The sequence below is a fragment of the Bufo gargarizans genome, chromosome 2, assembly GCF_014858855.1.
Source record: "Bufo gargarizans isolate SCDJY-AF-19 chromosome 2, ASM1485885v1, whole genome shotgun sequence".
NCBI lineage: Eukaryota > Metazoa > Chordata > Amphibia > Anura > Bufonidae > Bufo > Bufo gargarizans.
In genome coordinates, this window is record NC_058081.1 from 680,366,000 (window position 1) to 680,510,178 (window position 144,179).

General features: G+C 46.2%; 3 protein-coding genes and 1 pseudogene across 5 annotated transcripts; 3 read left to right on the top strand and 1 right to left on the bottom strand.

Annotated features, from left to right (window-relative positions):
* The first annotated feature begins 470 nt into the window (after positions 1-470).
* DLAT (dihydrolipoamide S-acetyltransferase) lies at positions 471-43,537 on the top strand. The gene is made up of 14 exons (XM_044282302.1): positions 471-777; positions 6,286-6,387; positions 7,183-7,307; positions 7,764-7,914; positions 10,214-10,340; positions 10,807-10,982; positions 17,478-17,637; positions 19,560-19,627; positions 22,129-22,224; positions 22,372-22,479; positions 26,106-26,224; positions 26,303-26,465; positions 40,355-40,491; positions 43,101-43,537. Exons 1-14 carry the CDS (start codon positions 556-558, stop codon positions 43,228-43,230), a joined length of 1,884 nt encoding a protein of 627 aa, XP_044138237.1. The 5' UTR covers positions 471-555; the 3' UTR covers positions 43,231-43,537.
* Positions 43,538-45,557: 2,020 nt separating this feature from the next.
* On the bottom strand, positions 45,558-55,954 carry PIH1D2 (PIH1 domain containing 2). Its single transcript, XM_044278483.1, has 6 exons — positions 55,880-55,954; positions 52,539-52,729; positions 51,210-51,333; positions 49,713-49,946; positions 46,707-46,996; positions 45,558-45,939 (listed from the first exon to the last, which is right to left on the bottom strand). Exons 2-6 carry the CDS (start codon positions 52,719-52,721, stop codon positions 45,805-45,807), a joined length of 966 nt encoding a protein of 321 aa, XP_044134418.1. The 5' UTR covers positions 52,722-52,729; positions 55,880-55,954; the 3' UTR covers positions 45,558-45,804.
* A 72-nt stretch (positions 55,955-56,026) lies between these two features.
* On the top strand, positions 56,027-70,919 carry NKAPD1 (NKAP domain containing 1). Of its 3 annotated transcripts, none has more exons than XM_044282303.1 (7): positions 56,027-56,245; positions 57,119-57,197; positions 61,138-61,235; positions 62,658-62,711; positions 63,313-63,465; positions 67,668-67,721; positions 70,150-70,919. In XM_044282303.1, the coding sequence occupies exons 2-7, from the start codon at positions 57,129-57,131 to the stop codon at positions 70,634-70,636; spliced, it is 915 nt and encodes a 304-aa protein (XP_044138238.1). In that variant the 5' UTR covers positions 56,027-56,245; positions 57,119-57,128; the 3' UTR covers positions 70,637-70,919. The 3 variants fall into 3 exon arrangements, with proteins under 3 accessions (XP_044138238.1, XP_044138239.1, XP_044138241.1); XM_044282304.1 differs by having other exon boundaries at positions 63,316-63,465; XM_044282306.1 differs by lacking the exon at positions 57,119-57,197.
* A 54,274-nt stretch (positions 70,920-125,193) lies between these two features.
* LOC122926958 lies at positions 125,194-126,114 on the top strand (annotated as a pseudogene).
* Positions 126,115-144,179: the final 18,065 nt, after the last annotated feature.

Here is a 144,179-nt window from a genome sequence, read left to right on the forward strand (position 1 = left end):
GGTGCTAGTGACAAGCGCATTCCTCGTCTACACCTTGGACGTCAGATCACGTGACGTGAGCGTTGCCAGGGGCAGCTGTCACTCACTGTCACACCCCCGCCCCGCCCATCCAACGACCGTACGATTCTACGCAGCTATACCCATCTTACGTACATTACTCACGCGAACGTAAAGGCGCCATCTTACTCCACCTAAACCTCTACAAACTAGAGGGCTTGAGGTCGCCGGAAGTCTCCATTCGCCATCTTTGTCCTCCCACTTTTGACCATGATTTAGCAGAGTTTTTAGACGTTACGCTGACGTTTTACAGCCTGCTACATTACTATGAGAATTAGCTACGCGTCGGTTTTGAAAGCGTAAAGGTATCTTCCGCGAAACCGCTTGAATTTCGTTTTCACGTAGGTGTACCAAGATGGCGTCCCTATTGCGGAATGATAGAAGCGCGACCTCTAGGGGCAGGTTGAGGTTATAGCATTTGCCGTAAGTGTTCCCGGATCGCCGGGGAGGTCATTGAAGAAGGAGAGGACCGAGGCCCTGAGTGTTCCCTCCGCAGCCATGCTCCGCCTGTGCCTGAGGCTCCGCGGCCCTCTCCGCACCACCTTACCGGCCCGGGGGAATGGGAGCCATGCAGGGCGGCTCCGGCGGTGCCACACGGGGGCTGGCAGCCGCTTTAAAGCCCTGATAGGGGCTCCGGCAAGAGTGTCCGCCGCCCGTGTGCCCGGACTCCAGGGGTCGGAGCTCGGGCGGAGGTGGTACAGCCTGCCCCCCCATCAGAAGGTGAGGAGACGGGTAATGGGGGGCTGAGGAGAGATCCGGGGGGCAAGGATCACGTGACTGTTTCATAAAGTCCTCCTGGTAATGGAAATAGTCCCTGTTGTCACTGGTGATTTCCTGCGTCTTAGGGCTCATGCACATGACGGTATGTATTTTGCGGACCACAAAAAATACGGATGACGTCTGTGTGCATTCCGTATTCCACGGAACAGCTGGCCCCTGATCCTTGCCGGTAAAGCGGAGAATAATAGGACACGTTCAATTTTTTTACGGAACAGACATACGGAAATGGAATGCACACAGAGTAACTTCTGTTTTTTTTTTTTTGTGGACTCAATGAATGGCTCCGCATACGGTCTACCAAAAAACGGAACGGACACAGAAAGGAAATACTTTCATGTGCTTGAAACTGCAGCGGAATACATGGCCAAAATCCACTGTGTGGACTGCCCCTTGAAGGGAGTCTGTCACTAGAATTTTCAGTATTGAACTGTCTGACCTTGGCGATGTGCTGCACCTGACTCTGCTATTCTTGTCATTATCCGTGCCCGCGTTACTGCAGAATTATTACTTTTTAGAATATGCTAATTAGCCTCTAGGTGCAGGGGGGAGGGGCGTTGCTCCTAGAGGCTCAGTTCGCCCACCTCTTTCCACGCCCTTCTACTCTTGAATGACAGGGCCAGGCAGCGTTCGCATCCTCCTGCCGGCCCTGTACGCTGGGGAAATCTCGCGCAGGCGCGGTGAGGAAGCTGGTAGCCGGCGAACGTCCTTCCTTCACCGCGCCTGAACCGAATACTGAACGGCGCGAGATTTCACCCGCGCATAGGGCTGGCAGACAGATGTGAGCGCTGCCTGGCCCTGTCAATCAGGACTTGGAGGGAGGCGACAAAGGTGGGAGAACAGAGCCTCTAGGAGCAGGAGCAATGCCGCCCGCCCCTAGAGGCTAATTAGCATAGATTTCTGGCGTAACGGGGGCATAGAGAAAAGTAGGAATAGGCTAGTTAGGTTTAGCTGACATTAGCACATCGCTATTGTCAGCCAGCTTAATAGGGTTAAATCTGGTGTCAGAAACCCTTTAAAGGAGTTGTCCCATATTGGACATTGGGGGCATATCGCTACTGTGTGCCAACATTTTGCCAGCAAGCTGCACAGCCCTGGCTGGGTTATTACACGGGTATTCCCACTGTGAACATGTATGGCTGGGTGTTAAAGGGCTTCTGTCACCCCATTAAACCGTTTTTTTTTTTTACTAATAATCCCTACACTGCGATCTCATCATACATAAGCTAATTAATGATTTTGGTTCAGTAGAATTTCTTAAAAATCGATTTTTATAATATGTAAATTACCTTGCTACCAGCAAGTAGGGCGGCTACTTGCTGGTAGCAGCCGCATCCTCCGATGGTAATGACGCCCCCTCTGCTTGTTGATTGACAGGGCCAGGGAACGGGATAGTTCTCTGCTGGCCCTGCCTGTTTTGCACCTGAGCCGCGGCCGTACCTCTCTTCAATCTGCGCAGGCGCACTGAGAGGCGGCCACTCACTCGGCCGCTCCATCCTCAATGCGCCTGCGCCGGGTGTAGATGTGACGTCATCGGCGCAGGCGCATTGAGGATGGAGCGGCCGAGTGAGTGGCCGCCTCTCAGTGCGCCTGCGCAGATTGAAGAGAGGTACGGCCGCGGCTCAGGTGCAAGATATTGAATCAAAACAGGCAGGGCCAGCAGAGAACTATCCCGTTCCCTGGCCCTGTCAATCAACAAGCAGAGGGGGCGTCATTACCATCGGAGGATGCGGCTGCTACCAGCAAGTAGCCGCCCTACTTGCTGGTAGCAAGGTAATTTACATATTATAAAAATCGATTTTTAAGAAATTCTACTGAACCAAAATCATTAATTAGCTTATGTATGATGAGATCGCAGTGTAGGGATTATTAGTAAAAAAAAAAAACGGTTTAATGGGGTGACAGAAGCCCTTTAAATGTGGATTATGCAGGACTAGTACTGTGCCGCAGGGATGGGCACCACCATGGGGTTCGGATTGGGTTCTGGTGCTGGGTATAGGAGACCAGGGGGCCAGAGCGGCAGTGGTGTCACATGAAGGACACGGGAACTGTGTACACTACAAGAGACGGGGGCCCAGAGGTCACGTGTACCTGCGGAAAGCTATGGGATATGGAAGACCCGTGCACAAGGGGCATCATATTTCACTTTAGTGAATGTCTTTAGAGATGCGTCCAGTACGTATGAGAGTAAATCATGAGTGTGGAGTGTCAGCTCCTAAGGCAGAAGCTGCGGGGCATTACCTAATAAGCAGCAGAAGGCCAAATCCACACCAAAATCGGAACTTTTACTTTTCAGGTTTTAACGCACTGAAAATCCCCCAAAAAACAATTGACATTCCGTGGATTTCATTTCAAAATCTGCGCCGCAGCTCAATTTTTGTGCTAAAAATCTCATTAACTTTGCCAGTACTGTGGACGCTGTGAAAAATCTACCTTGTGTGGCCCTACCCTAGTAAGAACTTTTGCTATTGTTTTTCTTCAAGCCCATGTGAAGCACATAAAAAATAAAACATGGGGGCCATTTACAAAGGCTGGCTTTTTACGCAGGTCTTTGAACCCCCTCCCCTCCATAGGATTTGGCTAACCAGGTGTGGGGCCTGTCATAGATTAGGTGCACCTCCGGCACTCCGTACGTCTGGTGTAGTTTTCGACCAACCTTTTACTCCTGTTCTCAGATGTAAATTTTCCCCAGGCCGGCAACCGCAGGTGTCAGACGCGACCCCCAAAGAAACGCCTGTGTGCAACAAAAAACGGGTTTTGCAACAATTTTTACACCAAAAACTAGAGTAGAGATGTTAATAAGTGACCCTCCCAGGGAAACCGTCAGAGAGCAGTAATCTGCATGTGGTTACAGCAGCTCAGGAGCACCGCGTACAGACACCCTTCATAGATTTACGGTGTTCCAGTTGATTTACCGCTAAGCTGTGGCTATACGTGAACTTGCCGTTGTTTCAGGTTGTAAAACCGGATGCGGCCTGATGAAAAGCTGTGGCAGCAAGGCTTTATTTAGCTGTGACGGGGACTATGTTATAGGTGTAGTCCTTCAGGTTCTTCACACGTTTCATTCCACCTGGACTTGGGTCCGCCATGGATTTTTCTCACTGTGCAGATCTTGCGGAAATCGTAGTGTACATACTGTGGGTTTGTCATAGATTTTGCCATCAACAGGCGATTTTGTAAGATCTTCTCCACTTTACTGTCATAGGCCAGTTTTAGACAAGCGTATTCAGTCCGTGAAGCACGTCTCGGTTGACCGATATTTCCCGGACTGAATGCTGCTCCTGTGACATGAGCTCATGGCATTATAACGATTTTTAATGTTGTGTTTCTGCCTGGCCTCGGCTGTACGGAATTGTACTGACTGCATTATGTGAGTACAATTCAGTACAGCCCAGGAGAAGCTGGAGAATCCCCTTCACCACAGATTTCACCCTTTGCAACGTGCAAGAACCACAGCAAAGTCCATGACCAATTTGCAGGTAACGTGCGGCTTTTGCTAAGGTAGATCCGACTCGCACTTTTAGACTTCCCAGGACAGGCGTATATTTAGTGGCAGCAGTTTCTGTGCTCTGTAGACATCTCTCAGAGGAAGTCATCATATAATATTAGATGGCCTGGAACCGATAACAGAATATACAAGTCTTCAGACCCTTTCACTTTTTTTCACATTTTGTTATGTTGGGGCTTTGTGCTAAAATAAAAAATAAATCCGGTTACCCACCCCCATCATTCTGCCCTGACTGCCCCATAATAAGAAAATGAAAACAGAATTTTATAAATGTTTGTAAATTTATTAAAAAGGAAAACTAAAATTTAGCGTATTCAGAGCCTTTGCTGTGACACTTGAAATTTAGCTCTGGGGCCTCCTATTTCTCTTGATCATCTTTGAGATGTTTCTACAGCTTCACTGGAGTCCACCTGTGGTAAATTCAGTTGATTGGACATAATTTGGAAAGACACAGCCTCATCTATATAAGGTCTCATAGCTGACAATGCATCAGAGCCAAAAACAGAGTCATGAGGAGGAAAGAACTGCCTGTAGAGCTCAGAGATTGTGTGGAGGCAAAGATCTGGAGAAAGGGACAAAAACATTTCTGCTGCACTGAAAGTCCCCAAGAACACAGAGGACTCCATAATTCTTAAGTGGAAGAAGTTTGGAACAACCAGGACTCCTCCTAGAGCTGGCCAATCCACCACACTAGGTAATTGAGGGAAAAGGACCTTGGTAAGAGAGTTGACCAAGAACCCAATGGTCATTGTAGCAGAGCTCCAAAGATCCTGTGTAGATGGGAGAAACTTCCAGAAGGTCAACCATTATGGCACTCCACCAATCTGTTCTTTGTGGCAGAGTGGCCAGAAAGAGGACTCTGATCTGATGAAACCAAGATTGAGCTTTGTGGCCTTTCTAAGTGTCATGTCTGGAACAATCGTGGCAAACCTTGTGGCATCATACCCAAGAAGACTGGAGGCTGGAATTTCTTTCAAAGCTGCTGTACCTAAGTCCTGAGTAAAGGGTCTGAATACTTATGTCAGTGCTGGGTTTTAGTTTTTCTTTTTCAATAAATTAGCAAAAATGTGTAACCTTCTGTTTTCACTTGGTCATCATGGGGTATTGAGTGCAGACTAATGTACAAGGCCGCGACATAATAATTTGAAAAAGTAAAAGGATCTGAAAAATTTCTGACTGCACTGCATGTAAGTGTGGCCCCCAAGATCCAAAACACCAAACAAGTGCACCGGAGGCACATAGACCCCCCTTCCTCTGTGCTGTCATTGCTTTTGTAGTCTGTCCGCCGATATTCAGCATTTAGCAGCCATTTTTGAGCTGCCACATCTCGTTCTTTACCCATCAGTTCCTTGGCAAAATCTCAGGGAGAAGAGCTGGAATTTCATGGCTGTTTTTGACCACTTTCTGAGTGATGTCTTTTAATGTTTTCAGTGTTAGTTTCTGTTCACAGTTTGTTTTTGCACGTGTCAGAGGTTTATTTCAGGATCGCTCTCTTGCATATATCTCTGGGACGCCCATCGGCCCTCGCGCAGCCAGGGTACACCAAAAGAGTGTTCTTCGGCATACACTTGGGCCAATATGTGGCAGCATACTTTTTTTTTTTTTTTTATTTCCTGTATAGCATAGTGTAGTCTATTATGTGCCTGAAAGCACAGTGAAAAATGTATACTATTCTGTATGCTGTATGTGTGTTTTTTGTTGTTTTTTTACAGTAGGGGCCGGTGGCCGACGTACATAGCAGGATCCGTCTCATCCTTCTGTTATGTGTCAGGAGATCCTCCCAATGTATACCTCAGACACAGGCTCAAAACAAGATGTGAACAGCGCCTGACTGAGATGTTACTGTGTTTTTTTATGATGGCCCCCATTATGTGAAATGTTGGGGGAGACTTAGCTGTGCTGTGTCTACCATTTCATTGGACATATATTCCTCTCTCTTTTAGGTGCCTTTGCCTTCTCTCTCCCCCACTATGCAGTTGGGGACCATTGCCCGATGGGAAAAGAAAGAAGGAGAGAAAATTAATGAAGGCGATCTCATTGCTGAGGTAATGGCCAAAGTGTAAGTGTGCCGCTGGAGGACGCCGCAGGCGGCGCTGTATCCCAGGCTGCTGTATTTAAGTCATCTGTCAGCAGATTTGTACCTATGACACTGGCCGACCTGTTACATGTGCACTTGGCAGCTGAAGGCGTCTGTGTTGGTCTCATGTTCATATGTGTCCACATTGCTGAGAAAAATTATTTTTTTATATATGCAAATTAGCCTCTAGGAGCAACGGGGGAGTTGCCGTTACACCTAGAGGCTCTGCTCTCTCTGCAACTGCCGCGCCCTCTGCACATTGATTGACAGGGCCCGGCAGGCATCACTTTTAGACTGCCTGGTCCTGTCAGTCAAGAGTCTCTAAGTGTAATGCCAACGCCACCATTGCTCCTAGAGGCTCATTTGCATATATTAAAACATAATTTTTCTCTGCAATGCGGACACATATCAACATGGGACCAACACACAGATGTTTTCAGCTGCCAAGTGCACATGTGACAGGTCAGCCAGTGTCATAGGTACAAATCTGCTGACAGATGCCCTTTAAAGGGGTTGTCTGAGTTATTTTTTTTGTTTTTTGTATGTTTCTGACGAGGCAAATGTAACAGCTTTACCATGCACTTACTGCATCTGCAGTTGCTCCTTTCTCAGATGTCACTGAGGGTCACATGACCTGTGCTGTCAGCTTCTCTCCCTGCTCTGATGATGTTTCCTGCATAAGCCGCGTAGTGTGACTGGTGTGAACTAGGCCGCACGCTCTGTGACATGTCTGTAATATTACCCGTCTCTCATCTTTTCACAGGTAGAGACTGACAAGGCCACAGTCGGATTTGAGAGTCTGGAGGAATGTTATCTTGCAAAAATCCTTGTGGCCGAAGGGACGAGAGATATTCCTATCGGTTCCATAATCTGCATCACAGTAGACAAGTGAGTGGTGGGCAGTGCACCCATGTTCTGTACGTGGGCAGGGGCTGAACAGCCATTTTACCTAAAATCTGTTTTCAGTGGCTTTGGCTTTAGCTGTCCTAGTGATTTAAGGCCGGGGCGATGTACTGTATATAGTCTAGGAAAACTCTCTGCTGTCACAGATGGATAGCTACGCCTGCCTCCTCCAACCAGACATGCGTAGAGACATGTCGGTCCTGTTCAAAGGGTTGTAATAAAAAAAAATGGGTCAGAAGGGCTTAATAAAAAATAATGGGTCATATTCACTTCCCTGATCCCCAGTAATTGGTTGAAGGACGAGGAAGTAGAGAACGGCTATAATTTCTTTTAACCTTTTTCTTTTTGACGTCTCTGACTTCTTACTGACCAGAAAACCCCTTTGATCTATGTGGAAGAACAGTTATGATAATGGGTATCCTTTTATTTCTTGATCTGCAGACCAGAACTCATTGATGCCTTTAAGAACTACACCTTGGACTCTGCATCTCCTCCCGCTCCTGCAGCCCCAGCCACCCCACCACCGGCTCCTGCCCAACAAGCCCAAGCACCTGTTCAAGCCCCTGGAAGCTCCTATCCAACGCACATGAAGGTAATCCGGACTAAAATAAGACTATGGGGCACATTTATTACGACCGGTGTTTTAGGCGCCGGTCTTAATAAAGCCCCATAGCTGGCGGCAGATCCACCGAAGTTATGAAGAGGTGCCGGCCTCTCCTTAACTTCGGCGCTTCCAGCGCCAGTTCTAAATGTAAGACTGCTTCCTTGCTGTCTTAGATTTAGACCTTTTTCTATGTCTAAAACAGGAGTAGGAAATTGGTAAATGAGACGGCCCTTCCCCACCCACACCGCACTAACCGTTGCGCCACCATCTTCGCCTGAAATATGCCTACTTTAGGCGTATTTCAGTATAACAATTGACCCCCTATATTCACACCTGGGACATTGATGATATATCGCTAGGATAGGTGCTTGTGTTCCATCTCCAGAATGGGGCCCCTGAAGTGAAGGAGACTACACCGTACATGCACGGCCACCTCTCCTCAGCTATTTTTAGAACTCCCATAGCTGTGATAGGAGGGTGGCCTGTGCATACACAGCTACTCTCTTTTCACTTTAGGAGGCCCTCTCTGGAGATAGGTGTGGGTCCTACCTCTAGGACCCACTCCTATCAGACATTAGTAGCATATCCTAGCGATATACCATCAGAGTCCCAGATGGGAATACCCCTTTAATGGTGGATGTTTGCTTCTTAAGCAACAGTAGCAAGCCATGAATTGACCAGTCAGCTTGTGTAGGGCATGGGATAGGGAACTCCTACCTTCCAGGAAGGCGCTTTCTTGTATTGTCGGACCCTTATGTTCCCGATTTATTTTTCCAAAGGATCTCTAACATTTATGAAAACTGTCCCAGGTTCCTCATGGTTGCATCCATTCATTTCCATCTGCCATGCTTAAACAGACATATATATAAGTCAACCCATTAAAGGGGTTCTCTGGCACTAGAACATTTTGGCTGCTTACCTCAAAAACGGCAACAGACCTGTAAACTGGTTGGGTGTGGTAGTACAGCTCAGCCCCAGTCACTTCAGTGGAACTGAGCTGCAGTACCAGACACCACCCATGGAGAGGCGCCGAGCTGTTTATGGTATAAATCAGCCATGTTTTACAAATCCTGGACAATCCCTTCTGACATCTGTGCATTTGGGCACCTGAGGACAAAGCGCATTCTAAAGCCAGTGCCCGTATGGTTTGAAGGTCATAACGTAATATAATTAGGTGACTACATGGTCCATGGCCTTGGACTGTTTGATCCTCTGCACAGGAGATCCTGGAAACCTTTGCAAAGCTTAGAGGCCCATAGACAATGCAGTCATGCATTATATCCTGTGACGGCTGGAGGTGACATCAGATGGATGACCTTTACCCACATTATCCCCTATTAGGCCTTATTCACACAAACCTATTTACAATTGTCCATATTGCGGCTGCACGTTACAGTAGCGCATGTTCAGAGTTTCTTTGGAGGTGTGAATAGCACCAATTATTTCTATGGGACCACATGCTGTTTGTGTGCAGCACATTGTGCGGTTTTATGGAAGTAAATCAGTGTAATTAAGGCCTAAAGGTCCCTTTAGATGGCACAAAACGGGCAATTGTCGGGAAGAAGGCGTTCCCGGCAATTGTCTGCTCGTCAGTGAAGGAGACTGCTGTATTTACATAGTAACATAGTACATAAGTCCGTCCAGTTCGGCCTGTCATCCTGCAAGTTGATCCAGAGGAAGGCAAAAAAAAAAAAAACCCTGTGAGGTAGAAGCCAATTTTCCCCACTTTAGGGGAATAAAATATTCCTTCCCGACTCCAATCAGGCAATCGGAATAACTCCCTGGATCAACGACCCCTCTCTAGTAACTATAGCCTGTAATATTATTACACTCCAGAAATACATCCAGGCCCCTCCTGAATTCCTTTATTGTACTCGCCATCACCACCTCCTCAGGCAGAGAGTTCCATAGTCTCACTGCTCTCATGCAGTGATCTCCTCCACAGTATAGGGAGGAGTGATCACTAATGCCATCGCTCATCCCCATACAGACTCGTTGTTTGCCGGCAAATTCTGATTTAGGTGCCTACACAAATTATCAGGCGACCCCTTTACACCGCCAGATAATTGCTAACGAGCGTTCCTATGAGAGCTCGTTAGCGATTATCTGGCGGATTTTCGGCCCTTGTAAAGCGCCCTTTACTAGCATATGGCTGTGAGTAGACATCGCAATGGTAAATCCTTTCTGTCATTAGCTTCTTATGAACAACGTTTTTATAGCCCATTGATATTCATGTCCTTTGTGGATTTATAATTCAATATCTTAACCTCTTTCTCTTACTGAACAGATCATGTTACCTGCACTTTCACCGACCATGACGATGGGCACAGTACAGAAATGGGAAAAGAAGGTTGGAGACAAGCTCGGCGAGGGAGATCTCCTAGCAGAGATTGAAACAGACAAAGCCACCATAGGTATCTGCCATCTGAGCCGTGGTGGAATATACACATCACTCATAACCCAGTATTCTTCAGGGTGTACTCCTATCAATACGCTAGACACCAGTGATGGTCAGCGGTCGCCTCCTGTACTGCTGAGTAAGAGAGGGAGAGGTCAGCCACTGAATAATGCCCACAAACTCGGCCTGCCTGGCCGTCAACAGTTCTTGCTGGCAGGAGATATGTCAGCTTGGCGTGTTCTTGCTATGTGATGGCACAGGATTGTAGAAGTGATTGGTGTGGCTGCCCACATTACTATAGTGGTAGATTTTACCAGTACACAATCAACCGTGGGCTTGTGCAGGTTCCCTCTGTGTGTATTGCTAGCGGGTACATTTCCATCCCCTGTAATGGTTTCTATCGTATGCCTAGGTTTATCTAAGCTTCATTGTGATTGCAGGCCCAGTATGAAGGGTTAATGACATTTGTTCTTTTCACTAAGGTTTTGAAGTGCAGGAAGAAGGTTATTTGGCTAAAATCCTGATACCTGAGGGCACCCGGGACGTACCTCTGGGGACACCGCTTTGTATAATAGTGGAGAAGGAGTCAGATGTTGGAAGCTTTGCAGATTACAAAGAAACCAGTGAGGAAATGGACATCAAGCCGCAGCCTGCTCCGGTAAGGAGGAGAAAAGGGATGTTCTTTTCATGTTCACCCATCAGCAGTCGCAGACACTTGTATGTAAGGCTCTGTTCACATTTGTTTCCATCAGGCGTGGAGTCCTCAACTGCTTGAATCTCAAGTCACACACTTAAAAGGATTATCCAGATGATATTTTCTTCCTTTAAACCTTCTCAGAATGCTGTAACAGTCATACCTCACGTATCTCTGGTGCTCCCATTCCAAAGCTTCCAGGGCCCCTACTTTCTGGTGCCTCTCACCACACAGGGAATGCCATTTTGCCAGCTGTAGTGGATCACCACTGGCTGAGTGGACATTTCCTGTGTGTTGAGGGACCAGAAAGCAGAGACTCAGGTGATGCTGTGAATATGCCTTTTCTCGCTGGTATCATTGGGGGACACAGGACCGTGGGTATAGCTTGCTGCTGCCACTAGGAGGCGACACTAGGCTGAAAAGTGATAACTCCTCCCCTGCAGGCTATACCCCCTCCAGCCTGGAGAGAGCATATCAGTTTTTAGCTTAGTGTCGTAGGAGGCAGACCTCCCTGCTTAGCAGGGTGGCTCTTTTACAATTTTGTTTTTATTTTATTTTATTTTATTAGGTTAAGGGGCACAGATTCGCATGCGTCTCTGTCTCCCTGGGAGGCTGGCCGGTGTTGCCTGCTCCACCGCCCTGCCTCCCCCCAAGAAGACAAAGCGGACCAGGGCAGCCTCGCTCCCCTGCTTCCCGCCAGCAAGAGGGCCACCTACTCTCCAGCCCTTCTCTACCTGGACCCCTGATGCCTGGTGCCAGCGGTCGTGGGGTGGCCCTGCTGGTACAAGATTAAGGGTGAAGACCACAGATGAAGACAGGTGAGTTTTACTGTCCCTCCCTGTCCCCCTCACATGGCCACCTTCTGGAGGGGGTAACGAATCCTCCACCCGTCGCCCAGCTCTCCTCAGTAGAAAGGGTTAATCCCATTCCGCGGCGACGGCATCTTATTTTCACCCCTTCCCGATCTAAAACAGGCGCCTTCTGCGCCCTATTCCGGTCACCCCGCTCTCCGACCGACCGGGTGGCTTCCCGGCCGGCCAAGCGACGCATCTTCTCGGCGGCTCCTTTTCAGGAGCCCGCTAAGCCGTCCCAGGAGAGCAGGCAGAACGGTTCCCCTACTCGGCCGGACGCCGCAAAATCTAGGCCCCGGCTTTATTCGGGCCTACCTTTTCTATTTCTTTTCCCTCCGGCCACGCTATTTACTCCTCCGATGGGCTTCCGCGGTCAGTGGACACAGGCGACCGCATTCCGGACATCGCTCCAGGTACGCTCTGTGCTGACTAGCGGTGAGTTCGGTCGGCCGGCGTGATAATTTAGTCCCCGGCTTTGCGGCCTTCTAGGCCGGACCTTCCTCCCTCATTTCAGGCCCCTGTTTACTCTAGTTTTCTGTCTGCAGGCACAATGTGCCTTAATATTGCAGTATACAGCCCTCCCTGACCTCCTCTCCATATCAGGCTAGGTCCTCACCAAAAAAAAAAAAAAAAAAAATTATTATGCGCATACAAAATCCAATGGAGTGCATCTGAGGGATCCCAATCCGCCCTCCGAGGCCGTTTGGTTGATTATGCTCCAACTGCGCAAAATCCAGTGGAGTGCATCTGAGGGATCCCAATCCGCCCTCCGAGGCCGTTTGGTTGATTATGCTCCAACTGCGCAAAATCCAGTGGAGTACATCCGAAGGGTCCCCAATCCGTCCTCCGGGCCGTTTGGTTGATAATGCTCCAACTGCATAAACCCAGTGGAGTACATCTGGAGGATCCCAATCCGCCCTCTGAGGCAGTTTGGTTGATTACGCTCCAACTGCGCAAATCCAGTGGAGTACATCTGAAGGGATTCCCATTCCGCCCTCCGGGCCGTTTGGTTGATAGTGCTCCAACTGCATACATCCAGTGGGGTACATCTGGAGGATCCCAATCCGCCCTCTGAGGTCGTTTGGTTGATTATGCTCCAACTGCGCAAATCCAGTGGAGTACATCTGAGGGATTCCCATTCCGCCCTCTGGGCCGTTTGGTTGATAATGCTCCAACTACGTAAATCCAGTGGAGTACATCCGAAGGGTCCCCAATCCGCCCTCCGGGCCGTTTGGTTGATCATGCTCCAACTGCATAAATCCAGTGGGGTACATCTGGAGGATCCCAATCCGCCCTCTGAGGCCGGTGGGTTAATGGTGCTACAACTGCGCAAAAATCCAGTTGAGGACAACTGAAACTTCCCATCCACCCTCCGGGGGCGTCTGTTTGAGTTTCTCCTCCTGCGCAACTCAGCGGAGGACCTCTGGAAGTTCCCAATCCACCCTCCTGGGTCGTTTGGTTAATAGAGCACCGTCTGCGCAATCGGTGAGCAGACCTTTAGTTCCATTCCACCTCCGGGGTAGTTTGGTTCTTATATCAACACCGCCACAGCCTGCAACAGCCATGGGCTAGAGGCTGAGAGGTGGAACTGCGCACGTGTGGGCCGAAGCAGGACAGTTATTCGGACTCCGACATGAATCCGGATTATTTTTCCTAGATTACGTCCGTGCTAACCGGTTCTGGTGTAGCGTTAACCCCTTCCTTAGGCACCATTTACTCTTCTACTAGATACAGTGCTTAATTTGGGTATTACCTCCTTCCTGAGGTGGACTGACCTCACTAGCATTAGCCTCAATGCCAGCCATAGGTGCCCCTCGTTCTGTGAGTGGCGGAATTGAAGTTCCACTGAGCTCAGTATAGTCAGCATACATTAACCTTTTGTATAGGTGGCATTATGGCATTCTCACTGCTGTCGCAGTGTTTACGTACGCATTACCCCCTTACTGGGGTAGGATGATGGCACTTCCCACAGAGTACAGAACTCGTCATTTGCGCTTCCGTTGGTCTCCCATTTGCCATCACATACTTCCTAGGGCATTACGCTCTACAAACGATCCAGTTACGGGGGAATCACTATGCCTCTTTGCATGCTGTATTTCAGCTACGCCACGACTCTAGATGCCTTGGTTTCTTTCACAGGTGGTCTGTGGCAACAGTCGGTACCGCTGGTGCCTGATATTCTCCATCTAGTGGCATATGGATTCTGCCACTGGATACTATGGATACTCTCATATTGTATCCCTTTTTCTTCATGCACTTATTGGACACAAGATTGTGGCCTTTGTGCTCTAAGGGGGTCACCAGCCTTGTGTGTCCTAGAGACTCCCTATCCCTATGAGCCTCCACCGTTTCATGTCAATCACACTGCACAGAGTACTGTGGTCAAGATCCAGCAAGCCGAATATTCCACCGACTCCGGGTGCTTCGTCCACCACTCATCCTTGTCTGGGTGAGGGCGTTATGCTGGCAATCTGCAGTGGCTACTACAACGGCTTCTCCTTCGCAGGGTAGTCTTCATGCTAGGGCTAGATGCTCCTAATCGCTGTAGCGAGACGGCCCCCCTCAGGTAGGGGTTCTGCCCTGGTACTAATTCGGCAGTTGCTCCTATTCAGCGCCCTTGTCAGGTGGAGGGTTTAAGGTTAGCTCTACTGGCTGGGCCAGCTTGATACCAGCACTTCTACTGAATGTCCTCAGGCCTTCCCCTCATGTCCACTCTGGCGGAGCATGCGGTAGCCCCTTCCGCACAAGGGGTGTTTGAGTCACCACTACATGCTGAGGTTCCTTCTGCACAGTTCTTTCGTCAGGCAACGGATTCCTCTAACAAGAGTTTCAGTGACCTCTACGGTGTGGCCTACTCCTCGGCTGGAGTATGGCGTGAGCATTACTCTTGGGGCTTCCCTTGTAGGGCCTCCCTTCAGGCGGAGGATCGCATCACCACTGGACGCTGTGGAGCTCCAGTCTCACATGGGAATGGGCTTTAGTTCTGGCCTCTTTCTGGTTTACTACCAATGGGGGTCCGTGGCTCTGACAACTGTTGTCCTTCTGCCACATCCAATCCATATCCATATGTTTGAGAGAGGCTCTAGATGTGAGCCGAAACGCGTCACAGTGTTGTATGTGACCAATAGAGACATCATCTTTTGTTGAAGACTACAATGAGTGCCGGTCCTCTTCATTATTATTGTTGACTATTGTCCTTCTGTCGTCGGCTCGGAGATGGCGATGGTGTAGTTACCATGGCTGATCAGCACCTACCTTTTGAGTGCGTTCTACTGAGTAGATCAGTCCCTACGGCACTCGTCAACACTAGATTGCCGTTCTAAGCGGGACCTGGATTCTAGTAGTCATACCGTAACGCCATTGGTGCTACCTCTCTTCAGATGTCAGTGATATCGCCTCAAGCCAATGGTGGTTGTTCATTCACTGCTCATTCCGGGTGTTGACTGAGAGCCTTCCCAAGACGGGTAGAGCGGGTGTCTGTTACGACGTTCCCCGCTAGTAGGGGTTTCGTCCCCGGTACGGATCACACGTTTCCTTTCCGGTCTCCCCTCGTGGTGGATGACTGATCTCCTTATCCTCCTGTCTAGCTGACCAGTAGTCGTGGGTTGTACGGCTCTGGAAGCCCATCTCTATTTTTTCACGGACCCAGGGTTCCTCGGGTATGGTGGAGGCGTTGGACGTCGTAGTCGAACTTCACCCGACAAGAGTATTTCTCTCATCTTTGTTCCACTCATCTGCCCTTCCAGGCAGCGTTGCCGCTTTGTTGAAATATGGTCACTGACGGGGCTTCCCATCACTGGCGGTGCTCTCGTTGGCTTTACTTTGCCTTTCCCGTGGGGCATTGATACTTTGGCCTGCAGTGGGGCACGCCTGGCTCAGGCGTTTGTTTCTTAGTGATTCTCAGGCAGTTTCTCTCACTAGAAATCTCACCACCAGCCTCTATGGCTATAAGGGCGTTGGTCTACCAATATTCCGCTCCCTAGGGGGTGTTCTCTGGGCCAGAGGTGAATCCTACGGACTTGGCCTTTTTAGTTCTGCTTCCACAGCTGCGGCCAGGAGCCAGCTGTTTGGTGGCGTTATTTTTTATTTTTATTTCTTTCTCTGAATTGATTTGCCTTCTTGTACGTACTTTTTTTCTTTGAGTATGGCATAGGGCAGTGTTCCGTCCAGGATCCTCTTTTTTCGCAGAAGGTGGTCGCCTTTCCACGCCTTGCAGACATGGGTTTCTCTTCTTTCTCCCTCGTAGTACATGGACCGGGCTCTCCATCAGCCATGTGATTTGGCCTCTGAACTTGCTTGTCCTTGTCTAGCGCTTACAGCCCTACGGACTTCTACCAATTCTTATCTTGGGGTCCTTGTCAAGGCTGACGGCCTCCAAGGGCTGTTTTCCAGATAGATCTGTTCAACAGTTGCTCGGGCATGCGCCCTCGGGTAGGCAACGCCCAGCTGAGTCTTGGCCCACCCGACCAGCGGTCGGCGTTTCTCGGGTCCATCTCCTCCATGCAGTAGCTTCCAGTGTGGAAGGCGGTATCTTGGTCTTCCGGGCACACGTTCATCAAGTCTTACCGGGTGCCTTCCTAGGCGCCGGCGGGTACTGTTCCAAGCAGCAAATTCTTGTAGGCGGCAGTGAGTTACGCATCCTCGAGGGCGTTTCTTTCTCCATGGGCATGTGATTTGTTCCCTCCCCGTGGACTGCTTTAGGACGTCCCACGGTCCTGTGTCCCCCAATGATACCAGCGAGAAAACGAGATTTTTGTGAAACTCACCTGTAAAATCTCTTTCTCGCGTGGTTCATTGGGGGACACAGCTCCCACCCAGTAATTTCTGTTTGCTGTGATTGTTGGCGGTTGTGGAGCCAGTATGGCCCCAGTTCTGGTTTGCTCCGGCTGGCGTTGGTCATTTGTTGGTTGTTTACCGTATGGTTATTTTTTTCCTACTCCTATTGCTTGGGCACAAACTGATATGCTCTCTCCAGGCTGGAGGGGGTATAGCCTGCAGGGGAGGAGTTATCACTTTTCAGCCTAGTGTCGCCTCCTAGTGGCAGCAGCAAGCTATACCCACGGTCCTGTGTCCCCCAATGAACCACGCGAGAAAGAGATTTTACAGGTGAGTTTCACAAAAATCTCGTTTTTTAGCTATTCTGAGCCTTTTAAAGGTGTTACCCGACTCTGTGTAACTGGATAGGTCATCAGCATCTGATTAGTGGAGGTCTCCCAGGACCCCTCCTGTGAGTGTCACGGCTTTCTAGCTGTTTACCCTAGGCCAGTGATGTCACTACCATCGCTCACGTGGCCTAGGTGTTAAACAGCAAGAAGGCCGTGGCACTCACAGGAGCTCCAGTGTTTTCTCAATCAGCTGATCGGTGGGGGTCCCAGGGTTTTACACCACCACCGATCAAATGCTGACGACCTATTCAGAGGATAGGTCATCAGTTGCAAAGAGTTGATATTTTTTTTTGATAACTTGACCTAAAAGAAAACATGGGATTGTGTTATTACATATAAAATGGTGAGAAGCCCCTCCATCATATTAGCAGACCGCCTTACTAACACTGCATAGTTGTGTGTTTTTGGTCGTGCCCTCCCGTGTAACCATATTTCTGTTAAAGTCTTCAGGACTACCACCAGCTTCTTCTGTATCTCCCCCTCCTTCTGCACCCGCACCAGCTCATACCCCGGCTCCTACTGCAACCAAGGGAAGAGTGTTTGTGAGTCCTTTGGCTAAAAAGCTGGCAACTGAAAAAGGCATAGATATTAAGCAAGTTAAAGGTAAGTTACTGTATGTCTTCACTGTATAGATAACATACAGTACATGTTTTATGTCACCTACAATGCTTACCGAGGCCAGCAACTTTCTTAAATATGGGGGATACATATTGGGTATGGTGTGTGTGCTTGTACTACTGATCACTAGAATTTACGTCTGTCATAAACAGAGCCGCTGGTCAAGCGTGTGCACCGCTGCTCCGTTTATTCTCTGAGAGTGCAGGACTACAACTTCTTCTAACCAGAATACCCCTTTAACCCCTTCCCGACAGCCACCATACATGTACAGTTCATGTTGGGTCTTTAAAGATGTCGCACACCCAGGAGCTGAGCGGGCACCATAGGCACTGGGTGCTTACTGTTTTACAGAGCAGACAACTGATGGTCAAGTCTGTGATTGGCGATAATGCCTATCACTGACTTTTTAACTCCTTAGATGCCTTGGTCATGGCATCTAAGCGGTCCTTTCCAGGGAGCACTGTGAAACTCGAGCTGAGTCCTTTAGTTGCTATTACAGTCTCTGGCCCTTTGAAGGCTCCGAGGCCTGTTACAGTGAAGTTGCTATCAAGCCCTGCCTAAGACAGGGCTTGATAAGAGTGCATTGAATCTCCCATTGATTGCAGTGTTAAATCATTGCAGTTTATAGGAGAAGCGATCAGAAGATTGCATGTTAAAGGTCCCTAGGGGGACTTAAAGTAAAGTTTTTTTTAAAGTTTTAAAAAATATAAAAATAAAAAAAATTACATCTCTTTACCTCCCAAAAAATAATTGGATAAACAGTGATCCAAAAAGTCATACACACCTCAAATTAGTATCCATGAAAAATACATATCACCCCACAAAAAATCATCCCTCACGCAGCTCCAGAGACGTTAAAGGGGCTATCCCATCTTGGACAATAGGGGCATATCGCTAGGATATGCCCCCATTGTCTGATAGGTGCGGGTCCCATCTCTGGGACCCGCACCTACAAGGAGAACGGAGCGGAGAAAGTTAAGGAGGGCGCATTGCGCATGCACAGCCGCCCTCCATTCATTTCTATGAAGCCGCCGAAAATAGCCGAGCACTGGCTCGGCTATTTCCGTCGGCCCCACAGAAATTAATAGGAGCGGTGGCCGCGCATGAGCGGTGCGCCCCCATTCACTTCAATGGGAGAGGCGGGAAGCTGTGCCTGGTGGTGGATGGACCCCGGGGTCCTCCAGCCACAACTCTCCCCGGCTCCGTCCTCCTTGTAGGTGCGGGTCTCAATCAGACAATGGGGGCATATCCTAGCGATATGCCCCCATTGTCTAAGATGGGATAACCCCTTTAATATGAAAACGTTATGGGGGAATATGGCAGAATTATTATTATTATTTATTTATTTTTCCAGCTTCCCCCTACCGACTACATTGTATGCAATATTAATGGCTCCATCAGAAAGTACAACTTGTCCTGCAAAACATAAGCCCCCTATGTGAAGAGAAAACTTAAAAATGTATGGCTTTGGGAAGGCAGGGAGTGAAAAACTGAAAATTGCTATGTCAGAAAAAGGGAGATGTCATGAGCCCTGGTAAAAAATATTGCAGCATCAGGGGTGTAGGCAGATGTAAGATGAACGTATGCATTATATCTGTCTTTTAATATTTAGGCTGCATTCACCTGATCCTTCCGGGTCCGTGCCTCCAGTGCAAAAAATAGGACATGTCCTATCTTTCGCTGCATCTTGTGGATCCTGGACACATTGAAGTCAATGGTTCTGCACTGTGATGCGGAGTGCACATGGCCGGTGCCCGTGTTTTGCAGATCCGCAGTCTGCAGACTGCAACACGGGCACTGCCGTTCCGCAGTCATGTGAATGCGCCCTTCACTTCATGCTCTGATATCAGTTGTGCTGTATCCTACTGACCTAGAGTTTAGATATTGGTTTTCTGGTCTTATTTCAGGCACCGGGCCGGAAGGCAGAATTACAAAGAAAGACGTGGAGACATTTGTCCCTCCCAAGGCTGCTCCTGTAATTATTAAACCTCTTATGTTTTATAGTCCTATGCAGAATAATCGTTTAATAATAATACTGTAAACTTTGTGAGCATCTGCATGACAAGTGGGCTGCAGCGATCACAGGTCAGCTCAGCGAGGCACAGGTACTAATCCGGTCTAATATCCAAACTCTGTTAGCGAGATGTTATACACTAAGTCAGCTCAAGATTTTCTTACTGCAGCAAAAAAATGGCACACTATATTAATAAATCTGCCGCATTTTGCATGTCGAGACTTCTAGACCCAATACACAAGTGTCTAGTTAGGCACAAAAAGTGTCTTAAAGGGGTTGTAGCATCTCGCGCATTGGTGGCATCACTGGCACATGCCACCAGTATCAGATAGGTGTGGGTCGCACTATCTGTAGAAAAGGGCACCCAAAGTGAAGGAGCGCTCATCACGCATAAGCCACCAATGTGAGATAGGTGGGGGTCCTACCTCTGTGACCCGCACCTATTTCTAGATCGGGACCCCCAAAGTGAAAAAGGGCACCACACAAGCGCAACCAACGTCCATTCACTTCTATAAGGGTGCCAAAAAGAGCTGAGTGAGTATGTATTGCTTTTTCTGGAACTCCCATAGAAGTGAAGGGAGTGTTCACCACACAATCGGGGACACCTCTCTACTCACTTCTATGGGAGTTCCAGAAACAGACGAGCCAGTGCTCCACTCTTTTTGGCACTCCCATAGAAGTGAATGGAGGGTGGTTGCCCTTGCGTGGTGTGCCCTTGTTCACTTTGGGGGCCCCGATCTAGAAATAGGTGCGGTTCACAGAGGTAGGACACGCACCTATCTGACACTGGTGGCATATTCTAGCAATATGCCACCAATGTGTGGGAAGGGACAACCCCTTTAAACACCTATGAAATGTACTGCACACCATGTACACCAGAATTCTGACTCCTTTAGATTAGTAAATCTGCCTCCATGTTTATAGCTAAACCATCTTCACCCTCTACAGGTTATAGTATAACATAACCTATAGAAAAAGGCACTCTAGTTATAGGCACACTCGTTACATTATGGCCCCTATGGCTAGCATGTATTGGCTGATGCACATGGAGCACCATATACATTTATGTCTGTTATCTTACATTGGTTGCTATATTGCAGTTATATTATAAGCCTGACTACTAGTAATACCCTGGTCACTAGGGTTGTTTTGATACCAAAATTTTGATTCTGTTTCGATACCATAAAAAAGTATTGCAATACTTTGATACCACGCAAAAAAAAAGCTGCGTGCATTCCGCATTTTGTGGAACATCCAGCTCATAATTGAACAGTCCTATCCTATTTTTTAGGGGGACAAGGTGACAAAAAAAGGCAAATCGCGCGTTTTTTCTTTTACGGCGTTCACCGCATAGGAGATTTTTCAATATTTTAATAGTTTGGACTTTTCGGACGTGGCGATATGTAATATGTTTATTTATTGTTTATATATTTTATATGTAAAATTGGGAAAGGGGGTGATTTATACTTAATATTTTTTTATTTTATTTTTTAAAACTTTTTATTGAATAACTATTTCTCCCCTTAGGGGCAAGAACCTGGGATCTTTTAATCCATTGTCCTATTCACCCTGATGGAGCTCTATTAGGGTGAATAGGATGTTACACTCTCCCTACTGCCCTGTGCATAGTACACACAGCAGCAGGGATGTTACCATGGCAGCCAGGGCTTCAGTAGTGTCCTGGCTGCCATGGTAACCGATCGGAGCCCCGGGATTACACTGCTGGGGATCTGATCACAACTGCCACTGCCACCAATGAGGAGGAGACCCTGTGGCCACTGCCACCAATGATTTTAATACTGGGGGTGGGGGCACTGTGCCACCAATGATTTTAATACTGGGGGTGGGGGCACTGTGCCACCAATGTTTTTAATACGGAGGGGAGGGGGAGGGGGGCATTGCGCCACCAATGATGATAATTAACGTTTAATACAAATAAAGCCGGCGGCAGTTAATTGCCTCGGATCGCAGCGCCCTGTCAGAGGTCTGGTGCCGGCAATTGTTTCTGCCGCCGGCTGTATTTGTAATGTATTAAACGTTAGTTATCATTGGTGGCGCAGTGCGCCCTCCCCTCCTCTTCGTTCCCATTGGTGGCAGCTGCACAGGGGGGAGGGAGAGACTGCTTCCTTCTGCCCCGTGCTGCTGAGGGAACATGGCCGCTCTGAGAGCAGCGCGATCCATGTTCCTTGCAGTAGCAGAGCCTAGTATCGATAAAAGACAAATCCCGGTATCGTATCGATACCGGGCTAAAAGTATAGAAAGTTCAATACCCGAAACAACCCTACTGGTCACTATGTTAGTTGAATACCAACTGTATATTATAAGCCGCGGAGTGTACAGTATATATAATATGTAAAAAGTGCAATCGGACTTGATATGGAAAAGACTGAGTACATCGTATCCAGCGCTCGGCTCTGCTTCATCCTGGTATAACGTGTTCTGTGATTACTTTATGCCCTTAGACTCCTGCCGCCGCCGCCCCAGCAGCTCCATCTCCAGCCGTGGCAGCTGTTCCTACTGGAGTTTTCACGGATATCCCTGTTAGCAATATCAGGAAGGTGAGATTGGTGATCCCTGTCTGCTGCACGCCACGATAGTCACGTTAAACAGACCGCCAGAAGCCTGGTACAGGAGGGTCCTGATGTGGACCTAATGCATTGCTGCACCAACTGTGATACGTGACAGACCTCTGATCTTTCCTGCAGGTGATTGCTCAGCGGCTCATGCAGTCCAAACAAACCATACCTCATTACTACCTGTCCATCGATATCAACATGGGAGAAATCCTGAAGTTAAGGAAGGAGTTAAATGAAGTAAGACTGGATTCAATTGTATATTTCTTTGCTTTCTGCACTTTTTCACCCCCCCCCCCCCCAATTGTCTCCTCTGTTTGAACACGAACATCTGTATTCTCCTTTACATCGTGCCTGATGTGTGCCCGTTCTGATGTGCCACTCAATATACTTGACACATTACACTAAACTTCCCATAATTTGGAATGGATAGGACTTCCATATTATTGGAAATTCAAAAGTTTATGGAAACTTTAAAATGAGTTAATCAGGAGGTTTTCTCATGAAGAGAACTTTTTTTTTTTTTTTTGTAATAGGGGAAAGGTCTCTATTGAGATCTTTCCCCTGTAGTGGCTGAAATGCAGCATTACACGGCGACCATGGCAGGGGGGACCATATGCATCAATCGGGGCTTATGGACAGAGGTTGTCATTGTGACACTACATAAGTTGAGACACAATGGAAACAAAGTGATATTGGGTTGCTCAACCAGGAGTAATGATGGATAGGTGCACTGCTAAGACTCACCCAATCTAGTAGTAAATGGTTAATAAATAGTAGTAGGCAACACTTACAATTGGAGTACGTATTTATTTACTAAAATCGGGACAATACCTAAAATAATCACCAGCGATAATAAAAAGCCCCAGAAATGATAAAATAGCAATTATAATAGCAAAAAGTATAAAATAGTGATAAATCCAGGAGCATACACAAATAAATGAATTCATCTCATGAATATCGTAGTTGATTTAACAGCGACTGAATAAATTACTTTTCCAATTCACAGTGGAAGATAAAACCAGTTCAGTTCACTTCCATATTCTGATACAATTGTAGCAGCATAGATTAGGAAAATAGAAAGTATATGTCTCCAAATTCACCGTAATTTGTTGCGATATAGGCAGGGTGTCAGTAGTTGGTAGATATCAAAGCGCTGACATCGATAGTTATCTACCAACTACTGACACCCTGCCTATATCGCAACAAATGACGGTGAATTTGGAGACATATACTTTCTATTTTCCTAATCTATGCTGCTACAATTGTATCAGAATATGGAAGTGAACTGAACTGAACTGGTTTTATCTTCCACTGTGAATTGGAAAAGTAATTTGTTCAGTCGCTGTTAAATCAACTACGATATTCATGAGATGAATTCATTTATTTGTGTATGCTCCTGGATTTATCACTATTTTATACTTATTGCTATTATAATTGCTATTTTATCATTTCTGGGGCTTTTTATTATCGCTGGTGATTATTTTAGGTATTGTCCCGATTTTAGTAAATAAATACGTACTCCACTTGTAAGTGTTGCCTGCTACTATTTATTAATAAGTTGAGACACCTAACCTTTAAAGGGGTTTCCTCAATCCAGCACATAGAATTTATCATGTAGATTAAGTTAATACAAGGCACTTACTAATGTGTTGTGATTTGTCCACATTACCTCCTTTGCTGGCCTGATTCATTTTTCCATCGCACTACACACTGCTCGTATTCAGGGGTTACGGCCACCCTGCAATCCAGCAGTGGTGGTCCTGCTTGCATACTATAGGAAAAGGTGCTGCCCTCTCAGGTGCCTGGGACTGTGGGAGCACACATTGGACGTGTGCAAGCACGGCCACCGCTGATGAATTGCAGGGTGGTCGTAAACCCTGGACACGAGCAGTGTATACTTTGATGGAAAAATTAATCAAGCCAGCAAAGAAGCAATATGGACAATCACAGTACATTAGTAAGTGCCTTGTATTAACTTGCTCTACATGATGAATGCCATTTGCTGCAGTGAGAGGACCCCTTGAAGAGCAGCAGTAGAGACTTTCTGCACAAGCCACTGACCTGTTAGACTTTCTACATGCTTGTACACATAAGCCTCCAAATGTTAAACCTATGAAGAAACGAAGGGGCAGTAGCTCATCGTAAAGAGCTGTGCTCTTAGCCTTCATCACCTCTGCTGGGTTTTTTGAGTGTGTGAAGTACTGATCCATAGAAAATATATGTGATGTACTGCGCACACACACACACTTAGGCTGGGTTCACACGGGCGTCACATTTTGCCATAAGATGCGTCCCGGGTGCAATGCGTTTTGCACGCACGTGATAAAACACTGAATGTGGTACCCAGACCCGAACTTCTTCACTGAAGTTCAGGTTTGGGTTCGGTGTTGTGTAGATGTTATTATTTTCCCTTATAACATTGTTAGAGGGGAAAATAATAGCATTCTTAATACAGAATGCATAGTAGAAGGTCAATTGAGGGTTAAAAAATAAATTAACTCGCCTCCTCCAATTGATCGCGTAGCTGCCGGTCTCCTGTTCTTTCTTCAGGACCTGTGGTGACATCACTGAGCTCATCACATAGTCCAGTGTTTCCCAACCAGTGTGCCTCCAGCTGTTACAAAACTACAACTCCCAGCATGCCCGCACAGCCAAATGCTGTCCTGGCATGCTGGGAGTTGTAGTTTTGCAACAGCTGGAGGCACACTGGTTGGGAAACACTGACATAGTCCACCACAGGTCCTTTAGCCGGCAGCTCATGATTAAAGAAGAGCTCAGCAACTACGCGATCAAGAGGAGGAGGTGAGTTAATTATTTATTTTTTTAACCCTCAATTGACCTTCTACTAAGCATTCTGTATTAAGAATGCTATTATTTTCCCTTATAACCATGTTATAAGGGAAAATAATACAGTGAATAGACTTTCATCTTAGCAACCATGCGTGAAAATCGCACCGCATCCGCACTTGGTTGCGGATGCCTGCAATTTTCCCGCAGCCCCATTCACTTTTATGGGGCCTGCATTGCACGAAAAACGCACAATATAGAGCATGCTGTGATTTTCACGCAACGCACAAGTGATGCGTGAAAATCACCGCTCATCTGCACAGCCCCATAGAAGTGAATGGGTCAGGATTCAGTGCGGGTGCAATGCGTTCGCCTCACGCATTGCACCCGCGCGGAAATCTCGTCTGTGTGAACTTAGCCTTAAAAAGCTGAGCATAGCCAAGGAAAGCCTTCAGGGCAGAGAGCTCTGGGCAGCGCTGCTGACCCTTTGTTTTTTCATCAGGGGTTCAAGTCACCTTTTAAGAAATGAAAGGACGGTCACTCATTTACAAGCACAATAAAGAGTCACGACAGTAGGAGAGCCACAGGCTAGAGTGCGTTGGCTCATCGTAGCCTGTACATTTTAATACTGTACGGAGACGGATCTCTGTACAGTATTAGGGCTCATTCACACGACCGTATGAATGGGTCCACATCCATTCTGCGGGTGCGAACCCGTTCATTTCAATAGGGCCACAAAAGATGCAGACAGCACACGGTGTGCTGTTCTCATCCGTGGTTCTGCAGAAAAGATAGAGCTTGTCCTATTCTTGTCCACAATTGCGGACAATAATAGGCATTTTCTATTATGGTTGCAGCCATGTGCGGTAAGCAAATTGTGGAACGCACACGGCCGGTATCCGTGTTTTGCGTATCCGCAAAGCACTACGGCCGTCTGAGTTGACCCTTAGTCTGAAATTTTGAACGAAGCGGTTTGGGATGTAGCATCTGAAGCTCTCTACTCTCCTCACTATTGATAACCATAACACTGCAGTATAAATGATTGACCCGTGATTGGTTATCTTCTTGTTCTGCAGGTTACAAAGTCTGACAACCTTAAGCTCTCGGTCAATGATTTCATTATTAAGGCATCGGCTCTATCATGTCTGAAGGTGCCTGAGGCAAACTCCTCCTGGATGGACACTGTTATTAGACAGTAAGTCGGACAAGTCCAGGGAATAAGCGGCGTCCAAATTGATTTTTAAGTCTAATCTCCAATTGTCTATTTTTCTAGAAACCACGTGGTGGACGTCAGTGTGGCGGTTAGCACACAGGCCGGCCTTATTACACCTATAGTTTTCAATGCACACGTAAAGGGCCTTGCATCCATCAGCAAAGATGTGGGGTCCTTAGCTGTACGTGCACGAGAGGGCAAACTAAAGCCCCACGAGTTTCAGGTATGTTCCTTGACTTAGACAGAGGCAGTCTGTCACCATAGACATGAGACTAAACATCTATTGATAATTCACCAGTGTCTGATTGGCTGGGCTCTGACTGCTGGGGTCTCCAGCTGTGTCCCCTAAATCAGACTTGGGTGACATACCCCAGTGTTCTGCTACCCTTGTCTGAGATGACCTCTTTTAATCTTTTATTACAGTCCTTATCCACTGGGGATAAAAGTGGGTGCAGAACTGAGCCTCGGTGGTTTATATAAAAAAATAATCTCAAGGGGTTGTGCTTTAAACTAGGTTTTACTCGAAAGTGTATTTTTCGTTTCTTCTTGGATTAACCACTTCAGCCCCGCTAGGTGAAACCCCCTTCATGACCAGAGCACTTTTTACACTTCGGCACTACACTACTTTCACCGTTTATCGCTCGGTCATGCAACTTACCACCCAAATGAATTTTACCTCCTTTTCTTCTCACTAATGGAGCTTTCATTTGGTGGTATTTTATTGCTACTGACATTTTTACTTTTTTTGTTATTAATCAAAATGTAACGATTTTTTTGCAAAAAAATGACATTTTTCACTTTCAGCTGTAAAATTTTGCAAAAAAAACGACATCCATATATAAATTTTTCGCCAAATTTATTGTTCTACATGTCTTTGATAAAAAAAAAATGTTTGGGCAAAAAAAAATGGTTTGGGTAAAAGTTATAGCATTTACAAACTATGGTACAAAAATGTGAATTTCCGCTTTTTGAAGCAGCTCTGACTTTCTGAGCACCTGTCATGTTTCCTGAGGTTCTACAATGCCCAAACAGTAGAAAACCCCCACAAATGACCCCATTTCGGAAAGTAGACACCCTAAGGTATTCGCTGATGGGCATAGTGAGTTCATAGAACTTTTTATTTTTTGTCACAAGTTAGCGGAAAATGATGATGATTTTATATATTTTTTTTTTTCTTACAAAGTCTCATATTCCACTAACTTGCGACAAAAAATAAAAAATTCTAGGAACTCGCCATGCCCCTCACGGAATACCTTGGGGTGTCTTCTTTCCAAAATGGGGTCACTTGTGGGGTAGTTATACTGCCCTGGCAATTTAGGGGCCCAAATGTGTGAGAAGAACTTTGCAATCAAAATGTGTAAAAAATGACCGGTGAAATCCAAAAGGTGCACTTTGGAATATGTGCCCCTTTGCCCACCTTGGCAGCAAAAAAGTGTGACACATCTGGTATCGCCGTACTCAGGAGAAGTTGGGGAATGTGTTTTGGGGTGTCATTTTACATATACCCATGCTGGGTGAGAGAAATATCTTGGCAAAAGACAACTTTCTCGCCCATTTTCCTTGGGGGACACAGACCTTGGGTATAGCTCAGCTCCCTAGGAGGCGTGACACTAAGTAAAACTGTTAAGCCCCTCCTCCATCAGCTATACCCTCAGCCTGGAGATAGAGGCTACCAGTTTTAGCTTAGTGTCCAAGGAGGCAAGACACTCCCTGCTACTGCAGGGCTGTTTTCTCCTTGTTATTTTTACTTTTTCTTCTAATTTTGTTATTTTATTTTTTCTTAGGGATACCAGAGACGCATTAGACCTCTCTGCTCTCCCGGGGTTGAGCTGCGCCAGTGCCAACTTATCTGCACTGCTGCCTCCCCCACAGAAGCAATAGGAGGATCTGGGCAGCAATGGCTCCCCTACATCCCGCCAGCTAGGGGGTCGCCCGCACGCCAAGCCCCTCTTCCAGCTTCCTGCCACTGCGGTGCCAGTGGCTGAAGGGGCGACCCTGCTGGAAAGGACTGAGGGTGAAGACGTCGGACGGTGAGATGGCTATTCCAGCCCATACCCCGTCCCTATCTGCAGCATCTACCCCTCTGGGTAAGGGGGGCACCCGTGGTCGCTCATTCTGAGCGCTCATCTGCAGGACAATGCAGCACAGCAGCATCCTCAGCACCCCCACGCCGTTCCCCCCCACGCTGCTATCTTTCTCCCCCCCCCCTCCTCCCCCTCATTCGGGGCTGACTCCATTTTTCTCTTCTCTCTCTCCCCCTTCCCGCCGAGAACGGGGGGCGGGGCTTAGCGGTCCCGGCAGGGGGCGGGGCTTACGCGCGCGTCATTTTGGGGGCGGAGCTACGTTCTCCTTCACAGGAGACATTTCAAGCGCTGGAGGGGGCGGAGCTTGTTCCCCGTGCTTTCTGCTGAGGTTTCCCGCGCTTCCTCACTCCTGACAGGAAGCTGGGACACGGTGGGGGACTCTAACCTCCTGTGTACATCGCTCGGCTTCTGTGGGCGCTCTCTGCTGCTCTCTGCTGCTCACTGCTGTTCACTGCTTCTCTGCTGCTGCTGATCTGGGCCATCTCCTGACGTTCTTCTGAGGCACTGGTAGGACAGTTAACCCTCCTGGTCATAGCTGCTATAACCCTTTGTGGTCTCTATATTAGAGTACAACCACACTTCAGCATGTCAGATCCCACAGGTGCCCCCAAACCCTGGTACCATGCCTGTACCGCCTGTAAGGAACTTTTTCCGCGTGGGCAATCTGAGCCGCATTGCCTTGCATGTCAGGCCCCGGTGCAGGGCCCGCTTCCCGCTACGCCCCCCGGTGCCTCTGAACCCCCTGACTGGGCTAGGTCTCTGTCTCAGGCGGTGGAAAGCCTTACACACGTAGTGGGCCGTCTCGTGGATAGACCGCCTCTCCCGCAGGCTGCCACAATCCCTGTCGCACCCGCTGGGACTACCGTTTCTGCCGCCCCCACTGGTTCCCTGCCTCCCAGCGAATCTTCCAGGGCCCGGCATACTCAGAAACGTTCAAGGGTTGAGCGCACATCTTCTCCAGATGCTTCGCTCTCTCCGCCATGCGTGCGAGCTCAGTCAAGTCTATCCTCTCAAAGGGATACGCTTTCTGAGGGAGAACTGGCGGATTCGGACGTGGACATGGACTCAGAGCTTCCGTCCAAATTGGCGTCCGCGGTGGGGCATCTTGTCACTAGCATCCGTGATACCTTTCAGCTACACGATGACCCCCCCAGCTCTGAACAGGCCGGCGTGTCCTTTCTCCGCCCCAAACAGGCCTCCAAGGTTTTTCCCATACACGCTGATTTTTCTTCTGTGGTATCCAAGGCTTGGACTCGGCCTAACGTCCGCTTTATTACACCCAAAAACCTGGACATTTGTTATCCCTTTCCAGCGGATTCTGTGACCACGTGGACATCCCCGCCTAAGGTTGATCCTCCCGTGGCTCGCCTGTCCAAAAGCACTACTATTCCTGTACAGGACGGATCTTCCCTCCAGTCTGTTGAGGACCGTCGTACGGAATCCCTCTCCAAGGCCATATTTACTGCCTCTGGTTCGGCCCTTAGACCGGTCTTTGCCTCCGCCTGGGTTGGCAAAGCGGTCTCTGAATGGGGTTTGCAACTGGAACGGGAGTTAGGGTCGGACGTCCCTGTTCAGGACCTCCGTTCCTTAGCCCAACTAATTGTTCAGGCCGGAAAATTCGTCTGTGAGGCCTCCCTTGATGCGGGTGCCCTCATTGCCCGTTCCTCTGCCCTGGCAGTTTCTGTCAGGAGGGAACTCTGGCTGAAGGTTTGGGCGGCGGACGCCGCTTCCAAACGCTCTTTGGCCGGCCTACCATTCACGGGTTCCCGCCTGTTCGGAACCCGTCTGGACGAACTTATATCAGAGGCCACGGGTGGGAAGAGTACTCACCTCCCCCAGTCCAGGCCAATGGGCGCCCCCCGTGGTCGCGCTGGTTCGTCCCGTTTTTCGGTCCTTTCGCAAGCCCACCGGGTCTAGACCCGCGGCCAGTTCTTCTTCCTCTGGCCCAGCCCAGGATAGACGCAAGAAGCCGTTTTTTCGGACGCAAACTACCTGGCGCAAGTCCCAGCCTGCACGGGCTCCCACAGGCCAGCAGCCCTCTGCCTGAAGGTGCGCCCCCACCCACCCGGGTGGGGGGCCGCCTTCTCCTATTCAGGAACGTATGGCGGGCCCACATCTCAGACGCATGGGCGCTCGAGATTGTATCTTGCGGATACAAAATCGAATTTGCGTCCATTCCGCCAGACCGTTTCTTCCGATCCCGTCCTCCGCGAGATCCCGTACGAGTGGCCGCCTTCTTCGCGGCCATTCACTCTCTAATGGACAAGGGTGTCGTCGCCCCCGTGCCTCCGACGGAAAGGTTCAGGGGGTTCTACTCGAACCTCTTTGTGGTTCCCAAGAAGGAAGGCTCAGTGCGTCCGATCTTGGACCTAAAACGCCTGAACCGTTTTCTCCGACTGCAGAGATTCCGGATGGAGTCTCTCAGGTCCGCAGTGGCCTCCCTGGAAAGAGGGGATTTCATGGCCTCAATCGACATTCAGGATGCATACCTCCACGATCCGGTTGCTCCATGTCATCACCGCTTCCTGCACTTTGCGGTGGGGGACGATCACTTCCAATTCGTCGCCCTTCCCTTTGGTCTGGCGACGGCTCCTCGAGTGTTCACCAAGGTCCTGGCCCCTGTCTTGGCCCTTCTACGTTCAAGAAGTGTTTTTCTTCTCCCATACTTGGACGACATCCTGGTCAAGGCACCCTCCTTCTCTCAGACATCCCGCAGTGTGGAACTCACTCTGGAGACCCTGACGCGGTTCGGTTGGATTATCAACCACCCCAAATCTTCCCTTACCCCCTCCAGACGGCTGATCTTCCTGGGGATGCTCCTGGATACAGAGTTGGCGGAGGTCCGCCTTCCGTCGGACAAGCGTCTGGCCCTTCGCGGGTCGGTTCGCAGTCTCCTCCGTCATCACCGCCCTTCCCTCAGATCCAGCATGCGGTTGTTGGGAAAGATGGTTGCCTGTTTCGAAGCGGTGCCGTTCGCACAATTCCGATCCCGCACCTTTCAGAGGGCAATTCTGTCGGCCTGGGACAAATCACCGAGGAGTCTGGACAGGACCTTTCTTCTGCCTCCCCTGGCTCGGGCTTCCCTCGGCTGGTGGTTGCATATCCCTCTAAGGGGGAAGTCCTTCCTTCCACTGAACTGGCTGGTGATTACCACAGATGCCAGCTTACGGGGGTGGGGGGGGGTTTTCCCTCCCCGGTCCGTCCAGGGCGTTTGGTCTCTATCGGAGTCCAGACTTCCAATCAATATTCTGGAACTGAGGGCGATTCTTCTGTCCCTCAGACACTAGACCCATCTGCTGAGGGGCCACCCTGTTCGGATCCAATCGGACAATGCCACGGCTGTGGCATACATAACCCATCAGGGAGGCACTCGCAGCGCTGCAGCGATGCAAGAGGTGACCCTCATTCTCCTCTGGGCGGAGACGCACGTGCCGGCCTTATCTGCGATTTACATCCCGGGGGTGGACAACTGGGCGGCGGATTTCCTCAGCCGGTCCACCATCGACCCGGGAGAATGGTCCCTGCACCCAGAGGTGTTCGAAGCCCTTTGTCTTCGCTGGGGTCGCCCCGACGTGGACCTCATGGCCTCCAAATTCAACCACAAGGTCCCCCTATACCTGGCCAGGGCACGGGACCCGAAGGCATACGGCGCCGACGCGCTCGTCCTTCCGTGGCGCGAATTCTCCCTTCTGTACGTCTTTCCTCCTTTACCCCTCCTGCCACGGGTTCATCGGAGGATCGCGGCAGAGGGCGTCCCCGCGATTCTAATCGCCCCGGATTGGCCCCGCCGGTCTTGGTACGCCGACCTAATGTTGCTGTTGGCAGACGCACCGTGGCCACTGCCCTCCAGGGAAGACCTTCTCTCTCAGGGACCGATCTTCCACGAGCATTTAGGCTCGCTACGTTTGACGGCGTGGCTATTGAGACCGCCGTCTTAACGCGACGGGGTTTCTCCGCGGACGTAGTCCGCACCATGATCCGGGCTCGTAAGCCCGTATCCTCTAGGATCTACTATCGGGTTTGGAGGTCCTATCTGGGGTTCTGTGAGTCCCGGAGCATCCCACCTCTCCGGTTTTCTCTTCCCACAATCCTGTCCTTCCTCCAGTCGGGTCTGGACCTGGGGCTGTGCCTCAGTTCTCTGAAGGGTCAGATTTCGGCGCTGTCTAATCTTCTCCAGCGTCCCCTGGCCCCTCTAGGGCCAATTAAGACCTTTTTACAAGGGGTGGCTCACTCTGTTCCGCCGTACCGCCCTCCAGTTCCTTCCTGGGACCTGAATGTGGTGCTCTCGTCGCTCCAATCAGCCCCCTTCGAGCCTTTACGGGAGGTCTCCCTTCGCCTTCTGTCCTGCAAGGTCATCTTTCTTGTGGCCGTCACGTCTCTCCGACGGGTGTCGGAGTTAGCGGCTCTTTCTTGCTCCGAACCTTTCCTGATCTTCCACCAGGATAAGGTTGTGCTTCGGCCTGTCCCGACTTTCCTGCCAAAGGTGGTCTCCGCCTTTCACATCAATGAGGACATCGTCCTTCCGTCGCTCTGTCCCTCTCCTTCCCACCCCAGAGAACGGGAACTGCACCGTCTGGATGTGGTCAGGGCGTTGAGGATTTACTTGGAGGTCACCGGGTCCTTTCGGCGCACGGACTCCCTGTTTGTGGTTCCGGAGGGTTCGCGCAAAGGGTTGGCGGTCTCCAAGGTGGCTATTGCCCGTTTCATTAAACTGGCGGTGTCTGAGGCTTATCGAGCCAAGGGCAGACCTCCGCCTTTCGGCGTCACTGCTCATTCCACCAGAGCAGTCGGAGCTTCCTGGGCGCAGAGGCATCGGGCCTCGGCTGAACAGTTGTGCAAAGCAGCCACTTGGTCCTCTCTGCACACTTTCACAAAGTTCTATAGGGTGCATACGCATGCATCAGCGGATGCTGCTTTGGGCCGCCTGGTTTTGCAGGCAGCGGTTTCCTGCTGCTCTGGTGGTGTTCCGCCTTGGGTTTGTGGTCCCTCCCTTCTTGGACTGCTCTTGAACGTCCCAAGGTCTGTGTCCCCCAAGGAAAATGGGCGAGAAAAGGAGATTTTTGTATAACTTACCAGTTAAATCTCTTTCTCGCTCTTCCTTGGGGGACACAGCACCCACCCTTCTGTGTTTGGTTACAGGGTTATGGTCTGGCGCCCCGTTGGGTTGCTGGCTGGTTGTTTCCGTTATTGGTTGTTATCCTTTCACTACTTGGACACGCAACTGGTAGCCTCTATCTCCAGGCTGAGGGTATAGCTGATGGAGGAGGGGCTTAACAGTTTTACTTAGTGTCACGCCTCCTAGGGAGCTGAGCTATACCCAAGGTCTGTGTCCCCCAAGGAAGAGCGAGAAAGAGATTTAACTGGTAAGTTATACAAAAATCTCCTTTTTCCCATTTTTTTATACAAAGTTGGCATTTGACCAAGATATTTTTCTCACCCAGCATGGGTATATGTAAAATGACACCCCAAAACACATTGCCCAACTTCTCCTGAGTACGGCGATACCAGATGTGTCACACTTTTTTGCTGCCAAGGTGGGCAAAGGGGCACATATTCCAAAGTGCACCTTTCGGATTTTGCAGGGCATTTTTTACACATTTTGATTGCAAAGTTCTTCTCACACATTTGGGCCCCTAAATTGCCAGGGCAGTATAACTACGCCACAAGTGACCCCATTTTGGAAAGAAGACACCCCAAGGTATTCCGTGAGGGACATGGCGAGTTCCTAGAATTTTTTATTTTTTGTCGCAAGTTAGTGGAATATGAGACTTTGTAAGGAAAAAAGAAAAAAAAAAGAAAAATCATCATTTTCCGCTAACTTGTGACAAAAAATAAAAAATTCTAGGAACTCGCCGTGCCCCTCACGGAATACCTTGGGGTGTCTTCTTTCCAAAATGGGGTCACTTGTGGCGTAGTTATACTGCCCTGGCAATTTAGGGGCCCAAATGTGTAAGAAGTACCTTGCAATCAAAATGTGTAAAAAATGGCCTGCGAAATCCGAAAGGTGCCCCTTTGCGCATCTAGGCTGCAAAAAAGTGTCACACATCTGGTATCGCCGTACTCAGGAGAAGTTGGGTAATGTGTTTTGGGGGGTCATTTTACATATACCCATGCTGGGTGAGAGAAATATCTTGGCAAAAGACAACTTTCCATAGCATCATCACGACGGCATACAAGGAGATTGACCCCTGACCTCTGTAGGGGCAGGAACAGAGAAAGGTTAAATACCCTCCTCCCACCACCAATACCAGTGTTTCCTGTCCCTACAGAGGACAGGGCAGAGAAAGGTCTCCCTGTATGCAGGGAGATGAAGCTTGGAATTCAGCGTGGATACCTTAAGAAATCGCCGGCATCCTGCATGGCGTCCCCCTGCCCTCCCGCGGTCCAGTACTAACGCTGGGCAGGGGTGTGGGGCTCTACCTCGTCCCGATTTTCGGGGCCTGTTCCCTGGCGCAATCTCCCTTCCGGCATCATCGCGGCAGCTGGGTGCGCGCCGGCGCATTGGGCGCATATGTTTGACGTCACGGCCGGCGACCCGGAAGTGACGTCAGTGGCGGCAGAGTGGAGCTTAATTTAAAAACCGAGGCCTGCTCCGGACAAACGCTCCCAGGATCGGTCCCCCACTGTGCGGAACCCTTACCTTTCGGAAGAGGCGACCATGTCGGTACCGGAGCGGTCCCCCAGAGCTGAGCCGCCGCCAGCACTTCTAACTGTGAGTCCCCTTCGGGGGTATTTATGAATGGGTCAGGGAGTCTGTTGATCCCCCTCTCCCACGATGATATTAGGGGGGGGGGAGGAGGAGCGGGCTCTTGCTACATGCTCAGTGCAGCTACGGCAGGGCGCAGGCTCATCATATAAAGGTGCTATCGGACAACACTACAGCCATTGCCTACCTCTCCCATCAGGGGGGAACCCGGTCCGTAACCCTTCAGGCGCTGGCAACAAAGATCTTTGCCTGGGCAGAACAGAAGGTGGCCTCTGTATCGGCAGTTCACCTGAGGGGGATACTAAATCAAGAAGCAGATTTTCTCAGCCGCCACAGGATCGATCACACAGAGTGGTCTCTAAGTCCAGAAGTCTTCAGTTTAGTGGTAAGGAAATGGGGGTTGCCCGACGTAGATCTGTTCGCCACCAGGGCCAACTCAAAAGTGGAAACATTCTGTTCCCTAAACCCCAGGGACAGGCCTCATACATTAGACGCCTTCGCCATCCGTTGGCATTGGAAGCTATGCTATGCCTTCCCTCCACTTCCTCTAATCCCGAAGGTGGTGCAGAAAGTTCTCCAGGACAAGGCCACGGTGATTGTGATCGCTCCCCTGTGGCCAAAGAGAAGTTGGTTCTCATCTCTCCAGAGACTTTCTCTACAGGATCCATGGCCCCTTCCGGTACGGGAGGACCTACTCCAGCAGGGCCCAGTTCTGCACCCAAACCCGCAGTTTCTGAAATTAGCAGCTTGGATCCTGAGTCCCAAACCCTGAAACTTCAGGGACTATCAAACGAAGTTATTGCTACCCTGAAAGCTTCCAGGAAGAAGGTAACGTCAGCAATCTACCTTAAGATCTGGAGACGTTTTTGTTCTTGGAGTGGGGATGAATCGCCACATTTACATAAACCTAACATCCAAAGAATACTGGACTTCCTACAGCGAGGTCTAGATCTGGGACTTAGGCCCTCTACCTTGAAGGTCCAGATCTCAGCCCTGGCTTGTTTTTTTGACCAAGATATAGCCGGTCATCGTTGGATCAAAAGATTCATCAAGGCAGCGACGAGGCTCCGCCCAACGATCACCGCTCGCGTCCCTTCCTGGGATCTGAACATCGTTCTTACAGGCCTTACCTTACCGCCCTTTGAACCCATGTCTGACTGTCCTATAAAATTATGGTCCTTGAAAACTGCCTTCTTGATTGCGATAACTTCGGCCCGCAGAGTAGGAGAATTGCAAGCCCTATCGATCAGGGAACCCTACCTCCGTATTCTAGATGATAGATTAATTCTCCGTCTGGATCCTGGTTTTCTCCCCAAAGTGGTATCAAATTTTCATCGGAGCCAGGAAGTTACCCTACCTTCCTTCTGTCAACACCCTGCTAATGACAAAGAAGCCACATTTCACTCTCTGGATGTTAGACGGGCAGTCTTAAACTATATCACTGTGACGGAAAAGTTTAGGAAGTCGGACAGCCTACTAGTTCTCTTCGGAGGAAGACTTAAGGGCCAGAAAGCCTCCCGGTCATCTATAGCCAGATGGCTCAAAGAAACTATTAGTTTTTGTTATCAATTACAAAATCTTACATGTCCAGTCCACATTAGGGCCCATTCCACCCGGGCCATGTCCTCCTCTCAGGCTGAGAGAGCTGGGGCTTCCCTGGAGGAAATCTGTCGTGCTGCCACTTGGTCCAGCATTCATACCTTTATAAAGCACTATCGCCTGGATCTTTCCAGATCATCTGATCTGTCCTTTGGGCGGAAAGTCCTCCAGGCTGTAGCCCCCCCTTGACTGATATATTTTTTATATCTCCTTGTATGCCGTCGTGATGATGCTATGGAAAGACCGGAATTAGACTTACCGGTAATTCTGTTTCCATGAGATCATCACGACGGCACGTTATTCCCTCCCTTGATTCAAATTATTTGACCTACCCAGGTCTCTAGAAGGTATGGAGTAATACCTTTTTTCTTGTTTTTACTGTTCTCCACCACCGGGTTGCTCTGTGTGATTTTGGAAACACTGGTGTTGGTGGTGGGAGGAGGGTATTTAACCTTTCTCTGTTCCTGCCCCTACAGAGGTCAGGGGTCAATCTCCTTGTATGCCGTCGTGATGATCTCATGGAAACAGAATTACCGGTAAGTCTAATTCCGGTCTTTTCCCATTTTTTGTATACAAAGTTGGCATTTGACCAAGATATTTTTCTCACCCAGCATGGGTATATGTAAAATGACACCCCAAAACACATTCCCCAACTTCTCCTGAGTACGGCGATACCACATGTGTGACACTTTTTTGCAGCCTAGATGCGCAAAGGGGCCCAAATTCCTTTTAGGAGGGCATTTTTAGACATTTGGATCCCAGACTTCTTCTCACACTTTCGGGCCCCTAAAAAGCCAGGGCAGTATAAATACCCCACATGTGACCCCACTTTGGAAAGAAGACACCCCAAGGTATTCAATGAGAGGCATGGCGAGTTCCTAGAATTTTTTTTTTTTTGCATAGGTTAGCGGATATTGATTTTTTTTTTTTTTTTTTTTCTCACAAAGTCTCACTTTCCGCTAACTTAGGACAAAAATTTCAATCTTTCATGGACTCAATATGCCCCTCACTGAATACCTTGGGGTGTCTTCTTTCCGAAATGGGGTCACATGTGGGGTATTTATACTGCCCTGGCTTTTTAGGGGCCCTAAAGCGTGAGAAGAAGTCTGGAATATAAATGTCTAAAAATGTTTACGCATTTGGATTCCGTGAGGGGTATGGTGCGTCCATGTGAGATTTTATTTTTTGACACAAGTTAGTAGAATATGAGACTTTGTAAGAAAAAACAAAAACAAACAAAAAATTTCCGCTAACTTGTGCCAAAAAAAATGTCTGAATGGAGCCTTACCAGGGGGGGGGGGGGGGGGGGGGGGGTGATCAATGACAGGGGGGTGATCACCCATATAGACTCCCTGATCACCCCCCTGTCACTGATCACCCCCCCCTGTAAGGCTCCATTCAGACATCCGCATGATTTTTTACGGATACATGGATCGGATCCACAGAACGCATGCGGACGTCTGAATGGAGCCTTACAGGGGGGTTATCAATGACAGGGGGTGATCAGGGTAATCAGGGTGATCACCCCCCTGTCACTGATCACCCCCCCTGTAAGGCTCCATTCAGACATCCGCATGATTTTTTACGGATCCATGGATACATGGATCGGATCCACAAAACGCATGCGGACGTCTGAATGGAGCCTTACAGGGGGGTTATCAATGACAGGGGGGTGATCAGGGAGTGTATATGGGTGATCACCCGCCTGTCATTGATCACCCCCTGTAAGGCTCCATTCAGACGTCCGCGTGTGTTTTGCGGATCCGATCCATGTATCCATGGATCCGTAAAAATCATGCGGACATCTGAATGGAGCCTTACAGGGGAGTGATCAATGACAGGGGGGTGATCAATGACAGGGGGTGATCAGGGAGTGTATATGGGTGATCACCCGCCTGTCATTGATCACCCCCCTGTAAGGCTCCATTCAGACGTCCGTATGCTTTTTGCGGATCCGATCCATGTATCCGTGGATCCGTAAAAATCATACGGACGTCTGAACGGAGCCTGACAGGGGGGTGATCAATGACAGGGCGGTGATCAATGACAGGGGGGTGATCAGGGAGTTTATATGGGGTGATCATGGGTGATCAGGGGTTTATAAGGGGTTAATAAGTGACGGGGGGGGGGTGTAGTGTAGTGTGGTGTTTGGTGCTACTGTACTGACCTACCTGAGTCCTCTGGTGGTCGATCCTAACAAAAGGGACCACCAGAGGACCAGGTAGGAGGTATATTAGACGCTGTTATGAAAACAGCGTCTAATATACCTGTTAGGGGTTAAAAAATTCGGATCGCCGCTGGCAGGCTGGAGATCCACTCGCTTACCTTCCGTTCCTGTGAGCGCGCGCGTTCACAGGAAATCTCGGCTCTCGCGGGAGGACGCGTATATGCGTCCACCCAGAAGAGCAGGACCGCCGGCAGGACGCAATCCTGCGTACGGCGGTCCTGAGGTGGTTAAAGGGATTCTGTCACCTCGTTTTAGGTTATAGAGATGCGGACATGCACGGCTAGATCGCCGCTAGCATATCCGCAATATACCGGTCCTATAGGGCTGTGTCCTTTTATTTTGTTTAAAAAATTATTTTAGAGATATGTAAATGAGCCTTGTAAAGGTGCCCAAGGGGCTGTACTAACCTTCCTGGTGCCCAGCACCGCCTGCGTCCTCCAAATCTCCTCCTTTCGTCACGGTTAGATTGCCGTAATCTCGCGATGCGCAAGCGCAGTTCCTTCCCTGAGGCTGATGCCAGCACAGGGAAGGAACACTATACCGGCACTGTGCATGCACGAGCTCGCGGCAATCTAACTGTGATGAACGGAGGAGATTCGGAGGACGCAGGCGGTGCTGGGCTCCTTCACAGGGCGGGGGGGCGGGGGGGGCTTGGCTGGGCACCAGGAAGGTTAGTACAGCCCCTTGGGCTCCTTACCAGTCTCATTTGCATATCTATAAAATAATTTTTTAGGCACAATAAAAGCACACAGCCCTATAGGACACATATATTGCGGACATGCTAGCGGCGATCTAGCCGTGCATGTCCGCATCTCTATAGGCTAAAACGAGGTGACAGAATCCCTTTAACTTCTTTTCTTTTTTCAGATTTATCTCTTTCGGTTTTCTCCTATCCCCCTTGCTTGAATCCTATTTCCTGGTCTTTCGTGTGTCCGCTGTCCCATCATGCCTTAGGGCAGCGAGATGTGTCCTGAGACCAACCACACCCCTTGTTCTTACCAATGACACTTGTGCGTCCTACATTTATAATGCAGGACGTAACCAACAGCAACTGGATAGCAGAATAGATTTGCCACAGGGTTCAATAGTCACCTAATAACTTTAGAATAGCAGTTTTGATAAATAATGGTGTTATTTGAGGAAAGTAATAAATGTATCTCCCCCCCCCCCCCCCCCCCCACACATCACTGTTTTATGTTAGTGGCACAACCCCTTTAAAGGTCTATTGCTGCTGGCATAGTTAAAAGGAGTTGTCCATGTTAAAATATAAATTGAATAGCATAAAGGGGTTAAAAACAATAAAACATGTTACCCTTGCCAGTCCAAACCTCCTCCGCTCCAGCAGCACCTCCTGTCGGGGCTTTGTTTATCTGGGTTTAACAGTGAAGTGCGGTATACAGGCGCAGCATTGCTGCAGAGGCAGGGAGGACTGACCAGCAGCAAAGAAGTAAAATCAACCAGATGTATAAAATTGTCGTTATTGTGCGCATTTCTAGGGTGGAACTTTTACAGTTTCCAACTTGGGCATGTATGGAATCAAGAATTTCTCCGCCATAATAAACCCACCTCAGGCGTGCATCCTTGCCGTGGGAGGATCGGAGAACAGACTAATACCAGCGGACAACGAAAGAGGGTAAGGAAGTAATGTCGCTGACTGGTAGGGATTCTGTTCCGGCAAGACGTTGCCTTGTTTTGCCAAAATAATCTCACCAATCTTGAAACGCCTTGATGTGCTTCAATAGATGCCAATTGGACACATATTTCAGTGGCTATTGGAGAGTTTCTCGAAGCTCTTGCAGCGCCTTAATATGCTTCAATGGATGCAATACAGACATACAACGGGTGGCTCATAACCTCTTGTGTAGATAGGACAACAGGAACTATTAACCCTAGAAGACCCTAATTAAAGGGAGGGAACTCGGAATGCCCTGCCGATCTATACAGAGCACTCGCCCCGTAAGGGGTGACCCCGTCTGGATACCTAACCGTATACCCGGGCAATATCCCTAGTAAACCCTTTAAAATAGTTCCCAACGTGCCATGTTTCATTAGGTAAGTCATCAGGGGAAATAGACAAAATAGGGTATCCTTCAAAAAATAGATTACAAATTTAATATAAATGGTATGAAGCTGGCAAAGTTAGTAAGTCAAAAGGTATGCATAAATAAAATGAGGGGAAGGAAAAAAATAACCCACAAACCTCCCATGTAGTAATTACATACATGCCCGCCAGTGGGTATAAGCTGTATGTCTATACACCGGATCTGGTGTAGCAATTTAAATGGCTGTGTCCTGCGCGCCTGATCCCGGGGACCGCCTATCTGATCGTGTATACAGAACACATGACCTACGCGCTGCGTCACAGAGGATGCAGCGTCCCATGGAACACAGCTCTGGTCACGTGGGGCGGAACCTCAACAATGGGGAAGGTGGGCCTGATGCCTAGCAACCAGGATGCCCGGATTAACCCAGTGGCGCCCCGATTGTTGCGAGTGGGCATAAATAAAAAATGCCTGCTGATATTCCACAAAAAAAGAGAGAAAAGAAAAAAAAGGGCTTGTTAGACAGAATACAGACCACACTTAATTACTGATAGGGCAAATCATATAGGACAACTCAGCAAAATTACAAACAAACAAAAAGACTAAAAAAGTAGGGAGAGAATTTTTTAAACAAGCAGGGGAATTAATTATAAATCTAGAAATAAAATGGGTGAGACTGGACAGATTGAGGAGAATACCGCTCCTCTCAGTCTCGTTTAGGGGGCTGTATAGTATGCGAATTGAATATTTAGTGTTTGTATGTCTATCTGGTGCAATGCATCTATTTTATCCAATTACAAGTAAAAGTTACGTTTCATCTCCCTTTGCCCCCATGGGGGTTTATGTTTTATGCCCCTGTGAAATCTGGTGCAGACCTAGACAGCCTGTGTAAGTTTATGTTGTCTATACATTAGTAAATCTGCCCCAGTGTGTTTTGGTGGGGGGATTTTTTATTTTATTTATTTTTTGTTATGCGTTGGTTAAATAAATGTTAGATAAGCGCTTGTTCTTCCTCCTGATTCCCGCATATACTGTACATGGACGTATGAATCAGATGGGGCATGTTGGAGTCTGATATCAGTGGGTTTGCCTGACTTGCATCTAATGTGTATGGGCAGAGAACAATGTAAATCCCTGCAGTAATCTCCGCCAGAAGGAATGCTTTGCCTTGAAAACATCAATGATGGTGAAATATGCCTAGTGTAATAGAAGCCGCACATTTCAGGTGGAACCGGCGCATATGATCTCGTTACCAGCTTTAGGGTTATGTTCAGATGTGCTGTTCAAAACCCAATACACAAATTTTTTGCATGGAATTGAAGTATTTTGCTGTTTTTTAGCCCTTTTAAGGACACAGCGATTTTCTGTTTTTCACACCCTGCCTTTCTGGAGCCATAACTTTACTTTTCTGTTCGCATAACTGTATGAGGGCTTGTTATTTTGCCGGAGATAATGGGACCATGTAATATTGCATACAATTCCAAATGGGGTGGAAGTGGGGAAAAACACAATTGTGCCATAGTTTTATGGGTTTTGTTTTTACGGCGTTCCCTGACCTTCATTCTCCGGGTCGGTACGATTACAGCATTCCATTTATATAGTTTTGTTGTGTTTTAATACAAAAAAAAAATATAATAATTTGGAAAAGAATATATTTTTTTCTCTTTTCATCGCCATTTTCTGACCCATGTACCCTTTTTATAGTTACATCTACGGAGCTGTTTGAGGGCTCATTTTTTGTGGGGCGATCTGTAGTTTTTATGCTTATTATTTTCGGGTGTGACTTTTAAGTCACTTTCTATAAAAAAAAAAATTGGGGGGAGGTGAAGCTACAAAAAGAATGTAAAATTGGCCTTCTTGAATTTTATTTTTTTCCCATTACAGGATAAATACATTTATATTTTAATAGTTGGGGATGCAGCGAGGCATATGAGCTTAATTTTTTTTTAACTGTTTATGTAATATATATATTTTTACCTATACGTGCAATCAGATTGCCTTTCCCACACACTAATGTAATTATTTAGTGCATGGAAAATTCATTCTATTCCAATGCAGCGCTGCCACTTGGAGGCCTCCGTTAGAATATATCTGTGATCGGCCTGGTCGACTTGTACAGGCTCAGGCCTATCATGACTAAGGAACTCCAGTTTCTGTTTCAAGCTACTTGTCCATTCCTTAATTCTTGTTTCTATTGCAGGTTTGATGTCGCCAATATAATGTCTGTTACGTTGAGCTGCGATCACCGCGTGGTGGACGGAGCTGTCGGTGCTCAGTGGTTGGCTGAATTCAAAAAGTTCCTGGAGAAGCCGACCACCATGCTGCTATAGAGTGGATGTTCTCCTCTACAACTATTTATATCGGCCTCTCTGAACACTTACAGAAAACCTACATAACATTTTTTATTTAAACGAACAAAACGAAGCGGTGTAGTTCTTACCCCCGTGCTGTACAGATCACCAGTGCTCCACTCCAGTCATGGGTCTCTTGAGGACTGTGTGGTGTCCATGTCATCAATGTTCAGTGTCTTCCTACAAAGGTCAATGATTCCTACAAGGTTTCGGCTCTCCTGAATATATATACGCGAGATCTGCATATTTTGCCAATTAATAAATGTCTCTTTAGACAATACAGAGACCTTTGTTTCTTTGTTCTGTTTTTCAGGTAGTGTATTTTAGAAAATCAAGCAGTTTTCTGTAGTTACTAGATTATCATTTTTAGGAGCCACTCTTACAATTGTCCTGCGGTAACCTGGAGTCTGGATCTCAGGAACACTTGGGTATAGAACGTATGCAATGCCTTATCTAACAGTTCATCACCCCCCCCCCCCCCCTCCCCACCGGTCACCAATTGAACATTTATGGGACCAGCTGGGACGCCCTGCAACATCTGTGGGCAAACGTGCTGCCAGATACCATATGGGACCTGTATACCTCCGTGTCCAACTGTACCCCATCTTGTATCCAGGCTAGAGGCACAACAGGGTCCTAGAGCCTCCCTTCAATAGCACAGTTTTCCCCCCAAAAATGAGGCCTCGCTCACATCTCCGTTAGGAGATCCAGCAGACTGTTCCGGCAGAGAGCAGCCTGCCCGATCCTCTACTTCACCGCCAGATCCCCATTGACTGCAATGAGGTAGAGACGAAAAACGTTGCTTGCAACGTACTAATATTGCGTCATTACATTCACACAGAGAAGGTTTCATTCCTTTCCAACAACTTATTGGTGCGGTATTTTGTGTTAATGATTGTGCATATTGCATATACACTCATTGACCATAACGCACCAAGAAGTTGTTGGAATTCCACAAGCAAATCACCCACAATTTGGTGCACATTAGCCTTGTCGACTTCCCTGTACACCTTTAGGCTTCGTTCACATCAGCGCTCAGCCTTTCCGTTCTCCTGCACCGTTATAGGAGCAGGAGAACGGAAAGGACGGATTGGGCACATAACTGATCCAAATGGAGCCTACGGACCCCATAGACTATAATGGGGTTCGTTAGGTTTACGCTCAGAAGATGATTTTGGAGCGGAGACAAAAGTCCTGCATGCAGTACTTTTGTCTCTGCTCCAAAATCATCTTCTGAGTGTAAACCTAACGGACCCCATTATAGTCTATGGGGTCCGTAGGCTCCGCTCGCCTCAGTTATGTGCCCAATCCGTCCTTTCCGTTCTCCTGCTCCTATAACGGAGCAGGAGAACGGAAAGGCTGAACGCTGATGTGAACTTAGCCTTAGATGGCGGACAACAGAACGATTGTTGTCTCACCTAACCTCCTATATACCCACTTTGCAAAATTGGTGGGCTCAGCCAAGGTTTATTGGTCAGGCTTCAAAACGTCTCATTTTTGTCCGTTGTAAATTCAGCAGTTTTATTATAGCATTGAGCAAATACTCACACTCTATACATGGCAATGCATGGAAAATCTTTTTCACACATGCCTCCTTTTACCAATGTAAAAAAATATAGATCTATATCCACAAATGCTGCCAAGCATTGTACACAGCTCAAAGTTCTCTGTGAAGATGATATTCTCCAATTTATACATCTGGACTTTTGGCAGCAGTCCCCGTACGCCCATCTATTGTGCCGTCTTGGCTTTGTCCACCTTTGTTTTCTTGCCGATTTATCCACTGATTCTAGTGTGACGACCAAGATTTGTAAATGGCGGCACAGGTGATGAAGTCTCTGCAGTATTGCTTCAGCCCATACATTGCTGGTTTACCCTGCGTGTAGGTGACCGTCTGATTCCCTTAGGCCTGTTTAAGACAGGTAATGACTCTCCGTGTGTGAGGGTGAGTCCCCGTTATGGACCCTGCTCGTCTCACAGGAGCGCATGGCATTATAATGATTTATAATGCTGTGTGTGTCTCTGTGACCTTACTGCTACAGGATTAGGCTACATGCACATGAACGTTTGTTTCTGTGTCTGTTCTGTTTAGTTTTTTTTTGCGGATAGGATGCGGACCCATTCATTTCAATGGGTCCGCAAAAAATGCAGACAGCACACCGTGTGCTGTCCGCATCAGTATGTACGTTCCGTAGCCCCGCAAAAATATCATGTCCTATTCTTGTCCGATTTAGGCATTGTTACAATGGATCCGCAAAAAAAGCAAAACTGATGTCATCCGTTTTTTTTTTTTTTGCGGACCACAAAACACATACGGTTGTGTGCATGTAGCCTTATACTAACATAATGCTGTCATGCAGAGACACACAGCATTATAAATCAGTATAATGTTGTGCGCTCCTGCAAAACAAGCAGTGTCTATAACAGAGAATCGCGCTCACACAAGGAGCGTCATTTCCGCACAGGACACACAGGCCTTAGAGGTTGACATTTTAGTACTTTTCCATAACTTCATGAATCCGTGGCTATACTGCAGATTGTCCACAGGTGGCGCTATAGTACATACATGGTCACAGTCAGCGCGCCATTTGCTTTGCTGTACTTGGCGGTGACGGTTTCTTCGTTGACCAGCTCAGGCAGATATAGATGTAATCTGTATTTTCCAGGGACTTCAAGCAGTAAATCATCCTAAGAAGGAAATAAATGTCTTATTCAGTTGGGTGAGGAATCGTTTCCTCTACAACAAAAATGGTAACGCCCCAAAAAATAATCCCAAAATAGAAAATGACACACACAATGGCGCTGCTGGGGGCGTAGAGTATGAGCTGAGGAGAGGTGTTCCTGGGCACCTTCGAACCAAAATAACGCCCCCTCTGGGCACCTTACTGGCTCATTTGCATAAGGAATAAAGTGGATTTTTTTCCAGATAGAAACCAAGCAGAAAGGAAAGAAAAGCCTATCTGCAAAGGAGGTAGTAAGTGCTGAAGTGCTGCAAGACATTAGTTTTATTTTAATGGTGAGGATTCTGGTGACAGATTTCCTTTTGAAAAGAAGTTTCATGTCATGGCCACTAGGGGTCTCCATCTAATTTGCAGTCCACTGCCTGTTATCAGGAGAGATCAGGCCCTGGTAGCAGACACATAAGATGCTCACGGGGTGTGGGGGGTGTCAGAGCTAACGGAGCTTCTGCAACTTTTCCCCACTCACACCGCTTTTCCAAGGGGGCAACTTGTACTATATTCTGCGTTTTTCACACAGCCCAGGCCCCCGCGTGAAAAAAACTGAAATACTGAACGCAATCGCAGACAAAACTAACTGAACTTGCTTGTGAAATAGTGCGAGTCCCTACACAGTTTGTCCAATCAGAGACCGTGTCACTTTACGTCAGCTATGCTAGCCACTAGACGGTGTGTCCTATAAGAGAGGGCCCCGCGTATACAGCGCTGTCTTCTTACCTTGGACACATTTAGTTCGCAGCTGGATACGGAGCGCACCCCTTGTAACTGAGCCGTCAGTACGAGTTTCTGTGGGTTCCCAGAGTCGTCCTTTATTACAGACAGTTCACACTGTGGCGGAGGAGGCAGGTTTTCCTCGCTCAGCTCTGCGCTGGAGATGACTTCTATCAGACCTGCTCTCGGTTTGCTCTTGCTCTCCGTCATTATCTCTATGGGGTTTTTCGGTTCCTCCTTTTCCTCTCCTGTCACCGTTATGTTTCTTAGCTGTTCCAGTAATGATCTGTCAGAGACTGAGTGCAAAACCGACATGACGCATGAGCTAAAGACTGAATGCACTTCAGGCAGTAGGAGCCATCATTTTACCTCCCCTCCGCCATTAGGGACCATCATTTTACCTCCCTTCCGCCAATAGGAGCCATCATTTTACCTCCCCTCCGCCAATAGGAGCCATCATTTTACCTCCCCTCCGCCAGTAGTAGCCCTGCGAGGTCCCATGTGGCCGCATGGAGCACAAGTATCCTCCAGCGCCATGATCTTCCCTTCTATAGGAAAGTGCTGGGCAGAGGTGCATCATCCTAGTATCCGGATTCTGGTCAGCACTGCAGATGTAGAATACATTCTGGGTATCTGCGGTCCATGTCCGATCACTGCCTCCGACCACTTAGGCATGGAAGCGCTTTAGTCATTTTCGAAATAATACCTCGGATTAAAGGGTTTGTCCCATTACACTTAAGCTAGAGGCAAGTATAAGCACTGCAGATATCTCTAGCAGTCCCATAGCGTTTCATGGAGCGGAGGCGCACTTGCGTGACTTCTGCTCCATTCGAACGGGAAAACATGGGGCGGCCCAGCAGTCAGACCTCTGCCCATCAGACACTTAACAAGGTTGTCCAACCTTTTACAAATGATGGCCTGTACTCAGTATAAACCAGGGATCAGCAACCTTTGGCACTCCAGCAGTTGTGAAACTACACTTCTTTCACTTCTGCAGAAGTTCATAGAACGTCTACAGAAGTGAAAGGAGCATGCTGGGAGTTGTAGTTTCACTTTTGTAGAAGTTCATAGAACAGCTAAGCAAGTGTACATGATGGGGGGGGGATGTAGTATCACGGCACCTGGACCCCCTGGTATAGACCATCACCATCTGATTGGGTCTGACACTCCACTTCCCCGCCAACCAGCTGTTCTGCAGTAGCTCCAGAACTACACAGCTCCATCAGTTGTGCAGGATGGCGCTAGATACTGCTTCCATTGACTTTAATGGGAACAATGCTGCAGCAACCAGCTACATTCACTGCCAGAGCTACTGCAGAACAGCTGATCAGCGGGAATACAGGGTGTTGGACCCCCGCCGATCAGATAGCGATGTCCTATGCTAAGAACAGACCATCACTTGTAAAGGGTTGAATATTCCACATAAATAAAATAAAAACTACACCTTTCATCTCCGTCCAGTATACACTATACTATGGCTTATTAAAGGGAATCTGCTTTGAGGGCAGCAATAACTAGTGACCGAGACCCTCACAGTGCAGGGTCACCTACTGTACCTTTTTTGTGCTGTAGTATTGTTACATCACTATTGAGCGGCTCCAGAGCTGCACTTGGGGGTCTCGTATTCATGAGCTTTCTGCTCCCCCATGCTCCTTCACTCAGTATAAGGCGGCGGCTGTGGGAGGGCAGGGGGATAAGTACAGTACAAAAAATGTAAGTGACCCATATATCTGAATCCGGATCTGTAACTATTCAATGCTGCCCTCAGATATGGCGGCCTGAACCTGCTGACACATTCCCTTTAATTAAGGGGTATTACTGTTGTCTGTAAATAGAGGTTACTCTTTGTGTATTCAGAAGAAAGACACATTTTCCACACCCTACGGTATCATTCATTGCTGTTTTTTGGATATCTGCTTGTTGTCATTGAACCAATCTTTGTCCCGTGTATGCGAGGGACATTAGATACGTGTAATAAATCCATCACATGACGAGATATTCTTTTATCCTCAGAGGCTCCATTCATACAACTGTCTGCATGTCCGTTCCGCGATCCCGCAAAAAAGGTGTTCTATTTTTGTCCATTTTGTAGACAAGAATAGGCATCGTTACAATGGTTCCCCCTCCAAAATAAAATATAAAAATGGATGCAACATGGACATCAGACAGACATCATCTGTAGTTTTTGGGGATCCGTGTTTTGCAGACCAAAAAATATGTAAAAGCACCCTGAAAGTAAACAATGAAGGCTCTTACTGAATGACAGCAAGCAGAGGTCTTTAAAACAATGAGAAATTGATATAGAAAGTGTATAGAAAAATTGGATAACTTCTCATCAGATAATCAATAAACTTTATTTGCTGTAGCTGTAATGCCCCTTATTAAAGGGGTTGCCCGGTTTCTTATAGGGGTATTCTGGTTGTGACAAGTAATACCCTACCCCTCGGGGCCCGCTGTACCCAGAAATGAACAGAGCGGCAGGTTGGGTATGTGTCCAGCTGCTCCGTTCTCTATGAGAATTTCGCAAATAGCCATCTCCAGAACACCGGTAGAGATAAATGGAGCCTGGGGCCGAGGCCAAAGGGGTGTGGGGTCCTCGTTCTCATGATTAGTGGGGGTACCAGTGGTAAGACCCCAACTGATCTAATAGTTATCCCCTATCCTTAGGACTACCCTCACAACTCGAATACCTCTTTTAACCCTCGGGATCCACCTGCGATAAAGAACTAGTGAGTACTTACCCACCGCTCCAGTTCTTCCAGCTGGGTCTATTTACCTGGGTGTAGCAGTGACGTACCATCGACAACACATGACCGCTGCAGCCAGTCACCTGATGAGGCCAAGGATTGGCAGTGTCACCTGTTGTCGACATGACTACACTGCTGCAGCCGGTTAAATAGAGCCCGACTGTGAGAACTGGAGGGGCGAATGAGTACTTACCACTCCTTTATTGCAGGAAGATCTCCAGGGTTGTCTAGTTTCCTCCTTTAAATGTACGACAAGTTCACTTACCATCATCTGTTTTCCCCTTTGTCTTTTTTGGCTTCTTTCCAAGTCCCTCTAAGCTGCTCCTCATTTGCTGTACGGTGCCCTTCAGACTGAATGGTGTAATATGGTAAGAATGGCAGAGGGCGACTTTGTGCTGTTGCTCTATGTACTTCATTGCGAGGCGGATGAGCTGGTCCCGTTCCACGGGGTCTTTGTCAGCTTTCGTCAGGACCTCTGGGCTGTAGGCAATGCTAATGACTGGCAGAAGAGAAAACAGCATCACATGTAGCCAGGAGTCAGGGAAATCCGCAGGCACCAAGCAACTGGTGACATGCACATATTCTGGAGCAGACAGAGCGGACCCCGGATAGTGTTTTCTATGTACACGTTTATAGGATAAGAGACCGCGCAGTTTTCTGATCTATTGTACATGTATTCAGAATTCGAGCAATGTAGGGATGCTTAATACACTGCACTACAAGGGCCACCATGTACGGATTTACATGAACCAGTGCCTAGCTTAGGGGGCACCATAGGAAACAAGAGAGGACACATGAAGCATAGCCTTACTATAGTGGAGATTAAGAGGGTTAAATCATAAAAGATATATTCTGGAGAACCCCTTTAATGATTGGAGTTCCCCTTAGGCCTCATCCATTTTGCGGTTCGCAAATCGCAGATCTGCAAAATAGAGATGCAGTCACAATTTTTGTGAACCCATTGACTTCAAAGGGTGCGTGGTCTACATTGTGTGGACAAGTATAGGACACAGTCAATCTTTTTGCAGAATGGACATAAGGATGCGGAAAGCACACGGATCATCTGCAAAAAAGATTGAATATTGTGGACATAGTCTGACCATAGACCATTGAAAACAATGAAATGTGGACGGCACATAGACTGCATCCGTATTTTGCCTGTCTGCGATTTGCGGACCACAAAAAGGATATGGTCGTGTGCATGGGGCCTTATACAACAATAAGAAATGCGTATTGATGTGACTGACCCTTCACTAGGACTGTGTGTTGGGTTTTCAGTAACAGAAATCTCTGACTAGTGGTAAAGAGCACAAGTGAGGATCTAGAGCAGGCATGCTCAACCTGCGGCCCTCCAGCTGTTGTAAAACTACTACTCCCACAATGCCCTGCTGTAGGCGGATGGCTGTTCGGGCATGCTGGGAGTTGTAGTTGTGCAACAGCTGGAGGGCCGCAGGTTGAGCATTCCTGATCTAGAGGTTTATACTCCCCTTGGGCTGGAGTTTCCAGGTACCGCCGGCTCTGCTTCTTCTACCTGCAGCTGTTCTGTTGACCTGGAGGTGCCAGGCCTGAACCCCTAGCAACCTGGTCCACCCTGGCATCAGATGATAGCCTAGGTGGCACAGGTCATCAATGTCTGAAAAGCTCTTGTACATACACTGCCATTAGACAGCAGGAAGTTTAGGATGGAGTTCCTCTTTACATCTGTTTCCAGTATATTTTTATGCCGATGCTGAACTAGAAAGTTTTAATCTGGCAGACGCACCTGCTCCTTCAGACAGGTCCTTTAACTTCCCAGCTATGAGAGGCACGGGATGGCCATCAGATTCAGGAGGTGGGACCCTTTTCCATCCACAAATGTTAATAAATAATAACCGTTCCTCTGGATCCTGCAAATATAAATTAATGGGAAACTTCAGTATACAGATAATTTCTAAAGGAAATTATTGCAGTGCACTCATTTTGAGCAAAATTTTTTTTTTTAGATTGGTCTTAATTAAAAATGTTGAGCCCCTTTCTCTGTACAGCCTTGAGATTCTCTAGTCCAAGGCTCTTTATTCCATCAGGCGGCTCATCTGACGGCTCCTTATCTCTGACCTCCTAAACACTTACTATAGCTCAATCCTTATCTTACAATATGTGGCTTAAATAAATGTTTAGGACCTTTTAGTATTTTAGACATAAGATTTAGGCTAGTTTCACACTAGCGGCAGGCTGTTTCGGTGGGTGAACAGCCTGTCAGATCCGTCCTGACGCTAGTTCACGTGTTCTCCCGGACTGCCGCTCCGTCCCCATTGACTATACTTTTAGTCCGGCTGCCTCTCGGCGTGCGCTGCCATGCTGCTGCCGGAACCCCGCCCCCATTATAGTCAATGGGGAAGGAGTGGCAGTCCGGGGGAACACGTGAACTAGCAGCAGGACGGATCCGACAGTCCCCTGCCGCTAGTGTGAAAGTACCCTTATCAGATGACCACAAAGTGAAAGTATAGCTCCCACAGCTAGACAGTTAACCCTTTGGACAGAACAGTTAAATATTTTTAATAAAGACTAATTGAAAAGATGATTTTTAGCCCAAAATGAGTCAAATGCAATTACAAAAAAGACCCCCGAAGGTGTACATAGCCTTTAACATATTAACATACTGTATCAATGTGAATCCCAATGCATCTTCCTGATCTTAGGCCTCGCTCACACAGCAGATGTGAACTCTGGAAATCTGGCGCCGTTTCTGCTCCAAAAAGCGGTCAACGGCTGCGCTGCCATTGATGTGGTAAGTATGATCATGTCTACACATGGCATGGTCGCCGACAGCTTATTGGTGCAGAATCCGTGGCAAATATCCGGAGTCTAAAGGTGACGTGCGAAACAATATTTAGGAGAGACATAACCCCCCCAATGATATAGAGACGCAAGTGTTGTGGACATAGATCTGTCTGTATGCGCCAACATGTCAGCCCCAGCGCTACGGGGCCAGATTTTAACACTTGAATGATATAGCAAAAGCTTTATTTACTTTGACGTTAACCTAAAAAAAAAAAAAAATCTCTTCTCTATTAAACATTTAGCAAAAAAAGCTGAATAAAAAGGATTTTACCAGTATTTTAGTCTGCAGGCAGAGGTGGGGCTCAGCAGGCACCATGCACCCCTTCCCCTCCTCCAGATGTCGCTGTATGAACTTCTGGTAGCTCTGAGGACTGGTCTCCGCCATGTCGTCCAGCATGCTCCAGAACTGGTTGACCTGAGACAGCAGCTGGTCTGGGGTCATTTTCATATCCATCTTGATTTCTGGGGGAAAATAAAACAAAAAAACATACAGTCTGAAGCCTGTAGCAGAAAACGGCCTCTTTCACACGTGCGTCGCCGCGTGAGGGCCGGACAAGATGCGGGTGTGCGTTGCGGGGAAAATACACGATTTTTCTGCACGAGTGCAAAGCGTTTTAATGCGTTTTGCACGCGCGTGAGAAAAATCGGCATGTTTGGTACCCAGACCCGAACCCGGACTTCTTCACATATTTTTTTTGTCCCACTAGGGGGCTTGAAGCAGCGATTCTTTGACCACCAATGCTGGGATTGGAGTTTGCTCCGATTCCGGCAGCAGCAGTGTTTTATAGATGTGCTCACACCATAATCTGATGGGTACACTGGGCAGTACCCGATATGCCATCCATCAAACTCCATGGGCCATACTGACTTTCAGTATGCTTTTGCGTTCACACAGAGGATGTTCCTAGTACGCTCCATCAGATGCCATCGTACGGGACTATTCTTCCAGGAGCAGCGTCTACGGTTCTGGGTACGTGCAGATGCTTTGGAAATTTCCCACTGTGGATTTAGCAACTTGCCGCCCGTGTTTACGTGTTACATGCGGATTGTGCTGTGGATTCCACCCCCTATACGCTGAAAGAGTGAAATCCACATGTAAGACGTGGATTTTTCTGTGTAATCCCTGCTGATCTGTGTGGGAATGTCCTGACGTGTCTGGATCTATGTCTAAAGGCAAGACAGCCAAGAAGCAGTCCTACATTTAGACCGGCGCCGGATGTGCCGAAGTTATGGAGAGGCCGGCGCCTTATCATAACCTCAGCAGATCCACCGCCAGACATAGGGGATATTAAGAATGGCGTCTAAAACGCAGATTAACCCCCTAAATCTATATCTATGCAGTCTGAATACAGCCTAAGGAACCTGAAGAATGAATATAGAGAAACAGCACTCATTTATCAAACCTAGAAAGGAAAGGTTGCAGAAGATGTTCATCAATCCATCTACTTGCACACCTGCGCCCGCTCCGTTTTTTTTTTTTGCAGCCCGTATGCTGAACCATTCACTTCACTGGGGCCACAAAAAAAACTAAAATGACTCTGTGTGCAGTCCATGTCCGTTCTGCCAAAAAGAAAGAACATGCCCTATTATCGTCCGCATTACGGACAAGGATAGGACTGTTCTATTAGGGGCAGGCTGTTCCGTAAAATGCCTAATGCATACGGCCGGAATCCATGTTTTATGGATCTGCAGTTAGTAACCCACAAAACACAGTCGTGTGCATGAGGCCTTACATAGATTAGGGAGGGGATCGCTATCTAGAAGGAGGAACAGTGAAGGGTTAATTTACTCGCCCCAATACTCAGGTGGAACCATTCGCTCCCAGCTCTCTCCCGCTCGTTTGGATGCCATCATCTAGCCTCGCCCTGTAATCTGGCACCTGCGCTGTAGTCTACACTATGGGCGCATGTGCAGTGTATCTGCCTGTGCTTCCCCTGCAGCGCATGCGTCGATGCTGTCATCCTCCACATGAATGAAGGCCCTGTCAATCAAGGGGACAGGAGAAGCGGCTCTAAGTGGACGGCCTGATGCTCCGAGGGGCTCAGGCTAACCCCATAGTAAGAAAAATGTATAAATGATGCATCGATTCACCCAGCAGGATCAACCCTACTAGGCATTATGTCTGTTTTAATAGGGTTAATCATGCATACAGATGTTCTTTAAATCGGATCCAGTGGGGGTCATTTATCATAGGCCATTGTTTTACCACCGCTATGGGACTACCAGAAATAACGGAGCCAGAGAACGTGGCCACACATACAGGGCTGCCCCGTTCTGGAGACAGGAGCTGGTCTCAGAAGTGGGACGGGCCCCTATTTGACATTGATGGCATGTCCTAGTGATGTGCCATCAGTGTCCCACATGGTCCAACCCCTTCAATCCTCGTGACACCTCAAGTGTCCAAGAGGCGGGCCCTTCAGGTTCAGTGCCTTGGGCTTTCTAGCTCCTCCTCTTTGAGTGACAGCTTTAGAGGGTCTCCTGACCTGTCACTCAGAGAAGAGGGGCCGTCCAGCGTTCAGTGCCCGGGGGGGGGGGCTTCACATGAAAGGACCACCTCTTGCTCACTTGCAGTAGTGATGCGACGGGGAATAAAACGTTATTTAGCCATCACACTGGGTATTACCTGCCTGTCACCTGCATAGTGCAGTCAGCAGTTTTGAGGGATCAGAACTGCTGACAGACTACCTTTATAAATGTTACAAGATTTTTTCAATAAAAATAAATAAAATTGAACTAACACAGATCCACAACATACAAGTGTGAACGAGCCCTCGCAGCGGGCAGGGGTCCCCTGTGGGGGGATAGTTATCAAAAGCAGAGGAGTTACCATAGCAACCGGTGACATGGCGGCTGCTCTGACTAATGAAAGCAGCAATCGTACTCGGTTGCCATACGCCACGTCTCATTCTGCTTTGATAAATACGCGAACGTGGGGTCTGGTCAGGGGGCGCCCGGCATCACCAAGACAACAGATAAGAAAACGTTGGTGGTAATGGCGGGTCTTAATTCATTTCTTGGCTATCAATTCGGGCAATCTTTGGCGGGCGCACAGACGCCTCCCCTAGTCCTGTAGGGCTCTGGCTTCTTTTCTTGCCAGCTTTCCTCTCTTGCCTCCGGAGATAGCGAAGAAGTATGTGCTCCTGGTCTGTGACTATGGCCTGCCGCGAGGGGGTCTCTGAGGTGGGCAGGTGGACCCGCAGCCGCTTCTCTTTACAGGCAGATTCTGACTGGAATTCGGTAAAGTTTCTCTCATTGTGGGATGGAAGGTCTTTTAAAAAACACGCCATTGTGCTGCTGTCGGCTCCCCCTGGGCTGCTGTCGGCTCCCCCTGGGCTGCTGTCGGCTCCCCCTGGGCTGCTGTCGGCTACCGCTGGGATGCTTGATCTGCCTAATGCGTCAGGAGGCCATCACGTGACCGGGAACTAAACGACCAGGCACCGGCTGGCCCTGTGGTCAGTTGGCACAGAGGGAGCAGAGAGCAGCGGCAATGGACATTGATGACCCGTCAACCCCCACCCGTCGTGTGTCACGATAATGAATGACAAGTGCATGTGACAGAGCAGCCGACAGGGACATATCGCACAGAAGAGCCGTCTGTAGCATCGTACTTACACGCTCCGTGCGCGAGTCGCCGAAGAAACACAGCGGTTTCTATGGAAACCAACCAGAACACAGTGCTTCACTCAAATATGTCCCCCTCACAACATAGCACTCACGACGCGTTCCGTCCCCAGACCCGTGTACTAGCCGCTGCGAGGTATTTCCGGGAGGGACGGGAAGCGCAGGCGCCAAGGTGGGAAGGCTGTACGGCCTTATCGTAGATGTGCTGTGTGCGGTTCTACGGCATAGGACGGCGCTACAACCCCGAGGACTAGCGGAGAATGACACCGAGGACGGGAAGCTCCGAGCGGAAGTGACAGTGTACCCGTAATAATGGCCCGCTGACTCCTCACTACTTACCAGGACTTGTCAGTCCAAGTATGTGGCGGGGGCACGGTCATGTTGGGGTCTTGTGGTGTGTGTGGGGTCATGTGGGGGTCTGATGTGTGTGTGTGTGTGTGTGTGTGTGTGTGTGTGTGTGGGGGGGGGGGGGTCTTGTGGTGTGTGGGAGGTCGTGTTGGGGTCTTGTGGTGTGTGGGAGGTCGTGTTGAGGTCTTGTGTGTGGGAGGTCGTGTTGAGGTCTTGTGTGTGGGAGGTCGTGTTGAGGTCTTGTGTGTGGGAGGTCGTGTTGGGGTCTTGTGGTGTGTGGGAGGTCGTGTTGGGGTCTTGTGGTGTGTGGGGGGGTCCTGTTGGTGTCTGGCGGTGTGTTGCAGGTCATGTTGGGGTCTGGCGGTGTGTGGCAGGTCATGTTGGGGTCTGGTGGTGTGTGGCGGGTCATGTTGGGGTGTGGCGGGTCATGTTGGGGTCTGGCGGGGTGTGGCGGGTCATGTTGGGGTCTGGCGGTGTGTGGCGGGTCTTGTTGGGGTCTGGCGGCTCATGTTGGGGTCTGGCGGCTCATGTTGGGGTCTGGTGGTGTGTGGCGGGTGTACGGTCATATTTGTGTCTGGTGTGTGGCGGGGGAATATTTGTAGATGCAGCATGTGGCAGGAGCACACTTCTGACGTAGATACAGAAGAACATATGTATAGTATGTAGCGGGGCAGACTCGTCATGCAGACCCAGGGTCTAGAGGTGTATCGGCACGTGGCACACGTGGGTTCCTCATGATCAGGTCTTAGGTGTCAGTAAGGACGGGATGAATATTAATGCTCTGACCTATAGTACCAGCTTTACAGAGGGGGCGGCAGAGAGGGATGATACAGATTAATGGTAAATTATTGATTACGGTTCTAATGGCAATGTACCCTTTAGAGGTTTTAAGATGTCCCGTGTTCCCCTCGGAAAAGTTCTGCTAAGAAATGTTATTCGACACACGGACGCACACAACAAGGTTAGTCCTGACCGCGGAGGTCACGTAGCATTGGTCTGTTTTTGCACAGCCGTGTAATGTAGAAATGTGTATGGCTTATGATTCTGTGTCTGCCGGAGGACTCCTGTGGACAGTAATGGGTACATCTATAGGGACATGGCTTTATTACAGGTCCATAAGAAGGTGATCGTCGGCTGCCATCCGCCTGTGTGCGCCTACATCTACCTGTGTGGATTTCTACCAAATCTTTAAAGGCTAGCCATATGATGGTCTGTCCTCAGGTGGGGTCTGCCGCCCAGCCCCCGTTCAGCACCAGAAGCTGGAGGCAGAAGGCTCTATGGCCGGCGCTGACTGCCTCCAGATCTGTGCTCTCTAGTTCAGGGGTGCACAACATTGTCAGACTGATTACACCTACATGATTCCTATCTAATGGGAGAATACATGAAAAATGCATGTGAGCAGCCACAAGACATAGACATACATGTCTGTCACCAGATGGTTGGGGGCCGCACAGAATGATATCAAGGGCCGCAGGTTGTGCACCCCTGCTCTAGTTCGGCAGCTGATCATGTCGGACCTCCACCGATCTGATACTGATAACCCGTCCTGGGGGTAGGTCATCAATATCCAAGTCCTGGAAAACCTCTTCTTCATTTATTTATTTATTCATTTTTATTTATTTATTTATTCATTTTTTGGGGGATTGCAGTTGTGGCTTAAACCTTAAATTCAATCAGTAGTGCAACAATAAATCACAGCCGTAAAGGGGTTGTTCAGCAAAAAATATACTACAATTTTCAAACCAGCACCTGGATCCGAACACTTTTGTAGTTGCATGTAATTAAAAATTTTGCATAGCCACTGAGTTATTCACTGAAATCTATCTCTATAGCGCCACCTGCTGTTTGCTCTTCCTCTAGAGTACATGCCCAGTTTCCTCCTTCAACTGCAGCAGAGAGAACGCGCCTACTGAGTCAGGATTATCAAAGTTATTGGCATCTAACCTTGCCGATAATGCGTCCAGCGTGCTATCACAGAACATGAGCGCGCCATGTTCCCTCAGCAGCACAGGGAAGAAGGAGTCCCTCTCTCCCTTCCCCCTGTGCCACACTGCCAATGAGGAGAGACGGGAGGAGGAGGGGCGGGCGCACTGTGCCACCAATGATAATTGACGTCTAATACAAATACAGGAGGCGGTGCCCAGCCTATATGACAGGGAGCTGCAATCCGCAGCAGTTAACCCCTCAGGTGCCACACCTGAGGGGTTAACTGCTGACACTGATCACAGCTCCCTGTCAGAGGCTGGGTGCCGACTATGTGATTCTGCGACGACACACCCGCCTCCTGTATTAAGTGTTAATTATCAATGGTGGCGCAATGTGCCCCACCCCCACCCCCCAGTATTAAAATCATTGGTGGCAGTGGCCATAGGGTCTCCTCCCCTCCTCTTCATTGGTGGCAGTGGCAGCTTCTGATCGGACTCTACTGAAGCCCCGGCTGCCATGATAATCTCCCTGCTGCTGTGTGTACTATGCACAGGGCAGCAGGGAGAGTGTGAGGTCATATTTACCCTAAGGCTGAGTTCACACGAGCGAGTTTTCCATGCGGGTGCGATGCATGAGGTGAACGCATTGCACCCGCACTGAATCCTGACCCATTCATTTCTATGGGGCTGTGCACATGAGCAGTGATTTTCACGCATCACTTGTGCATTGCGTGAAAATCGCAGCATGCTCTATATTGTGCGTGTTTCACGCAGCCCTGGCCCCATAGAAGTGAATGGGGCTGCGTGAAAAATGCATTGCATCCGCAAGCAAGTGCGGGTGCGATGCGTTTTTCACTGATGGATGCTAGGAGATGTTGTTTGTAAACCTTCAGTTTTTTATCACGCGTGTGAAAAACGCATCAAAACGCATTGCACCCGCGTGGAAAAAACTGAACAACTGAACGCAATCGCAGACAAAACTGACTGAACTTGCTTGCAAAATGGTGCGCGTTTCACTGAACGCATCCTGAGCCAATCCGTCACGCTCGTGTGAACCCAGCCTAAGGGTACTTTCCCACTAGCGTTTTTCTTTTCCATCACTGAGTTCCGTCCTAGGGGCTCAATACCGGAAAAGAACTGATCAGGCATATCCCCATGCATTCTGAATGGAGAGTAATCCGCTCAGGATGTCTTCAGTTCAGTCTTTTTGCCTTTTCAGGACGGAGATAATACCGCAGCATGCTGTGGTTTTATCTCTGGCCAAAAAGACTGAACACTTGCCTGAATGCCGGATTTTCCATAGGAATGTATTAGTGCATTCAAAATACCGGAATGCCGGATCCGTCCTTCCTGCGCAGACCGAAAAAAATAAATGCCGGATCCGTTTTGCCGGATGACACCGGAAAGACGGATCCGGTATTTCAATGCATTTTTCTGACCCTGATCAGTCTTACAAATGCCATCAGTTGGCATACGTTTTGCTGGATTCGCGAAACAGTTCCGGCGACGGAACTGTTTGCCGGATCACTCTGCCGCAAGTGTGAAAGTAGCCTAATAGAGCTCTATTAAGGTGAGTAGGACAAGGGATTAAAAGATCCCAGGTTCTAGCCCCTAAGGGGGAAATACTTATTAAATTAAAAGTAAAAAAAAAAAAAGTTACAAAAACGCCAAAATATTAAGTATAAGGCTACTTTCACACTAGCGTTCGGGGCTCCGCTTGTGAGTTCCGTTTGAAGGCTCTCACAAGCGGCCCCGAACGCATCCGTACTGCCCCAATGTATTCTGAGTGGATGCGGATCCGCTCAGAATGCATCAGTCTGGCACAGTTTGTCCTCCGCTCCGCTCAGCAGGCGGACTTGCAGCGTTTGGGTGTCCGCCTGGCCGTGCGGAGGCAAACGGCTCCGTCCAGACTTACAATGTAAGTCAATGGGGACGGATCCGTTTGAAGTTGACACAATATGGTGCAATTTCAAACGGATCTGTCCCCCATTGACTTTCAATGTAAAGTCTGGACGGATCCGTCTGACTAACTTTCACACTTAGAATTTTTTCTAAACTATAATGCAGACGGATCCGTTCTGAACGGATCCCATTGTCTGCATTTTAGGAGCGGATCCGTCTGTGCAGACACCAGACGGATCCGCTCTGAACGCAAGTGTGAAAGTAGCCTTGATCACCCCCCTTTCCCAATTTTACATATAAAATATATAAACAATAAATAAATAAACATATCACATATTGCCACGTCCGAAAAGTTCAAACTATTAAAATATAGAAATCTCCTATGTGGTGAATGCCGTAAAAGAAATTTTTTATTTTTTTTTCAAAAATGAAAAATGCACAGAATATCGGTATCTGCTCTAAAAAAATCAATATCGGTCGATCCCTATTTCATAATCCCTGACACCTTGATTAAACGGGTTCTCCGGTCTTTTAATATTGATGACCTATCCTCAGGATAGGTCATCAATATCAGATCGGCGGGGGTCCGACACCTGGCACCCCCGCTGATCAGCTGTATAAAGGGAAGGTGCGCGCAGTGTGCAGTGCCGTCTCTCTTCCTGCTCGCTGCTGCTTTGCCATAGACATAGGGGCAGCAGCAGAAAGAGAGACAGGAGAGGGCATGTGCACACTGCGCGCACCTTCCCTTTATACAGCTGATCTGCGCCGATCTGAGGATAGATCATTAATATTAAAAGCCTGGAGATCCCCCCCCCCTTTAATAATTTGTGAAAGACCAGACTCCCCAGTAACACCCTGAGGACGTATCGGGTGATCTCAATCACATGTCTTCCCTTTAGGAGTCTTCAGGTTGTTACATCTGTGGCAGTAATGTGCCCGGTCTGTGCCCTCCCCGGTTTGCCCCTTTTACCTTACACACCCATTAACATAGGAGCACTGAGACCACAGCTAAGTACAAGATCTTATAATGTAAAAAGAAACGTGTAAATTCTCCTTTATGTTTCCTGTGGACAGATCCAAGAGGAAACCGAAATGTGGAAGATTCGGGAAATAGAGAAGCAAACAGACACCGGTGGGACAAAGCGGAGGCGCGCTTCACCGGATCATAACCGGTCAGTTATAGATACTGATGGCCACATATCAGAACTAAGCCTGGTTCAGTCATAGGGGTTACATCAGTACTGCACAAAGAAACTTTGTCTCTGACATCCATGACCAGGTACTTCATGGAGTTGTCGGGACGTACTTCTGCCTGAGGGGAGTCATCTCCTCGCTCTCACCCATCTCGTTCTCAAAGACCTCCCCACTGCCGCTCCCACACCGCCCCTTGGTGTCCTGACATCAGTGGCGTCCAAGCAGAATCTTGTGCCGGAGCAGAAGACCATGCACTGCCGCGATGAGGCCAGTGAGCGGAGGTGTATACACCTCGGCTTCGAGCGCTCACTGCGCATGCCTGTATTGCAGCAGTGCATGGAAGTCTTCTGCCCGGGGCTGAGATTTTGCTCGGCTAGTTTTTGAAGACTGTATGCAGCTTTGCAACAATGTATTTTTCCAATGCAAAAATAAAATTATCTGTTGTGTCTACAGCTTTTATGCAGACCTACGTGTCACCATGGTTACAGATCCAAACAAACCCTGTATAGTTAGGTCCTGCGGTCATATTCCCATTTATCTGCCCACGCATCTTGATAACATGCATTTAGGAAGTTGGAAGGAATTAGGACCAGGGTTCGTAGTCTGTAACTATTTATTAGCAAAATTATGATTCTTCGGAAAAATCTTAAATGGCTTCAAAAGGTACCTTTTTTTTTTTTTTTTTTTTTTTTTTTTTTTTGTGGGGTGAGATGATTTGTGTTGGCCATGGAGTTCCATGAAATGGCTACTAGTGCACCTGCAAGACATCTGATGCCCTCTAAACCCCCCCCCCCCCCCCTCTTGTGAGACTGTTGTACTGATCATTAGTTTTGTGGGCATCAGGGCCCGCGCATTTATCAGAGGCTGCCATAGATTTTAGTCTTTCACCCAACCTGCTTGAGCCTCAGCATAACTTTGGCGCATTCTCTGGCTGCACAGAAGGGATCAAGACCAGCCATGAAAACGCGGGACATTTGAAATATCCCCCAATGTATTTTATCCATCTGAGTTAGGGCCCTATTAGACCGCGCGGTTTTCAGGTCAATTATCGGGAACAGACGTTCATAGGAACACTCGTTCCCATTACTTGGCCCGTTTGTCAACTGATGGGAATCTTTCATCAGGATGAAAATGCCCAATTAAATCGGCAGCGCGTCTCCTGCTGTAATCAGGGATTGTTTCTCCCACATTCACTTTGCATCGGCCTGTGTGCTAGCGAGCGTCGATGGATGTGTCATTATCTATTGGCGCATGCGCTGCCCGAACTTCAGGCAGTGTAATAGGGCCCCTCAGTTATTTTTAAGCTTCTCCTTTCTTTTCAGCTTTAGTGTTACCACGCTCCAATTGTATGTATTATCCCTGTCTGTATGGGAATGTAACCGCGTGTCTCTCCTGTACAGATGGGATCACAATGGTTATAAGGAGCTGTATCCGGAGGAGTTTACTGATAACAGGTAGGTTGTTACCCTCATTATGGAAGGACCCTTCACTTAGGGTACATTAACTGTATGTGTTTTGCAGTCCGTAAATTGCGGATCCACAAAACACAGGTACCCTACGGTAGAAATGCCTAATCTTGTCCACAATTGCGGACAAGAATAGGACTTGCTCTATCTTTTTTGCGGGGCCGCGGAACGGAACTACGGATGCGGACTGCACACGGTGTGCTGTCCACATCTTTTCTGGCCCGATTGAAATGAATGGGTCAGGAGATCAGAGATGAGGCTTCACATAAGCCATCAGCTCAAACAGACTGGTTTTTAACCTCATACATTACAAAAACTGTTGAACATTTTTAATCAAGACCAGTTGGATAAATGTTCTTCAGTCCAAAATGAGTAAAATTGTCTTGATGTTGCTCTCCTTCTTACACCAACCCTTCCCTGGAGTAAGATTGAGACCATTCTGATGCAGGACTTGATAAATGACCCCAGTAGTGTCACGCCCTGTCCACTGCTTATGGACATTCTCGATCTGTACTGCACCCCTTTTAATGTCTCTATCGTGAATAATAATAAACTGAATGAATTCCTAAATTGATTTGTTTACGGTTAGTAGCCGGATGAGATCTGATGGTTTTGAGGCTGAAGGAAGCCAAGAGGGTGTGAAGAAGAGCGCAGCGGAAGAGGTGACTCTGAGACCGAATGCTGTGAGTGTTCGGGCCTTGAACAAGAAGTACTACCAGTGCGAGTCTACCATTCCTGACAGGTGAGTGTCTTTCCTTTGTTGCCCTGCAGGTGGCAGTATAGGAATGTATAAAATATAACTATAGCTTTTAAAGGGGTTGTGACAAACCCATATTTTCACCCAGGCAGCACCTCTAATGCTAGATCGCGCAGGGCACGGGCTCTTTTGTTTACAACAACACACTGCCGGACGGAAGCTTCCACCTGGCAGTGTGTTCGGTGACGTCACCTGCTCTGATGGGCGTGCTTTAGCGCTGCCCTAACCTTTTTACTGGCTAGGGCAGCGTTAAAGCCCACCCATCAGTGCCGATAAAATCACCGGGCTTCCTGGCAGCCCCATGGAGAGCCCGCTTTGTCACCGGAACTCCTGAAAATACTAAATCGCGCAGGGCAAAGAATAGCATGAACTGCTCCGAAGTTAGTCAGGGGGGCTGCCTGGGTGAAAATAGAGGTATGTCCGGGTTCAGAGCTGAAGTGACACTTAAACTAAGTCCACTAACTCCTAGATGCATCTCCCAGCGCTGTTCACAATCTGCAACGTCAAGCCGTGCAGGCCGGTTGTAACGTCTATTATGTCATGCCTAAAATCGCTGCAGCTCTAAATAAATGACTTATGGTATCATGCCGTTGTATTAGCAATCAGACTGCCATGTCTGACACCGCGGGGGAGATTTATCAAAACTGGTGCAAAGGAACAACTGGCTTACTTGTCTATAGTAACCAATCGGATTGATCCTTTTATTTTCCAATGGAGCTCTGAAAAATGAAAGGTCGAATTTGATTGGTTGCAACCAAGCCAGTATTCCTTTACAGCCGGCCTGCGCTGTCAGATGCTGCATCACTAGTTGCAGCTTTTGCTGGGAGATGCGTCTAGAGTTAGTGACGCTCCACATAGCGCTGAGTAAGTGTCCATATTTGAATATCGGGCACAGCTGTATCTGGTATTACAGTGTCGTTCCAGTGAAGGAGCTGTAATAGCAGGCACATTTACTACAGGCTCCTCACCAGGCTGACAGTCTGATTTCCGCCGCGGGTGTGCAGTTCGTTGTGTTCCGAAGTCTCATTTACTTTTACTTTTAAAGTCTCTGATAACCCCTTAAAGGGGTTTTCCAGTCTTTTAATATTGATGACCTATCCTCAGGATAGGTCATCAATATCAGATCGGTGGGGGTGTGACACGCGTGCCTTCTCTTCGTACAGCTGATGGGCAGGGGTGCCAGGTGTTGGACCGCGCCAATCTGATATTGATGAGTTACCTGAGGATCATTCATCCATATTAAAAGCCTGGAAAACCCCTTTAAAGTGGCAATATATTTTTATTAAACTTTTGATCTGTTATAGGGACATATCAAAAGTTTACATTGGTGGGGTTCTGAGCTCTGAGACCCCCACTACTCTCTCTCCTCACTGCACGATACGAGAGAAAGACGGTTCCATAGACTTTCTACTGAGTCCGTCTCGCTTCCTGTCCTATAATGAGGAGATAGAGCACGGTAAGCAAGCATTTCTCTCCCCTCATCCTAGAGATCGGTGGGGGGCTCAGAGCTCAGACCCCCACCGGTCTAAACCTTTGATATTTCCCTATAACAGATCAAAAGTTTAATGAAAGTACAGTGCGAGTTTAAAGCCCCATTCACACGACTGTACTTTCAGTCCGCATCCAATCAGCATTTTTTGTCTATCCCACACGGACCCAACAGCACACAGTGTGCCGTCCGCAACTGTATGTCTGTTCACAGTCCCACAAAAAACTTGGCTGACATTGTTACAATGGGTCCACAAAAAAATGGATGCAACAATGACGTCATCTGTATTTTTTGCAGACCGCAAAATACATACGGTCTTGTGAATGCACGCTAAATGTTGTAGAAAAATTAAATCTAAGCTTTAGAGTTGTTGCGATACCAAATTTTTGATTCGGTTTCGATACCATGAAAAAGTATTGCGATACTCGATACCATTCGATACCACGCGAAAAAAAATAAACCAAAAAAGCCACGTGCATTCCGCATGTTTAAAAATGGCGAATCGCGCAGTTTTTTATTAATTTTTTTTCTGTTCCGGCGTTCACCACCTAGATTTTTTTTTTATATTTTAATAGTTTGGACTTTTCTGACGTGGCGATATGTAATATGTTTATTATTTATATATTTTATATATGTGAAATTGGGAAAAGGGGGTCATTTATACTTCATATTTTGGTGGGGGGTTTTTTTACTTTTTATTTTTACACTTTTTATTTAATAACTATTTCCCCCCTTTAGGCTACTTTCACACTAGCGTTCGGGGGTCCGCTCGTGAGTTCCGTTTGAAGGGGCTCACAAGCGGCCCCGAACGCATCCGTCCAGCCCTAATGCATTCTGAGTGGATGCGGATCCGCTCAGAATGCATCAGTCTGGCAGCGTTCAGCCTCCGCTCCGCTGGCGGACACCTGAACGCTGCTTGCAGCGTTCGGGTGTCCACCTGGCCGTGCGGAGGCAAGCGGATCCGTCCAGACTTACAATGTTTACAATGGAAGTCAATGGGGACGGATCCGTTTGAAGATGACACAATATGGCTCAATCTTCAAACGGATCTGTCCCCCATTGACTTTCAATGTAAAAGTCTGGACGGATCCGTTCAGGCTACTTTCACAGTTAGAATTTTTTTTTACAATATAATGCAGACGGATCCGTTCTGAACGGATCCACCGTCTGCATTATATGAGCGGATCCGTCTCAGACGGATCCGTTCTGTACGCAAGTGTGAAAGTAGCCTTAGGGGCTAGAACCTGGGATCTTTCATCCCTTGTCCTATTCAGCTCAGGGTGAATAGGACTTCACACTGTCCCTGCTGCTCTGTGCCTTGTGCACACAGCATCAGGGATGTTACCATGGCAACCAGGGCTTCTGTAGCGTCCTGGCTGCCATGGTAACCGATCGGAGCCCCAGGCTTACACAGCTGGGGCTCCGATCAGAAGCTGCCACTGCACCACCAATGAGGGGGAGGGGAGAGGTCCCTGTGGCCACTGCCACCAATGATTTTAATACTGGGGGGTTGAGAGGGGCCGGCGCACTGTGCCACCAATGATTTTAATGGGATGGGGGGTTGAGGGGCACACTGAACCACCAATGATAAATTACCCCTTTATACAGGAGGCGGGTACTGGCAGATCAGCAGTTAACCCCTTAGGTGCCGTACCTGAGGGGTTAACTGCCTCTGATTGCAGCTCCCTGTCAGGGGCAGGGTGCCGGCAATGCGATTCTGCTGCCGGCACCCGCCTCCTGTATTGTGTTAGACTGACTTTCAGGCCACACAGAGCGGCGCCCAGCGATGTCTCAGCACTCACCATTAGTCCTGGGCGCCGCTCCGTTCGCCTGCAGTGCTCCATTACTGTCTCCTGCTCCACATGCTGCTGATTACTATCGGAGCGATGGGAGGAGACATCAGCTTCACTAGTGGGCGTTCCTTCTTCCTGGCTGTAGCACTGTCCAATCGCAGCGCAGGGAGAAGGAACGCCCACTAGTGAAGCTGATGTCTCCTCCCATCGCTCCGATAGTAATCAGCAGCATGTGGAGCAGGAGAGGAGACAGTAATGGGGCACTGCGGGCGAACGGAGCGGCGCCCAGGACTAATGGTGAGTGCTGGGGCATCGCTGGGCGCCGCTCTGTGGGAAATGGGAATAGTCCTATTTGGTAGTGCAGAGCGCCCGCCCCTCTCCTCGTTCATTGGTGGCAGCGGCAGCAGCACAGGGGGGAGGGAGGACAGCTTCCTTCTCCCCGTGCTGCTGAGAGAACATGAGCGCGCCGATAGCAGCGCGCTCATGTTCAGAGATACTAGGCTGCGCAGAAGCGCAGCCCAGTATCGAAAAAACGGAAATCCCGGTATCGTATCGATACCGGGACAAAAGTATCGATTGGGTATCGAAATTTCGATACCCGCAACAACCCTACTAAGCTTGCGGTGGGCAACAATGACAGATTCTGTCCCCAGTTTTCCATAGCATCATCACGACGGCACGTTATTCTCCTTGTATGCCGTCGTGATGATCTCATGGAAACAGAATTACCAGTAAGACTAATTCCGGTTTTTCGTAGCTTAGGCCCATTGTGTGTGATCTAGGTGTATTTGTTGTGCTGTGAGCGTTTTATATAAAGAGAAGAATTATACTCTTACAATACTTGGCCAAAATCTCAGAGATTCATTGGTAACATGTTCAGTAAGTAACCTTTTTATGTTTTCCAGGTGGGGACATAGCGGCTATAAGGAGCTGTACCCTGATGAATTTGACACAGACAGGTATGTGTGCTAAAATAATACACTGATGGAAGTCATTTTAAGGGCTCATGCACACAACCGAAGCCTGTTTTGCGGTCTGCAAATTGCGGATCTGCAAAACATGAACACCGGCATGTGCATCCCGCATTTTGCGAAACATAACGTCCGGCCCATAATAGAACTGCCCCATCCCTGTCTGTAAGGATAGGGCATGTTCTATATTTTTGTGAGTGCCACTGAACAGACATACTAATGCGGACAGCACATGGAGTGAATGGATCTGCATCCAACCTGCAAAAAATGCGGATCGGGTACGAAAAAAAATAAGTTTGTACATGTGCCCAAAAGCAGAAGAAGAGTAGAGGAGGTGACGCTGTATGACGCCTCTACTGTCAGCCGACAGAGAGCAAGGATGGCACTGAAGATGTGTGTCCTGCCCCTTCCTGCACAGCCGCCTTCACTGAATGTGTTGTATAAGTAAATCGTCCTCCTTCTGAAACCTTGTGGTCCAAGAAGGAGCACAGTAGTGACACGGTAGTAGCCTGCAAATAAAAAAACTTCTCCTTGTTTACGTGACAGCTCATCAGGCTACCACGGGGTTAAAAGAAGGCAGATAAGAAATCTCTTCCAGCATGAAACTGTAAATACACTAGTCTGTTACTGGTGCACACATACCCAGAAGCCGACAATTGTCGGGAAGGAAGCGCTCATTAGTGAAGACCTCTGCATTTACATGCAGCGATCTCCTCCACAGTGTGGAGACATCTAATGCCATCGCTCGTCCCCATACAGATTTCTTGTTTGCCAGCAGCGGAGTTCTGCTTAGATTAATTTAGGCGACCGCATGAACCATGCGATCACCTGATGAAGGAGCGTTTCACTCGTTCATCAGAAAATCGTTCGCAGGTTATCGCTAACTTGTTAGAAAAAGGCAGATAAGAGATTTTCACCATAATTTTCACAAATTGAGATAATTTCAGTGTTTTATGACAGTGGCATTTTTAAAAACCATTATCGAATATTTCAAAACTGTGTTGATTTGCTCCAAAGGCGTATTTTTTTTCGCCATCATCATGGTACCTTGGAGTATTAAAATCTCAGAAAACCTCTTTAACTAGGTCTGATAACTCACCAAGTGTAGTGTTAACTCTGCTATAGTTCCCCCAAAAATATCTGATATTTAACATTATACAAATATAGAGGATTATTATAACATTTCTAAAACCATTACTGTATGTTTGTACTGTGAAAATGGAAGCTACTTGTCCAATTTACCTACTGGCTGGGCCCACCGCAAGACCCAAAATGGCCGCATTATAGATGTTGGCAGCCTATTTTTATATTGCTGGTTCTGCCAAGACAGATGTTGTACAGCACCACAACCAAAACTCCTTTAAAGTGACTTTTTAAATGCTGATCCTTATGGTATTTGGATGTTTTAAGTTTTTGGCTTTTTTTTTTTTTTTTTTTTTATAAATGAAAAATTATGCATGCGTTTGTATATTATGCACACCAAAGACTACTATACTATCTATAGCTAAAATTAATACCTATATTTTTTACAGTACAAAATGGAGAACAGTGTGCACATATGTATATTCTATATACACAATGCCTGCTATACTGTTGCTAATACCTATGTATATATAACATTTTTTTTTTTTACTTTTTTTTAATTTTATTTCTCTTTTTAATAATTTTTTTTATTCTGAAAGAAAAATGATCCTGCCACTTTGATTGGTCTCCGGGGTATTTTCTATGACTGCAAATGTCTAGCACAGTCACTAGGAGCTAGCAGATCTTAAAGGATTTGTCATATCCCTGTTTTCACGCAGGTAGACCCTCTGATATGAACATCGGAGCATTTCAAGTGCAGGGAAAATTCTTTTTCTGGAGATCTTGTGATGTACTGGACTCTCCATTTGTAAGCTAGGTGGAGGCTTCCTCCTAGCATTGTTCCCAGTGACATCACCGCCACTAATGGGTGGGCTTTAGAATGGCTAGGGCACAGCCAAAGCCTGCCCATTAGTGCCGATAATGTCACTGGGAACACTGCTAGGAGGAAGCCTCCACCTAGCGGTGTAAAAAATATAAAGAAACAACCCTTGCCCTGTGCGATGCTGGGGAGAGCATCGGAGCATGAAATGTCAGAGGGGCTGCCTGAGTGAAAACGGGGTATTAACCTGATGCTTTTATACGTCAGGTTACATTTAACAGCCTACAACAACGAGGTATAAAGTTTTAAGGCAAGTGGTTAATGATTGGATGACTATTTAACAGCAGCTCTCAGTGGGAGTTTTGAGCAGTTGCCCCCCCTCTGTTATGTCCATATTAATCCTTGTGAGATACCCCTTTAACTATTTTAATACTACATCCATATTCTTCATGTTCAGCGTATTGTGCTGTTGGTGTATTATTGGAAGGTGATGACCTCTGTTTCTTTTGACAGTGATACAGAGGAAAAGGGAAGTAAAAGAGCCGCCAACGGAGAAGAGAAATCTAGACGCAAAGAGCAGAAGGTGCAGGAATCGCATAAACGCAAACGTTCCAAAAAAACTCATAAGAAAAAGCAGAAGAAGCGTTCGCATAAAAAGCTGAAGAAGAGGAAAAAAGAACAGGACAGCACAGAATCCTCCAGTGAAAGCGATAGTTCAGACCACACAGAAAAGAAACCAAAGAAGTCCAAGCGGAAGAAGAAGACTCGGAAAAAGGCCTCAAAAAAGCAGCCATCCTCATCCGGACAAGACAGCGACACCTCCAGCAATGAGATGAGCAGCACAGAAGAGCAGGAGGAAAGATGGACTGAAAAATCCAGCAGGAAACATCACCGAAGATCAAAGTCTAAAAAAGACCCCGAAACAGAAGCCAGGAAAGGCCGGAGGACCAACTGGAAAGTGGCCAAAGAAGAGAGCTCGGAGAGTTCTGATGAGGACTAGTCACTCCACCTCAGACTGGTTTACCATGTGGAAAACAATATCAAATAGGGATTGCTTGTTCTTAAACCATTTCATAATGTGCAATATGACTTTTTTTCTTTTCTCTAAAAAGATAAAAATAATGATGACGTCATTTTTTTGTAGTCATAGCTACCGAGCATTGGTGGTTCGTATCTTCGGGTCAGGAGATGTACAAAGGATTCGAGGGCGGCATGCGTTTCCTTCCTACAGCAATTTTTTTGTAGAATTTTGTGCTGTAAAATAAATGTCAAGTACAAGCTTGGCCGTGACAGGTTTTTCAGATTACAAATGTAAGACTGGATGAAATGTATCGAAGGAGGATAATAAAGAGCTGGAGGAGCCGCTTCATAATAGGCCGGTAGTCATCTAGGGCAGTGCTCCTGTAACTCATCCGTAAGATGCCCTGCAGGTCCTGGTGAGGTGTGGCATGTCTCCCGAGAGCCCCACATTTAGGAAGGCATTCCTGCTGCCCCTGGACATGAGGCTTTTGGGCTCTTACAGGAGGTCTATCCCAGATTATGTAATCTGGGAAGACTTCTCTGCAGTTCGCTAGGAAATTTCAAGCGTGCGAGTGTGCACTTGCAGCTTTCTTCTTCATGCCTCCTGGAGGACCTCGTGCTGTGTCTGGGGGGTAGCAAGGGTTCATTTCGGGCTATTCTAATGCCAATGACTGAATGAATATTTTTGCTTTTCTAAACTACATTCCATATTTTATCATTTTAATGTCTGTATAGTAAGGGTACCTCCACATTGGGACTATTTTGTTGCTGAAAATCTGCCCCAGATTTTTGCCGCCTAACATAAATTGACATGCTTTAGACTTGGAGGACCTTTCATTAGGCTAGCCCTAGTCTAATTATTATCCTACCTTTTAGGGCGGCCCCCACTGATGCCATGGCCCTGTATATTTTGGCGCCTTATATTATAATGAGGCGACTCGGTTGTACTAGGCGGAGACTTGCATTTTTCCTGGGAGTGGTTATCTTCTCGCTGGCTGTGAGCGCATCCAATCAGAGCGCTCCGCTCTTAGCCAGGGAGAATGAGCTCAAGTTCTCGCGAGAATCGCCTAGTATAACCTCATTATAATATAAGGCGCCAAAATATACGGGGCCAACAGCGGACGAACGGGGGGTTCTTTAGAAAAAAAAAAAGTACCATTGCATCAGTGGGGGCCTATAAGGTAGGATAATAATTAGACTGGAGCTAGCCTGATGAAAGGTCCTCTTTAAAGGAAATGTGTCACCAAAAATTGTAGCTGGCAGTTAAAACAAGATCGCGGCACATCTTTTTAAATCTTTTTCTAATCTAATTTTATTTCCTGTTTACATATTTTTTTTATTTTTTTTTATTTTTTTAAATTGTATTTCCTGAACATGATTTTGGGGGCAGCCATCTTGCCTGAGCTGTTCTTAACAGCATTTAGAAAGCAAGCAGTAAAAAAAAAATAGCTTTACGGCAGCCCCATGTCCCTTAAACACAATGGTCTGGAGGGGACCTCATTGTCTTCTATGGGAGAGTTTCCTAGGCCGCTCTGTGACCTGTGCAAAGGTCATGGTACTAGGAAAGAATAGATAAGATCTGACAATCGCCTATTGTGAATGGTGGATCCTGTCTTATCTGTCAGTCTAATGCTGCCTGTAATTATTGCACCTCTGTGTATAGATGAGCAGATAACTGCAGTAAAGTGCTCTGTACAGACCAAGAAGTGGCGCTCGTTATCGGGCTTACTGTCCAGTGCGAAAACTGCAGGATTTTATGTTTTTGTTTAAATATAGATGGTGACTACGCTTGAGTGAATCGTAGATCCGAAGTTGATTTGTTCAAAATTCCTATTTTAAAATGTTTTTACATGCCGAAGTTACGTACTGAAGTCTCATGCAGCTTCGAGCGACACAATGTTTTCCTCCACGGAGCCAGTACGTTTTTATAATTCGCCCAAGCCTAATCAATAACATTGTCCAGAAATTCTTAAAAAAAATATATTAAACATAAAGTGATTTAAACAGCAGGTTACCGTGTTTTCTGATGACACATTCCCTTTAAAACATGCCCCACATGTCAAGTTATGCGCAGGTTTGCTGTGGACATTTACCACAGTGTTTGGCCGTACCCTAATAACCCAAAGGGGGATGGGGAGCAGGAAAGTAGGAAAACCAGCCATGTTCATTGACTCTGTCAGCGGCGTAGAGTGGACGCTGGGCATGAACAAGACGGGTGCCGTTTCTGAATAAAAAGTAGTTTTTTTAGTCCTATGCTGTAACCTTAGTTTTGGCTCTGTGTACATATACTGGGCAGAAAGAGCTGTGGTTTATATTACTGTTAAAATCATTGTGGTAAAGCAAGGTTGTTTTATTAAAATTTTGCACTTCTATATTGTCTTTTATACATTTCAAAAAACCTGATGGAGAAGTAGTGGCCAAAATGACTTTCTTTTCTTATTCCCAGCAGATGTAGAAGCATGTTAGAGGACCTTTCATGGTTTGGTTTTTAGTTTAAATAAACGCCTTTCTTTGCGGGGTACCCCCCCGCTGATGCTGCCACCCTGCCTGTTTTTTTTAAATACTGCTCCTGCGCCCCGCTGTGCCCCCCTGCAGTTTTCTCGCTCAGTATGTTAATACCGAGCATCAGTACAGGGAGGAGGAGACGCCAGGGTTTCTCCCTGGCTGTGCCGCAATCCAATCACAGCGGAGAGCGTCACAGCCAGAAGGTGAGCTGTTTTTTCGCTCTCCGCTGTGATTGGACCGCGGCACAGCCAGGGAGAAGGAGACGCCCATTGAGAAACCCTTTTTATTGTTAACTAGAATCCTATGGATGTCAAGGCAAACTTTGGACCTGCTCCCCACCCTGCCACTAGCTTGTTGCTAGCATGGATTGGCCTCAGAGGGTCTATAAAGATATCTTGTGTGTCCCCCACCTGCAACAATAACTAATCCAAATACAGCTATAACACCATTTTCTTTAGGCTCCATATAGTAATTGGGGATGAGCGAACCTTATGTTTTGAAGTTTGGTATTCTGGTTGATAGATCCGGACAGGACTCCTGCATAACCGCAACGGGCCGGATCTGTATGCTGCCCATAGACTTCTATTATGTTTAAGCATTTTTTTTATTAAACATTTTTATGTATAACATCATTATACAACATAAGATTCCAAAGCAAATGTTCAGACATAGAAGCATAGGTATCTATCACAGTATGCAGATAGTAAGTATACATAACTGTCTATGTCTATACACATGTGAGGTAGAACACCTGCTTTTTATCATGAGTTATTGAAGTAACGAGTGAAATAAGGCTACATGCACATGACAGTGAAGTAACGGCCGTCACACGGCCATTTTTAGCACCCGTGAAAGTCTATGGGGCTATTCACATGGCCGTTCTTTTAACAGCCAGTGAATTGAGTCCGTTCAAAAATAGGACAGACCCCATTGAAATCAATGGGACCGTTTTTAACGGCCGATTGACAGGAGTGCACCCGTCTAACGGCTGTTAAAAATAGGTACACAGGCCAAAAAAACTCACCTCATCCCCTTGCTCGCGGTGCGGCAGTCTCTTCTCTCTTCATTGAGCAGGACTAGCGATCTGCGTGGTAACGCGCAATGACGTCATCGCGCACCTTCGGCAGGTCCTGTTCTGTGAAGCGAGGAGAGACTGCTGCAGTGCGAGCAAGTGGATAAGGTGAGGGTTTGTTGTTGTTTTTTTTGTTTTGTTTTTTTGCTGCGGGACACTATGGGGGCATTATATAAACCATGGGGGACATTATAAAGCTGGGGGCCCTAAAAAAAAAAAAAAAACACACTATAGGGGACATTTAAGATGGGGCCTTACATTGGGGGCATTATTAAAACTAGGGGCGGTTAAAAAAAATGATATACACTGTGGGGGACATTTATTTAGCTGGGGGCCTACATGTGACCATCCTGTGGGTTTTCTCAGTAGGGTGGGTCTACAAATAACTGCCACTCAAATTCATCCATTTTTCATGTCTGTTTTTTATGGACATACGGCCAGAAAATGAATGCACACATTGATGCAAAATGGCCATGAAAAACTGAGTGTCCGTTTTTAACAGACTTTTTTTTTCACTGTCCTGTGCATGAGGCCTAAGAGAGATAAAGGGAGAGAGAAAGATTTGGAAGAAGGAGGGAGAGGAAGAAGAGGAAAGAGAGAGGGAACAAGGGTTTGTCCGAAATGAATCACTGTTCAAGTCGCGAGTAGGGAGTGAAGACTCGGGGATTCCTGAAAATCGATCCATTTTGACCAAATCCTGATTTATTTGGAGCTCTCATTCGTGGCCTCCGCAGAGATCTCCATTCTAGCAATATACAGCATTTCCTGATGCCATTTCCTCATATTGGGTACATGTGTCGTGCGCCAGTGTCTAGGTATTACTGATCTGGCCGCTGAGATACAAAATCTCAGTAGGCTTTTTTTCTGGGAAGTAATGGAGCCTGGCAGGATGGAGAGGAGCGCCACCTGGGGAGTGTTATCAATAGTTTTCTGTGTGATACTTTGAATACCTTATCCCAGAACGGTTTGATCAATCCACATCCCCACCATATGTGAAGCATAGTACCTTTCTCCATGCCGCACCGCCAACAGGATTCTGAAACTGCAGGAAAAATCCTGTGTAGTCTAACTGGGTATCTATACCATCGTGACATACCATAATCTTATACATTTTTCCCTGTGCAGAGCAGGCCCTTGAGAGCTTATGAGAAAATATAAAAGCTTTTTCCTGATCTGCGCGTACTATTTCGGTTCCCAATTCCTGCTCCCATCCCAAGATATAGCTTGGCGTGCCTTTATGGGAATCTGCGATTAAGTTCTGATAAAGCAGACAGGACAGTAAGAACAATTTTTCGGTTTCAGATAAGGAGGTCCCAAAAGAGCACTGCTCCCCCCCGGAAGAGATATAAGACTTCAGCTGCTCATATTCCAATCAAGAGATCCGAGCGTTAAGATATTTTATGGTTAGTTCAGATAAGGAAAGTAGAGGGGTCCCTGAAAGAAGATGGTGAAAGCAGGGGTCATCCAATGCTTGTATCCTGAGAAAAGAATCTCTGCCGATGCCAGCGGGGAAAGCCGGGTTATGGAAGATCGGAGTGAGTGGGCTGAGTCTTCTAGCGCATATACCTTTCTGAGTCCAAGAGTCCCATATTTTAAGGGTCTGTCGCATCAGTGTGTTCTGTTTATTTAAATGTGGCCGAACCTTAGGGTCAATCCATGGGGCATGTTTAAGAGGGAGAGAATAGAAACTGTTCCAACCGTACCCACTGTTTTGAGGCACTATGATATTGCCAATCTCACAGCCTAAGGAGGGAAGTAGCCGTGTGATATAACTTAAAGTCCGGTAAGCCCAGCCCCTCCGGAAGATTTAGGTTGAATTAAGGTAGAGAGGCCTATCCGTGGATTCAGGAGACCCCATACAAACCTGACGTTGCAGTTTTTAAAGTTTTGAAAAAAGGAGGCGGATGGTGTCAAAGGGACAGCTTGAAAAATATATAAGAACTTTGGTAGGATGTCCATCTTTAGGACAGTTATTCGGCCAAACCAAGATGAACCTTTTTTTGTTAAAGGCAGCAAGATCCTTCACTGTCCGTTCAAGTAAGGGGAGGTAGTTTAATGTAAACAAGTGATCCGGGTCCTCTGGAATCTTCACCCCTAAATATTTAATCAAAGAAGGTTGATGCCTAAACGGGAATAAGGTAAGAAGAGTGGCAAACTCCCCAAGGGGGATAGATATATTGAGAATTTTAGATTTTGTATAGTTGACCTTGAAGTTACTTAGATGGCTGAAACGTTCATTTTAGAGTATAATTTAATATCAATATTAATCAGAGAGATAGGCCTATAGTTTGAGGACAGGGAGTGATCCTTGCCGGGTTTGGGTAAAAACTGAGACTGAGAAACAAATTGGGAATCTGAGCCAATACTATTGAAGACTTTTGTCAAAAAGGGGGATATATTATCCCTGAAGCGTGTATAGAAAGCTGGTTTAAAGCCATCAGGGCCCGGGCTTTTCCCAGAGGGGGATTCCTTGATTCCGTGTTATTTACTTCTATGTCAGAAAAGTCCAGTATCTCCCTATCCTGATCCGGTATTGTGGGTAGAGCTGTTTCTGAGATATATTCTATGCGAGCGTTAATGGAAGAAGGGGTCATATCAGAGAACTGTCCCTTTATGTTATATAATTTTGGAATAGTAAGAACGGAAGACCTCCAATATCTCTATAGGGTTATGGGTGGTGTTGCCATTAGTTCTTCTAATATGGGAAATAAAAGTCTGAGTTGTCCTGGGGTGTAAAAGGCGCGCCAATGGTCTACCGCATTTATTAAAGTATTCATAAAAAAGTGCCTCCTTTGGTCTATGTATCTTTTATACTTTTGGTCTATCAAAGCTTTAAAGGGTAAATGTCACATTTTGACCCTAATTTCAATTTTCATATATGTAGTTACTAATAACATGATATTCCAGAATCAGTTACTATTAGACTGACTTACCCCATATTTAATAAGATTCAGCCCTTAGCAACCAGTCTGCATAAAACTGCAATTTCACTATTCAGTTAAGATGGCCGCCACTGCCCTCGTCCTGAGGCTAATCCCGCCTGCCCTCACTAGCCAGTAACAATAGCCCCCCAAAAGTGTCAGTAACCAGAGCCCTCCCCCTAAAGGGTTAATCTCCTGCAGCACAAAGGGGTCCTCTTACCACATGTTGCTTTCATTTATACACTGAGCAGACGGCAGATCTCCCTTCCCTGGACTGCGCTGCTCCAACTCTGCATTCTCCATCTCTGCTGAGTGAGGGAGCGTCTGCCAAGCGCAGGGACAGGGAGAAGTGCACACAGCCCAGGCACTGTTATCAGCTGCTGGGGAGGACCTGGCTCTAATCATTTACTTACAGTCCCTGGCTGTCAGTAATCTGACCTTGCATTCAGCGTGCTTCTGCGTCCTCCGTCCTTCAACAAACAGACGGACCATGCCTAGCAACCCTATTTTAAGCACAGGTAAAAGTAGGCAGTACAGGGAACAAAACTGTGGAATTAAGTGGTAATTGAATACACAGTGAAAAGTTGAAATGGGGCCACCAAGGAGGTATTAATCACCACAATCCAATACTCCAAAAAAAAAAAAAATATGACAGTTATACTTTAATGGAATCTGACATTTAGTAATTCAACATGTGGGGGATAGTGTTTGTTTATGTTGTATTTCCAGATTGTGGGCCTGGTTAAGGAGGGTAGATAATTTATGGGCCTTTTTCTTTTTTCAGTCTGGTACCATGTTTGATGAAGGTTCCTCTAATAACACATTTTAACGCCTCCCACTTCATTGGTAAGGGAGTATTATCAGAGGCATGTATCTGTAAGAAGTCCCCTATTGTTTTTCGGATGTCAGCCACACATACCGTGTCTTTAAGGAGGTTATCATTTAACCTCCAATTCCAAGGCCTATGCACAGTAATAGGTAGCGCCATTGAAAGAAAGATCAGTGCATGATCGGAGAATAATATTTCCCCATTGGAGGCCTGGGGTTTCCATGCTAGGATCTGGTGACTGACAAGAAAAAGGTCTATACGCCTGTAAGACTTGTGGGGAGGGGAATACAATGTGTAGTCTTTACCTTGTGGGTGAAGGATCCGCCAGACGTCTACAAACTGTAAGGAGTGGAGGTGAGAAAGTAAGGATCTTAATTGCTGGCGCAGAGCAGTGCCCTGACCTGTGGTGGGATCCATGATTGGATCTAGTGTGAAATTAAACTCTCCGCCGACTATCACCTGTCCTTCTGCAAAATCAGATAATTGATCCAAGAAAGATCTGCAAGTAGAAAGCTGGATAAATATATAGTCCCTCTCCATCCATTTCAACATCCACCACATTCCCCTGTAATGATTTATGTAAGGCCACAGAGACTCCTCTAGACCTTGAGTCTGGGCTTGGGTTGTGGTACCATTGTGTAAAATACCTATCTCGGACTGACGGCACACGTCCCTTTTTAAAATGTATCTCTCGTAAATGTAAAATTTGCACCTTCTGTTTATGCACATGGTAGAGAATCTGTGAACGCTTTTGGGGTGTACTAAATCCCCGGACATTCAGGGACCCACATATTAGGACCGTCATCTCTTTCAGATTCCATGTGGAGGGCAAGAAAAGCAAAAAAAAAGGGGAGGAGGGAAGGAAGGAAAAGTAAAGGGGAGAAAAGAGAAGAAAGAGAAAAAGTGAGGAGAGAAGAAAGAGAAAGAAAGAAGAAGCGAATAGGAGGCCGCTTAAACAAAGAGAATAAGTGATAAAGATATTAAGTCATGTCCAGTGTGGACACGGAAAGACCTTGTTAAGGTAAAGCAATAAGGGAAGTGTGTCCTACGTCAATTAGACGTGAATCCATGTGCGGGGACGGACTTTCAACAGAGGAGCTACACCCCCCCCCCCCCCCCCCAGACAAACAGAGAGACCCAAAATAATATTATACGAGATGATGGTAAGTTAGAAACATCCCAAATGTACAACTTTAAACTATGATTAAGGGGAAAGTCCCCATACTTGTGGTGGCTTCACCAAGGCAGAAATACCTCGAAGATAAACATCACACATATCACATAGAATGCCACGTTCGTGTGAATCCGCCGTCCAGGCTCTTACCCTCCCCCAGTGGGGGAACCCCTAGGCCCGAGGCCGGACCCACACGAGATGGCTAGAGAAGCCAATCATAAGTTATGAGTGTAACGGACCGTTTCAGCAGACAAGGGGTTAAAATCCGTTTAGGCGATATGCCCCTTTCCGAGAGACAGGCACAGCTACTGCAGAACACCAACCTCCCGAACTGGATACAAAATAGCACTCCAAACTGGAACCTCGCAAATAGCTGTCAGCAGACGTACAGGAAAAGCGTATCCGTCAGCTTACACTCCTGGCAATCAGTCTCTAACAGCATACATGGAATCACCCCAATAACGAGACAAGGCTCCGTCTTGAGGGTCAGCAGCAGTCTGACTGTACTTCAGATACAGACTCTTTTATTCATAAAAAACAAACATAGTACTGCCAACAGGGTTTTGAAATCCAACCAATCAGTAATTCACAACACACACAATGTAAATACAGCAACCAATCGTTCCCGCCCCCTAGAGGACCAGAAGGGAGACTGCGACACAGAACAGATACAACATATCCCCACAATGCATCATGGTTTCCTCCTCTCTGCCTGGGAGACAACCAAGGGCAATCCAATTATCTCTCAGGACAAAGGGAGGTCACCAATACACATGTGGAGACAACAGGACAGACATCACCATTTAAACACACAATGGCACACCCCCACAGCAAACACAGACATTTAACATATCCCCAGATAGCTCAAGTCTGAGTGCATATCATTAGGTGAATGGCACTCAGAATACACGAATACAATAATATTAGCTATCTGGGTGCCCTCACATAACATACAATTTAACCGAATGCATAATAACATAAAATACAATTCTACAGACAGATTTAAGCTGTGCGGCCGGTCTGTCTTCTCCTTTAAAGTTACTATGGGCCATAATCCTGAGGCAAGAGGCCTTCAAACAGCCCCCTCCAAAACACCGTGGAGAGGTTGGTTTCGCCACACATCTCCCCCCCCCAGGGAAGACTAACCAGATACCTGACCTCACGCCGGTCGGTACCTGAGTTAGTCTGGCAGCCCACCCACAACCCAATACTGGAGCTGTTGAATTTAGTAGGCTGTCTCTGTCCAGTGAATCCACCAAGGTTATATTGGTAGCTGGTACTCCCGGTCTCTGAGTTGCTCCCTGGCTTGGAGTGGAGGTTGCTTTGTGGGCAGGGATCAGCGGGACTCTGCCCTGGTACCAGCGCTGCCATGGAAGAAGAAGCCTGGTTGGAGTCTGGTTGTTGGAGGGGGAAATCGACTGTCTCCCCTTTGGCTAAACAGCCCGGTTGCTGGGGGGCAGGAACAACTGTCCCTACCCCCTGTGCTGTAAGTGCAGAGACCACGGTCCCATCTGCACTGTTGTGGGGCTTACTGTCTCCCCCTGGTGCGTTAAGCTGCCGCTGGGGAGAGGGGGTAACGAGCTCCTCTCCCATACATACTTCCAGCCGCTGGGGAGGGCGACCGACCGCCTCCGCTCCCAATACAGTGTCCTGCTGCTGGGGAAAGAAGACTGGGCTCTCTATTCCCTGTAGGACACTCTGCCGCTGGTGGACAGGACCGACTGTCTCTGCCCCCTGTAACTCCGCCTGCCGCTGGGGAATGGAGACTAGGCTCCCAATTCCCAAAAAATCATGCTGCTGCTTGGGGGCAGGAACAACTACCTCTGCCCCCTGTAACTCAGCCTGCCGCTGGGGAGGGAGGCTGCTGCTCTCCCCTCCCTGCACTTCACACTGCCGCTGGGGAATGGAGACTAGGCTCCCAATTCCCAAAAAATCATGCTGCTGCTGCTGGGGGGCAGGAACAACTACCTCTGCCCCCTGTAACTCAGCCTGCTACTGGGGAGTGGAGACTGGGCTCCCACTGTCCCGCAACCGTAACTTCCGATGGAGGTCCACCCAACGTGGCAGCTGACCGTCACCTTCTGCCCGGTATAGTAGGGTCTTAGACACTAGACTCCTCACGAACTTCACGAATTTCTCAGCTGGATTGGGTCCGAAGAAGTTCAGCCGCAACCACATCATACGGTCAAATTCCTCCACAGAGTATCTGTACTCCACTGCTGGTTCCATCCTGGTGCTTTTAGGGTCACTGTACTGAGACATGCGTTGCCCTTAAATTGTAAAATCCAAAGAAATGGTGTCTCCTGTAGCTGTCCTTCTGGCTGTAGGAACGATCCCACTGCTGCCACCAATGTAACGGACCGTTTCAGCAGACAAGGGGTTAAAATCCGTTTAGGCGATATGCCCCTTTCCGAGAGACAGGCACAGCTACTGCAGAACACCAACCTCCTGAACTGGATACAAAATAGCACTCCAAACTGGAACCTCGCAAATAGCTGTCAGCAGACGAACAGGAAAAGCGTATCCGTCAGCTTACACTCCTGGCAATCAGTCTCTAACAGCATACATGGAATCCCCCCAATAACGAGACAAGGCTCCGTCTTGAGGGTCAGCAGCAGTCTGACTGTACTTCAGATACAGACTCTTTTATTCATAAAAAACAAACATAGTACTGCCCACAGGGTTTTGAAATCCAACCAATCAGTAATTCACAACACACACAATGTAAATACAGCAACCAATCGTTCCCGCCCCCTAGAGGACTAGAAGGGAGACTGCGACACAGAACAGATACAACATATCCCCACAATGCATCATGGTTTCCTCCTCTCTGCCTGGGAGACAACCAAGGGCAATCCAATTATCTCTCAGGACAAAGGGAGGTCACCAATACACATGTGGAGACAACAGGACAGACATCACCATTTAAACACACAATGGCACACCCCCACAGCAAACACAGACATTTAACATATCCCCAGATAGCTCAAGTCTGAGTGCATATCATTAGGTGAATGGCACTCAGACTACACAAATACAATAATATTAGCTATCTGGGTGCCCTCACATAACATACAATTTAACCGAATGCATAATAACATAAAATACAATTCTACAGACAGATTTAAGCTGTGCAGCCGGTCTGTCTTCTCCTTTAAAGTTACTATGGGCCATAATCCTGAGGCAAGAGGCCTTCAAACAGCCCCCTCCAAAACACCGTGGCGAGGTTGGTTTCACCACAATGAGCATATGGTAATAATAAACAAATCTAAACAGGTGCCCGTTTTGGGTATTACGCTCAATTGTCTACGGTATAATGGGTCCATTTCTGTGATAACCCGATCCTGGTTCCTCAGTATAACAGGTCAGTGACCGTAAAGGACCTGATCTGGATATAGAAAGCTGGATTCTCACGTGTCCTCACTCTGTGTAGGTCTCGTCTGTCATGTCTGGGCCTCTGGCAATACGACTGCCTTTACGGCGAGGTGGTCTGGATTCCCTCCGTGGCAGTGGAGCTGCTTCCATCGTGGTGCTACTTGGGAGAGCGGGCCACTCCGAGATCTTCACTAGTGCAATATCCAGTGCCACAGAGAAAGATGGTAAGTCTCTGGGATGGCGGAGTGTCACTGTCTGATCATTTAAGCCAGGCATCCTCAAACTGCGGCCATCCAGCTGTTGTAAAACTACAACTCCCACAATGCCCTGCTGTAGGCTGTTCGGGCATGCTGGGAGTTGTAGTTTTGCAACAGCTGGGAGGGCCGCAGTTTGAGGATGCCTGATTTAAGCGAACCTGCAAGCGAAAGGGGAATCCCCAAGTACAGTCGTGGCCAAAAGTTTTGAGAATGACACAAATATTAGTTTTCACAAAGTTTGCTGCTAAACTGCTTTTAGATCTTTGTTTCAGTTGTTTCTGTGATGTAGTGAAATATAATTACACGCACTTTATATGTTTCAAAGGCTTTTATCGACAATTACATGACATTTATGCAAAGAGTCAGTATTTGCAGTGTTGGCCCTTCTTTTTCAGGACCTCTGCAATTCGACTGGGCATGCTCTCGGTCAACTTCTGGGCCAATTCCTGACTGATAGCAACCCATTCTTTCATAATCACTTCTTGGAGTTTGTCAGAATTAGTGGATTTTTGTTTGTCCACCCGCCTCTTGAGGATTGACCACAAGTTCTCAATGGGATTAAGATCTTGGGAGTTTCCAGGGCATGGACCCAAAATGTCAACGTTTTGGTCCCCGAGCCACTTAGTTATCACTTTTGCCTTATGGCACGGTGCTCAATCGTGCTGGAAAATGCATTGTTCTTCACCAAACGGTTGTTGGATTGTTGGAAGAAGTTGCTGTTGGAGGGTGTTTTGGTACCATTCTTTATTCATGGCTTTGTTTTTGGGCAAAATTGTGAGTGAGCCCACTCCCTTGGATGAGAAGCAACCCCACACATGGTCTCAGGATGCTTTACTGTTGGTATGACACAGGACTGATGGTAGCGCTCACCTTTTCTTCTCCTGATAAGCCTTTTTCCTGATGCCCCAAACAATCGGAAAGAGGCTTCATCGGAGAATATGACTTTGCCCCAGTCCTCAGTAGTCCATTCACCATATTTTCTGCAGAAGATCAATCTGTCCCTGATGTTTTTTTTGGAGAGAAGGGGCTTCTTTGCTGCCCTTCTTGACACCAGGCCATCTTCCAAAAGTCTTCGCCTCACTGTGCGTGCAGATGCGCTCACACCTGCCTGCTGCCATTCCTGAGCAAGCTCTGCACTGGTGGCACTCCGATCCCGCAGCTGAATCCTCTTTAGGAGATGATCCTGGTGCTTGCTGGACTTTCTTGGACGCCCTGAAGCCTTCTTAACAAGAATTGAACCTCTTTCCTTGAAGTTCTTGATGATCCTATAAATTGTTGATTGAGGGGCAATCTTAGTAGCCACAATATCCTTGCCTGTGAAGCCATTTTTATGCAAGCAATGATGGCTGCACGCGTTTCTTTGCAGGTCACCATGGTTAACAATGGAAGAACAATGATTTCAAGCATCACCCTCCTTTTTAACAGGTCAAGTCTGCCATTTTAACCCAATCAGCCTGACATAATGATCTCCAGCCTTGTGCTCGTCAACATTCTCACCTGAGTTAACAAGACGATTACTGAAATGATCTCAGCAGGTCCTTTAATGACAGCAATGAAATGCAGTGGAAAGTTTTTTTTGGGATTAAGTTAATTTTCATGGCAAAGAAGGACTATGCAATTCATCTGATCACTCTTCATAACATTCTGGAGTATATGCAAATTGCTATTATAAAAACTTAAGCTGCAACTTTTCCAATATTTATGTAATTCTCAAAACTTTTGGCCACGACCGTATATTCAATCTTGTGTTGTTGCAAAACTGACAGCAGGGGGCGCAAAGCCTTTCTTTTCAGCAATGTAAAGCGTGAAAGATCTGATAAGATTTGTATATGAGAGCCTTGGTATTGCACCTGGCCAGCCTCCCTGGCTTTTTTCATGATGGCCGCCTTCTGTTGGAAGTGGTGTTCCCGACATATGACATCTCTCACCCTGCCCGGGTCAACAGGTTTAGGCCCCAATGCACGATGGGCTCTTTCTAGCTCCAATGGCGTATCTTGGGGGACTCCTAAGAGATCATTGAATATAAGGCAGCAATGTATTGTCCAAGTCCTTAGAAGCCACAAATTCAGAAAGGCCCCTTACTCTTATATTATTTCGCTTTACTCTATTTTCCGCATCATCCAACATGTCTGCGAGGTAGTGCAGCTAAAAAGTGTGTGACTGTATAATGGATTTTTGTTGCTGCTTAGCAGACACTGCCACCATAGATTGCTGTATATCCGTCACCCTCTGCCCCAGAGAGAGCATTTCATTTTTGTTGACCTCTGCTTTGTATACTTTTTCCAGTATGGAGAGATATGTCTCCATATCATCTTTAGTGGGGATGAAGGAGATCCTTGTATGGAGGTACCTCAGTTCTGTGTGGGTAGATGCCCCAGCCTCATGCTGTGGGGCCATGAGGGTCATCTCTGAGGATTTGCCAGTGGGGGAGGCAGGGGAAGCAAAGGGTGTTGAAGGATTAGAGAGAGAGTGCTTATATAACGGGGAACTTTCCCACTCACCCTCTCTCCACACGCCTGAGGTTTTGAAGGCAATGGTGGTTTCCCACGCCTCCAGTGTTGGGCCGCGTGGGAGTGGAGCATGAGTCCCTTGCGTTGGATTTCACCCTGTTACCTCCATTGCCGTGGCTTTATTGCATGGTGCCCCCGATTCTCCGTCTAGGTCAGCGGGACCCTGAATATCTGCCTCCAAGGGAGAGGAGGATCCAGGTGTCTCTGTTGGTTCGTCCGCAAGAGCCTCCCAGGAAGATGGTGCAGGAGGTGAGCACTGCAATCCGGGGGTAAGGAACCTTTCAATGCCTTGCGACGGAGGATTCTCTGGCTGACTTAAGGGCTGTTTCACACGAGCAGATGCCGTGCGTGACATCCGCTCTGTGAATGACAGCCAAGACCTGATGCGGACAGCAGAAGCACGGAGCATTAACATGATTGACAATGCTCTGTGCCTCTCTGTGATCTCTTTACTACGAAATCACAGCGAGATAAAGTTGTCACTGTGATTTTGTAGTAAAGAGGTCACAGAGAGGCACGGAGCATTATCAGTCATGTTAATGCTCCGTGCCTCTGCAGTCTGCATCGGGTCTTGGCTGTCAGTCACGGAGCGGATGCCACGCACGGCATCCGCTCATGTGAAACAGCCCTAAGAGATGCAGGCATGCTTTTCTTCTTTCTGACTTTTCATTTCATACGATTTAGTGATGATAGTGAGGTAGATTAGGGTCTCTCACGTAGTCTAGAGGCAGGAGCTGAAATGATGTGCGTTTTTTACTCCTCCATAGCCAGGCCACGCCCCCGTAGACTTCTATTATGACGGATGCCTCTAAAGGCATTGCCTTATGTATTTCGTCATAGAATTCCGTTCTGCTCCGTGTTAATGGAATTTATACTAAACCCGAACTTAAAAAAATAAATGAAGTTCGCTCATCCCTAAGGGCTCATTCACACGCCCGTTGTTCGATCGTTCCATGCATTGGAGGCCGCAATTTGCGGCCCCCAATGCACAGGCACCATTCGCGTGGCTGCCTCGATGCTATCAACTTGAATGGGTCCGTGATCTGTCCGCGCCGCAAAAAATAGAACCTTCTATTTTTTTTGCGGTGTGGAGGCACAGACAGAAACCCCACGGAAGCACTCAATACTGCTTCCGTGGTGTTCCGTGCCTCAGTTTGGGATGCACACGGCCGATGCCAGCATATTACAGACCAGATAATTGCGGGCTGCAATACGGGCACGGCCTAATAGTAATTATTATTCTTTTGTGCCCCAGACAGTAATTGTGCCACTTATAGACCACACATAGTAATAGCGCTCCTATTTTATCATTGCACCCCCTTCTTGGGTGTCCACAGTCTTCTCCCAGTGACCTTCCCTGGCCCATCACTTGGCAGCCAGCTTGCTTTAAATAAAATAACAGCTGGTTCCTTGCCTTGCTCCTTGCCTCCATCGCATGCTTGATGTGTGGTTTGGGCCTCCCCCCACACTCCTGAGCCTGGCCGTGATCACACACCCTGCAACCACGACCGTTATGCCCTTGCTTCTGGTTGTTCATGCCTAATAGTAGTGCGGTGTCAGGTTTGCAGAATGGTAGCACACAGAGGTTGAAAATCATAAGGCACGTGGCTGTCATAGAGAGGTTCAATGCTCATAAATACTTCTTTACACCAGTAGCCTATAATTTGCTATTTAGCACTCCTCTGGCATCAACCAGCACAAACTGATCAGCAAGATTTGCATTGGCTGCAACATAATCAGCTGTGGTGGTGACTCTCTTTCTCCTACAGCCACGGGAAGAAATCAGTGTACAAAGAATCACAAATTGTCGGCTGAAAATAAAATTATTATAGGTGTGTTCCTTAAAGAGTCACGGCATATTCACACAATTGCATTTCATTTAATAGAGAATGGTGTAGTTAGCAAATTTCTAAATCACATCATTTAAAAAATCTGCTGGCATCCACCTGAAAAAACAGCTGTACCGTCATGGCCACTAGGGGTCTCCCACCTAATTTTCAGTCCACTGCATGTTGTCAGCCAAGATCTGTTCCTAGTAACAGAGGCACAGAAGAAGACAGAGGAACTGGGGTTGAGTCAGAGCTAGCTGAGATCCTGAGCCTGATAAGAGAAGTGCTTCTTCACAGCTTTTGAAGATTATAGGAGCCTCCTGTTTGACTGTAAGTCTGATTATCTGTAAGCTCTGGAGCTGAAAACAAACATAGCGGGATGTAAGGTAAAGGGTTTCACAGAAGTACAGTGCTGGCAGATTTCACAGAAGGGATACGCCCCCTGCTTCTGAGTGAAATGCATCTAGCTCTGCAGCTGAAACAGGGAATAATATGGCTGACAATACATTAGAGAAGCCCCAAAAGACCTATTCCTTCACAGTTATGATTGTACAAAGAACACAACCACTAGGCAAACTTTTTCCCCCCCTCAAACCTCTGGTATTCTTTAAGATCTTTGTCTATATTGAACATCTCCAAGAAGAACTGAGGGACATACAGCCAGTGTTCATGAACTATTGATGTGTAGAGGAATTCCGCATGACATGTAAGGAGTAGGGATGAGCAAATTTCATATTTTGAAATTCGTTTTTGGTTCGAGTTGTGGTATATTGTGAATTGCGTTATGGATTCCGTTACCACGGACCATAACACAATTCCATGACGGAATGCATAACGGAATACCTTTAGAGGCATTCTGTTATTCATTCTGTCATAAAAGAAGTCTAAGGCCTGAATAACGGATCTGTCTGGTTTACGTTCTGCATTCCGTCATGGACGTTATGGTCCGTGGTAACTGAATCCATAACGCAATTCACATTATACCACGACCTGAACATGAATTTAAAAATATGAAATTTGCTCATCCCTAGTTAGGAGGAACACATTGTCATTCATCTGTAGTCCATGTAATCTCCTCAAAACATCCATGGTGTCCTTTACAAAAAATGACAACTTCTACACATCTCTGTAGATAGTAACTGTCATGAAATTGGCTCATGGTGGACGAAAGCTAGGCACTGAGCACTAGGAGTTGTCACCAGTGAAGTCCTTTATTCCCATTAGATGGACAGGAACATGCTGGAAGATCCCAATTCTGTACAAGGTGACGACACAGTCCACCGTTACTATATACCTTTTCACATAAATCCCTAAGGCCTGAAGAAATGGGGTGACTGGGGATTTTTGGGGTAAGTAGAACTGGAAAGGTTGTCTTCAATGGTTCATACATTTTCTGGCTGATTATTGATTCCTCTAACCCTCCAACTTGTTTAAAAAAATTCACTTAAAGCATGGAAGGTAATTTTTGACAACACATTTTCTTGGCAGAAGGCTTCCTGTTTATGAAGCTCTACAGACCAGAGAAGAACATTCTCACATCTGACCGCAAGTTTTATTGGTACCTCCTTTAGTTCTTTTATTATCTTTCTCTGAGAATGAGTCAGATGACGTATGAGAAAAGCAAAGATACAAGAAGGTATATTGATATTCTCAATGATGATGCATTCACACTGCCATTTTTTTTAATATATATTTTGTGCTGTTTTGAAGGCCAGACTGATCCTATTGAAATCAATGGGCCAATTTTTGACAGCCGTTAAAAACCACCAGGAGCAAAACAGTAACAATGCAGTTACATGACAAGAATCAGCAAAACTAATCATATGCTAAATAGTTGCAAGTCTAATTTATGTATGAGATAGCCAAGATGATTGTCTATAAAATAATGGTAGTCTCACATTTGAAGCTGTAGTAGATAGTCAGATATGGAGCCTGAAAATCTAAAGTTCAAAACATTGTTAACCTTTTGCTCATCAGTGTAGCTCATGACCAAGGACTGTATGTCTCTTAGTTCTTCTTGGAGATATCTAATTTGCATGAAAGTCTGAGAAATTTATTTTGACACTTTTACAACTTTCACGTATCTCATAATTTTTTATTTTCAAAGATGGTTATTCTCCTACAGCTCCAGGGAACAGCCATGGAGACGACCTGTGAGTTTTAATACTCTGATTTATTCATGGGGCTGTGGGAAAATAATATTGTCAACAATAAAAAGTGATTTGAGACTATAGTTTCACGTTCTTGATATTCTGTTTATTCGGCAGGGTACACAGATCAATCATATTTCTTGAAAAGTTGTAAATTATTTTGATGTTAAAGTGACTTAAAAATAGAATTGGAAGAGCTCAGAATTTCTGGATATAATTGTAGAAAAAGACACAGATGGATTTTTATTGACAGATGTGTTTAAAATATCCACATCTGCTAACACATGACTACATGAAACCTCTTCTCAATTTTTTCAGGTGAAAAAAACATGTGGGTTCATCAAGTGGGTTCGTTTTGAAGGATGAACTGAATCTGCTCCAGTGATGAAACATTTGAGAAACAGGAAGATGATCTTTCCAGGAACTGAAATGACCCGTGCAAACACTGACCTGAGAGGAAAAGCATAACGTCCTGTTGCTAGATAGCAGTATAAAGATCTGATGAATATTCCAGGAGCATGTTAATGTAATAATCGCTTGTGTCGCTGCTGGTCTAGGGTAGGATAGGGGTTAGTGTAGGCCTTCCTGGTGATCTATTATGATGAAAGTGTTTGGCTAAATGTTATCGCTACTGACTCCCCCCCTTGGCCCAGGGAGCATGTATTTTCAAAGAGGAGAATGAGAGAAGCCACTGGGGAGGGACCCACTAAGGGAAAAGGATGGAGGTCTGGTGGGAGTTTGTGTGAGAATATTGGGCTAAGGCCCATGGTTTGGTTAGTCTGACTCAATAATCTGCTAGAGGTAAATCACAGTGTGGTGGACAGATTACTGGCAGATTTTTTGGCTCCAAGGACCCCCTCCATTGTGTTGTTTTGTATTTAGGAACTATTAATATGTAGTGTTATAGTGATGTTTTAATGTGATATTTTGGGAGGCCTCATTTTGGTTTGAGGCCTATATTTATGTTCTTTGCTTAATAAACGGCTGCTGTGGACAATTCAATCCAATTGTCTGTCATGTCTTTATTTAATTGGTAGAGTAGAAGTGAACAATACCCCAGTCAGGAACTGTGGCTGTAATAGGGCATATGGGCTGGGATTGTTGTCCTGAGTCAACCCTTTTAATACATTTTTTATGATGTTTGGTGCTTCCTTAGAGATGACTACATGGCTTGGTAATTTGAAAGATAAACCTTTGCAGATATATCTGTGCCAAATCTTCTCAGGATGCCAGTTCAGCCCACACAGTGTCACAGAACGTATAAATACTGAACAGCCATGTTGCTGCCCTTCTCCTGCATGTCTCAGAGGAACACTTTCCTGAAATTGTTTGGTTTCTACCGAATTGTAAGTTTTTTTCTTACTTACTTAGTTGTGTAAATGCCTCTATAATGTCTTTTTTAGCTACTTCAATTTTAGTCATTTGATGTTTGTGTATTAGATTCACCTGAGCATAAATTGCTAAGCCGCTGAGGGGGCTGCCACACATTCAGGGTTTCTCATGCAGTTTTTGAAGCCAAAATCTGAAGTGGATTCAAAAAAAGAGGAGAAGTAGTATCTGTCCATAATAATGTTTCTCCTGTTATGATCCTCTTCTGATTTGGGCTTCAAAAACTTCATCAAAAAGCCTGAATGGGTGGCAGCACCCTGAGGGTGATTCAACCTCAGTCTGAGGGTCAGAACAGGCAGCTTAGGGTCAGAATGGAGAACAGGCAGAGGTCAGGTGAGGCAGCAAAAGGTTGAATCTGGGGTAATGCACCCGAGAGTGAAACAAGACAAGTAGCACATCTTTGCAGGAAACTAGAGAAATAGAACTTACTGCTCAGTTATCCTTCCATAGGGCAAGGGGTGGGAGGACTAAGGTGTGTGCACTGGCCCTTTAATAGATGGATACAGCTCATCCGATGGGCTGCAGGAGGAGAGGCAGCAAGAAATGAGTAAGGCAGCACTATTCCAGCAGCTGTACCAGCCAGAAGGAAGCACGGGCATGTGGACAGGTACGAGTCGCCAGAGAACAGACTGCAGGGACCTGATGGGTGCTCTGGCGGCTGTACCCACTGGATGAGTTAAGATGGCAGTGGGCTTGGACCGCCAGCATAACATTGCCTGCCATTGCCTCATGTAAAGGATTCTGTTTATGGCGTAAACTAAAACGAACAATCCTGTTTTCAGTTAGTAGATAGGTTTATTTTGGGATTTTCCAGGATTTTAGGATAAGCCATTAATATCTGATCAGCAGTAGTCATAAACCCTGCACCCAGAAGGATGTCCTGTGTAAACAGCGATCTGCTGCCCACAATCAATCTGTATGGAGATGAGCGACAGCAGTAGCCGTTGCTCGTCCCCATACAGGAGAGGTGATTGCTGCGTGTAAAGGCAGCTTTCATCTCTGACGAGCAGGTAATTATTGGGAATGAACGGGTTGTTCCAGATTATTGCTTGCAAAGTCACCCCATTGTGAAGGGATCTTAAGCTGGGAATTATAGTTCGTGTGGCAATTAATTTTTCTGTGTAAAAGGTCAGTAAATGAGCACTGACTGATTTGCTCTATAGCGGACATTATCAGTGGATATCTGCTTGTTTAAAAGGACTACATATTCACAGCTCATAAATAACAGAAAACAGGGAAAGAACATCAAGAACAAACAAGGGCAAGGTGCATCATAAAACACTTCACGGAAGGAAAATAAGGGTGGAATGGCAGCAATCAGAACACACTGGATGAATAGGGAGGGACGCCCTGCACTTGGTTTTATCGCTTATGCCCTTCCCATCTCATCTGAGGCTACCATAAATGCTTGCTCACATGACAGTCTGAACAAGAACACAATTTTTCCTCCTAATTCCCACTCAGTCAATATGTTTTTTCAGATAAAACATGTATGCCACTTTCTCAGGATGTCCTCCGTGTCCTAGTCTTGTGCCGGCTGGAGAAGCGGAGGACATTTGGTATGAAGAGTCCTTACCAACATTTCAAGAAGTCTATCTGCAGAGCTCTCAACATCCAAGAGATCACAAGATCTATACTATGTTTCATGGCACCACTTATGCAGCAGCCGAGGAAATCATCAAGCGTGGATTTAAACGATCCAAAGATGGCATGTTAGGGAAAGGGGTCTATGTGACCAGAGACATACATAAGGCTATGATGTACCAGCTACACGAGTCCAGACAGGTCATTTTAAAATTGAGGGTTAATGTTGGCATTGTTAAAAAAATTGAATGTCAGAACCACCCATTACAGAAGACGTGGCATAAACATGGCTATGACATGGCTTGGGTTCTACCGCACTTGTATCCTATGGTTCCTAATGGCCGGGAGGAAGATTGTGTCTACAGTCCTAGAAGAATTAAAGTGGTAGACATTGAATATGGAGATGATGATGATGATGTACGAAAACTGAAATATTTACTCCACCATCACTGAATGCAGCTTCACTGTACAGATTATATTGTTCAACACTTTTGTACATTATTACAGTTAAAAAAGTGTCTTATTGCTACCAAGTGAAACAAAATAATATTTTCGCAGTTGTTTTTTTAAATTTTTTTTATTACTAGCAGAAATAAATGTCTTATTATCAGATATGATATAACAAATTATCCAAAGGAATGAACATTCAGTCTTGATAATGTAACGCCCCAGAATGGCATTACCACCTTTGCGCCCCTCTACTGTCTCCTATGGTTAACCACGTGTCATCCTATGTATTAATTTCTGGGTCCTGCAAAATGTGTATTCATGTTCTCTATTTTGCAACTGTTATGTTTACATGTAATATGCCGGGTTCACCAGCAGATGGCAGCATAAATGGCAGAGCTATCTTACATAGAATGGAGCTTTCTATTCCATTCTGAATGTTCTCTGGCTACTTGTACCTGTCCACATGCCCCTGCTTCCTTCTGGTGGGTACAGCTGCTGGAATAGTGCTGCCTTGCTCATCTCTTGCTGCCTCTCCTCCTGCAGCCCATCGGGTGAGCTGTATCCATCTATTAAAAGGCCAGTGCACACACCTTAGTCCTCCCACCCAATGGGTATTTAAGGCCCTTGCCCTATGGGAGGATGACTGAGCAGTAAGTTCTATTTCTCTAGTTTCCTGCAAAGATGTGCTACTTGTCTTGTTTCACTCTCAGGTGCATTACCCCAGATTCAACCTTTTGCTGCCTCACCTGACCTCTGCCTGTTCTCCATACTGACCCTAAGCTGCCTGTTCTGACTCTCAGACTTCGTTTGGATTGTACAAGTTCTCTGTTTGCCCCTCTGTGGTGTGGTGGGCGTGTACCACTTGCTGTAGGGAGGGAGGAGTGTAGTTAGAGTCAGTCTAGCTTACCCCTTCTAGGGGAAGGTGGTAGTTTACCCCCTGCCAAGGGAGGGTGTGCAGCAGGTTCACGTCCCTGTTGGACAAGCCCTGTCTAGACCAGCTGGGGCACCTTCGGCTTAGCTGGATATGGAGGCCACCGGAAAAGACCTCTAAATCCAGGAGAAAAAAGGGTTCCCTGGACAAAACTAGAGACAGACCACAGAAAGTTAAGTACAGCATAAAGAAGAAGCTGAGTTTCATAGCCAGCCTGTTAGCACAGCAGAGTCAGAAAGCAACAGACGTAGCAAAGAGGAGTTTGCCTGCCACAGTTAATGCCAAAGCCTGTAAATCGTTTGGAGAAACGTTTATTGAAAGTAAAGCTGTTATCAACTTCATCACAAGGTCTGGACTCAATTTATTCTTCATCCCCTACTACTACTACCCCTTTTTCTGCTTTGGATGACAACGCCTGGGTTCCAGCGTATCCAGGTAGGAGCATAGTGACACGCGCACCAACATTAAGGGACATTTAGGCCACCCTACACCACTCTGGCATTCCTATAGCTGGGTACCATCTACTACATCACTGTGCCCTTGTTGCTTCACTGCACCTGGCGTCACGAAAAACATTTGCTTTAAGAGACCCATGGCCGCTGTCATGCGTCGCAATAACGGGCTATAGTAACTGACCCTTGGCAACATGTGAGTCTATACAAGGCGCCTATCATCCAGAATGCTCATATGGGTGAGGTAAAAGAATCCAGGAAAGCTGGGTGGTTTCAGCATAGTTTTACTTGTGTTTTATGGGCTCAGATTTTTATGGAATGGTTAGTAGGTTGGTAGTGGGACCTGCCAATTCCACCCCACTCTAGCACAACTAATTCCCCTAGCCTGAGGCAAACCCAGGCATAGTTACTGGGATTATTACTGGGGGAATAAATACAGTGCTGAGAGCCTCATAAGGTGTCAGTGCCTGGAAGCTGCATGACCTGTTGGCCTTATAAAGCCTGATCTCCCATGTGTTGCTGAATGTTTAAGGCTTAGGCAAGGTATTTTCTTTATGTTTATGTGACCTTTTGCCATGGAATTCATACCAGTGAATGTACAAGTTGGACTTTTAACTGCTGAAGCCTGTGACTAGTCATTGCCAACCCCGCCACACGTATAGACATATAGACATGCGACTATATGTGTGTGTATATATATATATATATATATAGTGGGGTTTCTCATCTGTTCTAGCTTTTCTGCTGCCTCAAGCAAAAAGATAGCATGGACACATGATGAAATAATACTTCAGTACAGTGAACAATGACGCCTGGAGTGCCTGAATAGTATCGCCATATGAGGACTTAAAGGGGTTTTCTGGGATTCCTATGGTTTTTAACATATTTGGTTTGTTCCATCCTTTATGCAGCACTTCCTGTTCTGCTAGTTACATAGACACTCCCCTATCACCGCCCCTAACAAAGCCCAGCTAGATTATAGCTCCTCCCACCGAGCTACTTACATAGACACTCCCCTATCACTGCCCTGCCCATGGACATAACATCACAGGAGATAAAGCTGTATTGACATGGTCATGTGAACACAGCCCAGAGCAGAACATAGGAGCAAGAAAGGTAAAAGAAATACATCACAGAATTACAGCGATGATCATTTAAAAGGATCGAAATGCAAACTGGGAAACCTCTTTAAAAATGTCATCATATAGTGACTGAATAATGGCACAATACAGTGACCGGATAGTATTACCAATCAGTAACTGAATACTACTATGAAGCTATGACGGAATAATACTGCTATACTAGGTCTAAATAATACCACCTTATCATACTCTGACTGAATAGTATCGTTAATAGTAACAGAATAATAGTGTTATACAGTGTATTACCAGAATACAAGGGACTTGGCTGCCCCTGACTGTCTATGAAGATAATATTACTCTCAATTCAAGTGTTCACTTCTCTGAGGTCAGTTTTGTTCCCATGCATTATCAATGGGGACAAAACTGATCAGTATGCATTAGTTCCATTTGTTTGTGTTCTGTGACCGGACATAAAACTGCAGAAAACTATTTTCACGTTGTTTTTTATTCAGGTTTTGAGATCCGGCAGAGGATCTCAAAACCTGAATAAAACTGATCTGTTTCATTTAATACAACACTATGCATCCGTTTTATTCGTATGTGGTTGTATTAAATTGAAACGGAACAAGCCGGATCCGGCATTAAAATCATAAGTCAATGGGTGACAGATGCGGGGGGGTTTTGTAACGAAAAAAACTTATCCGGCACCATTGACTTATATTGATTTTTACATTGTTTTCTTCTTTTTTTCTTTTTGTTATAATTTTAACAATCTGTCAATTGGATAAAAAACTAATATTCACCGACCCCATACACGAGCCACCCAATGGGGAATATGGAGGTCTGTCTAAAGATAGAACATACAATAAGTGGGCATCAACTACATTTAGAAAATAGGTTTTCTCGCTAGTATCATTGGGGGACACAGACCGTGGGTATAGCTGCTTGCTGCCACTAGGAGGCGACACTAGGCTAAGAAGTGATAACTCCTCCCCCGCAGGCTATACCCCCTCCAGCCTGGAGAGAGCATATCAGTTTTTAGCTTAGTGTCGTAGGAGGCAGACCTCCCTGCTTTTGCAGGGCGGCTTACTTTTATTATTTTATCTTTTTCCTCTTTTAGGTTGGGGAAACAGAGTCGCCTAGCCACTCTGTCTACCCCGGGAGCAAGGCCGGTGTCGGAATCCCCTCACCGCTCGCCCTTCCCAAGAAACGGAAGTGGACCAGGGCAGCCCAGCTCCCCTGCTTCCCGCCAGCCAAGGGGTCACCTGAATCCGGCCAGACCCTCCGCCATTCCAGTCTCCTGCCACTTCGTGTGCCAGCGGCTGAAGAGGTGACCCTGCTGGTACTCTGAGAAAGGGTGAAGAGAAGAGGATGAAGATGGGGTGAGTAGTCCGTATTGGGTAAGTACCTCGGCCCTTCCCCTCCCCCTTCTCCCTTCCCCCCCCGGTCACCTAATCATAGGATGGAGGACCTTTTTCCTCAGGTGGGCCATTCATGGTGAGGGCCCCACATTACCTCAGGCCCAATGTAGGTTTGGGCTTCTGTCCATACGGGGGGCCTGGGTTCTCCTCAGATTCTGGTCCAGTTGTACGGCCTGCGGGGTGAGCTCCCGCGGCCGATGTTCAGCCAGGGCTCTTGCAGAGCGCCGCTCCAGTCACTCCACTCCCGGCCGGCTATTCGTTTGGCCGGCGCCAAAAATTTAGCCCCCGGCTCCTCTTCGGGCCTACCGGGACTCAGCCCGTGCAGTTGTTTTAGCGGCACGGGATGGGTTCCCGCAGCGAGAGTGTACACTCCCCCTCCAAATCAGTGGGCAGACATCGGCGGTTGCTCTTCAGGCCCCGCTGTGGTAACCGGCCGGCAGTAGCGCCCGGTCGGCTGTGCGCCGAACTTTACGTCCCGGCTTTGCGGCCTACTAGGCCGCAACTTTCATTCCAGTTATGGAGGGGGCGGGTTCGTCTTTTTGGCGCGGATTCTCCCCGACTAGCTGTCGCTCCTCCCCCAGGTGCCGCTGAGCTCCGCATCTGGTCCTCTGAGCTGGGTTAACCCTTTGTGGCAAGTCGTTTGTTTGCAGCCGGCACTGCATTATCTGAGTGTCCCCTTGCTGCAGGCCAATTACCTTAGATTAGGCAGTTAACCCTAACCCCTTCCTGCCGGCATGTCCACCCTGGTGGTGGGGTATGGGGCTGGGCCCATGTCCTATCTGGACAGGGGAGGATTGCTCACAGTTTCCCAATCCGCCCTCCGGGGCTGTTTAGTTGAGAATGCACATAGGAAGACTTCCCAGACCACCTTCTGGGTCGTCTGGTGTATAGGCCACCACATGTGAAATCCAGGGGAGCACATCTGAGGGATTCCCAATCCGCCATACGGCCGTTTGGTTGATAATGCTCCACCTGCACAAATACAGGGGAGCACATCTGAAGGATTCCCAATCCGCCCGCTGAGGCCGTTTGGTTGATAATGCTCCACCTGCACAAATGCAGGGGAGCACATCTGCAGGATTCCCAATCCGCCCGCTGGGCCGTTTGGTTGATATCACTCCACCTGCACACATACAGGGGAGCACATCTGGAGGATTCCCAATCCGCCCGCTGGGGCCGTTTGGTTGATAATACTCCACCTACAAAAATACAGGGGAGCGCATCTGAAGGATTCCCAATCCGCCCTACGGGGCCGTTTGGTTGATTAATGCTCCACCTGCACAAATCCAGGGGAGCACATCTGAGGATTCCCAATCCGCCCGCTGAGGCCGTTGGTTGATAATACTCCACCTGCACGGATCCGGGGGAGCACATCTGAAGGATTCCCAATCCGCCCTACGGGGCCGTTTGGTAGATAATGCTCCACCTGCACGGATCCGGGTGAACACAGATGCAGGATTCCCAATCCGCCCTACGGGGCCGTTTGGTTGACAATGCTCCACCTGCACAAGCCAGGGGAGCACAGCTGCTGGATTCCCAATCCACCCTCTTGGGTCATTTGGTTGTTAATCCACATGCGCAATCCAATGGAGGACCTCTGGCAGTTCCCAATCCACCCTCCTGGATTGTGGGTCGATTGAGTACCGCCCCCACAATCCTGTGAGCGGTCAGGTAGGGATGCCGATTCCACCTCCTGGGTGTTTTGATGGTTATATCACCGCTGTCACAGCCTGCAACTGCCATGGCTGGATGCTAAGAGGTAGAGCTGCGCACGAGCAGGACATTCCTCCTCGGTCTCCTCCGCACCTCCATCCTTCCTCATTAGGGTGATCTTCAGAACCCTCCCTTCTGACAGGGGTTGGTTCTGAGGGAACAGGGAACAGTTCTGCGGACTCTGATATGAACCTTCCAGACTGCATCCATGGCAGTACTGATTGTCTGCATTGCCCCTTCCTTAGGCGGCATTTGCTTTGCTACTGGATACAGTACTTACCCTTTGTATTCCCTCCTTCCACAGGTGGACTGTCGGCACTTGCACTGGTCAGTGCCAGCCATTTGCGTCTTCCCTTTCGGTTGTTGACGGATTGCTGTTCCACTGGGTACAGTACTGGCGTTATGCATTAGCCTCTCTTATAGGAGGCGTTATGGCTTTATCGCGGGTGGCAAGGTTTGCTGTAAGTATTACCACCTTGCTTAGGTGGAGGAATTCTCTACCCACCGGGAACGGGACTATTCGTATGCATTATCCTCTTCGATAGGGGGTGTAATTCTCTGCCATAGGGGTCAATTCCTACTGGGTGCATTACCCCCTGCCATAGGTTAGGTACTGGCGCTAACCTCAGGATACGGTACTCCCTATATATTTTTCTCCCCTTCATAGGTGGAGTGGTTGCACTTCCATTGAGGGTAGTGCTTACAGTACGCGTTACCCCCTCCAGGGAGGGGGTTATTACACTACCGTTGGATGCAGTTCTGTTTATCTCCCTACCTTCCTTCCTTGACGGAGGGTTGCGCTACCACTGAATACTATTCAACAGTCGTAGCATTACCCCCTTCTACATCTAACGGGAAATCACTGAGCATCTATGCATGCTTTAATTCAACTAAGCCTCCGCACTAGATGCCGTGGCTTCCTTCACGGGTGGGCCGCGGCAACAGTCGTTGCCATTGGTGCCTGGTACTCTTCATCTAGAGGTATATGGATACTGGGACTGCTCCCATACTGTATCCTCCCGTCTCTTCTGGTACTGGTGGTTGGCGCAGATAGGTCGTTCCTTGTTCTCTTAAGGGATACGCTCAGCAGCTCTTCAGGTGCCCTAGATTCCCATCCCTATGGGCCTCCACCGTTCAGGTCGGTCAGAACTTGGTCCTCTACAGCGTGGGGGTGCACGCCATTATACAAATGTTGGGATTACGACCCAGCGAGCCCAAGGTTGCACTGACTCTGTATTCTGGGCCACCACTCTTCCTCATTAGGTGAGGGTGTTTTGCTGGCATTCTGCATTGACTACTATAGCGTGTTCTCTAAGTCAGGATGGCCGTGTGGTCTAATGTGCCAGACTCAAGAGTTAATCTCTTCCGTGTATGGGTGTTCGGGTCTCCAAATGGAGGCGTGGGTTCAGATCCCACTTCTGACAAAAAAAAAAAAAAAAAAGCAAGGGTAGTTCTCACAAGGGCCGGAGATCAAACTCATGGCAGTGGGTCAGCCCCCTCGGATAGGGGTTCTACCCTGACACTGCTTCGGCGGTTGCTCTGGTTTTGCCCCCTTTTTAGATCGAATGCCTCAGAATGGCGCTGGTTGACTGAGTTAGCTTGGTTCCATGCTACTTCTGGGTGTCCTTAGGCCTCTCCCTCAGTTTTACGCTGGGAGGAGCAGGCAGTAGCTATTACTGTACAAAGGGTATTTGCATCTCCACTACATGCTAGGGTTCCTACTGAACATTCCTATTGCACAGTTCCTTCGTCAGACGGCGGTTTCTTCCGACTCTGGGATTGGTATCCTGTACGGTGTGGCATCCTCCTCAGCTGGAGTGTGGCCTTTGCGTTACTCTGGCAGCTTCCTTTGTATGGGCTCCTCCTCAAGGGTGTATTTCATTACCAAGAGATCTGTACAGTGCCAGTCCCTGATGGCAATGGGCTTTGCCCTGACCTCTCAATGGTCTTCATTACTGTTAACTGTCCGTTGCTCTGACGACTATTGTTCTTGTGTCGTCAACTCGGGTTTTGCATTGGCGTCAGTGCCATAGCTATCAGCACCTTACTTGGGCGCGCTCGACTGGGTAGCTTAGTCCCTGTGGCACTCGTCTACCACTACGGTGATACTGTCCGTCAGATATGTTTACTTAGTCCCTGTGGCACTCGTCTACCACTACAGTGATTCCTTCCTTCAGTTATGGTTACTTCTGTGTCACATCAAGCGATGGTGGTCATTCCTTTCACTGCTCCTTCCGGGGGTGGACTACGGTCCCCCCAAGCCGGGCTGAGCGGGTGACTGTCACACCTTGTCACCACTGGTAGGGATTTCGTTCCTTGAACGGAACACCCCTATTTTTCTTTCCTGTCCTTCCTCTAGCTGGACTGCTGACCACCTTTTCCCTTCGGTCTCCTCGACCGGTGGCAATGGGTTGTATAGCTATGGAATCCGGGATCTATTTTTTTTCCACGGAGAGTGTTCTCTTATCTTGGTCTCTGCCTGGAAGTCAATATATGTCAATTATGGGGTTTTTTCCATTACCGGTTTCTTTTAACCAGAGGAGGATCCTGCGAACCTGGATTTTGGTTCCGCTCCCACAGTTGTGGTCTACAACTGGCTTCGCCCCGGCGATCGGTAGATCGCTGGGGGCGTTTCAGGAACAAACAAGCCCCCCCTCTGGGACTTCTTCTTTTTGTACGTCCATTTGTCCTTTGTCATTTGCATCAGGCAGTGCTCCGCCAGAATTTTCTTTCTGGCGGAAGGTCACCGCTTTTCGGGTCTTCTCGGACATGGTTTTTCTCTTCTTTCTCCCTCGTATTTTAAGGGCGGGCACTCCATCAGCCATCTATTTTGGCCTCGGAGATTTGCTGGTCCATATCTGGCGCGTTGGCGCGTTCCGCTGTATGGGTTTTCTGCCTGATTTTCTTCGAGGTCCTTGTCATAGCTGGCGTCTTCCAACGGGATGCTTTTTTTTTTTTTTCCTGGGATGTCTGCCTGTCGGTTGCTTCCTAGCGGAGTGATGGCCTGGCCGTCCAGCGGTCGTCATTTCTCGGGTTCATCTACTCCAGACATCGCTTCTAGAGGGCAGCGTCTTGGTCTTCCGGCAAGTTCACCGAGTTTTTCGGGGGTCTTTTCTAGCCATCATCTGTTGCTGCTCCAGGCAGCAAGATCTTGCAGGCGGCAGCGGATGCCGCATCCTCGAGGGCGTTTTTTCTCCAGGGGCGTGTGATTTTTTTCCCTCCCCGTGGACTGCTTTAGGACGTCCCACGGTCTGTGTCCCCCAATGATACTAGCAAGAAAACGAGATTTTTGTGAACTCACCTGTAAAATCTCTTTCTCGTGTAGTTCACTGGGGGACACAGCTCCCACCCAGTGTTCTGTTTGCTGCACATATTGGCGGTTGGTGTGCCAGTATGGTCCTCAGTTCTGGTGCATTCCGACTGATGTTTGTCAGTTGTGGGTTGTGTACTGTATTTTCCTTATTGATTTTTTTCTCCTACTCCTATTGCTTGGGCACAAACTGATATGCTCTCTCCAGGCTGGAGGGGGTATAGCCTGCGGGGGAGGAGTTATCACTTCTTAGCCTAGTGTCGCCTCCTAGTGGCAGCAAGCAGCTATACCCACGGTCTGTGTCCCCCAATGAACTACGCGAGAAAGATTTTACAGGTGAGTTCACAAAAATCTCGTTTTACCAACAGCCTAGCATGAAAGAAAAAAAAACTTTTGTAAACCTCCCAATCAACCCTTTCATGACCAGAGCAAAATTTCACCTTTTGAAATGCTGAATTTTAAAAGTTGATTTTTTTTTCTCAGTCAAGTTTTATATATTTTTTAAGCACATATTGGACTTATTTATTTTACTAAATTGGAGTGGATACCAGTTAATTTGGGATTTCTTTTTTTTTAAATGTGAAAAAATACAATTTATCCTAATTTTGTCAGGTTCTGTTTTAACATAATGTTTTCAATAAATAATATTTAGCCCAAATATGAATCCTGTAATTCTCCAGTGCACAGTGAGGTTACATATGTGTGCACTGTGTAACATATAAGATTTCTATAGTGTCAAAAAACGTTATGTTAGCTTCGCATGGATCTCCTTCCCTTAGCTTTCGGGCTTGTTTACACGAACGTGCCGTATTTTGCAGTCTGCAAATTGCGGATCCGCAAAACACAGATGCCGCCCATGTGCCTTCCACAATTTGCATAATCGAACGGACAGCCCTTTTATAGAAATGCCTATTCTTGTCCGCTCAAAAATTTTGCGGGGCCGTGGAACGGAGCAACGGATGCGGACAAAAAATGCGGCTCGGATGCGGAACCAGACCACGGTCGTGTGAATGAGCCCTTAGCCTCTGCACATGGACGATTATCATCCAAATACTAGAAATAAATGCTCAAAAGTAGATATGTTGGGGTAGAACAATCCAAAATTGGTATCTGGAGTTAATTATTATATGTTTGGTGCAATATAGAAGAGCAAACAAACACCATATATTGCCGTACCCTGCTCTAGGTGCAAACACTGGAAATGTGAATTACGGTATACTAAATTGCATTAGTGCTATACTTACTATGTGAAAATGTCAAGGTCTTTGTGCACATTTTTGAATAAAATTGTGTCGGACCATCTAGCACTGGAAAGGTGGCTGATGGGGACCTAACGTACAGATGGGACCTAACACTATCACAATTGCCTAATTCTATTGTTACACTTTATTTCATATTGTTATGGTGGTGGTCTAATTTTATTTTTATGTAGTGGTCCACTGGCATAGATACAAGGCAGTGGGTGCCTATAGGGGTTCTCACAAGTAGTGTGGATATATGCTGATTTGTGACACCCCAAACAGCTGACTTGTACACAAAGACTGAGCTGCAAGTTGGGCAGCCATTTTCAGACTCAGTACAACATGCTAGACCCAGCAACCAACTTGGTTGGGCAGCCAGTAATACTGAGAGAAACAGAAGTACCCTCTAGATAAAGCAGTGTGCTGAACAGTACGCTCACCCTGGGGGTCTAAAGGTGTGGTCAACAATGTGCTCGCTCAAGGTGTTTCTGCGCTCTAACTGAGTGCATCACCAGGAGCCGGGGATACAAAAGGTTAGTTTTGTTAAGTGGCCAAAATTTATATCCCCCCATGGAGGACTGTAGCGATACGTGGGCAATGGGACATTTTTTTAATAAGACCATAAAGGTCCGATCCGTGCCAGCACATCCTTCCCTTCATTGTTTACCTGCTCGTCGTCAACATTACAGCAGTGAGCAGGTGTAATTACAAGCCGTCCCATTCACTTCTATGGGACGGCTCCTTCCTACCTATTTACTCTTTCCACAGATGGGACAACTCCTTTATATATTGTCATTATCTGTAAAGTTAATATTCTGTCAAGTATATATTTATCATATAGGCAGCCCATTTGGCTGCTATGGGACCCCTGGAGAGAAGGGGGCCAGGTTGGTCTTCTGCCTGTTTAAATGAATGGTATGAACCTGCACATGTTTTCTTCATGGGTTCTACAATGTTAGCAAGCAAGGAAGTGGACATGTAATGTCACGGACATGGGATGGAGGCACTAGGACTTCTTGTTACAAGTGGTCGCAGTGTGGTGGTGCCAAGCAGCTCCTGAAAGGGGCCAGAATTTAATCTATTTATGCCACTTTATTCAAAAACAATGTAAAATGAGAGAAGAACCAAACCAAGATAATACATTGTACTAAGTAGTACTAGTAGGCAGATATAAATTAAAGGGGTTTAGAGCTGAACCCGGACATACCCTTATTTTCACCCCGGCAGCCCCCCTGAGGCTAGCATCGGAGCATCTAATGCTCCGATGCGCTCCCTTGCCCTGCGCTAAATCGCACAGGGCAATGGCTCTTTTGTTTATCATAACACACTGCCGGGCGGAAACTTTCGCCGGGCACTGTGTTCGGTGACGTCACCAGCTCTGATGGGCGGGCTTTAGCGCTGCCCTAGCCGTTTTACTGGCTAGGGCAGCGCTAAATCCCACCCATCAGTGCCGGTGACATCACCAGGCTTTCTGGCAGCCCCTTGGAGAGCCCCGGTACATCACCGGAACTCCAAAAGCACGATTTAGCGCAGGGCAAAGGAGAGCATCGGAGCATGAACTGCTCCGATGCTCAAGTCAGGGGGCTGCCTGGGTGAAAATGGAGGTATGTCCGGGTTCAGCTCTGAACCCGGACAACCCCTTTAAGTAGATACTATAGGTAAATTACACCATACTGCTCCAGAATTGAATCTTCTCTTCCATCTTTTTTATCTTATTTTTCAAGCAGTCTTTTTCGGCTTCTATGATCTGTAGTTGGTAACACTGTCTATCTACATCCATTATATTCCTTTTCATGTCAAGCTCTTTCTTTAATATTAGCACGAGTTCAGCATTGAGCTCATCTACTTCTTCCTGCAGATGTTCTGCTCTAATCCATTCTTTATTATCTTCTTTCTCAGAAGCACTACAAAAGACACAACATAAAAATGAAATCAGAGAAGTAAAAATGTATAGATATTATATATACACACAGTAAAACCAAGATGATGTATTACAATGGAATGTAAAACAATGGGGAAGAATGAGAAAAACACCCCTCGTATTCTTAAATAAATCTTTTCTACTTTTGCAAGTGAAAGGAGCAGTGCACCGACACGCTCACTACGGCTCCATTCCTGAAGGGGACTTCATATATACAAAACTACAGCTGCCTTCATTAATTATTACTTTAAAGGATGTTGATGCAAACTGAAAAACCCCTTTAAGCGGTTAATTAGGACCTGTCACCTCTCCTGACATGTCTCATTTAGTAACTAATTGCATTACCTATGTCACAACCTGGCTAGCAAAATGGGGGAGCTGGAGGCTATGGTACTAGAAGAACACATAGATGTAGTTGGTGTGGCTGAGACATGATTGGATTCTTCACATGACTGGGCTGGTAATATTAAGGGTTTTACACTATTTAGGAAAGACAGGGTCAATACAAAAGGCGGTGGCGTGCGCCTGTATGGGAGGAGTGATCTGAAGACAAGTGTGAAAGAGGCAATTGTGGGTGCGGATGGTGAGGATGTGGAAACCTTATGGGTGGAAGTTCAAAGGGATATAATCACTGAAAAAATAATACTTGGTGTAATCTATAGACCCCCTAACATCACAGAGGCGATAGAAGCTCAACTGTATAACCAAATAGAGCGGGCGGCACAGGCTGGTACAGTGGTCATAATGGGAGATTTTAACGTCCCAGACATTGACTGGGGTCATGGTTCTGCCTCAACCGCAAAGGGGAGAAAATTCCTCAACTTGCTGCAGGACCACTTTATGGGCCAGTTTGTCTGTTGGATCTAGTCATCTCTAATGATGCAGAGCTTGTTGGAAATGTTACTGTTCGAGAAACACTAGACAATAGTGACCACAATATAATTATATTCACCCTAAACTATAAGAAGCAAACTATGTCAGGAACTGAATTTTAAAAAGGCTAATTTCCCTGGGTTGAGGGCAGCATTTCAGGGCATAGACTGGTACTGTCACATAATAATACTGAGGATAAATGGGAGAGCATTAAATCCACATTGAGTAATTGCACTAAAACATTTATTCCTTCAGATAACAAGTATAAATGGCTAAAATTAAACTCCCCATGGCTTACAGCTACTTTAAAAAGAGCAATAAATGACAAAAAAAGGGCATTCAAAAAATTAAAATCGGTGGGGTCAGATGTAGCCTTTGAAGTTTACAAAGGGCTTAACCAAATCAGTAAAAAGAAGATAAAATTTGCAGAAATACAAAACGAACAGCAGGGGGCAAAAGAGAGCAAAACAAATCCCCAACAATTCTTTAAATATATAAATGCTAAAAAACCAAGGTCTGAGCAGGTAGGATCCCTAAATAATGGTAAAGGGGGTAAGTCACTGAAGATGAGGAAAAGTCAGAGTTACTAAATGTTTTTTTAGCTGTGTACTGTATATACAAAAGAAGAGAAAGGAGCTGATATCTGTGGTGCTAGGGATGTTAGTACATCCAGTAATATACTCAATTGGCTAACTGTAGATATGGTCCAAGATAAGTTAAATAAGGTAAATGTGAACAAGGCTCCGGGTCCAGATGGATTACACCCAATAGTTCTTAAAGAGCTCAGTTTAATCATTGATGTGCCCCTGTTTATCATTTTTAAAGATTCTCTAGGTACTGGTACAGTGCCAAGTGATTGGTGCAAGGCAAATGTGGTGCTCATATTCAAAAAAGGATCTAGGTCCTCCACAGGTAATTATAGACCAGTTAGTTTAACTTCTGTTGTGGTAAAATAGTTTGAAGGACTCTTAAGGGACTAAGTGATAATCAAGGGTTTACCAAGGACAGAAGTTGTCAGACTAACCTGACAAGCAAAGGCTTTTAAAACTGTCACCCATAGACGTTTAATAGGTAAAGTAACTATAGACTTGAAAAGTATAATTTGTAATTGGCTTGAAAACTGGTTGAAGGACCTTGTCCAGAGAGTTGTGGTCAATGATTCCTATTTAGAATGGTTCCAGGTTATAAGTGGTGTACCCCAAGGTTCAGTGCTGGGCCCTCTATTAAATTTTTTATTAATGATATTGAGGACAGGATTAATAGCACCATATCTATTTTTGCAGATGACACCAAGCGATGTAGTACTGTGCAGTCTATGGAAGATGTCTATAAAATACAAGCTGACTTGAACACTCTGAGTGATTGGGAATCAATTTGGCAAACGAGGTTCAATGTGGATAAATGTAAAGTTATGCTTCTTGGTAGTAATAATCTCTGTGCATCATATGTCCTAGGGGATGTAACACTGAGAGAGTCACTTGTAGAGAAGGATTTGGGTGTCCTTGTAGAATATTGATTGAATAACAGCATACAATGTCAATCAGCTGCTTCTAAGGCCACCAGGATATTGTCACGCATTAAACGAGGCATGGACTCGCGGGGCAGGTATGTAATACTACCACTTTACAAAGCGTTGGTGCGGCCTCATCTAGAATATGCAGTTTAGTTCTGGGCACCAGTCCATAGAAAGGACGCTCTGCAGCTGGAAAAAGTACAGAGGAGAGCGACTAAACTGATAAGGGGCATGGAGGGTCTTAGTTATGAAGAAAAATTGAAAGAATTACATTTATTTAGTCTTGGGAAGAGACGTTTAAGGGGGTACATGATTAACCTATACAAATATTTAAATGGGCCATACAAAATATACGGCAAAGAACTGTTCCATGTTAAATGCCCTCAAAAGACAAGAGGACACTGCCTCCGACTGGAGAAGAAAAAGTTCAGACTCCAGAAGTGTCAAAGCTTCTTTACTGTAAGAACTGTGACTCTGTGGAATAGACTTCCTCAGGACGTGGTCACAGCAGGAACAGTGGATAGTTTTAAAAAGGGTTTAGATGAATTCTTAAAAGTAATGTGTAGAAATCTAAGTCTCACTTCCCTCTTGGATTCATGTCCCCACCTATCCCTTGGTTGAATTGATGGACTTATGGCTTTCAACCGTATTAACTATGTAACAACCTGCATCTATTCTTATGACTCTATGTTTTGACATTCCTTTAGTATCCCTGCTAGAATTGCTAGTGGTTTGAAATGAAGGTCCAGATGGGTGTTACTAGTTGGGGGGGTGTCCCTACACAGTCTGATTTTATCCAATCAGTGCTGCCTGTGGAGGGGTGGAGGTGTAAGGGGTACAGGGCTAAACAAACATCAGGTCCTGTTCACTTAGGTTTCCTAAGAAATGGATGAACTAGTTCTTTACAAACTTAGAGAAGCAAATAAATGATTTATTTAATTAAGAGATTTAACATTAGAACTTGATCTTATTTTCATAATTGTAGCTGAATGTTGACCGGACCGCACACTACATTACCTGATTTGGGGTTCACAGTTTTTAAAGAATTCCAGTTTCCAGGGAGCCAGCTTATTCCTGAGTACTGCCTCAATGTCATTCTGAGAAATGATTTCTTCTAGAGTCTTCAGAGGCTGTGACATAATTTAGGTAAAATCATTGATTTAAAAAATGAAAAGAAAAGAAAAATACGGTTAAAAATATTGATGTTTTTAAACAGAATCTGGAAGCAGTTTTTACCTTAATAAATGACTTTGCTTCCGGGAGGTCACAACCATCTACACATTTATTATACTGTGGAGGAGACGACTGGGATTGGAATCTGGTGAGGAACCCTTCAGCTAAGCAAACCTTTAATGCCTGAACAAATGAAGGAAACCTATAATGTTAAAATTCCACAACATTTTTCATTCATTCATTTGGCTCTACTCATTCAATTTGGATGAATTTCTGAACAGGACCCATGGAGCTGCATTAGATGTGGTCTTTCAATCTTTGGAACTTGTTGATGGACATTCTGAGTTATGGAAATCTCACATGCAATGGAGAAAGTAAAACACATCAAATCCACACATCTGATGATGATGAGTTTGTTTAGGGTGAAATTCCTGGTAATGCTGACCTTTTTTACATTTACTCCTTATATTTCTGGCATTCACGTTCACCTGCTTCTAGATTTCATGCAGCATGTTTTATGTCCAGAAGGGTAACTTGAAGCTCCCTGTCTCCAATGGGAGATCTGAAACAGGGGTAGAGGGACTTTCGGGCCCCCTGAGGCTGCTTTGCTCAGGTCAACCATAATGTTTGTCCTCTATCCCTATAGTTTTGCAGACTGCTCATACCTGATAAAAGGTTCTCAGGAATGTTGGGTTGGAATCGTCATTGAAGTCACCAGCAGCAACGTGACAAGTGCAGTGAACAACCAGGAGTATAAAGCTTCCAACAGACTGGAGATATTCACGGGATACAAAGAGTTTGTTCTTAGAGCCCTGTAATAAAATGTATATATATGTATATACGAGTTCACTTGCATGCAGTATTGTATCTATATTACTAATAGACGTTAGGCCTGATTCAAACACCCATACTTGTGTCAACCTGTTGTCTGTTGCGCAAAAGGACAGCAAATGAATCGGCAGAATTAAATTGTGCCATCTGATTGGACACTCCCTCTTGAGAAAAGAGTGTCGGTGGCCACGCCCTTGGGTATGCACAGGCAGAATTGCATATTGGGCGCTTGAACTAATGCCCTCAATAATTCAGGAAGGGGCACAGAGAAAAATAAGACCACCGGAGGACTCAGTGGGGCTGCACTGATTGAGGAAGGTACAGGGATTTAAAAGTCTGAGAAGGTGACTTAAGACTTAAAACAGATTTATCAATGCAATTACTCAGGTTTTCTGGAGTACTTGCATTAAAATGGTAATTGCATTTGCATTTAATACTTTTAGCCACTCAAGTATTTTTGCTTGTATCAGAAGAAAGGAGGGGGCACAGACATGACCAGCACGATGTGTTACGTATATAGCAAAAGTAATCATTTGTAGATAAGCTCGTTTGCCTCATATGGTGGTTTGACATCTGTTATAAAAATTATACATGAAGCAGAGTTTACATCACAGCACCAAAATGTTTTTTTTGTTTTTTTGTTTGTTTGAGGGATAAATTATAAGATTGTGCAGTGAGCCCCAGATGAGCTGGTGTAGAGGATGGGAGTGGTAGTGGCCCTGATGAAGTGCAGTGTTATGATGTATTTCCTTTGCATGTTGCTTCCTGAGGGTCGGTGTAGTGAAAAGTAGTGCAGCATATAACTTTTGGTACATTCAATAGCAGCAGATTTAAAGTGTAAATTCTGGCACCAGTAAGGAAGTATGGATGCAGGGTCTAGATGTCCACTTACAGGTCTAGACTTTAGTTTAACTGGCCTAGTAGTAGTCTTGGCTGATGGGTGACTGAGCCGTAGTCCCTCACCTTACAGCAGTGCCTGGAATGTATTTCTCAGCTGTTCATCTGTTCAAGTTTTAATAATTAAAGAAAAACTCCAAGTTAAAAAATACACCTTTTTTCCATTGAAAAAAGTTTGCAAAATAAAATCGACAACAAATATTTGATATCATCGTTGTTGAAAACAAGTCGTCCCACAAAAATCAAGCCCCCCATGTTCCTACCAACCATTTGCCACCCATACCTCTTACTGGTGTTTACACCCAAATAACATACAATTACAATACAATACTTAACTATACAATAAAACAAGAATTGCAGATAACTCCAGGTTTGGGGCACTGCAACTGTATGGATTCACGGAATTTGGGTAACAAAAGTATTCGAAATGTCACTGCGGAAAGAGACTCTAAAATAACTTTATTGATACATAGAAGATAAAAAATAATAATAAACGGGGTGATACATATTACCCTTGCTAATTGTGTACATGCAATAGATGGTGAGGTCAGCTACTACTAAACACATAGAGGACTTGCAGCAAATCGTTCATATGTGTCAGATGACCGTGGTAACCACGGAAAGGTAGTGAGAGTCCATTTGGACAATTCACTAGACTGACTTCCTCTTCCAGACGAAACAAGTAAACAATAGTCACGCAGCACGGATGGTTATCAGACCCATTATAATATAAAACACCTGTTGGATGTGTCCGTGCTGACTGTGAAAAAGAAGGCTGGGGGTACTGGAGGGTAATTAGTTAATACTGAGAGCTATTCAATAACTTACTCTGTCTTTTAGAAAATTGCCTCTAAAAATTAACACAAATAATGAGAAACAGTCGGCACTCCTCTCATGTGTCGTGGTGCTCGCGTCCAGGGTATGAAAAGACCCGCTTCAATATACAGGAAAAAGACCGGCACTCACTGCTTGTGGAATTTGTTCGCTTTATTCAAAGCATGGATACAACGCTACTCAGAGCAACACGTGTTTTGGCTCAACAATGAGCCTTTGTCAAGCATACTGAACATAAGTTACAAAGGAATTTAAATAGTGCGCCATGACCGGCGTTCAAACGTGGTGACCTCACGTTGCCATAGTAACAATATGTATACAAAATAGAAAGTTACAAATGAAGACGTAATTGATCGATCACTATAATCTGTAATCACAACTTAACAAAAATTAACACACATATAGGGCAAACTGGGAACTTGGTTATGATACCAAGTGTCCCAATTAGTGTAAAACCCCTGTACTGCCTGCCTCCTAACAAAGCTAAGAACCCCACATCAGAGTCCGGCTGAATGCATTTCATAATAAGGGTGACTCATCAGGAGCTAACTAGGCACGTGGTGGTGAGTTGAGAAGACGCCGCCATATTGAAGGAATGTGGCATGTGTCCAGCACTTGGGTGGCCGTAAAGCGGTCCAGAGAGGGGAGGGAGGGGCAAGCCCCCAGGTTACCTCCCACATCAGGGTCAGCTGCACGCGATGTGTCACCAAGCTCCACTAGAAGTTCAGACACCTCGTCCTACCACTTGGCTGGTGAACCCCATGATAGGGACATTCCGATGTGGCAGTTGCGTGGCCTGTGGTTCGATCCAACAAGGAAGTACTTTTGTCAGTACTACCATGTCGAAATCATATAAGATCTGAAGTTTCATTAACTGCAGATCCTCGGGTCTTGTCAACTTGGCCACATGTTCATGTGGTCTTCAATATGTGGACAAGACGATCCGAGAGTTTCGACGTAGGATAGGAGAACCTGCATGCCTGCCTCACCCTCCCCTCTCCAGACTGGCGTACACGTCACCCGTACTCCTCCTAGAGGTGGTCTTCCCTCTTTAAAATCCGGCGAGGCGGGTGGCCGCTTTACGTGGCGGTGTCTTCTCAGCTCACCACTGTGTGCCTAGTTAGCTCCTGATGAGTCATCCTCGTGATGAAACGTGTCGAGACGGATGCTGATGTGGGGTTCTTAGCTAGCTGAGGGTATTATTTCTTTTGTTAGGAGGTTTTACACTAATTAGGACACTTGGTATCGTAACCAAGGTCCCAGTTTGCCCTATATGTGTGTTAATTTTTGGAGGCAATTTTCTAAAAGACAGAGTAAGTTATTGACTAGCTCTCAGTATTAACTAATTACCCTCCAGTACCCCCAGCCATCCTTGTCAGTCAGCACGGACACATCCAACAGGTGTTTTATACTATAATGGGTGTGATAACCATCCGTGCTGCGTGACTATTGTTTTCTTGTTTCGTCTGGATGAGGAGGTCAGTCTAGTGAATAATAACTTTATGACTTGAAAGATCCACAAAATATTGGCTTTCCATCCATAAATAAAATTGGTAATATAGAGGATCTCAATAAATTTGAATATCATCAAAAAGTTAAATTATTTCAGTAATTCAATTCAAAAAGTGAAATTCATATACTGTATTCTATAGATTCGCTATACATGGTCACAATACATTTTTTTATTTGGGGGTCTTTCCGTTTAATCAAGCTTCGAGATCTGTGATGCCACTGTGGATGGGTTAGGTCCAAAATGTACTAGTGCTAAGCTCAGCTCGGCTGCCTCTAAGACAAAATCATCGCCTTGCCCAAGAACAAAATAAAATGTGGGCAATTAACCCCTCAAGGACCTGCGCCGTACATGTACAACGCTGTGATTCGGCAAGTACAGGAGATGAAATCACCGATGCCGGCGTATTAACCCTTGATGTGCCCTGGTAAGCGCTGACCGTGGCACGTGCGATATCCTTTTCGGGGATCCGAGCTTCCATCGGGTCCGCGCGCTGCTGTGACGGGGACCCGATGGCAGGGAAGGCAGCCCGGTGCCTCCCTTAGGCATCGTGGCTGCCTTCCGTGATAGCCTGTGAGATCCAGCCCCCTGGATCTCACAGGCAAACAGGCTGCAAGTGTATTACAGTCTGTAATACACTTACAGCCAATGCATCACAATACAGAAGTATTGTGATGCATTGTAAAGGGGATCAGACCCCCAAAAGTTGAAGTCCCAGACTGGGATAAAAAATTAAGTGTAAAAAGTTTAAAAAATTAAGTTTTACAAAAAAATGTAAAGTTTCAAGTAAAAAAAAAAAGAAAAGCGTCCTTTTCCCAAAATAAAGTAAAAAAAAATTGTAAAAAATAGGGAATAAAAGAAAAGTAGACATATTAGGTAGCGCCGCGTCCATATCGACCGGCTCTATAAAAATATAACATAACCTAACCCCTCAAATGAACACAGTACAAAAAAATAAAATAAAAACTTTGCTAAGAAACATTTTTTTTTGTCACTTTACATAACTAAAAGTGCAACACCAAGCGATCAAAAAGGCGTATGCCCCCCAAAATAGAACCAATCTAACCATCACCTCATCCCTCAAAAAATTATACACTACCTAAAAAAAAATCGCCTAAAAAAATAACAAAACTATGGCTCTCAGACTATGGAGACACTAAAATATGATTTTTTTTGTTTAAAAAATGCTGTTATTGTGCAAAACTTATAGTATATAAAAAAAAAGTATACATATTAGGTATCGACGCGTCCATAACAACCTGTTATATAAAATACCACATGACCTAACCCCTCAGGTGAACACCGTAAAAATAAAAAAATTAAAACGGTGTAAAAAATGCCATTTACTGTCACCTTACATCACAAAACGTGTAATAGCAAGCGATCAAAAAGTCATATGCACTCCAAAATAGTGCCACTCTAACCGCCACCTCATCCTGCAAAAAATTATACCCTGCCTAAAACAATTTCCCAAAACATAAAAAAATTGTGGCTCTCAGAATATGGAGACACTAAAACATGATTTTATTTTATTTGTTTTAATGATATTATTGTGTAAAACTTACATAAATAAAAAAAGTATACATATTAGGCATTGCCATGTCCATAACGACCGGCTCTATAAAAATATCACAAGACCTAACCCCTCAGGTTAACACTGTAAAAAATTTTTTTTAAACGGTGTCACCTTACATCACAAAAAGTGTAGTAGCAAGCGATCAAAAAGTCATATGTACCCCAAAATAGTGCCAATCAGACCGTCATCTCATTGCGCAAAAATGATACACTACCTAAGAGAGTCGTCCAAAAACTGAAAAAACTATGGCTTTCAGACTATGGAAAAACTAAAACATGTTTTTTTTTGTTTAAAAAATGATATGATTGTGTAAAACTTACATAAATAATAAAAGTAGACATATTAGGTATCGCCGTGTCCGTAAGAACCTGCTCTATAAAAATATCACAAGACCTAAAAAACACTGTAAAAAAATAAAAATGGTGTAAAAAAAAGCCATTTCCATCCCGTCCCGAAAAAAATTTGCTCCTACACAAGATATTCGCCCAAATAATAAAAATAAATACGGCTTTCCAAATGTGGAGACACTAAGAAATCATTTTTTTTTCAAAACTGCTTTATTGTGTAAAACTGAAACAAACAAACAAAAAAAAGTCATATTTGGTATTGTCGTGTCCGTAACAACATGCTCTATAAAAATACCACATAATCTAACCTGTCAGATGAACATTGTAAATAACAAAAAGTTAAAAAGGTGCCAAAACAGCTATTTTTTGTTACCTTGCCTCACAAAAAGTGTAATATAGAGCAACCAAAAATCATATGTACCCTAAAAATAGTACCAACAAAACTGCCACCTTATCCCGTAGTTTCCAAAATGCGATAACTTTTTGGGAGTTTCTACTCTAGGGATGCATCAGGGGGGCTTCAAATGGGACATGGTGTAAAAAAACCAGTCCAGCAAAATCTGCCTTCAACAAACCATATGGCATTCCTTTCCTTCTGCGCCCTGCCGTGTGCCTGTACAGCAGTTTACGACCACATATGGGGTGATTATGTAAACTACAGAATCAGTTTTGTTTGGCTGTTAAGCCTTGCTTTGTTAGTTATTTTCCATTAATTCTTGCGGAACACCTAAAGGGTTAACAAAGTTTGTAAAATCAGTTTTGTATACCTTAAGGGGTGTAGTTTCTAAAATGGGGGCACTTTTTGGAGTTTCTACTCTAGGAGTGCATCAGGGGGTCTTCAAATGTGACATGGCAGTTTAAAATAATCCCAGTGAAATCTGCCTTCCAAATGGAAAATATGCCAACAAAAGTGAAATTCTGAAATGTCATCTCCATTTTCCAATAATTCTTGTGGAACACCTAAAGGTTTAAAGGGCTTCTGTCAGCCCACTAAACCGTTTTTTTTTTTGGTTTACTAATAATCCCTATACTGCGAGCTCCCTATACATAAGTTAAATAATCATTTTAGTTCAGTAGAATTTTATAAAAAGCTATTTTTAAAATATGTAAATTATTTTGCTACTAGCAAGGAGGGCGGCTACTTGCTGGTAGCAGCCGCATCCTCTGATCCTAATGACGCCCCCTCCGCATTGTGATTGACAGGGCCAGGGAACGGAATCGTTCTCTGCTGGCCCTGCCTGTTTGCAATCAAAATCCGGCGCCGCGGCCGTACCTATCTTCAATGTGCGCAGGCGCACTGAGAGGCGGCCGCTCGCTCGGCGCTCCATCCTCAATGCGCCTGCGCCGATGACGTCACATCTACACCCGACGCAGGCGCATTGAGGATGGAGCGGCCGAGCGAGCGGCTGCCTCTCAGTGCGCCTAGGCACATTGAAGATAGGTACGGCCGCGGCGCAGGCGCCAGATTTTGATTGCAAACAGGCAGGGCCAACAGAGAACGATTCCGTTCCCTGGCCCTGTCAATCACAATGCGGAGGGGGCGTCATTAGGATCAGAGGATGCGGCTGCTACCAGCAAGTAGCCGCCCTCCTTGCTGGTAGCAAAATAATTTACATATTTTAAAAATAGCTTTTTTTAAATTCTACTGAACCAAAATTATTATTTAACTTATGTATAGGGAGCTCGCAGTATAGGGATTATTAGTAAACAGAAAAAAAAAAAACGGTTTAGTGGGCTGACAGAAGCCTTTTAACAAAGTTTGTAAAATCAGTTTTGAATACCTTGAGGGGTGTAGATTCTAAAATGGGGTCATTTTTGGGTAGTCTCTATTATGTAAGCCTCACAAAGTCACTTTAGACCTGAACTGGTCCTTAAAAAGTGGGTTTTGGAAGTTTTCTGAAAAATTTCAAGATTTGCTTCTAAACATCTAAGCCTTCTAATGTCCCCAAAAAATAAAATGTCATTCATAAAATGATCCAAACATGAAGTAGACATATGGGGATTGTAAATTAATATCTATTTTTGGAGGTATTACTATCTATTATAAAAGTAGAGAAATTGAAATTTGGAAATTTTTCTAAATTGTGGGTAAAATTTGGTATTTTTTTATAAATAAAAATACTTTTTTTGGACTCAATTTTACCACTGTCATGAAGTACAATATGTGATGAGAAAACAATCTCATAACAGCCTGGATAAGTAAAAGCATTTTAAAGTTATCACCACATAAAATGACACATGTCAGATTTGGAAAAATGGCCTGGTCCTTAAGGAGAAATATGGCAGGGTCTTTAAAGGGAACCAGTCACCGGGATTTTGTGTATAGAGCTGAGGACATCGATTGCTAGATGGCCGCTAGCACATCTGCAATACCCAGTCCCCATAGCTCTGTGTGCTTTTATTGTGTCAAAAAAACGATTTGATATATATGCAAATTAACATAAAAGAGTCATATCTTACTTGTGTGACCAGAGAAGAGTCATATTTTCAAGCTCTGACTCATCTCAGGTTAATTTGCATATGTATCAAATTGGTTTTTATACACAATAAAAGCACACAGAGCTATGGGGACTGGATATTGCGGATGTGCTAGCGGCCATCTAGCAACCCATGTCCTCAGCTCTATACACAAAATCCCGGTGACAGGTTCCCTTTAAGGGGTTAAACACAAATGTGGGCACAACAACTCTATTAAACCACATGATGATGCGGCATTATACCATCCTCTGGGCAAACAGAGTATCATGACCTTGTTGTTTTGCGCATGACACGTTGCCGTACATGCTGGTTGCCAGGGGTAACGCGTTGATGTCGGCTTGTATGTGGTTTGTTCCCCTTCTCCTTGTTCCTCCCCTTTCTGGTGCTTGAGGGGTTAACTACCTTGCTGGGTGTGGTCACTAGGTGCTTCTTATACCTGTGGCTTAAGGCCCGGAGTCAGTTGTACTCCAGCCTTGGTGTGTGCTTGAGTTATGCTCCTTTGTCTGGATGTTCCATCTTCTAGTGTGAGGGCCACCTAGTGGGACATCGATGTCTTCCTTATTTCTTCTCCTTTTTTCCCCATCTTACCTGTGTTGTTGTTTGGTGTGGGTTTTTGTTCAGGGTGTGGAGTACGTCTTGTTGTTGTTTCATGTCTGGTCTGTTGGTGTTTTATGTCAGGCATGAATGCAAGACGTTTCCCTGTCTGTGGTGCCTCCGGAAGGGGGCTTCATGGTTTTCCAGAGGGGTGAACCAAAAGTCAAGTCTGTGAGCTGTTGCTGGAGTGCTGGTTCCTGTGTGTCAGTTCGTACTGCATCCGTTTGGTGTTTGGATTGCAGTACGTTTATATGGGTTCCAGTTTACCTTGGTGTGGTCTTCTGTTGTGCCGTCCAGCAGCTGCAGCAGGTAAGTTACCAAGCCTTCCTGGGTTCTTGGTTCAGTGCTTATCCCCGCCACTGGATACCTACCTGCTGTTCCACTTGGCTTCCTTTCCTTGCTGTTAGGCCTGCAGAGACTTCTGCTCTTCCGTGTCTTGGAAGAACAGATCATCTCTTCCCTGCTCCTATGTGAGGGATTATTAGGGCGACTCAGGGTCCTAGGTATCCTGGGTATGAGCCGTCCTACCATCCAGGTCCGCTCATACGGTGAGGAGTAAGGGCGAGGATTAGGGACACTTTAGGAGGTGACCTGCTCCCTGTTCTCGGCATCCTGGCCTAGCTGCTTCCCCGCATACTCTATATCATATGGTTTCCCCATCGTGACACAGAGGTGGCAGCCAGCCAACACGGCAGGAGTTCCCTCCTTCTCCTGATCCAGCTTGCGACAACCAGGTCGCTATCCACAGGCAGTATGGTGTCTTTCACGTCTTGCATGGTGTGCACGCTTAATTCCCACCTGTTGCTGGTGGTGCAGTTGCTGCTGTACCATTTAGAAAAGTCTGCTGCCTTTAGGCAGCTAATGGCGTGCGCTCAGCTTCGCTGGAAGATTCCTAGTCGGCATTATTTTTCCCAAAAAGCCATTCCTGCCTTTTACACTCACATGGCGGAGAACGTGAGCTGCTCCCTGTGATTCTCGCTGTATGGCAATGTTCCACCTTCTACTCCTCTGTGGCCACGTCGTGTTGGAGCTGATCGGCCTGGGAGAGAGTAGCCAACCCGGCGAGCAGTTGCTCAAGTACAAAGCAGCAAACATCCCTCTGGCCATGACCTTGCGGACTCCAAATAGACAAGGTGGTCAGCGACAATGGCACAATGTGACACAAATGCACCTAAGCACCGCGGCCGGGACGCTTTCAGGTAGGCCCACCAAACACAAGTTGCTCCGGCGGGACCTGTTCTCCAGATCATCAACTTTATGTCTCTGCTCTTCTACTGTGCGCTCTACTATGGCCACCTTATTGTTAGTGCCACTAAGACCTTTCTCCACACAGGCTGTGTGCTGTTCCAGCTCATCCAGTTTATACCCCTGCTGCGTGAACGCTTCCTGCAGGTCTGACAGCGCAGTCTGGATTGTGGCCAACAGGGAAGCTTTTAAATCAGGGGCTAAGTGGCTGGCTACTTCCAGCGCCAGATTTTTCATATCTGTGGCTGAGAGTGGTGTTGCTCTGAACAAGTCCTCCTGAGAGACGGCTGGACGGGGGTCAGTGGGCACATTTACCAGCTCCTCAGCTCTGCGGCGCCATCTTGGACATGCTGCACACTTGCCTGTCGCAGGAGTCTTCTCCGTCGTTCAGTTTTTTACCGCTCCGTAGGATATATATCTCCATGCGATTCGGTGAGGTTTGCGGGGAGATCCTCGCTGTGCCAGCAGGATGTCTGAACAATCGGAGAGGGTTTTTTTTTTTCCCCGCCGGGAGGTGTAGTGGAGCTCCGCTAGCCACGTCTCTTCATCCCAGCGCCGGAACCGGAAGTCGACTTCATTTTAATTTTAACAGCATCCCTGTAGTTTGGTCTAAAAAATTGGAGCGTAGGCACCCCCTTCCAGCTCAGTACTTAGATACCATAACAATACCAAGCTCTGTACTTAGATAAGGTAACAGAACCGAGCTCTGTGCATAGACACAGCAACAGAACTCTGTTACACACATACTTCTACACATGCTGGCACTATTTCATACACACACTGTCATGCATGCAGGCACCCTTTTATACACACACTGTCATACATGTATGTACTCTTACATATGCACACTGTCATACATGCATGTACTCTTACACACACACACTGTCATACATGCAGGCACCCTTTCATACACACACTGTCATACATGCAGGCACCCTTTCATACACACACTGTCATGCATGCATATACTCTTACATATACACACTGTCATACATGCAGGCACCCTTTCATACACACACTGTCATACATGCAGGCAACCTTTTATATACACACTGTCATACATGTATGTACTCTTACATATGCACACTGTCATACATGCATGTACTCTTACACACACACTGTCATACATGCAGGCACCCTTTCATACACACACTGTCATGCATGCATATACTCTTACATATACACACTGTCATACATGCATGTACTCTTACACACATAGTGCTATTGACTGACAGGTTTTAGTCCAATCAGCACTCCTGGTCAGATTAAGGCTGTTTGCACATGATCAAATTTACATAAAATCACTGCAAAATGCCTCTTTTTTTTGTCGCGATTTTATAAAAATCAAATCATGTGGAAACAGCCTTACTCTGACCAGGAGAGCTGATTACACAAAAACTTGTCAGTTCCCATGAATCAGCGCTGGTCTGGAGCCCTCCTTCTCATTTAGGATGAATCGCAGGCAGCATGCATCCTACAGCCTATCACAGACAGCTTCTAAGCAAGGAAGCTCACTTGCTAGTTTGGGGGCCCACTGAGTATTTCCCTGGCTCCCTGGTGGGCCAGTCCAAGCCTGAAGAGAATGATGAAGGATTAAAAAAAAAAAACACCAAACCTATATCCCCTGCTACAGTAACATTAACCCATATACATAATAAACTGCAACACCAATAGAAGTATACTAGCAGTTTGGCTTCCGTAAGTGCGTCTTAAAGCATTGTTAGTCGTCACCCACGTTCTCCTTTCATTGGTTTATCCAACCAGTTTAGGATCCTCCTGGAAATAAGTACCTGCCTACAAATGAACTAATGAGATGGAAACCACAGCATGCAATGCAAAATTGCTTACCTGGTAAAAGAAAGAATGAGAAAAGGCATTGCCGTTGTAACTGTTGCTTGGTAAATGAGATGCGATGTGTAAATGTAGATCTCCGGTCTGAGAAATGAAACATGGCACAAGAGAAAGGACAAGAAGTTAATGAATATGAAACATGGCACAGGAGAAAGGACAAGAAGTCAATGTATATAAAGCATGGCACAGGGGAAAGGACAAGAAGTCAATGTATATAAAGCATGGCACAGGGGAAAGGACAAGAAGTCAATGTATATAAAGCATGGCACAGGGGAAAGGACAAGAAGTCAATGTATATAAAGCATGGCACAGGGGTAAGGACAAGAAGTCAATGTATATAAAGCATGGCACAGGGGAAAGGACAAGAATTCAATGTATATAAAGCATGGCACAGGGGAAAGGACAAGAAGTCAATGTATATAAAGCATGGCACAGGGGAAGGGACAAGAATTCAATGTATATAAAGCATGGCACAGGGGAAGGGACAAGAATTCAATGTATATAAAGCATGGCACAGGGGAAAGGACAAGAAGTCAATGTATATAAAGCATGGCAAAGTGGAAAGGACAAGAAGTCAATGTATATAAAGCATGGCACGGGGAAAGGACAAGAAGTCAATGTATATAAAGCATGGCACAGGGGAAGGGACAAGAATTCAATGTATATAAAGCATGGCACAGGGGAAAGGACAATAAGTTAATGTATATGAAACATGGCACAGGGGAAAGGACAGGAAGTCAATGTATGTAACACATGGCACAGGGGAAAGAATAAGAAGTCGATGTATATGAAACAGCACAGGGGAAAGAACAAGAAGTCAATGTATATTAAACATGGCAGTGGGGAAAGGATAAGAAGTCAATTTAACATGAAACATTGACCTCTGTATACCCTTAACACTGTGTGCTGGCATTTATCTATATTAGATTCACATTAGTCATAAGACTATATACGCACTATTAGCACAAGTGTCACTATATCTGATAAAACTTCACTTTTATTTATCATTAGTAAAATAAAGTGATGTAGAGGTAATGAACAGAAAGATGTGGTATTAATTGCACAACGCTACAGCATCGGTGGCGGCGCGCTGTCTATGTCAAAAGTTTAGCACAGCCTCTAGTTAATGACTCTCCTATGCTAATCTCCTACAAGTGGCTTTTTTCTGCACCACTGTCTGTACTAAAATCAGACTAACTCAAGCTCTGCCACCCGACATGTTTCACCGAAGACCCAGCATGTTCAGGGGAACGGCCAGGATCCTTATCACTAATGTGAACTAATAATGAACATGGCACAGGGGAAAGGATAAGAAGTCAATGGATATGAAACTATGAAACATGGCACAGTGGAAAGGATAAGAAGTCAATGTATTTGGAACATGGCACTGGAAAGGACAAGAAGTCAATTATATGAAACATGGCACAGTGGAAAGGACAAGAATTCAATGATATAAAACATGGCACAGTGGAAAGGACAAGAAGTCAATGATATAAAACATGGCACAGGGGAAAAGACAAGAAGTCAATGTATATGAAACATGGCACAGGGGAAAGAACAAGAAGTCAATGATATAAAACATGGCACAGTGGAAAGGACAAGAAGTCAATGGATATGAAACATGGCACAGGGGAAAGAACAAGAAGTCAATAGATATGAAACATGGCACAGTGGAAAGGATAAGAAGTCAATGGATATAAAACATGGCACAGGGGAAAAGACAAGAAGTCAATTATATAAAACATGGCACAGTGGAAAGGACAAGAAGTCAATAGATATGAAACATGGCACAGTGGAAAGGATAAGACGTCAATGGATATAAAACATGGCACAGGGGAAGGACACAAAGTTAATGGATATGAAACATGGCACAGGGGAAAGGCCAAGAAGTCAATGGGGGAGCTTTATCAAAAATTGTTTAAAGGAAAACTGGCTTAGTTGTCCACAGCAACCATTTAGATTCCACCTTTCTTTTTTCAGAGCTCCCTTTGAAGATGAAAGATGGAATCTGATTGGTTGCTATGGGCAGCTAAGCCAGTTTTCCTTCAAACCAGTTTGAAAAATCTCCCCTAATGTATATGAAACATGGCATAGGGAAAGGGGCAACATAAGTCAATGTATAAAAGTAAAATTTGTGCAATAGTGTAATAATTTTAGTATTACTCCTCCTAAATAATAAAAAAAAACATATTAAATGTATTCATGTGTTTTGCTGCCTGCACAGTATTTGACTTTTTAAAGGAATCGTATGTGCTATAGTGCTACTCAACCTACTCTTACTATAGACCATTTTGGATGTTTTTACGAAAATCCCTTCCCTTCCTTCTCCTCCCTCTGTCTGTGCTTACTTCCAACACAAATGAAGCGTCCTGAAGGAATGCAAGTTTCCATGTTTCAGTTTCCATTCATTTCAAAGGAGGTGAGAGCCTGGTCCAAATATACAATACAATATACCTGGGGCGGACTGGGAACTTAAAGTGGTCCTGGAAAAATAAACCTAAAAGTGGCCACAATGTTTTAGGTGGATCCAAACTGACAGAAGGTGGAGCAACACAAGTAGATGGGGCCAATACAAGTTGCCAGGGTCAGTAATACCATAGTGCAGCACAGAATACCATCAGATATGCACCCCCAAGCCCGACCATCACAAAGCCATGATTTCCATATATTGCACTGATAAAGGATAAGCCTGAAACAACTGTATGCATAGCTCTGCAATTATAGGTCTATATCTGTGCTACACATCGGAGGTTCTAGTTACACGGCTGGCTACTAGGGGCGGAAAGGAACATTTTACATGTCTCCACCCACTATTCCAGAATGATGATTAAAGGGGTTATCCAGGTTCTAAGAAAAACCCTAAAAAACAGCACCAAGTGCTAAATTATATATTTTTTTAGAGAGCATGCTACTTATGTCACATGGAAAGACAGAGGATTAGTCTCATTGACTGACCATGTGAGTGGCCTAAATAATGTTGATGCTTTTTATGCATTTGCATAAAGAATGACAACACAATCGATTTTCATGAGACAGATCTCATTTGAATCAGCAGGACCAACCGTAGCATGCAGTATACCAGGTTTAATAAGGTTGCACCTGCTGACAGGTGCTCTTTAAGAATGTGGATAAGACTAAAGGGGTTATCTGGTTTGGAGAACTCCTCTTCATATTTTAGGATTGCGGCTGCTGGTAGGTAAAACAATGATTGCTGTGATACCTTCTAACCATTGGAATTAAAGGCTGGTATCCACACATACTACTACTCACACACGTCCTTTATCACCGACCGTATAGAAAATGCAAGCACTTACACAAATATGTAACTTCAGGAGCTCTAAGATGTCTGTTCCATACTCGTAGGTGGCCAGTTCTCTTGCAGAAAGCTCTTTGGGTTCTATTGGAGATAGGTCACCTTTGCAGTTTAATTGCAGATCTTGAATATCTTTGAATGTTTTTTTGGGGCCTAGAGAAAATTAAAGATGTGTCACAAGTAGGGCATAGTGCGACTCATTGAGTTAATTTGATAAATTCCCCATAGATATATTTTTTAAAAATTGTCATATTGACTTCTTTTCACTTATATTACTTATTCACTTACGGTCTGTACGAGAAGTTCCCTCCCTCCTCCTATCCCAGCATGGGCAGCCCCATGGGGAGGGCTGCCTGGATTCCAATGACAGTCAGCTTTCCTTCTGCCACCGTACCGATCCCCTCCACCAATTCCACTCCAAGTGGGTGGCCACACGTTCATGGTGAAGGGCGGACTGGCCATAGACCCTTCAGGGAAACTACCTGGTGTGCTGATGTTTATGGGGCCGCCTGAGCCCTCCTTATGGCCTCTGGCCGGGTACATAATGATCTGATGCTCTCAGCATTATTTAAAGCTAGGAGCATCAGGTACATACGCACCTGGCCAACGGCTGCAAGTGCCCTCCTTAACTCAACTGTATCACCTCAGGATGGCGACACAGTTAAAGGGGCTCTGCAGTTTTTTTAAACTGATGATCTATCCTCTGGATAGATCATCAGCATCTGATCGGCAGGGGTCCGACACCCGGGACCCCTGACGTTCAGCTGTTTGAGAATGCAGCGGCGCTGGCAGTAGTGCCGCGGCCTTCTCGCTGTTTACCGCAGGCCCAGTGACGTCACGACTAGTATCAATGGCCTGGGCTCAGCTCTGTTCACTTGAATGGAGCTTAACAGCGCCCAGGACATTGATACTAGTCGTGACGTCACTGGGCCAGCGGTAAACAGTGAGAAGGCCGCGGCACTACTGCCAGCGCCGCTGCATTCTCAAACAGCTGATCGGCGGGGGTCCTGGGTGTCGGACCCCCACCAGTCAGATGCTGATGATCTATCCAGAGGATAGATCATCAGTTTAAACAAACTGCAGCAGCAGAACACCTTCAAGCACTCCTCTTCCACAGCAGAATTGTTACCCCTAACTACCCATCAACCACTGGTAGCAACATTATTACTTCTAACTACCCCTCCCTCACCAGCAGCAGTATTGTTACACCTAACCACCCCTCCACTCACAAACAGCATTGTTACCCTGAAAGACCCTCTCTGAGTAACAGCAGCATTTTTACCCCTAGCAGCCCTCACCCACTAACAACCACCCTCCACCGGTTCCGGGCCGGAAGTGACGCCATCCCGGTGCCTCCCGCTCTAACTGTTACCAACCTAAAGCAAGATGGCGCCCCTGGACCTGGACAAGTACGTGAAAATCGCCCGGCAGTGCAAGTATTTACCGGAGAATGACCTGAAGCGCTTATGTGACTATGTGTGTGATCTGCTGCTGGAGGAGTCCGACGTCCAGCCCGTATCTACTCCGGTCACAGTCTGTGGAGATATACATGGGCAGTTCTACGATCTATGTGAGCTGTTCAGAACCGGCGGCCGAGTCCCTGACACAAGTTACATATTTATGGGAGACTTTGTAGACCGAGGATATTACAGCCTGGAAACCTTCACCTACCTTCTTGCTCTGAAAGCCAAGTGGCCGGACCGCATCACCCTGCTGAGAGGGAATCACGAGAGCAGCAGATGCATCACACAAGTCTACAGATTCTACCATGAGTGCCAAATGAAACATGGAAATGCCAATGCATGGCAGCGCTGTACCCAAGTGTTTGACATGCTGACAGTGGCAGCCTTAGTAGATGAGCAGATTCTCTGTGTACATGGCGGACTGTCCCCAGACATAAAGACTTTGGATCAGATCCGGACCATTGATCGTAATCAAGAAATCCCTCGCAAAGGAGCCTTCTGTGACTTGGTGTGGTCTGACCCCGAGGACGTGGACATTTGGGCTATCAGCCCCAGAGGGGCAGGCTGGCTGTTTGGTGCCAAGGTCACCAATCAGTTTGTGCACATAAATAACCTGAAACTTATCTGTCGAGCGCATCAGCTAGCGCACCATGGCTACAAGTTTATGTTCGACGAAAAGCTGGTGACCATCTAGTCCGCCCCAAACTACTGCTACCGCTGTGGCAACTTTGCGTCCGTTATGGTTTTCAAGGATGTGAACACACGGGAGCCAAAACTGTTCCGCGCTGTCCCAGATTCAGAACGGGTGATCCCACCCAGAACCACCACACCGTACTTCCTCTGAGGTCCCTCCACCTGCTGTGTACTGTGCTGTAATTTTATTTATTTATTTTGTCTGTTTTAGGCTACATTCACACGACCATATGTGTTTTGCAGTCCGCAAATTGCGGATCAGCAAAACACGGATACCGGCCGTGTGAATGTAGCCGGCCCTATGATAGAAATGCCTATTTTTGTCCGCAATTGCGGACAAGAATAGGACATGCTCTATCTTTTTTGCGGGGCTGCGGAACGGATGCGGACAGCACATTGTGTGCTGTCCGCATATTTTGCGGCCCCATTGAAATTAATAGGTCCACACCGTTCTGCAAAATTGCGGAACGGATGCGGAGCCAAAAATACGGTCGTGTGAATGCACCCTTAAGCACTTTGCTGCCAAAATGCTGCATCTTGCCTTTCTTTTACCTTAGTCTACTTTCACACTGGCGTTTTGACTTTCCGTTTGTGAGATCCGTTTCAGGGCTCTCACAAGCGGTCCAAAACGGATCAGTTTTGCCCTAATGCATTCTGAATGGAAAAGGATCTGCTCAGAATGCATCAGTTTGCCTCCGATCAGTCTCTATTCCGCTTTGAAGGCGGACACCAAAACGCTGCTTGCAGCATTTTGTTTCTGTCTCACAAAACTGAGCCAAACAGATCCGTCCTGGCACACAATGTAAGTCAATGGGGTTCTGAACGGATGCATGCGGTTGTATTATCTGAACGGATCTGTCCATGACGGATCTGCACCAAACGCAACTGTGAAAGTAGCCTTATCGAACATGAAATGTGTATGTATGTATTTATTATATTTTTTTCATTGAGAAATTGTACTGCTAATTGAGCACCTACTAGTAGACAGTAAAGCTTTCTCCACTTCCCTTCTTAGATTAGGTTAGGCCTTAAAGGGGTTGTCCCATGAATAATGTAAAAAATAAAAATCTGACATAAAAAAAAAAACTCCACCACTGGCAGCAGCATTGTTACTTCTAACCACCCTCATCCACTAACTGCAGCATTGTTACCTCTCACCCACTAAAAGCAGCATTGTTACCTCTCACCCACTAAAAGCAGCATTGTTACCTCTCACCCACTAACAGCAGCATTGTTACCTCTCACCCACTAAGAGCAGAATTGTGACCCCTAACCACCTGTTTGCCACTGGCAATAGCATTATTATGCCGAACCACCCCTCCACCAATTACAGCAGCATGGAGGTAGAATGTCAGCACACCTTTCCAGTCAATTAACTTCTCTATTGTTCTTCTCCAGACTGTCAATGAACTGGCTTAGGGTACTTTCACACTAGCGTTACTCTTTTCCAGTATTGAGTTTTGTCCTAGGGGCTCTATACCGGAAAATAACTGATCAGTTTTATCCTAATGCATTCGGAATGGAGAGCAATCCATTCAGGATGCATCAGGATGTCTTCAGTTCAGTCTTTTTGACTTTTCAGGACGGAGATAATACTAAAGCATGCTGCGGTTTTATCTCCTGCCAAAATTCTGGAACACTTGCCGGATCCGGCATTTTTTCCCATTGAAATGCATTAATGCCGGATCCGGCCCTTAGTGTTCCAGCAAAACTGATCCGTTTTTGCGGTCTGCACATGCTCAGACAGCAAAAAATGTGAAAAAAAGAAATGCCAGATCTTTTTTTCCAGATGACACCGGAGAGACGGATCCGGCATTTCAATGCATTTGTCAGACGGATCCTGATCCTGATCTGTCTGACAAATTCCATCATTTTGCATACGTTTTGACGGATCCGGCAGGCAGTTTCGGCGACGGAACTGCCTGCCAGAATCCTCTGCCGCAAGTGTGAAAGTACCTTTAGTAGGTGAAGGACCTATGACATCATGTGGTCATGTGATGATAATGTCCTGACAAGTCCTTTATCTCTTCTAACCTCAGAAACTGCACTGGTACTGCAGGACTAGCTCTATCCGTGCGTGTCATGTGGCCCCTTACTGACTGGTCCACCAGGTATTGCGCTGTCAGCCAGTTTTTTTTCCATATAGCTGAACTTGTTGATTGACTTAGCTGAGGTGAGTTCACATCCACGTTACGAATTCCATTTTTCTGTTCCATCACAGGAAAATAATGGAATTCAAGCTGTGAGGGACTTCTTCACACGATTGACACCAACAGTCCCCACTGTCTTATAATGGAGTCTGTTCAAATCGGTTCTGTCAAGGTGCACACCATTTTACCAGAGAAAAATATCTCTACATGGTGCAGTAATTTTCCTGCAAATGTGATGCAAACAGAGTCTAAGGTATAAGGACTCTTGTCATAGGTCTGGTTAAAAAAGGTCTTTGAGCATTTCAGTTATTTAGATTAGGAGAATGTCCGGGGGTTATATGCTAAACATAGGGCCCGAGTGTGGTATGAACCTAGCCTTGGTCATGCAAGAGGCCACTACTACTGAATCATGTCTATGATAACATTCTGTTACTTGGTACCCTTAGAGCATACCCTAAGCACAAGCCAAGGGCTGCTTGCCTTTAATTAAGGGAGAATGTAATGACCCAGAGTGCCATTACCACCTTTTTCACGCCGCTACTGTCTTTAATGGTTAACCTTGTGCCATCTCATGTATTTATTTCAGGCACCACATGAGTTGAAGTACCTACCCGCTCCCATGCAGCCGGAGATACTGGATCCACTTAACCTGGCAGGAAAAACCGGAATCGCTAAACAGAAAATGGCAGCTACCATGAGGAGTGTAACCACCAGGACACTTCCAAAAACAGACAGCAGGTGTTTCCAAAACACCACTGTTGTCGCACGACTTGCTTACCAGAGGCAGGATAGACCTCTTACCCGACTCACCAGCAGCAGTAGCAAGGAGGACCTCAGGTCCTTCCCCTAAAGAGCTACTCTGTCAAGCATCATTTAAAGAAAAAGTAAAGACTTCTGGGAGCCACGGCGTAAAGGCTGAAGGGTGAGGGCCTGTTGGCATTGTTCTCATGTTTTTATGTTTCAGGCTGCCCCTGTTGTGTCCTCACCCGGATGGTCATGTTTAGTTAGGATTCCCCCCAACAGCAAGATATCTCCAAGTTGCGCTCAACAGCGCCCATTCCTTTTTTTGGGAGCCCCCTGTGCCAAAGGGTTCTCATTATCCAGTGTTGCTATTTTACATCATACCCATGTGGATTACAAATACCATTATTGCCTTACGTGGATTACAAATGACTTTTACTACCTCATTTGTATTACAAATAATGATGTTATTATTATCCCTTCGTCCTATGACAGCACCAGGAGAGAGAGGGATCCACCTCCGAGGACAGGAAACCCACAGGTATAAATCTTCACAGACGCTCCTCCTCCTCAGTGGTTTCCTTTCCTAGGAGGGACAACCTACAGGTGTTTGTTATTTTTGGTGGGGAGTAGTTTCTCCCTTTTGGCATTGCAGGCTGGCTGGAGAAGGTGTGCACCGGGTGACCCCGCTTCACACACCGCGGAGACAGATGGCTGGACACCGGGTATGGAAGCCCTCTCTACTCTCCCTTCAATCCTCCCTTCAAACCCTCCCTGCTCTGTACCTGAATATGAGGCCATCCCGAGGACAGGTGCGGCGCGGGCAATGGCGCAGGACAGAAGATACAACCAGGAAGTGAAGATCCAGGATGCAGGAAGGGGCGGAGCTTAGGGAAGAGGCGCTAAGTACTATCAAGGTCCAGGTGACCGCTCTCAGTGTTCTATTCGATTACAGGTTAGCATGTCATCCTTGGATTATAAGGTTTACAATTCTGCACTACACTACTTTCACGGTTTATTGCTCGGTCATGCAACTTACCACCCAAATGAATTTTACCTCCTTTTCTTCTCACTAATAGAGCTTTCATTTGGTGGTATTTCATTGCTGCTGACATTTTTACTTTTTTTGTTATTAATCGAAATTTAACTAAATTTTTGGCAAAAAATGACATTTTTCACTTTCAGTTGTAAATTTTTTTTTTTTTAAAGATATCTATATATCTAGATATCTATAAATCTATATATAAATTTTTCTCTAAATTTATTGTTCTACATGTCTTTGATAAAAAAAAAAATGTTTGGGTAAAAAAAATGGTTTGGGTAAAAGTTATAGCGTTTACAAACTATGGCACAAAAATGTGAATTTCTGCTTTTTGAAGCAGCTCTGACTTTCTGAGCACCTGTCATGTTTCCTGAGGTTCTACAATGCCCAGACAGTAGAAAAATCCCACAAATGACCCCATTTCGGAAAGTAGACACCCTAAGGTATTCGCTGATGGGCATAGTGAGTTCATAGAACTTTTTATTTTTTGTCACAAGTTAGCGGACAATGATGATTCTTTTTTATTTTATTTTTTTCCTTACAAAGTCTCATATTCCACTAACTTGTGACAAAAAATAAAAACTTCCATGAATTCACTATGCCCATCACGAAATACCTTGGGGTGTCTTCTTTCCAAAATGGGGTCACTTGTGGGGTAGTTATACTGCCCTGGCATTTTAGGGGCCCTAATGTGTGAGAAGTAGTTTGAAATCAAAATGTGTAAAAAATGCCCTGTGAAATCCTAAAGGTGCTCTTTGGAATATGGGCCCCTTTGCCCACCTTGGCTGCAAAAAAGTGTCACACATGTGGTATCGCCGTACTCAGGAGAAGTTGGGCAATGTGTTTTGGGGTGTCATTTTACATATACCCATGCTGGGTGAGATAAATATCTCGGTCAAATGCCAACTTTGTAAAAAAAAATGGGAAAAGTTGTCTTTTGCCGAGATATTTCTCTCACCCAGCATGGGTATATGTAAAATGACACCCCAAAACACATTGCCCAACTTCTCCTGAGTACGGCGATACCACATGTGTGACACTTTTTTGCAGCCTAGGTGGGCAAAGGGGCCCATATTCCAAAGAGCACCTTTAGGATTTCACAGGGCATTTTTTTTTACACATTTTGATTTCAAACTACTTCTCGCGCATTAGGGCCCCTAAAAAGCCATGGCAGTATAACTACCCCACAAGTGACCCCATTTTGGAAAGAAGACACCCCAAGGTATTCCGTGGGGTAGTTATACTGCCCTGGCTTTTTAGGGGCCCTAATGTGTGAGAAGTAGTTTGAAATCAAAATGTGTAAAAAAAGCCCTGTGAAATCCTAAAGGTGCTCTTTGGAATGTGGGCCCCTTTGCCCACCTAGGCTGCAAAAAAGTGTCACACATGTGGTATCACCGTACTCAGGAGAAGTAGGGCAATGTGTTTTGGGGTGTCATTTTACATATACCCATGCTGGGTGAGAGAAATATCTCGGCAAAAGACAACTTTTCCAATTTTTTTATACAAAGTTGGCATTTGACCAAGATATTTATCTCACCCAGCATGGGTGTATGTAAAAAGACACCCCAAAACACATTGCCCTACTTCTCCTGAGTACGGCGATACCACATGTGTGACACTTTTTTGCAGCCTAGGTGGGCAAAGGGGCCCAAATTCCTTTTAGGAGGGCATTTTTAGACATTTGGATTCCAGACTTCTTCTCACGCTTTAGGGCCCCTCTAAAATGCCAGGGCAGTATAAATACCCCACATGTGACCCCATTTTGGAAAGAAGACACCCCAAGGTATTCAATGAGGGGCATGGCGAGTTCATAGAAGATTTTCTTTTTGGGCACAAGTTAGCGGAAATAGTTTTATTTTATTTTTTTCTCACAAAGTCTCCCTTTCCGCTAACTTGGGACAAAAAGTTAAACCTTTCATGGACTCAATATGCCCCTCAGCGAATACCTTGGGGTGTCTTCTTTCCGAAATGGGGCCATGTGGCATTTTAGGGGCCCTAAAGCGTGAGAAGAAGTCTGGAATATAAATGTCTAAAAAATGTTACGCATTTGGATTCCGTGAGGGGTATGGCGAGTTCATGTGAGATTTTATTTTTTGACACACGTTAGTGGAATTTGAGACTTTGTAAGAAAAAAAATATATAAATTCCGCTAACTTGTGCCAAAAACATGTCTAAATGGAGCCTTACAGGGGGGTGATCAGGGAGTGTATATGGGGTGATATCCCCCCTGTCATTGATCACCCCCCTGTAAGGCTCCATTCAGAAGTCTGTATGTGTTTTGCGGATCCGATTCATGGATCCGTAAAGCACATACGGACGTCAGAATGGAGCCTTACAGGGGGGTGATCAATGACAGGGGGGTGATCAGGGAGTGTATATGGGGTGATCACCCCCCTGTCATTGATCAGCCCCCTGTAAGGCTCCATTCAGATGTCCGTATGTGTTTTGCGGATCCGATCCATGAATCCGTAAAACACATACGGACGTCTGAATGGAGCCTTACAGGGGGGTGATCAATGACAGGGGAGTGATCACCCCATATACACTCCCTGATCACCCCCTGTCATTGATCACCCCCCTGTCATTGATCACCCCCCTGTAAGGCTCCATTCAGACGTCCGTATGTGTTTTGCGGATCCGAAACCATGGGATGGAGCTGGTCCGGATGTACTGAAGATGTCTCGTCTATGAAAACCACTGAGGAGGAGGGGCGTCTGTGAAGATTTATACCTGTGGGTTTCCTGTCCTGGGAGGTGGATCCCTCTCTCTCCTGGTGCTGTCATGGACTCGGTAAAGAACATTACCAGTATGTAATGATCATTTTCCCATGGATTACAAAGGACTGTTGCACTTAAAGTTCCATTCCAGGTGCACTTTATCTACAAGCACTGAAAAAAGGACTCAAATGTGATTTTAAAGCATTCTCTAATTGCACATTTAATTGCAGTATATATTTCCACTGTTTTTGCACTAACCTTTTCCAGTTTTCAGCAACATTAAAGTATATTGTGCCCATTGTGTGTATTTCTTTACAGGTGCCGCAATATGATTATAAGCACTTTTTGTAGGCAATTTGCACTTTATCTTTAGCAAGATTATCTTTAGCCAGATAGTATGCACCTTACTTCTCTAGCTTATATGAACTGCCTCTGAGGACGTTAATATACGTCAAAAGCAGATCTAACACCGTTGCTCATATGGACTGCCTCTGAGGACGGCTGGTTACGTCACAAGCAGATCTAACACCGTCAAGGGTAACCTGCTGCTAATACAGTGGGGCAAAAAAGTATTTAGTCATCCACCAATTGTGCAAGTTCTCCCACTTAAAAAGATGAGAGAGGCCTGTCATTTTCATCTTAGGTATACCTCAACTATGAGAGGCATAATGAGAAAAAAAATCCAGAAAATCACATTGTCTGATTTTTTAAAAAATAATTTCAAATAATTTGCAAATTATGGTGGAAAATAAGTATTTGGTCAATAACAAAAGTTCATCTCTATACTTTGTTATATACCCTTTGTTGGCAATGACAGAGGTCAGATGTTTTCTGTAAGTCTTCACAAGGTTTTCACACCCTGTTGCTGGTAATGTTTTGGGGCTGTCGCTGGGCAACACAGACTTTCAACTCCCACCAAAGGTTATCAATGGGTTTGAGATCTGGAGACTGGCTAGGCCACTCCAGGGCCTTGACATACTTCTCACGAAGCCACTCCTTCATTGCCCGGGCGGTGTGTTTGGGATCATTGTCATGCTGAAAGACCCAGCCATGTTTCATCTTCAATGCCCTTGCTGATGGAAAGAGTTTTTTTTTACTCAAAATCTCACGATACATGGCCCCTTTCATTCTTTTCCTTTACATGGATCAGTCCTTTTGCAGAAAAACAGCCCCAAAGCATGATGTTTCCACCCCCATGCTTCACAGTAGGTATGGTGTTCTTTGGATGCAACTCAGCATTCTTTCTCCTCCAAACACGACGAGTTGAGTTTTTACCAAAACGCTCTACTTTGGTTTCATCTGACCATATGACATTCTCCCAATCCTTTTCTTGATCATCCAAATGCTCTCTAGAAAACTTCAGACGGGCCCGGACATGTACTGGCTTAAGCAGGGGGACATGTCTGGCACTGCAGGATTTGAGTCCCTTGCGGGGTAGTGTTACTGATGGTAGCCTTTGTTACTTTGGTCCCAGCTCTCTGCAGGTCATTCACTAGGTCCCTCCGTGTGGTTCTGGGATTTTTGCTCACCGTTCTTGTGATCATTTTGACCCCACGGGGTGAGATCTTGCGTGGAGCCCCAGATTGAGGGAGTTTATCAGTGGTCTTGTATGTCTTCCATTTTCTAATAATTGCTCCTACAGTTGATTTCTTCACACCAAGCTGCTGGCCTATTGCAGATTCAGTCTTCCCAGCCTGATGCAGGTCTACAATTTTGTTTCTGATGTCCTTCGAGAGCTCTTTGATCTTGGCCATAGTGGAGTTTGGAGCGTGACTGAGGTTGTAGACAGGTGTGTTATATTGATAACAAGTTCAAACAGGTGCCATTAATACAGGTAACGAGTGGAGGACAGAGGAGCCTCTTAAAGAAGAAGTTACAGGTCTGTGAGAGCCAGAAATCTTGCTTGTTTGTAGGTGACCAAATACTTATTTTACCGAGGAATTTACCAATTCATTAGAAATCCTACAATGTGATTTCCTGTATTCTTTCCTCCCATTCTGTCTCTCAAAGTTGAAGTGTACCTATGATGAAAATTACAGGCCTCTCTCATCTTTTTAAGTGGGAGAACTTGCACAATTGGTGGCTGACTAAATACTTTTTGCCCCACTGTATGTGTTTGGAGGGATTAGTCCTCTTAGAGGTATAAGAGTGCATTGTCTCCACCTCCTAAGCTAGTCTTAAGGCCTTGTGCACTGCCTTAAGGAAATTTTGTAGCTACCAGCTATTTATAGACCTTAGTGCTAGGAAGGGAATACAGGATGAAGCCACCCTTCTATTTGCGGGCGTCTCTTAGCATCGTAGAGGGATTACAGTACATGACACCCCCACGCTCCCTATATGACTTTGGCCAGGTCGTGGAGTATTTAAGCGCTTGGTGCAGACATTTTGGTTTACTAGTTTATACTGAGAGGGCAAACTGTGATTAGACACCCTACTTATAAGGGCAGAAACCTAGTGGTAGCTGTTGCTATGTGTGTATCCGTAGTAACATAAACAGTCTTTATATGTATGTGTATTATCATGCAGCACTTTAAAGGGAGTCTGTCACCTCCATATGGCCATATACAGTGCTTACATGGCTCTGTAGCACACCTATATAGGATTGTAACGGTACCTTTGTCTTTGTCTTTAGACTTGCACCAGCAGGAAAAACGAAGTTTAATTCATATGCAAATGAGCACTCGCAAGTGCCCAGGGGCGGCGTTCAGTGTGCAGGAGCCCAGGCTGCTCTGCCCTCTTTTCACTTTACTCCTCCCCAGTCTCTGCCTTTGCCCGCCCTCAAGTCCGGACCTATCCATGAGGCAAGAGACTTGGAGGGCGGGCAAAGGCAGAGGCTGGGGAGGAGTAAAGTGAAAAGAAGGCAGAGCAGCCTGGGCACTCACACACTGAACTCCTCCCTGGGCACTTGCGAGAGGTCATTTGCATATGAATTAAACTCCGTTTTTCCTGCTGGTGCAAGTCTAAAGACAAAGACAAAGGTACTGTTACAATCCTGTATAGGTGTGCTACAGAGCCATGTAAGCACTGTATATGGCCATATGGAGGTGACAGACTCCCTTTAACTTTAACTTGGTACCCTTAGAGCATACCCTAAGCACAAGCCGAGGGAGGCTTGCCTTTAAGTAATGTAATGACCCACAGTGCCATTACCACATTTTGCACCCCGCTACTGTCTTTAATGGTTAACCTTGTGTCATCTCGTATGTATTTCCGGATCTACACAATGTGCGTACCTATTTCATGTAACTGTTATTGTTCATGTAATGTACCTGGTTCATCAGAAGGTGGCAGCAAACTTGGCAGTGCTACATTTGCAGAGGATGGAACCTTCTTTCCATTCTAATTCTCCCTCTAGGGGAGGAGACTAGTTAGAGTGACTTGTAAGTTACACCCTCCAAGAGGGAGGTTTTGCAGGGTGCATGTCCCTGCTGGACGTGTCCCAAGCCAAGCCAGCAGAGATTACAGCAATCTAACTGTGAGCAAGGAGGAGATTCGGAGGACGCAGGCGTGGCTGGGCTCCAAGAAGGTTAGTACAGCCCTTTGGGCTCCTTACCAGGCTCATTTACATATCTATAAAATCATTTTTTAAACACAATAAAAGGACACAGCTTTATGGGACAGGTATATTGCGGACATGCTAGCGGCGATCTAGCCGTGCATGTCTGCAGCTCTATAAGCTAAAACGAGGTGACAGAATCCTTTAACAGAAAATAAATTTTCTCTTAAAGGGCCCTGGGGGGAGGCGCCCGCTGCAGTTTCATATCAGATATTTCATATTTTACATAGAAATAAAGAAGGACAGAGAATACAAAATGGTGGAAATCTTAATACCTAAGTTGCTTTGAAGTATTTTCGCACTCTGGGCACTGGCTCGTAGCTGACTGTCCACTTCCTTCAGTAGAGTTAGCATGGGTGAGGACTCCAGAATTTTGCATGCATCCCCTTCTGTATGAAGAGCAAAGTGAACATATTGTTAGCATCTGTATACTCCATATGTCATTACTTGTTATACTATCACTGTTAATTGATCATCGTCTTCATTATTATTGGTTTTCTCAGTATTTGGGTCCATTCAAACGTCTGCACTTTGGGTCCGGATACGTTACGCAATTATGCGGAACGGGTGCGGACTCATTCGTTTTCAGCGGGGACGGAAAAGATGCGGACAGCACACAGTGTGCTGTAAAAATCGAAGGCCACAGCAGCATGTCCAAACAAATCTTCTTTATTGTGCAAAACTCCAAAGCACAGTGAACAAAAGTAGCAACGTTTCGGCTAAGTATAGCCTTTGTCAAGCATATGTTACAAGTATAAATGCTCACATATAAATAGTAAAAATTAAACACCCCCACATTGATGGTGGCCCAATAGACAAATAGATGGGTGAACACAGATCAAATGTAACCAATAGCAGTGATGTCTAACAGCAATTCCTAATTAGCAGACATACACCCATCTACCTCACCTGCATAAGATGTTTCACAATGGCAACAAGCGTAACACTCAGCGTCCCATTGTAGCGAGTGCGCATGTCCCCGCACGTCATTCGGCCGCGACTATGCAAGGAATAGTAACATCACGCGAGATTAGACTGGCGGCGCAACTACCAATCAGATGCGCACGCACCGACAGCGTCATAGCCGGCGTGCAAGTCATGTGACCGGAAAAATTCTGTCACATGACCGCTGTAAATATATATCGTATTGTAAGTCGCGCTGTGTTGCTATGACCAAGCAATGCCACATTAATATAATATATAGACAGAGACCTCCAGAGTATGTCATATTAACAGGTAAGGAGAGGCATACGTCATATGAATAGAGAAAATTACTGCCGCAGGCCGACCACCGTGGAAAAAGTCCCACAATAGTTGGGTATAGCAATATTTACATAGATGTGTCACCACTAATAAGGTGATTTAAATGGGGGTGCATATAGAGCTCCAACATAAAAACATATAGAAAAATACATATAGCGGACGGATATCCAGAGATTGATTGGAACAGACTCCGGTGATGTATCCTTCCTCAGCACACCTTCTGTCGATTTACTTAAACGCAAGTGTGAACAGGAATCTAAAAAGCTTATCACCATGGAACTCCATCTAAGCACCTTAAGGGAATATTACAAAAACCGACGTATCCCAAGGGGTCTAAGATCGCATTTGCGGCCAGATTTATTCCCAAATGACACGGACTTCTGTGCTAAGTTTGAGGCGGTGAGTAATAAATACTCCTTTGATTTGATGTTATTGAACATTGACTTTCTATGCAAAGAAGTAGAGAATATTAAGAAAATAATTACAGACTTAAATACACAAATCCAAGGTCTCATCAGTGCTGATGATTTCCTGACGCATGCTGACAAAATTGCGCAACGCTATAAATGTGAGACCGAAAGAGTTAAACGAGATAAGTGGCACAGGGATCTTGAGGATTATCAGCTGGGAAAAGTCTATAATTGGCATAACCCACAACCCCTGAATAGACCAAGAAAGAGACGTAACCGACGGTTTGACCACGGACATTTCGTGTTCTCTACATTTGACTCTGATTCCACAGATGAGTCTTCTACATCTGTTGCTTTTTTAGGCCAGCAAGGCGGCGGAGATGCCGCAGGGGCGGAAGGAAGCACCATCGACCCCACAAAAGGCATGCTACCACCGAATCCGGAAAAGAACAGGGGGATGCCAATGAGAACGACAGGCAACCCCAGGAGATGACACACTTGGTAGTGAACATTTCATCGGTACAACTCACTCTGGAACAGACACAGGTATTGGGGCGAGGCCTTACCTTTTCCCCTACAATTGACTGGTTTACTCTAGAATTAGATCTGCAACGGTTCTTCAGGAACCTGCGCCTGAAAAGTTATTTTGCTTTAAGAAATATTGATAATAGGGGATTTGATGCATGTAAGAATAAAAATGTTGCTGAATTGACATGTAACACGTTCGATCTAAAGAAACCCAGTAATTTCTCACCTCCGCATACCAACCATGTGGTAGAATCTTATATACAGATTGTGCACAAGCAGATTGAAACATTGAAACCCACCTGTCTGCGTAGAAACAATCTATCCAAGTTGGAACGCCAAGCTGATGTGTCATTGAAAAGGGATGCCCGTATCACCATAAAACCGGCTGACAAGGGTGGGGTGGTTGTCGTCATGGACACTGCAATGTATGTCAAGGAAATCAATAGACAACTACAAGATTTGGAAGTCTATGTACAACTTCCGGGAGACCCCAAATGGGACATTATGCGCGACATCGGTGTTATACTAAGGGAGGCACTACAAAATTCCATCATTGATGATGGGCTATGTCAATATCTTACAGTGCTTCACCCGGTCACCCCTATGTTGTACATAATCCCTAAGATACATAAGAGGTTGGGGGATCCACCGGGCCGACCTATCGTTTCCGGTAGGGATTCGGTCTTCAACCCATAGTCGATATTCCTTGACAGGCTGTTGCAGATCCGGGCGACTTCCGCCCCATCCTATGTAAGGGATACTGGTCATTTTTTGACAAAATTACGCGAGCTACAATTGCCAGCACAGTTCTTACTTGTTAGCTTTGATTTTCTGTCCCTGTACACATCCATTGATCATGCGTATGGCCTTGGTGTCGTCGATGTGGCTCTGGCCGACATGGAACTCTCCCCGGGGGTGTGCCAGTTTGTCCTCCGCCTTTTGGAGGTGGTCCTGAGGAGAAATTACTTTCTCTTTGGGGACACCTTCTAGCAGCAGAAGCGGGGTGTGGCCATGGGGTCCAATGTGGCCCCCACCTACGCCAACATCTTTTTGGCTGAGGTGGAGGACAGCCTGGTATACCAATCCCAATTTTCTGGGAGGGTCCTATGTTGGTGGCGCTACATCGACAACATCTTCATGATCTGGACTGGTACAGTTGACGAATTGGAGGAATTCCACTCACACCTGAATGCTGGTGTACCAGGATTACAGTTCACGGTCACGTCCTCTAGAAGTGAACTGCAGTTCTTGGATGTACGGGTACTCGTGGTAGAGGGTCAAATCAGAACGGACCTCTATCAAAAGCCTACAGATAGAAACACTCTCCTCACACATGACAGTTACCACCCGCGACGAATGTTGGACTCCCTACCTTGGAGCCAGCTATTAAGTGTCAGAAGGATTGTATCTGATGACCCTAATTTTACACAGAGGGTGGATGCCATGTGTGATAGTTTCATTGAGCGTGGTTATCCCAGGACACTTTTAAGTAGAACTAAGAAAAGGGTGGCTTTGGTTGACAGAGAGTCTGTACTCCACAAACCAAGGCCAGATCCGTGGCTAGAGTTCCCTTTGTATCCATCTTTGGTCGGGACAGTGGGGACATTGCCCACATCCTTAGGAAGGAATGGCACATACTGCAAAGAGGTCTGCCAGATATCGAGGAGTTTAAGTCCCCACCTATGATGGCAAGGGGAACTCTAGCCTACGTGATAGGCTGGTAAAAACTGATGTTGGTGGCCGTGGTCTGGGTACACAAAGGCTCCTTGCCCCACGTAAAAGTGGTACTTTTCCATGTTTGTCTTGCTGCAATTGTGGCAATATCCTAAAAGGGGACCATTTTTCTCACCCCTATAGTGGCAAAAAGTATAAGATCAACGGCTACTACACCTGTAGATCACGTGATGTTGTGTATGTCATTCAATGCCCTTGTAGTCTCATCTATGTAGGTGAGACTACTATGGAAATCCGTGAACGGATTAATAAACATAAAAGCACAATTCGCAAGGCAAACATGGACAAACCTGTAGCCAAACATTTTGTGGAGGCCGGGCACTCTGTCAACCAATTGCGTTTCAGGGTGATTGACAGTGTGGGCACCCTACGTAGGGGTGGAGATAAGGATGCTGTACTGAGAAAAAAAGAACTAAAATGGATATACATGCTGAGGTCCCTACAGCCCTTTGGACTCAATTTGGAGTTCAATGTGGCAGGGATCAGCTAGACTTCCGTCCGCTATATGTATTTTTCTATATGTTTTTATGTTGGAGCTCTATATGCACCCCCATTTAAATCACCTTATTAGTGGTGACACATCTATGTAAATATTGCTATACCCGACTATTGTGGGACTTTTTCCACGGTGGTCGGCCTGCAGCAGTAATTTTCTCTATTCTTATGACGTATGCCTCTCCTTACCTGTTAATATATGACATACTCTGGAGGTCTCTGTCTATATATTATATTAATGTGGCATTGCTTGGTCATAGCAACACAGCGCGACTTACAAATACCATATATATTCACAGCGGTCATGTGACAGAATTTTTCCGGTCACATGACTTGCACGCCGGCTATGACGCTGTCGGTGCGGGCGCATCTGATTGGTAGTTGCGCCGCCAGTCTAATCTCGCGTGATGTTGCTATTCCTTGCATAGTCGCGGCCGAATGACGTGCGCGGACATGCGCAGTCGCTACAATGGGACGCTGAGTGTCACGCTTGTTGCCATTATGGAACATCTTATGCAGGTGAGGTAGATGGGTGTATGTCTGCTAATTAGGAAATTGCTGTTAGACATCACTGCTATTGGTTACATTTGATCTGTGTTCACCCATCTATTTGTCTATTAGGCCACCATCAATGTGGGGGTGTTTAATTTTTATTATTTATATGTGAGCATTTATACTTGTAAAATATGCTTGACAAAGGCTATACTTAGCTACTTTTGTACACTGTGCTTTGGAGTTTTGCACAATAAAGAAGATTTGGTTGGACATGCTGCTGTGGCCTTCGATTTTACTGCCTATCTTTGGACCGCCTTGGATCTGGGGTCTCCTGCCCAGCTGTTGCATTTATACCACCACAGCTCTGCAAAAGTCGAGTGAAGTGCTGCTTCTAATTCCTTTTTTCTCAGCACACAGTGTGCTGTCTGCATCCGCATTTCCGGTCCACGGCCCTGAACTTCCGGTCCGCGACTCCGCAAAAAAAGAGAACATGTCCTATTCTTGTCCGCAGCTGCGGACAAGAATAGGCATTTCTAATGGGGTGCCGGCCCGGTGTTTTGTGGATTCGCAATATGCGGACCTGCAAAACAATGCAGACATGTGAATGGACCCTTAAAGGGGTTATCCCATCTTAGACAATGGGGGCATATCGCTAGGATATGCCCCCATTGTCTGATAGGTGCGGGTCCCACCGCTGGGACCCGCACCTACAAGGAGAACGGAGCCGGGGAAAGTTGTGGCTGGAGGACCCCGGGTTTCCCGGGGTCCGTCCACCACCAGGTGCAGCTCCCCACCTCTCCCATTGAAGTGAATGGGAGCGCACCGCGCATGCGCGGCCACCGCTCCCATTCATTTCTATGGGGCCGACGGAAATAGCCGAGCCAGCGCTCTGCTATTTTCGGCGACTCCATAGAAATGAATGGAGGGCGGCTGCGCATGCGCAGTGCGCCCTTCTCAAGTTTCTCCGCTCCGTTCTGCTCGTAGGTGCGGGACCCGCACCTATCAGACAATGAGGGCATATCTTAGCGATAGGCCCCCATTGTCTATGATGGGATAACCCCTTTAAGCTAACACTGTATCTGTCATAGAGACCATTAAATTCTGTGATGTTATATCTGAATAGAAGTGTAGCCCAGCAAATTAGTAGTAATAAGTCAGAACAATTGGACTTGAATATTTTTATCTTGAAGACATTTCGCAAGTCACCCCACAGCCTGCTCAATTATTTAAATTGAAAAAGCCAGTTGGATGACTTGCAAAACGATCTAAAAAAAAAAATATACAAGTCCAGTTGCTCTGACTTATTACTACTAATATACCATAATAAAATATGACATTTATGCTATGCAAGTTTCATTTATAAGGCATACGGTACCTGGAGGAATGATGGAGGAAAACAGGCAGGGGCCCAGAAGAGTTATTCTCACAGCTGCTATTTGTTCTGTTTGATGGAAAATATTGATATCTAGAATATTTAAACATAAAGAAACATCATGAGAACTTCATTTACATGCATATTATATATTTTATGTCTTCTCCAGGTTTAGATTAAGGTGATCTTGGGAACTGACAGATTTTGAAGGTTGGAATCACACATGCCAGGAGTGGATCCAAAAGGATTGGGAAATATGAAGGAAGAGCTTATACTTCTCCTTCCTGCTGGAGCCACTTCTGGCTTTGTGTTAAAAACTGCATGTGTGTTCAGGGGTGTGGAAATAAAATAAAAAAAACGTGTCGAAGGACTAATGCGGGGGCTCGATCTACTTGTCCCTCATGACAATCTACTTGCCCTGATACAAAAATCAATAAAAAAAACAAAAAACAATAAATCAAAACCATATTTCCATGCACCGCCACGCTTCCTTACGCAGGGAGGCGGCTGGCTTGCGTTCCAGTCTTTGTGGTGTGAAATGACTCTAAGTTTAGTCCTCATTCACACCAGATGATTCTGTCCAGAATGCACTACATCGCGGCCGGCTCACTATGTTGTGGGGCAGGAGGGGGTGTGATGATCCATTGAAGTGAATGGCACCGTAGCCACAGCCGCAGGCGATCGGATCCACGGGATCTCAAGGCACAATTATGCCTGAGGTCCGGTCAGAATGCTGCTTGCTGCATTTTGTTTGGACTGGACCGCAGGCATAATGTGCCTTGCGATCCTGTGCAGCCAATCGCATTGCAGCCGTTGGGCATGGTTATGGTGCCAATCACTTCAACAGACCACTACGCCCCTCCTGCCCCACAATATAGTTAGCCGGCCGCAATGTGGTGCAGTGCATTCTGGACAGAATCGGGCCGGAACGCACTGCCTGGTGTGAATAATGCCTTAATGTGATCACAGCACTTAGTTTAGTGCACACTCTTGCTCTTAGCACATTACTACCCGTACCTCTAGGTGGTTTAGGCAAATTAGCTGCTGAGGTGGCACCTTCCCAGGTGTACTGGACTTCTGCCAATTAACCCTGACCTTCCCTGTCTGCCTCCAGCATTGACCCCTGCATTGCCTGACTACGATTCTGCCTGCCGTCTGCTACTTGGATTACCTGGACTATTGACCCCTGCATTGCCTGACTACGAATCTGCCTGCCGTCATCTGTACGTTTGTCTGGACCCCTGATCTTGCACTGCCTGACCACGAGTCCGCCTGACCCAGTATACTGTATTACTCTGAACTTTGTTTTGCCTTTTTTCAAGTGACTTTTGTCTACCTTCTGCCAGTAAAGATCATCTGTTCCATTACTCTGCCTTTGTTGGACTCTGTACACACTGCTGCAGTTAGCTGCTTTCTGGGTGACTGGTGTAAACACCGGGGTCCTGACTTTGGGAGTCAGCAGTCAGCAATATTGGGCTAATTCCTAGTCCACTATCAGCTGATCCAGAGGATCCACGTCCTCTGGTCATAACAACATCATTCCTCCTGCTCCTCCTCCTTGCAGCCCCAGAAAAGCCTTTCACTTGCATGTCTTCATTGCCGCTCCTAGTGGGGTGCCTTCTTTTTCCCTAAGAAGAGTCAATAAAACCCCCTAGAACATACTCAAGACAGTCTTCCAGTTAATGACTTGTGTGACAAGCGTCAGCATTTGGA

Excerpts from the sequence above, each read along its gene's own strand:
- PIH1D2 (XM_044278483.1), bottom strand. The coding sequence starts at position 52,721 with ATGGATATGAAAATGACCCCAGACCAGCTGCTGTCTCAGGTCAACCAG. Across the intron at positions 51,334-52,538 it reads GCCTGCAGACTAAAATACTG|GATCCAGAGGAACGGTTATT; the intron begins GTAAAATCCTTT and ends TTATATTTGCAG. Across the intron at positions 49,947-51,209 it reads GGACCTGTCTGAAGGAGCAG|TCATTAGCATTGCCTACAGC; the intron begins GTGCGTCTGCCA and ends CTCTTCTGCCAG.
- NKAPD1 (XM_044282303.1), top strand. The coding sequence starts at position 57,129 with ATGTCCCGTGTTCCCCTCGGAAAAGTTCTGCTAAGAAATGTTATTCGA. Across the intron at positions 57,198-61,137 it reads ACACGGACGCACACAACAAG|ATCCAAGAGGAAACCGAAAT; the intron begins GTTAGTCCTGAC and ends TCCTGTGGACAG. Across the intron at positions 62,712-63,312 it reads GAGGAGTTTACTGATAACAG|TAGCCGGATGAGATCTGATG; the intron begins GTAGGTTGTTAC and ends GTTTACGGTTAG.
- DLAT (XM_044282302.1), top strand. The coding sequence starts at position 556 with ATGCTCCGCCTGTGCCTGAGGCTCCGCGGCCCTCTCCGCACCACCTTA. Across the intron at positions 10,983-17,477 it reads TCAAGCCGCAGCCTGCTCCG|TCTTCAGGACTACCACCAGC; the intron begins GTAAGGAGGAGA and ends TTTCTGTTAAAG. Across the intron at positions 22,480-26,105 it reads TAAGGAAGGAGTTAAATGAA|GTTACAAAGTCTGACAACCT; the intron begins GTAAGACTGGAT and ends CTTGTTCTGCAG.